Genomic DNA, 141,310 nt, shown 5'->3' with positions numbered 1-141,310 from the left:
CACTGGCCCCAACTCCTCTAATTTGAGGCTCCCCACACTGACCCACCCCGGCTCCTTGGGCCCTGCAGAGTCCTGCCTTGGGCCGGTGAGTCTCTTCCCCCTCTGTTTTGGCTAGGGCAGCGTCTGACGCCGAAGGAGCCCTTTAAAGCAGAAACCCAGGTCGTAAGGGCACGGCCGCACTACAGCTAGGGTGACCAGATGTCCCGATTTTATAGGGATAGTCCTGATTTTTGGGTCTTTTTCTTATATAGGCTCCTATTACGCCCCACCCCCGTCCTGACGTTTCACATTTGCTGTCTGGTCACCCTAGCTACAGCAGCACAGCTGCGGGTAGCACCGTAGTGTGGCCGTGTCCTATGTTGATGGGAATGGGCTCTCCTCATCTGTGTGGGTAATCTACCTACCTGAGGGGCGGTAGCTAGGTCAGTGGAAGAATTCTGCCAACCTGCGCGGGGCTGGGCGGGGTGGTTATGTTGATCTAACTAGAGTGCTTAGGGCAGGGGTGGGCAAACTACAGCCTGAGGGTCACATCCGGTCCTCCAGACATTTTAATCTGGCCCTCAAGCTCCCGCCTAGGACTTGCCCCACTCCTTGTGGCTCCTGGAATCAGCAACATGTCCCCCTCTCCAGCTCCTAGGCGTAGGGGCGGCCAGGGGGCTCTGCATGTTGCTTCCACTCCAAGTGCAGCCCTGCAGCTCCCATTGGCCAGGAACTGTGGCCAATGGGAGCTGCGGGGGTGGCGCCTGCGGACGGGGCAGTGTGCAGAGCTGCCTGGCTGCGCCTCCGTGTAGGAGCTGGAGGGGGGACATGCTGCTGCTGCTTCTGGGCGTTGCTTGAGGTAAGCACCGCCCAGAGTCTGCACCCCTGGCCCCCTCCCGCACCCCAACCCTCTGCCCTAGCCCTGATCCCCCTTACATCCTCCAAACCCCTTGGTCCTAACCTAGAGCACCCTCCTGCACCCCAACCCCCCAGCCCCACCCCAGAGCCTGCACCCCCAGCCGGATACCCCCCCTGACCCCAACCCCCAATTTTGAGAGCATTCATGGCCCGCCATACAATTTCCATACCCAGATGTGGCCCTCGGACGAAAAATTTTGTCCGCCCCGGCTTAGGATGTGGAATGTTTCACAGGCCTCAGCTATGTAGCTAGGATGATCTAATTTTTAAGTGTAGACCAGGCCTAAGGCCACAACTACACTAGGAGCCCTTTACTTGCATACTATGCTGGCAAAGCACTTCTAGGGCTTGGCCACACGTGAAACATTACAGCATAGACCAATGGTTCTCCACCTATTTATCGTTGTGGGCCATATATGCAGTTGTCTGTGTGTTATGTGGGCTGCAACCACACAATATATATACCACCTGTGTGGCCCTGAGGATGTCACATGGGCCACAGCTGTGTGCTGATTGGGCTGCAAGCGAGCCAGGGGTTGAGAACCACGGGCATAGACACTACTTATGTTGACAGAGGGGGTTCTTCTGTTGGCATAGGTAATGCGCCCCTCTGAGAAGCAGTAGCTAGGTCCACTGAAGAATTCTTCCATCAACCTAGCAGTATCTACACAGGGACCTAGATTGGCTTAACTATGTCACTCAGGTTTGGATCTTTCAAACTCCAGAGTGATGTAGCTGAGTTGATCTAATTTTCTAGTGTAGACAGTACCTAGTGTGGATGCAGCTATACTGGCACAGCTGTGTTTTGTACCATTAGTAAAATCATCTCCCCTGAGCAAAACAAGCTTATTGGTAAAAGTGCATTTTGCCAGTATAGCTGTGTCTATGCTAGGGAATTCTGCCTGCATTCATGGCACCCCTGACATAGTTATGTCAGCTGAAGTGTGTACTTAAACCAAGCTAAAGACTGTAGACCTTTACTCCCATGACTGATCCTTATTCACGTAGGTAGTCACACTTAAATCAATGGGATTACGTACATGAATAAAAATTGTTCACATAAGTAAAGGTTTGCATTTAGGCTCCTGACTTGTATTGATTTCAATGGAACCTAGGAGCCAAAATACCTTGGTGGATCTGGGCCTGTGTTCTGAAAACTGAATGGACAGGATCTACATGTGTATGTGTCACCAGAGTGCAAACTAACATCCCAATTTTATTAACAGATAGGAAAAGACTGACAATATGGCAACTGCCCAGATGCAGAGAAATTCTATGGTATGGTTCAATTTATTTCAGTGTATTTTTGGCACACTTGATTTCAGCAGTCAGGAATACAAAGTAATTATTTTTAGGACTGTTTTATTGCCCAAAATTACCCCTGCAGCTAATTAAACTTGAAAAAAGTATTTCAGATTCATATAATTTGTTCCTGTATAAACAGAAGTTATTCAGGAGCAGTTCTTATTGCCATAAGTAGTCTCATTGAACTATGCACAGCTGTAAAACATCACAGGGTTCAGTTAAACACTAAGGTCCTCAATTTGCAAAGAGTTAAGCATGTGCTTTATGAACAGTGAATGTTCACATTCAAGTCAATAGAACTATTTACAGTGCAAAAAGTTAAATACAGTGCAAAAAGTTAAAGTGTTACTCTTTACACAATTGGAGGCTATCATTATATGATAGTAATGATCATAGAATCATAGAATATCAGGGTTGGAAGGGACCTCAGGAGGTCATCTAGTCCAACCCCCTGCTCAAAGCAGGACCAATCCCCAACTAAATCATCCCAGCCAGGGCTTTGTCAAGCCTGACCTTAAAAACCTCTAAGGAAGGAGATTCCACCACCTCCCTATGTAACCCATTCCAGTGTTTCACCACCCTCCTAGTGAAAAAGTTTTTCCTAATATCCAACCTAAATCTCCGCCACTGCAACTTGAGACCATTACTCCTTGTTCTGTCATCTGCTACCACTGAGAACAGCCTAGATCCCTCCTCTTTGGAACCCCCTTTCAGGTAGCTGAAAGCAGCTGTCAAATCCTCCCTCATTCTTCTCTTCTGCAGACTAAATAATCCCAGTTCCCTCAGCCTCTCCTCATAAATCATGTGCTCCAGCCCCCTAATAATTTTTGTTGCCCTCCGCTGAACGTTTTCCAATTTTTCCACATCCTTCTTGTAGTGTGAGGCCCAAAACTGGACACCGTACTGCAGATGAGGCCTCACCAATGCCGAATACAGGAGAATGATCACATCCCTCGATCTGCTGACAATGTTCCTACTTATACAACCCAAAATGCTGTTAGCCTTCTTGGCAACAAGGGCACACTGTTGACTCATAGCATAACATAGATGATGTTCAGCAAGGGAGGTGAACAAGAGAAAGATGGAGATTATTTGTTGAAAAATGCTTCATGTTAGTTCCTTTAACATTAAAATAAAATAAAATTAGTAGACCTGTGTACATTTGGCTAGTGAGAAAACATTTTATTTGTTTTCAATATTTGAAAGGCAAGTGAATGAAAATAACCCCCCCTGCATACTGGAGATTTATTCCCCTCTCTTTCTCTTTAAATTTTAGAGTGCAGTAACATTTCCTAATAAAATATGTACTGAACAGCAGTCTTTGATATTGGTGAAGAGACTCCTAGCAGTATCAGTATCCTGCATTACTTACCTAAGAGGAATTTTTCCAGAATGTGCCTATGGAACAAGATATCTAGATGGTAACATACTGTTTCTCAGATTCCTTTGACCTAAGATATTTCTCTGTTTTTGTGACAAATAATTTTAGAGAGCTTATTTAAGCTAATGTAATTTTTTTAGTGTTGTATCTGTACTTTTCTAACTAAAATTTGTTTGTTTGTTTCAGACCTCTGTGTCAAAATTTTGAGGGAAGACAAGAACTGTCCTGGGTCCACTCAGTTGGTGAAATGGTACGTAGATTCTATAGCATACATAACAGTATTATAATGTGTCAAATCTCAAAATTAGCTCTCCAGTCAAAGAAAAATTGTTCGCTCACTGTTAGTGAGTAATGGTCATTTGATATATTTAATGCTTAGTATTTACTGTTTTGGTATACAGACTTTGCACATTGAAAAATCAGAATTTATACATTTCAGTACCATGTAATGGGCTTAACTTGCACATTTGGTTTTATGGAAAGATTTACGATCTTGGGACTCATATTAGCAAGGTATTTAAGCGTGTTTGTGACCTGAAACATGTGAGTAGTCTTTTTGATACCAATGGGATGATTAACATTTTAAGTTATGCACATCCATAAGCATCCTGCTGAACTGGGGTAAAACAAGTTAATGCGAAAATTATTTTCATGCCAAGAATGTGTGTCCCTATATCCACTGTTGCCTGTTCTCACGGTTCTCTCAGGACCTGTTTCTTTGTTGCTCTGCATCTTGTGTTGTAGTCATTTTCTCCAGTACAAAGTGGATGTAAAATGCTACCAAATCAGAATATTTTCACTGGTATAAATGACTGCCCAAAGTTCCCTCATTCTTTAGTGGTCGAAGTTGGGATACAATATTTTCATTAACATTACATCTATTGTATTTTTGTGACTTTTAAATTTGAGGATTATGTTCTCAAGCTTGACAGAAAAGAAAATTTCAGCTTTTAAAAATCTGTAGCTGAATATGTATTAGTAAGTATCTTGTATATAAGACTGGTTTCAGAGTGGTAGCCGTGTTAGTCTGTATCAGCAAAAACAATGAGGAGTACTTGTGGCACCTTATAGACTAACAAATTTATTTGGGCATAAGCTTTCATGGGCTAAAACCCACTTCTTCAGATGCATGGAGTGGAAAATACAGTAGGAAGATCTATATAGTATTATATGAAAAGATGAGAGTTGTCTTACCAAGTAGGGGGTAGAGACAATTCAATTAAAGTGGCCTATTATCAACAGGATGAAAAATTACTTTTGTAGTGGTAAAATTAAGAAGTACAAACACAAGAATTTCATTTTCATAGAAACATAGAACTGGAAGGGACCTTGAGAGGTCATCTAGTCCAGTCCCCTGCACTTGTGGCAGGACTAATTATCTAGACAATTCCTGACAGGTGCTTGTCTAACCTGCTCTGAAAAATTTCCAATGATGGAGATTCCACAGCCTCCCTAGGCAATTTATTCCAGTGTTTAACCACCCTGACAGTTAGGAAGTTTTTCCTAATGTCCAACCTAAACCTCCCTTGCTGTAATTTAAGCCCATTACTTCTTGTCCTATCCTCAGAGGTTAAGAAAAACAATTTTTCTTCCTCCTCCTTGTAACAACCTTTTACATACTTGAAAACTGTTGTCATGTCCCCTCTCACTCTTTTTCAGACTAAACAAACCCAATATTTTCAATCTTCCTTCATAGGTCATGTTTTCTAGACTTTTAATCATTTTTGTTGCTCTTCTCTGGACTCTCCAATTTGTCCACATTCTTCCTGAAATGCGGTGCCCAGAACTGGACACAATACTCCAGTTGAGGCCTAATCAGAGTGGAGTAGAGCAGAAGAATTAGTTCTTGTCTTTTTGCTTACAACACTCCTGCAAATCATTCCAGAATGATGTTTGCTTTTTTTGCAACAGCGTTACACCGTTGACTCATATTTAGCTTGTGGTCCACTATGACCCCCAGATCCCTTTCTGCAGTACTCCTTCTGAGGCAGTCATTTCCCATTTTGTATGTGTGCAACTGATTATTCCTTCTAAATGGAGTACTTTGCGTTTTATCCTTATTGAATTTCATCCTATTTACTTCAGACCATTTCTCCAGTTTGTCCAGATCATTTTGAATTTTAATTCTATCCTCCAAAGCACTTGCAACCCCTTCCAGCTTGGTATTGTCCACAAACTTTATAAGTGTACTCTGTATGCCATTATCTAAATCATTGATGAAGATATTGAACAGAACCGGACCCAGAACTGATCCTTGCAGGACCCCACTCATTATGCCCTTCCAGCCTGACTGAACCACTGATAACTACTGTCTGGGAACAGTTTTCCAACCAGTTTTGCACCCATCTTACAATAGCTCCATCTAGGTTGCATTTCCCTAGTTTGTTCATGAGAAGGTCATGCGAGACAGTATCAAAAACTTTACTAAAGTCAAGATATACCACGTCTGCTGCTTCCCCCCATCCACAAGGTTTGTTACCCTGTCAAAGAAAGCTATCAGGTTGGTTTGACACGATTTCTTTTTGTTTTGTGGGAATTTTTATGTAATCAGAAGCAAATAAAAATGGTAATTAGTAGTAGATAGACAATATTATTTGATTTTTGCAGGATGTTAGGATGCTATGATGCTTTGCAGAAAAAATATGTAAGTCTTCCAGTATAATTTTGTTATATTTTAATATACTGTAACATTGTGCATTTGTATACTTCTAATAGCTGCCTCTTATGGTTTTGGGGCTACTGTTTACAAAATAACTTCAGTTTAGCCAGATGTGACAATTAATGGCAGTTCCAGGTGCTCAGCATCTCACAGGATGTGATCCATAAGTCTTGGTGGTAAAGACTTCTGCCCAGTTTATACCATCTGAGGATCTGGCACTAGATGACTGATATATGGCTTTGGAAAAATTTCTGATGCCGTGATTCAGGAAAGCATTCCTGTTCAGCAAAGCACTGAAGTCAATGATACTTAAGCATCTGCTTAAAGTTAAGCACATGCATATATCCTTTGTTACACAGAGATGGATGTAAACATGTTTTCCTAAACCAGAGTCCTAATTTCCACTTGTTATTTTGTTTTTTTGAATCTGCACTATAAATTAGTATGCAGGATTATTTTAATTTATTTGTTGTTTTTCTTTCCTTAATTATATTTTAAACAGCTAAGAATGGTTGTCCTAGCAGTAAGTATCTTTAAAATGTTTACACAATTTTCAAAATAAGTGTATTTATATACACTGTATTTATTTTATTTATTTTCATATTTATATTATTTATTTTTAAAATATAGGTCTACACCCATGCAGAAGACCCTCAGGTAAGCTTAATATAATATTTAAGGTTGACTGATGATAGTAACATTCACATTAAAATTTGCATATACAGGCAGATAGAATATGTCACATTTCGTCCAAATGCACTCTATTATTTATCTAAAGAAGTTATATCCTAACACAAGAATTGCCATACCTGATATCTAGTCCAGTATCTTGTCTCTGACAGTAACCAGCATCAGACACTTCAAAGGAAAGTGCAAAAAATCCCATAGTGAACAATTATGGAATTAACTGCCCATAAGAAGAAAAGGAGTACTTGTGGCACCTTAGAGACTAACAAATTTATTTGAGCATAAGCTTTCATGAGCTACAGCTCAGGAGTTTCTTTCTAATTCTTTACAGTAAATTCCATGAATTCTTTCAAGCAAAACATAATCTTATTAGCCACTGGGTGTCACCCTAGTGCTGTATGGTGTATATGAAATTTGTTGGACAGTGACTAAGAATATTACAGAATTTGAACTGAAAATTTTCTTTAAAAAACTTCAACTCAAACTTGTGTTCTTTCTTTTAATATATGGCTGCAGGACGAGACTACTGACATCGATTTTATTTGATGGCGACAACAATTGTATAAATAAGCCATGCATAAAAAAAGTCAGAATGAATCATTATAACATTAGAAAGCTATAATCCAGTGGTATTCAACCCGTGGGCTGCATGTAGCCCAATTAGCACACAGCTGTGGTCCAGCTGTGTGCTAAAGGCCGCTGGGCCCATGGTGTCTGGGTTGCAGGCTGCTCCACCACCTGGCACGACGGGGTCCAGATCCCTGGCTGCCCAGCGGGGTCTGGGGTCCCAGCCCCCATGCCCGGGATCCTGGCTGCTCTGCCCTGCACAGTGGAGTCCAGGGTCGGGGCTGCCAGGCCACTCTGCCCCATGTGGTGGGATCTGGGTTCGGGGCTGCCCTGTCCTGCCGCCAAGCGGGGTCTGGGCTCAGGGCTGCTGTGTGGTGGCGTCAGGGGGGTAGGGGCTGCCCTGCGGCCCCACGCCTGGGGCCTGCTCCTGGTCCCACTCTGTGGAGGGGTCTGTAGGCAGGCTGGGGCATTGGGCATAGGGGTCTGCTGGACGGGTTTGGGGGGGGGCGCTGTGGTTCTCAACCTGTGGCCAAGGTAACAATGTGGCCCACAATGATAAATAGGTTGAGAACCACTGCTATAATCCATGGAAATGTCATTGTAACGATGGATTCTAACTTTTGTTTGACATGTAGACATCAGTTTAAAAAGCATGCAAGGCTAGTATATTTCTGGAAACAGGAAACAATATCGTATTTCACTTCTTAACAATTGATACTGTATGTGTTAGATCCATAATTACTGTGTTTTGTGTTTAGACAGTTACAGAATGTTATCAGTTCAAATTCAAATACACCAACAATGGGCCGGTAATGGATTTCTCCAGGTATTGTCCTCCTGGTTTCTCTCTGCTATGCAATTAACAATATCTTTCTAGAATAGTTTGAGCTAACATATTGGTGTAATTTCTTACTGGTTGTTTGATTTTGGAAGCTGAATCTTAAGATTAAGTTCAGTAAGGAAACATACTTTCCAGATGTACTTATCTTGAAGGTACATTACCATTTTAGCAGGATATATTACTTAGTACGCTAGTTAATGTACAGATTTCACAGTGCCCTCTGTCTGCCCTTTTCTGGTTTCCCCTACGCAAGTGTGCACACACAGAGATAGTTTGGGGTTAGTACTTTTTAAAAGTGCTGTCTAGATTTAGGAATTTGCATATATTAAGACAAATAATTAAAAATGTAAAAAGTAGGGCTGTCAATCGCAGTTAACTCACGCGATTAAGTAAAAAAATTAATCACGATTAATTGCAGTTTTAATCACACTTTTAAACAATAGAATACCAATTGAAATTTATTAAATATTTTGGATGTTTTTCTAAACGTTCATATATATTGTATTCTGTGTTGTAACTGAAATCAAAAAGTGTACAAAAACAAAACAATGTAAAACTTCAGAGCCTACAGGTCCACTCATCCTCCTCCTTGTTCAGCCAATCACTAAGGCAAACAAGTTTGTTTACATTTACAGGAGATAATGCTGCCCTCTTCTTAGAATCACAGAAGATTAGGGTTGGAAGAGACCTCAGGAGGTCATCTAGTCCAATCCCCTTTTCAAAATAGGACCAACCCCAACTAAATTATCCCAGCCAGGGCTTTGTGAAGCCGGACCTTAAAAACCTCTAAGGATAGAGATTCCACCACCTCTCTAGGTAACCCATTCCAGTGCTTCACCACCCTCCTAGTGAAAAAGTTTTTCCGAATATCCAACCTAGATCTTCCCCCCTGCAACTTGAGATCATCGCTCCTTGTTCTGCCATCTGCCACCACTGAGAACAGCCGAGCTCCATCCGCTTTGGAACTCCCCTTCAGGTAGCTGAAGGCTGCTATCAAATCCCCTGTTACTCTTCTCTTCTGCAGACTAAATAATCCCAGTTCCCTCAGCCTCTCCTCATAAGTCATATGCCCCAGCCCCCTAATCATTTCCGTTGCCTCCGCTGAACTCTCCAATTTGTCCATATCCTCTCTGTAGTGGGGAGCCCAAAACTAGACGCAGTACTCCAGATGTGGGCTCACCAGTGCCGAATAGAGGGGAATAATCACTTCCCTCGGTCTGCTGGCAACACTCCTACTTTTGTAGCCAGCATTGCAAGGTATTTACGTGCCAGATATGCTAAACATTCATTTGCCCCTTTGTACTTTGGCCACCATTCCAGAGGACATGCTTCCATGCTGATGACTCTTGTTAAAAAAATAATGCGTTAATTAAATCTGTTACTGAACTCCTTGAGGAGGAATTGTATGTCCCCTGCTCTGTTTCCCCTGCATTCTGCCATATATTTCATGTTATAGTAGTCTCAGACGATGATCCAGCACATGTGGTTCATTTTAAGAACACTTTCACTGCAGATTTGACAAAACGCAAAGAAGGTACCAATGTGATATTTCTAAAGATAGCTAAAGCACTTGACCTAAGATTTAAGAATCTCATGTGCCTTCCAAAATCTGATCGGGACGGAGTGTGGAGCATGCTTTCAGAAGCCTTAAAAGAGCAACACTCTGATGCGGAAACTACAGAACCCGAACCACCAAAAAAGGAAATCAGCCTTCTGCTGGTGGCGTCTGACTCAGATAATGAAAATGCATCGGTCCGCACTGCTTTGGATTGTTATTGAGTAGAACTCATCGTCAGCATGGACGCATGTCCCCTGGAATGGTGGTTGAAGCATGAAGGGACATAGATTCATAGATATTAAGGTCAGAAGGGACCATTATGATCATCTAGTCCGACCTCCTGCACAACGCAGGCCACAGAATCTCACCCACCTACTCCTGCGAAAAACCTCTCACCTATGTCTGAGCTATTGAAGTCCTCAAATCATGGTTTAAAGACTTCAAAGAGCAGAGAATCCTCCAGCAAGTGAGCCGTGTCCCATGCTACAGAGGCAGGCGAAAAACCTCCAGGGCCTCTTCCAATCTGCCCTGGAGGAAAATTCCTTCCCGACCCCAAATATGGCGATCAGCTAAACCCTGAGCATATGGGCAAGATTCACCAGCCAGATACCCAGGAAAGAATTTTCTGTAGTAACTCAGATCCTACCCCATCTAACATCCCATCACAGGCCATTGGGCCTATTTACCATGAATATTTAAAGATCAATTAATTACCAAAATCATGTTATCCCATCGTACCATGTGAACCTTTAGCACATCTGGCATGTAAATATCTTGTTACACTGGCTAGGACAGTGCCATGAGAATGCCTGTTCTCACTTTCAGGTGACATTGTAAACAAGAAGCGAGCAACATTATCTCCTGCAAATGTAAACAAACTTGTTTGTCTGAGCAATTGGCTGAACAAGAAGTAGGACTGAGTGGACTTGCAGGCTCTAAAATTTTACATTGTTTTATTTTTGAATGCAGTTTATTTTGTACATAATTCTACATTTGTAAGTTCAACTTTCATGGTAAAGAGATTGCACTACATTACTTGTATTATGTGAATTGCAAAATACAATTTCTTTTGTTTTTTTACAGTGCAAATACTTGTAATCAAAAATAAATATTAAGTGAGCACTGTACACTTTGTATTCTGTGTTGTAATTGAAATCAATATATTTTAAAATGTAGAAAACATCCAAGAATATTTAAATAAATGGTATTATATTATTGTTTAACAATGCAATTAATCACAATTAATTTTTAATCACACGATTAATTGCGATTAATTTTTTTAATCACTTGACAGCCCTAGTCAGATATAGAGCGATCACTTTATGACAACTGTTCACCCACAGGTGATACGGTGTTTTTGTCTTTTATCATTCCATGTGAGTTCATTTGACAGCATAGTGATAGTCTGATTTCATGCACATAGTTGTTATTGGGACATTTAGTGCACTGGATGAAGTATACCACATCTAGTATTCGCAAAAAGAAAAGGAGTACTTGTGGCACCTTCGAGACTAACCAACACATCTAGTATTGTGATAGGCATGTGTAGGGGTCTATGTTGTGGGGGGCTGTTGATCCTTGTAGCAGTGGAGATACATTTGCAAGTTTTGCATCTGTTCTTCTGGCAGAGTCTGGTGCCACTTTGAGTTGGTGTGTATTGGTCTGTGGGGAGCTTGCTTCTGATGAGCTTGGAGAGGTTGGGGGGTAGTTTGAAGGCCAGAATTGGGGCTTCAAGAAAGATTTCTTTCAGGATGGGATCCCCACTGAGAACGGGTTGTAGTTGAGGATACCCCAAATGAGTTTCAGTGGGGTGGGGGGAGATGACAACTAGTGGTGTGCAGTCAGAGTGCTAACCACTCATGCTAAGCAATCTGTTCCACCCTGCATTTTGCAGTGACACTGACTCAGAGTACCTTTCCCTGACCTGAAGAAAAGCTCTGTGTGACTCGAAGATTCTCTCTCTCTCCAACAGAAGTTGGTCCAATAAAAGATTTTCTTTCACCTGCCTTTTCTCTCTAATAAAGTATAGTAGTGGGTTTCATAACTAGCTGAAGCTCCTGATTTAGGACTTGATCCTAAGATGTGCTGAGAATGCACAAGTCTAATTTACTTTACGAAGATTTACCTAGCTAATAGTGTGATATTCACTTGCCTGAAATATTTATAGTAACTTATAAGTAATTAACAGTATATTTATAACATTAGAAACAATTTTGTTCCCATAAAAGATCTGAATACTTTGTTCATTCCTAGTAAGAATAAAGGAAATGATTCCAACATCACATGTACAGACACCAAGAAAGCAAGTATCCTCCTCATTCGTAAGATTTATGTTCTGATGCAGAATCTGGGCCCTTTACCTAATGATATCTGCTTGACTATGAAGCTTTTTTATTATGATGAAGGTACTGTTTCCACATTATCTTGATTTATCTAGTGTATAAATAAATATTTAAAAATGATTGAAACAGCATTTCATATAATTTTTATGAATGTTAAAGGTAAACAGATGTTAGCTTTCTCATATGTGTTTACCGCTGCATAGTCCTGAATTTTCAGAGTTCTTGGGGTAAAATCCTCGCCATATTGAAATCATTGGGAGATTTGCCATTGACTTCAGTGGAGTCAAGATTTCACCTTCAATATTTAAAAACTGCAGCTCAGTATGTTCATTTGGAAATTAAAACAGTGAGAAATTTGACTGTGTGACTGTGTGAAATTTTCAGAAGCATTCTGAACATGATGCATTTTTATTAAGGAAAACACAGGAGTGTATTTCAAAGGTTAAATAAGGACCAAACTCTTGATGGGAAAGTTAGACCTAGTTTTGTATACCGCTTAAATGGCTTTTGTAACTTAAATTTTTTAAATATATCACAGTTTTATACCAGTAATTGTTTTTTTGAGGTTATCCTTTTGTGCATATTAAATGTTCTAATCAGATTCTTTTCTATTGTGTAGAAAAATAGATTTTATTTAGTACAAACTGAATATGGAATATAAAAAATGGAACAAAATAAATAAAAAGACTGTGGTTTGGGGTAACGATCTTTGTTCAAAGGAAAAAAAATCTGTTTCATTCAAATACATATAATTTTTTTTCCCCAAGAGTAAGAACACACTTCATCCTAAAGTAGCATATTTCCTGAATTATTTTCTGCAGTTACACCACCTGATTACCAGCCTCCTGGTTTTAAAGAGGGTGATTGTGACACAATGATATTTGAGGGAGAGCCTATTTACCTAAATGTGGGTGAGGTGCCAACCCCTTTTCATATGCTGAAAGTTAAAGTGACAACCGAGAAAGAACGAATGGAAAATATTGATAAAAACATGCTAAAGCAAGGAGACTCTAAGGTGCCTACGCAATTAATCAGACTAGACAAAGATGATCCAGAAGAACAGGACCAGCAAATAAATGTAAGGGCTCAGACGTTGCTACATGCTATTTATATCTAAAATGTTTTACAATTTGAACTCTCTTGAAAAGGGTCAATAACCATTTATATTGTCCACTATTGCAAAGTTTTAATAAAACATTCAGTTGCCAAAGATATTCAGATAAAATTACATACAGTCGTTTAGATTTTTTCTCTTCTTAATTTTACTGCTCAAACTGGAGCAATCAGTTTATTTTTATTTTCGTAATAGAATCTACATTGAACTAGTGCAACAGTATGGTGCTGATGGGCTGCAGTATCTTTAGTTGCCAATGAGAAGTGCCATCAGGAAAGTAACTGAAATACTTTCCTCATGGATTGTATTTTCTAAATGGACAACCTACCTAATTCTCAATTACTGAGGGACAATCTCCACTCATTGTTATATTTTGCTTTCCACAACCAAATCTCTGTACAACTTTTCATGAGTGATGTACCCAAGTATTCGGATTCTAATATCTAAACTGTATTGTTAAATCTATTCACCTAAATTTTGGGTTATTGCTGATTATTTACTCTATGTATCATATGACTTTTAAAAACTAACTTTATAGGTGTGGATAATGTAAGCACTGTACCTAGATGTACAGACACTTTTTTTGCAACCTATGTATTATATAATTTTTTTAACATTAGCTTTAATAAAATTTTTAAATCTGAAATCCCATACAATGTTTCATAAAATGGAAGGGAGTATATGATAGTCATGGTGTCCTGGATAAATTCCAACTCAGTTACATTATGTCTATAAATCATCTCCCCGGTTATTTTAATTGAACAAGTTATACTTCATTTTATATCCTAAACTGACATATAGTGTTACTAGCATTGGTAAATTTTGTGCAGCATCGTAGTAGTAGGTGGGAGATTGTGTCTAACTTTGGATTTTCTTGCTATGTAAGGTGTTGATCCTGCAAACACTTATGCACATGATTAACATAAATTAACTTAATGGACTAGGACAGGACCCCCCCCCCCTCCTTCCTAACTGCCCCCCTCCGGGACCCCTGCACCATCCAACCACCCCTTCTCCCTGACTGCCCCTGGACCCTCCACCCCTAACTGCCCCCCACCTCCCCATCCACCCCCCTCTCCTTCCTGACTGCCCCCCCCAGACCCCTGCCCCATCTGACTGCCCCCCACTGCCGCATCCAACCCCCCCTCTCCTTCCTAACTGCCCCCCGGGGACCCCCGCACCATCCAACCACCCCTTCTCCCTGACTGTCCCTGGACCCCCCACCCCTAACTGCCCCTCACTTCCCCATCCACCCCCCTCTCCTTCCTGACTGCCCCTCCGGACCCCTGCCCCATCCAACCACCCCTTCTCCCTGTCCCCTAACTGCCTCCGGAACCCCCATCCCTTACTGCCCCCTGCCGCCCCATCCAACCCCTCCTCTCCTTCCTGACCGCCCCCGGACCGCCTGCCCCCATTCAACCCCCTGTTCCCTGCCCTCTGACCGCCCCGACCCGTATCCACACCCCTGGCCCCTGACCACCCCCTGAACCCCCCTGCCCTCTATCCAGCCCCCCTCCCTGCCCACTTACCGCGCTGCCTGGAGCACCGGTGGCTGGCTGCGTGGGTGCGCCAGGACAGGCAGCCACGCCGCCCTGCTGGAGCCAGCCACACACTGGGCAGCACAGAGCACTGGGTCAGGCCGGGCTCTGCAGCTGCGCTGCCCCAGGAACTCGCAGGACCACTGCCCAGAGCATTGCCCCTGCGGCGCAGTGAGCTGAGGCTGCGGGGGAGAGGGGACAGCAGGGGAGGGGCCGGGGGCGAGCCTCCCGGGCCAGGAGCTCGGGGGCTGGGCAGAACTGTCCTGCGGGCCGTAGTTTGCCCACCTCTGGACTAGTCACATGAATAACGTTACATGCATGACCATTTGCAAGATTGGGGTCTAAACATGAGGAATTATTATTTGTAATCCTGAGCACAGACGAAACTATTTTTTGTGGAAAAATAGCTGTGCCATATTTAAAGTTGAAACGAAGTTTTTATTTGACAGCAACCTTAGCAAAAACCAAGGCAGGTTAACTTCCCACAGGCATGGAATGTATGACAGTCACATGTGCCCAACTGTTGACACTGGAGTGTAAGAGGTTGCCATTAAAGTTTTAAGATGAGTGCAGATTGGTATTTGGTATTGGTTGGAGATGGAAGTGAATATCTCATGGAGTGTTGGCGTTATTGTTATTGGCAGTTTTGTAGGCAATATAAAAGTGGCAAGGAATATAAGAAAATTTCCTTTAACTTCCTATTTACGTGCTTTTAAGATTTTGGGTGGATGGTGCGTGTCCTGATCACTAAGTTAAGGTTTTGTGTTAATAATTACACGATGCCATGATTGAAGACATGGGCCCTTCTCCTAGCAGTTTAGGGCCAACTCTAATTAGTTCAGTTTAATGTTTTTATATGATTATTTTTATTACATTAAGAATCCAATATAAAATTTTAAAATATTTTCTTTCTTTTTCTTTTTTTACGTAGGAAGATTTTGTCGCAGATAATAAAATGGAAGTTAAGAAAAATGCAAATGCATCTGTAAAAGCTGGAGGTAATAAATATACAGTTCAGGACAGCTCAGCTCTTGCTACCTGGTTCCTATGTTGCTGAAATGAGAAGTAGACTATGTAACATATAGTTCTACACTAAGTTTAATACCGTTATCCCTTTTGATCCATAGGATAGCCAAAGTTCAGGCCTCTATATGTTGTTTCCATTAGGAGAAGAAATTGATAGAGCCATAGATTTTCTTGTTTCTTTACAAACATTATACATAAAGTCCTGTTTCCCTGAACTCTGTAGGAATTAAACAGCAGGAGACAATTCCTTTGCTTTTTATTCAAAACTTGCCTTTCCAGCCAGCACTCTATGCCCCCAAAAGATTTTTCTCATAGCTTTCTCTTCAGGCCACATTACCAGCACTTCTGCACTGTCTGCTTGGCTTTCTTGCTACTTCTGGGTCTCTAGTCTCACTGCCTCCTTCTCTCTCTCTCTCTCTCTCTCTCTCTCTAGACAAAAACAGTTCCACCAATCAAAACCTGAGTCCTTACATTTGAAACCCCTTGGGCCACATGATTCAGCTTCTACTCAATTTTTTCCCATTTGCCTGTGTTTTGGGTGCTACTGCTGTTGTTTCAGCCACCTGGATGAAGTTGGTGATTATGCCCTGATTATAACAAGCTTTAGCTCAACCCACAACAATACTAGTAATATATTTGCTATGCTTTTGTTTTATGTCACTTTTATGTCACTTTTTTCTTTTAAGTCACTTTTCATTTTTCTATTCTGAATTTTTGCTGTGTTCTATTTATATCTTATCAGTTAAAATAGGTTAAATATTTAGAATAGAAGAGTACTACATCACTTGAGATTTTACCTAAAAAAAATACTTTTCCCCCTGAAACATTACAGACGTAAAACAGACAACTACCTGTTATTGCAAATTTGTGATGCAGAATTCTTGGCACAAAGCATAAGGGCCAAATCCTGATTCCATTTCAGTTGATAGGAGCAAGGTTTAGCTCTAACATTTTAATCATAAAATCAGTTCAGCAGAAACCTGTTGGCTCTGGTCATGAGTTTTCAACAGTCTGACTGCAAGACCCAAGGCCTGATCTGTAATGCTTAATCTCTTGAGTTAGTCCTAACTAATGTGAGTGAATTCATTGGGACTATTAGTAAGGACTACTTACATAAGTACAAGTTTGCAGACTCAAGCCCACAGATTCTAAGGGCATTCTGTATAAATCTGTGTTGCATAGACATAAGTATGTCTCTTTACGTGCCTGTTTCCAATAACAGGAGATAGTAGGCCTGATTCTCATTTATACTAATGCCCCTTTACAGCACTCTGTCAGTGTAAAGGGGCTTTCGTGTAAATGAGATTGAGGCCCAGTGGGCTAAAGACATGAGGCACAGTTATTCCCACTAATGTTAATAGTTACTTGCATGCAGAATAGAGCCTTTTCCAAGTGTCTCGCTATCCTGTCTGTCTGGCTGTCACATTTATTATATGCATATCACCCTGATGTCTAAAAACAAAAATGTAAAAATGCTGTTAATATTAGAACATGTTTTAACAAACTTTCACAGAATTAAGTTTAACTTGTGAAGAAAATGAACTTACGAGGTCTGAAGAAAGCCAGAATAAACCTGTTTCTAATTCTCAGGTATAAAAGCTATATTCTCTTCCAGTCTTACTCCTAAAATACTCTTCCTAGGGTTTTGTGAAGTTTCTTTATTATTCAAACTAACATTTTGAATTTTGAGACCTCTTGAGCAATTAATTAATGTATGGGGACTCTCTACATAAAGTTATTGTATGCTATAGCTATAATTATTAACAATAAAATGCATGTATATTTTGTCCTGAACAAGATGTTTTACAATAAAATATGACTAAAATATTCAAAATTGTAAAAATCAATTAAAAGCAGTAGCAAAAAGCTGTTTCTTCAGTTTTAAAAGTTCTGACAGACTGGGTGATATGAGCAGAAAAGGAAGGGAGTTCCATCATCATAAAGCATCGTTAATAAAGACTCTTCCTTCTAGAAACTTATTTTTTTAACACTGACAAACCTATTTACTGGTTGCATTTGAAAGTAAAGAATTGCAGTAGTCAAACCTTTAAATATGAAAGTATTTGTGACTGATTTCAAGTCTCTCTTGCTAAACAAAAGGTCCAGCCTGGCAACATTCCAAAGATGGTATAATAGATTTTAATTAGAAAACATATACAAATCCATTCATATTCTGCTGTCAATTTAACACCTTCCAACTCTTTATACTAGGAGATGGACTCAAGGAAACACTATCAAAAGGAATCTCTAGGCTGGGAACTCCCATCAACAACCACTTAGAACCATCTGGAAAAATTTCTCTTTGGCTTTAATTTCATAAAAGTATGTGACATCCATAATAGTCATTTAGCTTCAGTAGAAATCTCTGCTTTGAATTGTTGATGGAAGCCTAAGGTAAATCGGGGTATTGTAATCGTGACAATTCATATTGTACTCTCTGAAAACAACACTGAGAGTAGTAACATGCAAATACAGAACAGGAGTACTTCTCTTACAGATCCTTGAGGCTCAAAATCAAATTGACCCCTTGGTGATAGCCAGTGACTGACTATAACTGAAAAAAATGGAGGCACTGATTCAGGCACTGGTACTTATGCACATGCCTTCAATAGGACGACTTGTGCTTAAAGTCAAGCACATGCTTAAGTACTGTGATGGATTCGGGCAGGCGAGCACTTGGCATCTTGCATGATTGAGCCCTATGTATCCTAATTTGCCTCTTAATTCTAAGAGGATTCTTATGTTGAAATAATGCTAATTTTCCATTTTAGGTTGATCAGTTAGCAGTTAAGACATCTGAACTTGATGTGTCAGAGGGCAGGACAAGAAGTGGAAAAATATTTCATAGCAACACAGTCAGTATCCTTTTTTTTTTTTTTTAAACCAACAAACTCTTTCTATTCCAAATACAGAATGAAATCATGTGCTTAAATACAATTTACAGTCCAGGATTGAAATTCTGGTCCCATTTAAGTCAATGACAACTCCTATTGACTTCTTTGGGACCAGAATTCACTTCAGATTATTTTTTTTAGCTCTTTTTATTTTAGGAATATGAACAACACCTTTGTATTCCTAATGTCAAAAAGTGAATGCCTATTTCTAAAAGTTACTTCAGTGTTTGGTTTTTAATTGTATAGTTTCAGAGGGATTCATGAGGATTTATTTGTATTCTTTGCTTGGCCATGTTCTCTGCCAGCCTAATTCCATGTGGACCTATGCTAGGCGAGAACTTAGTCCAATGTATTGTTCCATATCTCTTATAAAATACTGGACCAGAATTCTAATCACAGATATGTCATTTGTACATATCTTGAAAAAAACATTATTACTTGCGTATTCATGCTTATGCGTGGTAGCTAAAGTTTTGAAATCCATTTCACCTACATGGTGCCTGAGTATTTGGGCTTTATAGAAGTGGAACAGGAGTTTGGGGGGTGAAAACCTCAAGCCACCCTCAGCCCAGGGGCATAGTACAGGGCTGCTCTGGGGTCCATGTGCCCTTCCTCTCTCAGTGGCTATAAGCCTATGGGCTGAAATAGTATCCTTAGCCCCCTGCACCAGTTTGTAAGGTTTAGGGGGACACTTGATCCATGTAAACATGGATTCTTTGGCCCCTTTACTGGCCGGAGTCCCTTGCAGCCTTCTGCTCTGGCCTGTATGGGGCTGGTGTAGAAACGCTTTCCACAGTGGACCGGGGGTACATAAGTATGCCTGCATGGCCACTTCACCCTTGGTCCCCTGAATAGCTCTTGAATATGGATTACTTTTCCTCATAAGAGTTCTGGGAGAAGTGCTGCCAGTCTCAGTAGATAAAGAAACAGCCTTCATCATTTACAGTCAAGAAAGGAAATTACATGTCAAGATAAAGAAAAATCATGCCTTTCCTGTCCCAAGTCTGAAAAGCTCTTAATTAATTTTTAACACAGGTTAGGGAACAGCAATAGCATCCACAATGTGTTGCTTTATAGCTGTCTGCAGTCTTCTTCTAAAACTAATAGTTAATTTCTTTCTGTAAAGGTTGGTGAAAATCAGGCTCAGGAACATTGCAAAAATCGTTTAGTAGCTAACTGTTCTAAAGAAACCCAGAAGAGAACTTGGTCTGAGTCTGAAAAGCTTGTAAGTTTTAAAGTTGCATGCAGAAAGCAAAATGATTTGTTGTTATATTTTGTGCATTTAGTGGCAAGCATTAAATATCTCTAAATGGAAAATAAAATGCATAATATGAAACAAAAAGCTCTGGTGATTTTTCAAGATGCTGTTTATCACTATAACAGTTTTAAATGAGCAGTCTCTAATCCCAACCCCAAAACCTCATTCAGTATTTTTGTGATTGGGAAAACAGAATAAAGGGAGGTAAGTACATAGTTACTACTTCTGTATCTGTCTGTGAAAATAAACCTTTCATTATTATTACTGTTTAGGGTTAGAGATATACAAACATTATTACTTTAGATAAGAAAGAACACAACAAATTAAGTAAAGACTGAGGGCCAAATTCTGGTCTTATTTTATACTTAAATAAACCAGAAGTAACTCCATTGCAGTCAGTGGAGTTAAATCAGTGAAAATTAATGTAAATGTAATCAGAATCAAACCTTGTGTCTTGACAGATTGATGATGTGCACTACCTACTTAACATTAGCTTTAGATGTTAAAGTGGAACTTCTAAGGAAAGTTTACTTGCATTTGAAGCAGCATCACAAAAGAGCCTTTGTCCTTAGATCATAAATAACTTTTAAACTCCTTTCAGTAGTACATGTATTTTAACTGATTACTATCAAAATATTATCCCAAGCTTTGCAATCGTGAGCACATATGTCATTGGAAGGATTAGATATTCTTTGAACAGCTTTATGTTTCATATAGTTGATTCTTGTTATGAAGTTCTTTTTCCATGTTAAGATACCTAACACAACTGAAAGAGCCATGGTTTGTGAAATACAGGGAACTGAAATGCAATCTATTTTCTCTTGGTAGGTTCATCAGTATGAACTCTCCTCTAGTCAAGATGCAGTGCCAAAAAGGAGAAAAATTAGTGAACCAAAGGAGAGGTTTTAGATATCACTTCCCTGCTGTTTACGTGTAGAATTCTGCTCAATATAGCTTTCATTTGGTGTTTAATATGAGTATTGCTAATATTAGAGATAATTTAAGGTTCTTTTTTTGTTTTTATATGCAGTCAAACACAGAATTTATATACAGGAAAAATTCTGTCAAGAGAGGCCCCAATTTTTGCAAATTGAAAGTTATTTTTTAAAGGGGGTTGTATTCCAGTCTAGAAGGATAGACAGGGCATAACCATTCATCTGGTCTGAGAAAAACTTTTTAAGCAAGAAGATTTTTAGCGCAGGCCTTCAATAATACCTTTTCTTTAGAGATTTTGCTGAAATCCTATTGGTGGTATAATGTATACTCTTAAAAGTGAAACTATGCAAAGTTTCCACTGGTGTCTTTTCCTGGACCATACTCAGAGGCTTAAGAATTTTTTGTTCAGAACATGCCTTATGGACTGAACATGAAAACTAAAATCTCAACCGGAATTTTGAGTTTTGGTAGAATACGTCAGGAAACTTGGTTAAGAAAATTGTGTAGTCATTTTATAATAATACTATAGCTTCTCTTTATTATCTCTAAGAAGCAAACTTCAGGTGGCCTGATTGTGTTCATTTCTCCCATTGGTATCTTATCCAAGCTTGAAAAAGAACACCATTCACCTCTTTAGTTCCTAATTTTGAACTGAAATGTAGGAATCTATATGCAGCTCTGATGCCAGATATATATAACAGCTAAGTGTTATCATATTGTGTGTGCTAAGCAGCTGTGCCAAGTACAGTATTACTAATTATAACAGGCTATAACTAAATATCTGAAATATAGACAGCTCAGCTTTTATGTATGTGAAATGATTAATTGCAGCTGTCAGAAACAGTGCCATTGTATGTTTTTTTCAAAAAATAATTTTGGTTTGCTCTTTATAACTTTAAATTCACTGGAGTAATGCTCTTTATAAATACAGGTAACAACTACTGCTGTATTTAGATTAGATGTGAATAGCTAAACATTCCTGTCCTTGAATTTTAACTTTTAAACTAAGAATATCTTAGTATCCTACTTCCTAATTAAAACAATGTTACTTAATAATTTGTGACTGTATATTTTTAAAATATAATGATCCATACATTTGATTTGAGTAGATGATTGACTTTTTAATGAAAAGTTCATAAAGGCTGAGGACTTTCACTTGGTGTGTCTTGCTTGTTTTAGAGTCTGCCGGTTTTAGAGCCCAAATAAAATATTTACTGTTGAAGAAAAATTGCCTCTCTACGTAGTTCTGTTTATGTTTTATTTTAAGATGAAAAATCACAGGATCTGAATGTATTTGAGAACAATTTAATGGAGAACAATAGTAAAAATATTGTTTTACAGAGTTTGCATAATAATGTGGAATGATGCAATATGATTCCTACAATTATTTGCATTCTGAAAGAAATAAGAAAAAAATAAAAATGAACAAGCACACCCCTGTCTCCTTTCCTATTCTCCCATTTCCCCTGTGTTCTGACTTTACCTGTCACACCTCAGGAATTCTGCTGTGCTCCACTCTGGAGGTCAGACCTATGCTGCAGTTTTAAAGGAGAACCCCTGCTTACCCATCTTCAGCTTAGACTTGTGCTTTAATGTTAGAGCATAAATATTACCTGCTAAACCTTGTTTGTTTCAACCAGAGCAATTTGTATGCACAGATGAACACATTCCAAGTATTCATACTATATCAGGAGTTGCAACAGAGTTGCTTGTGTAGGGCTGAATTAAGGTACCATTTGTGTGCTGGATAGAGAGGGGCAGGTTCATCTGAGGAGGTGATGGCTGGAGGCATTGTCTGCGAAAAGCCTGCTCATGATCCTGGTTGCCATTGCGTGTATTCTATACTATCTTCTCCCTGCAGCCTCTCAGTGCTGTCCACTGTGCAGAAGTTATGGATCCATGGCAGCGCTCCCATCCCTGCCAGACACACCTCTGGGTGCAACAGTAATGGGACTCTGCAGGGGGGTCCAGGTGAAGGTCATTGGGGCTCAGCAAGGCGGTCTATGGGGGGGTCCAGAAGCTGGGGGAGTGGGATGGGGATCCAGGTGCAGCTGGGTGGAGCTCGGATCTGGGTGCGGGTGGCTCGTCAAGGTGATCCAGGTGCAGGGGGAGTGGTGCTCATCGTGGGGAGGGTCAGGGCATGAGGGGGTCTGGATGCATGGGGGTTGGACGGATAGGGAAGCAGCTCCCTCTATAGGAATCCCTCCCACTGCAGCTGAGGAGTGATGGGTGCAGGAAGTGCGGGAGGGGGGAGTGTGCAGCGCTTCCTGCAGCTGGAGGAGAAATCTCGGGGTGGGTCTGACCTGGCCCCGGGTGCCATGCAGGGGAAGAGAAAGTCCCATCCTCCCCAGCCCAGCCGGCCGACTAGCAGCTGAGCCTAACGCAAGGGTAGGAGCCACCAGCCAGGTCTTCCCCAGTCCCACCTCCTGCCCCACAGTGATTTACCTCTCGGCTGGCTTCCCTGGGCACCCAAAACATGCTGCTGGGGAGAGTCGCATGACCGCTTTTGTGGCTTCCCTTTGCTTCTCTGTCAGAAAGTCATTTTTCTGACGGGAAGCAAAGAAATCTGCGGGGGACATAAATTCTGTGCATGCTCAATGGCGCAGAATTTCCCCAGGAGTAACTACTGCAGGTAGACATCCAGCCAGCACTGCATTTTTTATGTGTATTATGGTAGCATCTAGGGACCCCACCCAAGATCAGGATGCCACTCTGCTAGGCACTGTACAAACAGAGTAAGAGACCATGCCCTAAAGAGCTTATCATCTAAACTGACAAGAGAGACAGAGAGTTGGGGGAACAGGACAATCCCATACAAGCAGAGTGAATGATGCAATGGTCACAAATGTGCCATACTTTTTTTGTTGGTTTCTCTTTTCTGAAAGGTGGAAGAGGGTTGTTGAGAGGGAATTAGTTAGAGAGGAAGAGAGGGGCAAGAGGGCAAGGGTCAAATGAAAAGGGGAGCAAGGGCAGTGAGACTAAAGTGGGGAGATCAAAGGGATGGATGGAAGGGAGGGGATCATTCCTAGGTACTGCTGGTCTCTGGTCCCTCCAGCTGAGCTTCTGGGTGGCCCCGCAGTTTCTTTTGTACCCCAGCTCACATGGGGAGAGGGTGGGAGCTGATGCCCCTGAAACAGGGCTCTTCCCTTCACACTTCTGTGTCTGGGGGTAACCCTAGCTGGGTCTCAGCTCCCCTCTACCCCGTGATGTGCCATCATGGGGTTTCTTCACATGGTCCTATTCCCAAAGCATTACAAGAGCGAGAGAGTGACAAGACAGTGCAACATTCAGTCTTTAATCCTTCCTCCCCATATACTGTTCTCAGTCATCAAACAGGCCCTGAAAGTGGAGTTCTCCAAATTCCTGCAAATAATCACACTTTAGTGCCCATATTTATGTAACAAAAACTACCCCCAGACCTCCAGGGTTTTCCGCTGCCTCCCACCAGCTTTCTATCTGAGTGCCTTCTACATGTAATTGATAGGAAGAGCAAAGTTCCTAGTGGACTCATACAGAGTCTTGTGCTTCACTCAAATAATTTTTCCCAAGAGTTCCTACAGAAGGGGGTTTTCCCTCTTGCCATCTTATTATGCTTATGAATAAGCTCCGGGACCAAAAAAGGAAAATACTTTAAAACACATTCGTGTTTTGATGCTGAAAACTACTGAAAAGCCAACTAGTTGTAATTTACCATACAGCAGAATTTTCCTTCAGTTTTCTATATTCCTGTGGACAGGGATTTGTCAATAATTTGCAGAGGGATTTGTACATTCCTGACAGCACATTCATTCATATTTCAGTGGAGTGAGCTAGATGACTGGGATTTAACTGACGAACAGCTATTGTTGCATAGCCTCAGACTTTGCAAATTTTGTAGACGGCTTAAACAAGATTTATCTCCCGAACATTTTTTACAGCCAAGACTCCCCTTTCTGCCTCTCGTTCTGCTGTCCACATGATTTCAGAACAGAAGCTTTCCATTGAATACTGCGCGGCTGAAATGTAGTGAAATGCAGATAAACGCTATGATCAAAATGCTGCATGACAAATGCAATACATCACTGTGTAGCTGCCCAGCATTCTACATGTTCAATATACAATATGCTAAAATATTGCACAGCGGCACAATGTACAATACGATAACAGTATTGCACAGCTGCCTAGCAGATGCTGTGCAATATTGCATGGCTGTGACACAGATGGTGCAATACCATGGCACACCTACACAACAGAACTGTTACAAAATAACGCAGGACTGCCTGGCTTTTATCTGTATTGTCCAGCACAATGCTACACTGCAGGGCTGGGGAAACTATGTGATAACAATTTGGTGCTGCACAACCTGCACCTTGTAACGTTGCATGGCTGAACAACATATGGTACAATACCAGGCAAAGCTGCTCCACATCAGATACCATGCAATATTCTTCTGTTGCACAGTACAGAATACAAAAAAGAACAGGAGGATTTGTGGCACCTTAAAGACTAACCAATTTATTTGAGCATAAGCTTTCGTGAGCTACAGCTCACTTCATCGGATGCATCGGATGTAGCTCACGAAAGCTTATGCTCTAATAAATTTGTGAGTCTCTAAGGTGCCACAAGTCCTCCTTTTCTTTTTGCGGATACAGACTCACACGGCTGCTCCTCTGAAACCTGTCAGTGCAGAATACGAGGCAATACTGCACCACTTCACCACACACAATGCAAGGTAACCCAGCACACGTGCTGCACACACAATACAACACAATCCCACCAAGCTTCACAACAATACACCTTTATGACTCCAGTCTTCAGGGTAGTGATTTCTGCATCTGCCATTGGTCGGTGGCGTTGGGGGGGCTGAACAAGCTACCACCATCCCCCCCCCCCCCCATCGTCCTATTGGTGTCCTCAGCTGCCAACAAAGAAAAAGAAAGAAAGAAGTCCCAGCCTACAAGTTTGTCTGTACCAGCAGGGACCCACCCCTCTGCAATCCCTATTGGAGGAACAGCCTCTGATTGCGCATTAACAAACACCAGGATAGGTTACCCAGGGATAGGGAAGCTGATGTGTTTCCTCCCCCCTGCTCCAGCTCAACCAGGAAGTAAAGTTTCTATTTTCTCTGGGCTCAGAAGTTTAATACCAGGCAAAGCAGAGGGGAAGGGGGGAGTGGACGAGGCCTCCCAGAAGAGGAGATCAGAGTCACAGGTAAGGCTGGGGGAAATCGCCAACAAGGGTTAAATACTTAGGCAGCAACATTAAATAAATGGGAATTTCACTTGTAAATTTCACAGTGGTCTCCTTTAATTTGTAAATTTCATGGGGAGGATTTTCCCCCTCTTAAATTATTTTTTCCCCTGCTGGAATTTAAGTTTTTTCCTGGCAGAGGTGGTGGGAAGTGTGTGTGTGTGCAGGGGGTGCCTGTGCCTCTTTCCTAGGACACCCCCCCCCCCCCCCCAGCATGGAAAGGGGCTGCTGGGAACATCTCCTTCTTTGCCTCTTTAAGTTCAGTGCCTGAGCCTAGTTCGTTTTCTATAGCTCCTTCCTACCCTAAAAAGAACGGGAGTACTTGTGGCACCGTAGAGACTAACAAATAGTCTCTAAGGTGCCACAAGTACTCCTGTTCTTTTTTGCAGATACAGGCTAACATGGCTGCTACTCTGAAACCTTCCTACCCTAACTCGCCTAAGAAACTGGGCCATGGGCTCCCCTCAGCTGTGGGAAGCAAAAGCCCCTTATATGTGAAATGGAGGTGGGCGGGGGAGAGGGTGAGCACGTTCCCTTCTGGCCCTAGAAACTGTAGAGGTGTGAGCTGGGGGTTTGGGGTACTGGCAGGGTTAGGCCAAGGTGGGAAGCTCCTCTGGTGTACCTCCATTTCCCCCTCTCCTGCAGGGATTACTGATTACATTTATCCCTTCCCAAGAGAGGTGGGGGACTCCAGCAAAAGCCATAAGCAGCCAAGCCACAACAGCCTGGCTCCATGAGGCTAGAAAGGATGAAAATCTGTGTGAAGACCTAAGTTTCCAGAGGGGTCCAAGGTCTGTGCAGATACCAGGCCATCAGTGGATGTAGAAAGGCGAGCCCCTAGCCTCTTCCCATTGTAGGTGAGACAGACCTTGTCTGCTTGCCAAATGTTCTGTTGCTTGCTCGGAGATTTTGTTCCTGCATAATCTGGCCTTTTAAACACACAGCACCAGTGCAATGCAGCCACTCCTGCATTGTAAATGCTGCTCAGCAGTGTTGGACTAAGAATATTCCCCTTGTAAAGGGGGAGGGCTGTCCTGGCTGGGATTCCAGCCTTTGGTTCTGTGTAATTTAGTGCCTTTAAGCCATTCTTTCTGGAACCTGTGCACCCATTAACACTTCCTTTGGTTACCCTTGCTAGCTCCTAGTTGTGGGAAAGGATGACGACGCTCATTCACAGAGGGCGGCGTGCTGACGTGGGCAAGAACGCCGACAAGAGGCTGGAGGGCGAGGATGACGACTCGAAAGACAGAAACCTGGATGAAGAGGAGTCTGGTGACTCCAAAGATATCCGCCTGACCCTCATGGAGGAGGTGCTGCTCCTGGGACTGAAGGATAAGGAGGTAACGGGTCTCTGGCTGCCAGCGTTGTAGTTACATGGGCAGTGCCATGGATGGAAGCAACTGCTCCTGGCTTTGCTTGTGGGAAAGTGCTGTATGGGGCGATACCTGCGCCCTTTGTGGATCCAGAGGCCCTTTTGCAGCAGAACCAGTGCAGCTCCTCTGAGCAAAGGGGTGCATAAGCACCCTCTGAGTGGCATCAAGCCCAGTGCCACAGCAAGGCACGGCTGTGCCAGGGGATATGATGATGAGGCTGGTGGATCCCCAGCTCTTTCTCTCCTGCCCCAGAGGCTGGCTAGATGATCTTCCACGGGGCAGGTCTGCTGCTGCTGTACTGCCTGGCAGTGGGAGGGTCTTGTGGCATTTTGGCATCGTGATTGGTTCTTTGCCTGCTTCCTGCCTGACCCTTTTGGGCCTGCTCGTTGTATCGGTGCTCTGTTTAGGAAGTAAAGGTGGCCTGGCATAAAGAAGCAAAATGCCTCTCAGCCGTTTTTGCACAAGGCACTTGTGACAGGGTCCATAGGCAAGAAAGCTGTGAGCCTTTTGGAGAGAGTGGGGCTGGGTTGTGCTCCCAATACAGTGGGCGGATTCATCCCTGCGCACGAACAGGTGAGAGGCAATTTACACCTATTAAGGGGCCGGTGCAGCCTCAGCAAAGGCTAGGGCTGCCCTAAATGGCACATAGATTTGCCAACCTACCAGTCCACCCTGGTCAGGCCACCTCCTTTCTCTGGTTCACCCACACTCTTCAGCAGAACAACCCACCTTGTACACTGGGCTGCTTCAGAGGCACATCTGGTTCTATGCCAGGTTCAGCGGCTACCTGCACCAGGGTTGTTTGTTAATACCGGCTCTGCAGACCCTCTGTGCCAATCTCATTTGTACAAAGGGGCCCTTGGGCAACAGGAAATTGGACCCATTAATTCTTGGCTTTCCCCTAATGGTCTCTGAAAAGTGAATTCCTTGTCCCAGTGCACAGGCGTTCTTCTTTCCTCCTGCATTATAACGCCTCATATCTATGCCAGGCAGGATCCCAACAGCTGTTGAACACTCCATAGTACTTACAAAGAACAGACACGCGTCTCCGTCGCAACCGAAGCAAAATCGAATCTATGTTGCAGGTGGAAATGTGCAAACATGCACGGTACAGGATTTTCTTGGGCTGGGGGGAGTTGTTTTCATTTGACAAGCAAGGCCCCTTAAATATATGACACTAACAAAGCCTGACCCTGATGGGAGGAAAAGGTTGCAAGTTCTGGCCCTAAAGCAGGATTAAAATGTCCATATAGCTGCAGGAAATAAATGTTTCCATTATCGAAAAACCCCTCTGGGATGTAACTCAGCAGCTGTTTAGCAGCACACAGAAACGGTGGTCAGAGGTTGGTGGTGGTGTATTTTTAGCACATAAGTGAAGAAAAAAATCCAACAACTTTGAAACTACAGGTGGGAGGTTTGTTTGTGTGGAAATGGGTAGCTCTGTCTTCCTGAAAGTTTCCTTCCATCATTTTGTCTGTAATCTTTGCGATACCAGAGCAATGTCAGAAAGGAAATTTGGTCTTGGGGTTAAGCCACTGGGCTGGGACTCGGAAGCGCCTCGAGCTCTGGCTCTGCCACAGATTCCCTGTGTGACCTTGGGCAAATCACTTAATCTCTCTGTGCCGCAGTTTCCCATCTGTAAAATAGGGATAATGGCATTTTCACCCACCCTTTGCCTGTCTTGTACACTGGGGATCTGGCCTCTTAAGTGCTATCACAATACAAATAATTAAATATTGTTTGATGATAAGCTTTTCTGGGGCAGGGACTGTCTCTCACTGTGTGGGCTCTGTACAGCCACACAGGTGAGGCCTCTAGATGCTATTGTAATATAACCAAGGCCCTACTTAATTTGTGATATTGCGGATCCCGCAATATTAGACTTCCACAGCAGGTTTGATTTTAATTAGCTTACTTTGCACAGTCCCACGGTTTTTGCACACATTCTGAGGTTTGCAACACACACTTTTTTCCCCCATTAGTACAGTAGCACTCCATGTATCTGAGCTGATAGTGGCTGGGGCTCAGGCTGTCAGCCCTGTGCATTAATGACTGTAATATATATAGCTGCAGCAAAATGTCTGGTTATCCAAAAAAAAAAATTAGCAGGCATAACATAATACTTGAGGGTTTATATTGTTCCAGCAATATTTCTTAAACAAACAGGGCTTCTCTGGCTTATCCAAATGTCCTCAATTAATAAAGTTCCATTATTATTTTTCCCTGATTTTTTTTTTTTTTTCCATGTCTTGTCGGCAACTCAGCAACAATTATTTGATAATCATCCCGCGATTCAAGTAGGGCCTTAAATATAACTAAATCATGATGACGAAAGCCAGCTGCTAGACAGCTTCCCCTCTGCTGTGAGATCTACTGGTCAGGGTGACCCTTGTGCACCCCTTCACCTGGATCTGTAGCGATTCTAGCACAAGGTATTCAGTACTTTAGTAGTTATTAGTTCATCTCACTGAAGCAACAGATCTCTTCTGCCTGCCTGCAGTCAGGTGCCATTTAAAATCATTAGACCGTACCCTTTGTGTTCAGCGCCGCCGGGAGCGGCTTCTTGCTATGGAATGGGGCGGTGCAGCATCTTTAAAAGGAACGCTTTGGGACTTCTGGCTGCAATGCTCCTGAGAAGGGCTGTCTGTGTTTGTGGCTGCTAACGTGGTAACCAGATGTCTGAGACTGTTCCAACCAGTAGCGCGGGTTGACTTTCGGTTTGCACAGGGGGTCGGGCAAGAGACTGGGGGTCGGGACTCCTGGGTTCCGTTTCCAGCTCTGCCAAACAAAATCGGGTCCCCGTTGTGTTTTGGTGATGCACAGGCACCTAGTTAAATACAGTTCCCCGCCCTGTGGGGCTTAGACTCTGAGGCCAAGATCCTGTCCTTGTGCCTAAATTTGCATTTGAAATCCGTGGGGTTACTCGTGCGGGTAAGGTTGAGTATGTGCCATGTTGCCAGCCCCAACTGTGCAAAAATCATGAGTCAGGCCCACCCGAAATCAAGATTGTCTTAAAAATCTTCTGATGTTTTCAGGCATCTCTCTGCAGCCCCAAGGGCTGGAAATATTTTTTTTCCCCTCTATTACTTGAAAGGAAGCTGCTTTTTTATTTTATATATTTATTTTTAAAAAGTACCAGCTACATGAGACTCGAAAATCACCGCTGAGTGATTTTGCTGAATTTGGGTATTCACCTGGGACACGGGACTGGAAGGGGTCTCCTAGTTATTGTCATCCCTTCTATCACAGGCAACCACATCTTGTGTTCCCACTTATAAACCTATCAGGCTCCGTCTTCACACTAGCTAGGTTTCAGAGTAGCAGCCGTGTTAGTCTGTATCCGCAAAAAGAAAAGGAGGACTTGTGGCACCTTAGAGACTAACAAATTTATTTGAGCATAAGCTTTCGTGAGCGACAGCTCACTTTCCACTGTATGCATCCAATGAAGTGAGCTGTAGCTCATGAAAGCTTATGCTCAAATAAATTTGTTAGTCTCTAAGGTGCCACAAGTCCTCCTTTTCTTTTTACTAGCTAGGTTGTTTGTGTCTTCCCTCTGCCCTCTCCGCTCCTCCTGGGAAGCTGTTCCAGCACCTCCTTCTTCTCATGGTTACAAACCTTTTACATTTACTCTTGCCCATTTGATTCCCATTTGTCCTTGTGCCGGCAGTGTCCTTCCATAGCTGTTCTCATTCCCTGAGTAAAACAGTCATGGATTCCTCTGCTGGACACGTGTCTCTCTGCTCACAAGTCTCGAGGGGTGGCTCTTTGTGGCTGCATTTCAGGTGGGTTGTTCTGCCGGACTGGTACGTCCGTCTTCAGGCTGCCGTTGCTGCGGCCTTTCGGCTACTGCTTTATTGGTTCCCAAGAGGTGAAAGGTGCTGATTTAACAGCCCTTCGGTTAGAAGGGCAAATGCACCATGGACAACCAGCTTCCCTGCCCGTGTGTCTTGACCCTGATCTGGAGGGGAGTCGGTTCTTGGCCCCTCTACAGAGATGGCCAGTTGTGGGGATGGCTTTCTGTGACGTGGACAACTGGGCTACCAGGGACTGGGCTGAGACACAGCCAGCTCCGTTCCGGCTTAGCATCTGGGAACTAGCTTTGCCATTTGACGCTCCCCAGAGTAAGCTGCTGACCTAGAAGTGAACAGTTGCAAACCCTGTTACTGAGTTGTCTGCTCCCTTGGATCGATTCTTCTTGATGTCTCAGGTACTTATCTGGCCCCATCACCGTAATATCTGATCCCCTCATCATGCACCCCCCACGAGGCAGGGCAGCGCTGTTATTCCCATTGTACAGCTGGGAAAACTGAAGCACAGAGTGGCTAAGAGACTCGACCAGAGTCACACAGGGAGTGTGTGGCAGAGCAGGAAATTGAAACCAGGTCTCCTGAATTCCAGGCTAGCACACTCACCACTAGGCCATCCTTCCTCCTAGCCTGAAGAGAGTATATTTTCAGAGTTTGTTGGGTGTAATGCATTGCTCTCAGCACTGAAATAATAACCCCTAGCTCTTCCATAATGCTTCTCAACCCTAGGTATTAAAGGAGGTCAGGATCATTCTCCCCATTTTATGGATGGGGAAACTGAGGCACAGAGCGGGGGAGGTGACTTGCCAGGGTCAGGCCAGTGGCAGAGCCAGGAACAAAACCCAGGTCTCCTGAGTCCTACTCCGGTGCCCTATCCACTAGGTCATACTGTCTCCTGGGTCCTCCAAACTGAGCCCCTGTAAAACAAGGGGGCTGATTTTCAGAGGTGCTGAGCACCCGCTGTTCCCGGTAACTTCAGCAGCAGCCAGCGCTTCTGGAAATCAAGCTGCGGGGATATCCTGGTTTTGCAATATCCCAGTTACACGTGGCTCGCCGACATGGGCCTGCTGCCAGTGCTGTATACGTGAGCAGGCGGTGCTGTTACGAGGTGCTGCTCGATCAAACGGTGACAGTGCCTCTGGTTCAATAGCACCAATTAAAATCTCGGGGTTGCTAATCTAAGTAGGACGTTGTAGGCAAGCAGGGAGGACGTTGTAGGCAAGCAGGGTGATAAGCCGGATGTTGGGGATAACCTCGCAAATATTTGAGAGCCACTCAGGTACAAATGTAATTTGAGCAGTGCAGTGACCTTTCATTCTTTTTAACTCTTTTGGTACCAAACCCTTTAGCTTCACCTTGATGTAGGTTTCTTTAAACCAGGTTCTGAACCGTTTTTGAATCATGAACCCACAATCCTCCCCCCCCCTTTTTTTAACTTGGATTGCTCTTTCCCCTCGCCCCCTTACAAAATGGGACTGTCTAGTGTAATCTAGATGGACCTGGGGTCATTAATACATAAAGGGGATTCTGTGTTAAATAAATCAGTCTTTTGACCCTGCTGTCCAACTGTGCCTAGGCTGGGAAATAGTGTCGAAGCACATACCTTAATATCCACAACATTTGCAGGACAGGATCTCTTTCAGCGTTGATGAGTGTTCCTGGGCATTGTGATCCTGGGCACCAGGTCACATTAGGAGCTCTTGCAACAGCCATAGAGAGCAGTGTATTGTGGTAGCTATCCCAGAATGCAAGTGGCTGCAACATGCTTTTCAAATGCAGGGGAGGGGGGGTGGAGTGTGACAGGGAGTGTGTTGTGTGTATGTGGGGGGAGAGAAAGTGGGTTTTTGGGGGGCTGAGAGCATGTCAGCATGCTGTCTTGTAAGTTCAGACAGCAGCAGACCCCCCTCGCTCTCTCACACGCAGCATTCCACACTAATGGTTGCTTTGTCTCGGAGCAGATAAGCAGCCGGCTGTCAGAAACAGAGCTTTCAAAGGGCATATGCGCATTCCTGCAGCGATTCCAAAACAATGAGAAGAGTGGCCACTTGACTTAAGTGGATTATGGGACGTTTCTGGAGGCTGATCAGAGCGCGGTAATGCAACACCTTATCCACACTGACCCCCGGGTGTTTCAGCCAAGGTGCAGCAAGCGTTAATCTTCTCACCGAGGTGGAGTACCAGCAGCGCTGTAGCCCTACGTGCCTTGCCAGTGTGGACGGGTAGCAAACTAGGGCGCCCGGGGCTGCTTTAATGCGCTCTAGCTAGCAAGTGTACCAAGCCCTTTAGCTGTCTTCACCCCATTGCTCAAAGGTGTGGGTTTTTCACAGCCCCGAGCCCAGTTGCTGGGTTGAGCTAATTTTCTAGTGTAGACCAGTCTTAAGAAACTCTGTTATCCTCTCCTCTGATGTCAGGGATGAAAACCGGAGCTGGTCTTTCCTAATTAATGGCTCATTCAAACTGGTTCTTGCAACACTACTGTTCTGTAGGGATGTGGCATTGTCTCTTGAGTTAATGTTTTATAGAATGGCTGGAAGATGAATCAGAAAGGGGCCAAGTCCTAGGGAGCTAACAATGCCATTGGGCTGGGTGGGGGGACTTCTTGCTGTGAAATTCTTCCTCCTTCCTGTTTTTAACTTGGCTGGTGCAGGTGGTTCTCTCACCCATCCCAGCCTATAAATATTCCTGGAACCCAAGTGCCAGTGGGGTGGGCTAGACTGTAGCTCTGATGCTGATAAGCTCTTGCAAGCAGCTTTCTATAATGTGATGAAAAGGGGACCTCCGGCGATGGATCAGACCGTTCTGTGTTTTGTATGTTGCACCTCGATAGTCTTCTCCTCATTCTCAAAGAAAAGGCAGAAACCGTGTGCTCCAGCAGCCCTGGCACCCGACTAAGAGTCCTGAGTTTAGGTTGGACCCAGCAGCGCTCCGGTGGCAGGCCCTCGCTCGCTCCGGGTGTCTTCGGCACTGAAGGTCCCGCGGCCGAGGTGCCGCCAAAGACCCGGAGCGAGTGAAGGTCCCGCCGCCGAAGACCCGGAGCGCTGCTGGCTGAGTAAAAGCGCCGCAGCAGGGGAACATTTAAAAGGCGCCAACGCCTTGACAAGGCGCCACTTGTGCTCAGTGGGGGAGCGGCCGCTCCCCCACCTCCACCCCAGCTACGCCACTGACTGGAATAAATTGCCCAGGGAGGTTTTTAAGAGCAGGTTGGACAAACACCTGTCAGGGATGGTCTAGATCAGAAGTGGCAAACTACGGCCAGCGGGCCACATCCAGCCGCGGGACCGTCCTGCCCGGCCCCTGAGCTCCCGGCTGGGGAGACTACCCCCGTCCCGTCCCCCACTGTCGCCCCTCCCCTGCAGCCCCAGCGTGCCACGCCGCCAGCGCTCTGGCCCGCTGCTCCTCTCGGCAGCGCGGGCGGTGGGGCTGTAAGCTCCTGCTGCTTTGAGCAGCATCGTAAGGAGGTTGGCGAGCAGGGGGGTTGGATACGGGGCAGGGAGTTCCGGGACGCAGTCAGGGGACAGGGAGCAGTTGGATAGGGGGTGGGGAGTCCCGGGGAGGCTGTCAGGGGGCAGGAGTGTGGATAGGGGTCGGGGCAGTCAGGAGACAGGGAGCCGGGGGTTTGGATAGGGGGTGGGGTCCCAGGAGGGGGTGGTCAGGGGACAAGGAGCAGGGGGGGTTGGATAGGTCGGGGGTTCTGAGGGGGACGGGAAGTGGGAGGGGATGGATAGGAGGCAGGGCCAGGCTGTTTGGGGAGGCACAGCCTTCCCTACCCGGCCCTCTGTACAGTTTCGCAACGCCGATGTGGCCCTCAGGCCAAAAAGTTTGCCCACCCCTGGTCTAGATAATACTTAGTCCTGCCTTGAGTGCAGGGGACGGGACTAGATGACCTCTCGAGGTCCCTTCCAGTTCTGTGATTCTCTGAGACCTGTTTTCTATGCCCTGCTCTGCGACTAACTCATTGCGTGGCATTGAGCAAGTCACTTCCCCGCCGTGCACCTCAGTTTCCCTATTTGTACAACATGGAGAATAAAAGTTGCTCACTTTTGGTTAAAATGCTCTGAGTTGAGCCCGTCGGGAACTTTTCAGCAAAATGGTTTTCGTCCCAAAATGCCCATTTGTGAAAACCAAAACTTTTTGAGGAAACATATTGGTTTGGATGAAACGTTTGTCAGGAATGTTTCTGGGATCCATGATGGAATTTCTGGTCAACATTTGTGTGCGTGTGCGCGTGAGAGAGAGTGAAGTAGAGAGATTCTAGAATGGCCGGTAATCTGGAGGTTGGGGGATGCACTGGGGGTGTGGAACACCCAGGTTTAAATTCCTGCTCTGCTTGATTTGGACCAGGGACTTGAACCTGGGTCTCTCATATCCTAAGTGAGTGCCGTAATCACTAGGCAGTTGGCTATTCTGCTGTCATTTCTCTCTCTCTCTCTCTCTCTCTTCCCCCCCCCCCCCCCCCAAAAAAAAAATCAAATTTGCAAGATCTTGGTTTTATTCCTCGTCGGAATGGAAACAAATGTCAAAACCTCAATATTTCCTGAAATGGAATTCTTGTTTTCTGGCCAGCCCTTGTTTTGAGGTGTATTCAGCACACAGGATACTTCTGAACCATATCTTGGGTGTGTCTCATGCTAGGCTAAGAATATAGAGGGTCCACTTTGACCAGAGTTGAAAGAACCCAGCTTGACTCTCAGATCCTGGTTGAATCTGATGTGCCAGCAGGAAGAGCAACCATCTCTTTGCCTGTAAACTGCTCCAGCTTCATATGGAGTCCTTGAGGGACGATAAAGATGCAGCCTAAAGTTTAGGGGAAAGTTTTGACCAAAACCAGGCGTGTGTATGGGGGAGGAGGGAGAGGTTGGTGGTAGGAGAAATAAAATGTTGCCCATTTTCTGTCTGGAAGCCCCATGACACCATTTCATTTTCTTCCAGCTTCACTATATCTCTTTGTCACAGATCCAATCCATCTGGGGGTAGGCAATCAGTCTGGCATTTATAATCTGAAACCAAATCTGGACAGAATTCCAAAGGTTGCAAATATCCTGCTTTAAAAAGAAAGGGTGAACTTGAAACCCTTTTCTGGAGAGCAAAAACTTGTGTGGTTAAAAGGAGAGTTTCTTTTGTAGGAAGCACCCAGCAGATCCTCTGAACTCTTGATTCCTGCTTTGTTTGATCCCTTGCCACAAGGAAATGAAGAAAGCAAATAAAGGTTCACTTTTTATTTTGTTTGATTGTTCTGCCCTGCCAAACACACCCAGTGCATGTGTCAAGGTTTGCTGTATAAATAGGTGTTTGGAGTTATGGATTAACCCTTTGTAGGCTGCAGAACGGTGCATTTTTTTAAAAAAAAAAAAATCTGTATACTTTTAAAAATTATTATTCCATTTCTAATCCTCAAAACTTGGCATCTGCGGGGCTTATTCATCTTTCCCTAATGATCCATTTGGAGCTGAGAGGCCTGAAAGCTGGTTAGATGCTGTTTCAGGCCTTACCCCTCCTGCCCCTGGTTGTGCAAATACTTTTGTGTTGCTTGTTCAGCTTTAGGGATTGGTGCAATATCTGTTGAAGTCTATGGCAAGCTCCTGTTGACATCTGTGGTTAGGATCAGGCTCATTGCCGCAGGTGAAGCACGCGCACAAATATCTGCCCATTTTTAAATCGAGGTTGGATGTTTTTTTCCAAAAGCTCTGCTCTAGGAATTATTTTGGGGCAGTTCTCTGGCCTGTGCCATGCAGGAGCTCAGACTAGGGATCACCGTGGTGCCTTCTGGCTGTTGAACCTATGAATCTATCTGCAGGATCGGGGCCTTCGTGGGTCAGGGACTGCAACCAAGACACTTTGCAGGATTTGAATGGGTCTCCCAGAAAACAGTGACCTGGCTGGTTTTAAAATATTTGATTTCCCTCATTGTGCTCAGCTGATCTGTCTCCTCAGCTAGAAGTAGTGAAAGAAAATTCCTCTTGATTTTTTTTGACACTTCTCCCTTGGTGACTTCTGTGAGCAGCATCTTAGCTTTTGGAGGACAAGCGACTAAGGATTTAGAGTTCAGGATGTCTTGTTCATGGGCCTTTTCCCTGTGTCTGTGTTATAGTGTGACTATGGTATATTGCATTTCCCATACTCCTCTGCTCAGTTGACAGTAAACTTTTAAGTCTGGGTCTGATCCGAAGCGATTTGGTGTAATGGTATCATCTAGTGGGTAGAACACTGGACTGGGAGCAGGGAGGCAAGGTCCCTCTGTTTCTCTTCCTGCCCCCTTTGACCTGTTCCAGGCAAGGTCTCTCTCTCCCTAAGTGTCCATACATCACCTTCCGCAAAAGGGCCATGATCTGGCTGGCGACTCTGGGTCCTACTCTAATTATGATGCTGAAGACGGGATGAGTGGCAGGTGTTTGATGCATCTCAGGATCGGGCCCTTTGCTATTAAACTGGGGGGGACGGGACATTATTCAACACCCCTTGAGCTAGGCTGAAATGCGCCCCGGTGTAGAGGCCTTTGCATCACTTACCCACTCCGAGTAGGGCTCTGGCGGGTGCATGGAACTTGGTGCTGAAAAGGGTGAATTTTGCACAATCTGAATGACTGTGTCTCATAGCTATAATGTATGGAGGGTTGGTGATGGAGTGCATTAGAGAACTGAGAGAGTGACTATAAACCGATACACAGAACCAGATCCTCAGCTGGTGTAAATCAGTGTGGCTCCACTGATTTCAATAGAGCTGTGTCAGTTTACTTGAGCTGAGCATCTGGCCCCGCCCCGTGATCGAAATGCAGCCACTTCTAGGGTGGATGGCGGCAGCTGTTGGGCAGCGTGGCTGCATGCTGTTAAACAATTTCAGAAGTTCCCATCCCAAGCGAGCAAGTAATGCCATCGCTAGCTGGAAATGGACTTGGTGGATTTAAGTAGGCAGAATGTAATTAACCAGAGTGCAATCCGACAGGACACTGGGGAGAGTGCTGTTATCTAAACCTTCCTGGAAGTCTCTTCAAAGATGTACACCTTGGGCTTAAAGATAAAGCTGCAGACAGCCAGGAGCGCTCTTACGACAGGGCTTACAAGCAATTTCTGATTACAGCTAATTGTTCGGCATGCATGTCTGAAGTTGTCAGGGCTTTAATGTTTTCCTGAGCGGCCTCGTTATTCAGAAATCTCGTTAAGCTCTGGGAAAGCTAGTTTGATGGAAAACGGTTACTGCTCCTTGGTTAGTTCTCGTGCCAGCCGCTGACCCAGTTCTAGTTCATCGTGAAAAGGGTGGATGGTGTGTTTCTGGCATGCTTCCCCATGGGTTTAATGCGGATGGGGAAGAATTGGCGGTGGGCAGGCAAACGGGGCCAAGCAATGATACCATTACAGTCAGATACTCTGTCTCTCTCTCATTGTCTTCTCCCCCCTCCCCTCGCCATGCTGAAAGCAATGTCCCGTATGGGAAAAGGTCCTGTAGAATTTCCTATGGGTCCTAACTCTTTCAAACCTATAGAACTGCACTGAGACTTGTGCTCTGTAGTGGGTTTATTTGATATTTTTTTTTTCCCTATTGTGGCGAATAAAATTCTCTATAGGGTCACATCCAAAGGCGACGGAAACCTTAACATCTGTCTCTCAACTCTTTTTTCCATGGTGGGGTGTTTGCTCACAAACCCCTCTCTCAAATGTTGACTAGTCCCAGAATTGCAGAAGCATGAAACTTATTTATGTTACAGTAGCTCCCCGAGATCAAGGCCCTGTTCGCATAGTATGAGACCATCCTTGATATGTACCGACTAGGTGGGAAGGGGAACAGAGGCAAAGTGATTTGCCCAAGGTCATCTGACAGCTCAGTGGCAGAGTGGGAATAGAACCCAGGAATCCTGAGTCGTAGTCCAGTACTGCTGCAGGGCTCTGCTCTGAGCCGGTTTGGCAGGCCAGCGTGGGCTGCAGTCAGATTCGTTTTCAAAACTCTTACTCAACTCCTAGGCTAGGTGTCCGAGGCCGGGGCTGACGCAAACTTCCCGTCCGCTCTGCAAACAACAAACACCTGGATGTGCTAGAAGAAAGCCGCATTGCAGCGGTCATTTTCTCTGCGAAGCAGGAAGTAGGTGCTGCTGGAACCCGAGCCAGCTGGCAAAGGGCGTGTGATGTGCTGCTCAGGGTTGATATTGGAAGGATTGGCTCTGTGAGGCAAACGACAGATTGCTGGCCCAACCCTTGAATGCTGTGCTGGCCAAGTCTCATTAACTGAGCAGATCTGGCCTTTGCTAGGCTATGTACAAGCTATAGCTTACGTCGGTATAAGTGACGTCGCTCAGGGGTGTGAATAAGCTGGATTTGCAGGTGCTCGGCATCTCTGAAAATCGGGCCCTGTTGTCCGTTTGGGGGGGGTGCCTAGCATTGCTCTGGCGCCATCATACGAAAAAAGCCGCTTTCAGACAATTGCAGGCTGGACAGACTGGGCTTTCGCTGGGAGAGGGGCCCTGGCATTTCAGAACCGCTGGCTGTTCTGTCTTTCCTCTCGACTCCGCGCGCTCCTGAGGGCTCTCGAAGCAAAGAGCATCCCAGCTGCACCACCTGGCCCCCTGGGGAACGAACATTGCAGTGGTTCCCATGCTGTAGGGGCAGCGGGGTTAGAACTCGGACCCTTCTGCTCCAAAGGGCAGGCCTTTGCCACTGGAGACTCTGTAGCTGGTGCTGGACTGGCTCTGCCGCTGGCCTGCTGGGTGACCTGCGGGCAAGTTGTTTCCCGGCTCTGTGCCTCAGTTTCCCCCCTCTGTAAAATGGGGCTGCTGATCCTCACCCCCAGGGCTCTGAGATCTGCTGATGGAAAGGGCTCGGTGGTGCTATTATGACTAGCAGTTAGAAGCAAAGGGCCTTGAGCTGCCTTCAGTTCCTCGGAGGGGTGGGTGGGACACAAAGAAGCTGTAGCAACCTCTTGACGACTCCGTCCCACGAGGGTTCCTCTGTCTCTAATGCCGGTGGCGTTCCTCCCCTCCTCAGGGCTATACGTCCTTCTGGAACGACTGCATCTCCTCGGGCCTGCGTGGCGGCATTCTCATCGAGTTGGCGCTGCGCGGACGCATCCAGCTGGAGCCGCTTACCATGAGGAAGAAGAGGCTGCTGGACAGAAAGGTACCCTGCCTGAGGGGTTGGTCTCCGTGCCTGTTGGGCCAACAAGGAGGACAAGGCCCTGAGCCTTGGGGAGATCCCCTCCTGCTACCTTTTCAGGCCCATGGGGCCTGATTCCCCACTGCCCTGCAGCCCAGCGTGACGTGGCTACAGAACGCCGCCATCCCACCTTGGGAGTGTTCTGCGCCCATGTCAACGACGGCACGGGGCAATGGAGAATCCAGCCCATTTACACTGGCTCTGATCAGCGCCGCAGGGGTAAATCCGAAGTCGCTCCATGGAAAGCGATGGAGTAACTCTAGATTTACAGCGGGGTGGGGGCGCTGTGTGGATTGGGCCCCGCGTCCGGCCTGTGGGTTTGGAGGAAGAACGCAACAGAGAGGCCGGGACGGGGAGGCCGCGAGGTAGGCAGTCGGGTCAGATGTGGGGAGTGAGCCAGGCCTGTGGTTGTCTGGAGGGAAGTGGGGAGGCATCTCTCTCCTTCCCATGCCTCTGGAATAACGACTGTTTGCATGGACAATGGCAGCTTATGTCCAGATGGATGTCCCAGGTGTGCCTGTGGCCTCTGTCTCCGTAAGGCCTGAGCACTCAGTTATTAATGCATTTATCCTCATGCACCCCTGGGAGGCAGGGCAGGGCTGTCATCCCCAGTACAGAGGTGGGGAAACTGAGGCACAGAGCGGTGAAGTGACTGGGCCAAGGAGTCTGTGGCAGAGCAGGCGTGATGGGATCCCCGGGGTGCAGCCTGGGACTGTGGGACCGCTGTGCCCCCTGAACTCTCCAGCCTGGGCTGTCTCTCACAATGCTTTGCAGCAAAACCCTCCAGGTGCTGTTATCACTCAGCACAACAGCATGTGGAGCCCCACACCCAGCTCGATTGCATGAATGCTCCCAGAACCACTCATGAATCACACAGAGAAAGGCACCAGCCAAATCCCCCCAGCTTCCAGCACCTCAGGAATATACTGTCTTGCACTGCTCAAGATGAGCAGTGCAAATTTATTAAATGGTTCACCACTTCATCAGTGGAAAGTGGATATACCCCAGCCTTTGTAGACCTGAGCAAACACCCTTACCAAACACTTCAGGCAAATACACTGGCAAAGATAAACAGTTAAACACATTTATTGACTACAAAGGATAGATTTTTAAGTGATTATAAGTTATAGGCAAAAAGTCAGAATGGTTACCAAAATAAAATAAAATATATAAGCATGCAGTCTAAACTCTCAACCCTATTAGACTGGGTAAAATCTAAATTAAGCAGGTTTTCTCCCCCCACTGGATATTGCAGTCCGTAATATACAAGTTTGTCCCTTAAATCTGGCCCAGTCTCCTCTGTTGGAGTCTTCTGAGTGTCCTTGTTGCTTGCAGCATAGGTAGGGGAAGGAAAAAGGCCAAGCACGGGGCCCCTGCGTTCTGTTTTATATCCTCAGTCCATATGCTTGGAGAACACAAGTCCAGGCATGTCTGGTGGGCATTGCTGAGTCCCCAGGCCAGGCTGAACAATTCCCATGGTGTGGCCTCATGCAGGTGAGTCATTGCACTGTAACTCCCTTGCTGGACAAGGCTATTGATAGTTGTTTGACACGCACCCGGGCGCTTTGGTTGGTTACTTTCCTTGCTGTTGTCTCCAGGGAGCTAATATCAGGCTGATTCCCCAACTTACACCACGTCTTACTGACAACCATACAACAAAATCTCATAACTTCCTATGCACTAATGACATAGAACAGTGACTTTCACCAGATCATTACCTTTCCCCTGATACCTTACATAGCTTGATTTATATGCACAATCACAATTACGAATATCTGAGGGTTATGGGGGCTACAGGGTGCTCCCCCAAGATATAGAATGTCACAGCAGGGAACTGTTCTAGCTTTGGAGAGCCGGGTTCTCTAACCATTGGACCATTCTTCCTCTTAGCGCATGGGCCTGATGTTCCTTTTACTCACACAGTTGTAACTCCATTAGTCTGGCGTAACTCTGATGTCTGCTGGCTTTGAGCCCATGCCTGTGTTCAGAGTTGCCCGCGGCTTAACTGAATCTGTATGAGGACATTTCAGAGCCAGGAATAGAACCCAGGTGTCCTGATGCCCCGCCCTGTGTTCTATCCACTGGACAATCCCTCATTGTTTCAGTGGGGCTAAGAGTCCCTTGTAACGTCACATGGGCTGTAGCAGTGTCCTATCCTCTGTGGATTGGGCCCAGCGTGGGGCACGTAGCCCATACAGCACAGTGGGTTACACGTGCCCTGGCGTCTCTCTTGGTCAAAGATACTTCCTGGGCTTCTCCCGTTAGAACCAGTTTCAAAGCTCCCAGCCAAAGCAGGATCAGGCCACGTCAGGCTGGCGAGCTCTTACAGATCGTCCTGGGACAGAGGGACGGCGACCAGTCCAGGATCCAGCCTCGAGCAATGTGTCTTTGTCCTCCTAGGTGCTCTTAAAGTCAGACACCCCGACCGGCGACGTCCTGCTTGACGAGACCCTCAAGCACATCAAAGCCACAGAGCCTGCAGAGACAGTCCAGTCATGGATAGAGCTGCTCACAGGTACAACGGCCTGGTCTCGAACGGAGCCTCCTCCGCTTCCTGGTGGCCTGCTCTGCCATGAGCCACTTTCTGTGTCCCCCTGGCTTGTTCCTGCTTGATCGCCTAAGGCAGGGGTGGGCACACTACGGCCCGCAGGTTGGATCTGGCCCACCAGCCATTTTAATCCGGCCCTCAAGCTCCTGCTGGAGAACGGAGTCTGGGGCTTGCCCCGCTCCAGTGCTCCAGCTGGTGAGCAGGGATGGGGGGCCACTCTGCACGGCTTCCAGAATCAGCGGCATGTCCCCCACTTCAGCTCCTACGCATAGGGGCAGCCAGGGGGTTCTACTTTGCACACTGTCCCTGCCCCAAGCACCGCCCCTGCAGCTCCCATTGACCAGGAACTGCAGCCAATGGGAGCTGCAGGGGCGGTGCCTGCAGACGGGGCAGCGCACAGAGCCACCTGGCCACGTTTCCGAGTGGGAGAAGGGACATGCCGCTGCTTCCGGGAGCCGCTTGAGGTAAGCGCTGCCCGGAGCCTGCATTCCTGAGCCTCTCCCTGCACCCCAACCTCCTGCCCCAGCCCTGATCCCCCTCCTGCCCTCCCAACCCCTCGATCCCAGCCTAGAGCACCCTCTTGCACCCCAAACTCCTCATCCGCAGAGCCTGCACCCCCAACCAGAGCCCACTCCCCAGCCCAGCCCAGAGTCCTCTCCCGCACCCTGAACTCCTCATTTCTGGCCCCACCCCAGCGCCCGTACCCCCAACCGGCACCCTCCCCCCCCCTCCCGCACACCAACCCCAATTTTGTGAGCATTCATGGCCCGCCATACAATTTCTATTCCCCGATGCGGCTCTCAGGCCAAAAAGTTTGCCCTCTCCGGCCTAAGGACTAAACCAGTCAGGGCGGTGCAGCATGCTGGAGAGGCCAAGCGCTCCGCCTCTCGCTTATCTGGCCCGGGGCTGATCTCGTCCCTGATTGGGCTGGAATCCAGCCAGGCAGGTTGCATGGGTGGGTTTGTGCTCCTCTTACTTGCTGGCGGTTCTGCCCTGGACGTAGCAACGTTGGTGCTTTTTTCCGTGCGGATCTGCCTCCTAAATACTCGGCCTCGCCTAGGCCTGGTCCACGTGTAAAAATTAGCTCAATCTAGCCCTGTGGCTCAGGGCTGTGGGAACTTTTGCGCCCAGAGCACCGTAGTTAAGTCACCCTGCGCGAGGGAGCCGTAGGAATTTGGAGTTCTGTGGCTTCCATGAGAGTCCCCCCCACACACACACCCACACGCTGCTTCTTGTCCTAGTGTGTAATTTAATCCTCCCGCTCCAATGCGTGATTCTCTCCCTGGGGCAACCGGGCAGCTTCTGAAGGCTGGAGTCGCGGGTGGGGCTGTGGGTCAGGATTGAGGGGCATTGGCTGATCTGAGCGGGGAGCCCAGGGCTGGAAGAGCAGCGGGGTGCGTGGGCTGTGGGTCGGTATTGAGGAGCATCGGGTCAACTGTGTGGAACCTGGTACTGGAATAGCACAGGGGCTTAGGCAGAGGCGATGCGTGGGCGGGGGGTGCAAGGTCACGCCCCCCCCCCCCCCCCAGTCCTCCACAAGATTGCTCAGTCACCTGGTGCAGCCAGGCCCTCCCCTCCCTGTGGGGCAGCTGAGCCAGCGAGCTGTGCCAGGCAGGGAGAGAGGCAGCAGGAGGAACAGGTAGGAGCTGCAGGGAGGGGCTGCAGGGATGGGGGAGGTTGCCTGGGGGCGGGCAGGGCTGGTGCTCTTCCAGGGTGCTGCCCCCCCCCCCCGCCCCCCCCCCCCACTATCAGCAGGCACGTGTTGTGTCTGGGCTTATGGATCAAATTGAAGGCGTCCTGGGGGAACTGGGCAGGGGCGCGAGACAGGAAGAGGATTGCGGTACTTGGGTAGAGCGGTGTGGAGGGTCCCAGTACTGGAACAGCATCGCAGGGGTGGCTGAGGTGCAGTATCCGAGCTCTCCCTGGGATGTCGTGGCGTGGGGGGTGCCCACCTATTGCCTTGATTTTTTGCCACTAAAAAGCAAACCTCGTCTCCCCGACCCGCAGGCGAGACCTGGAACCCCTTCAAGCTGCAGTACCAGCTGCGTAATGTGCGGGAGCGCATCGCCAAGAACCTGGTGGAGAAGGGGATCCTGACCACGGAGAAGCAGAACTTCCTGCTCTTCGATATGACCACCCACCCAGTCACCAACGCCACCGAGAAGCAGCGCCTACTCAAGAAGCTGCAGGAGAGCGTCCTGGACCGGTGGGTGAATGACCCGCACCGCATGGACAGGAGGACCTTGGCTTTGCTGGTGCTGGCCCACTCCTCGGACGTACTGGAGAATGTTTTCACCCCGCTTGCGGACGACAAGTATGACACGGCCATGAACAGGTCGAAGGACCTCTTGGACTTGGACCCCGACGTGGAGGCCACCAAAGCCAGTGCCACGGAGATGATCTGGGCTGTCCTGGCGGCCTTTAACAAAGCCTAAATCCAGACCGCCTTGCCTGTTCGACGTAGCACGGGACCTTTGGGCAGAGAGCTGCCCTGGGCCGGGCCAGCGCAAACTCTGTTCTACATGGCACCTGGGTTTCACTGATGTCCATGCCCGCCCCAACCTACCTCTCTTGGCTGGGATTGTTGTGCTGGTAGAACGAGCGACTGTATGTTGTATGTCCTCTTCTCGTAAACACTTGCCTACGTGAAGGTCTTTGTCTCTGGGGTGGGGAGGGTTGGCTCACGGCTCAGTCGGCTCTCTCGTTTCACATCACCTTTTGGAGAATGGAGATGTAGAATTGCCGTTGGGATGTATTCTGCTCTTCTTTACTCTCCATTCATTTTTGTGGGCAGGGGTTAACTTGAGTTGACGGGGCCTGTTCCATTCCTGCACTTGGGGCACTGACGAACGGGGTGGCTTTAAGCCACTTTTGCACTCCTTGTGTTCTGAGGCTTGCCTGGCCCCCCCACGGTGTAAGTTAGAGCAGTCCGGAGGCTGCTCTACATTATGCTCTGCTCCCCATGGCGACCAGCGGGCCCTGGGAAGCAGGGAATAGCTATTACGCAGGGTACTCTGGACATGCTCCTGATCTCCAGGGTCGGGGGCAAAGCCACTGAAGAGCCATGACGCCAGCTCCACTGTAGCCAAGGAAGAGGGGGGTGTTTCCCCATTGTTGGGGCCCACCTGTGCTGCAGAGCACTGCGAAAGGGCCTGGGTGTTCCCAAGAACCAGGCTGGCAGAGTCTGACCTGGTCTGACACTCGCGCTGGTGTAATCCTGCAGGGATGCAGCTCCTAGCACGCACTGGAGTCAGAGAGATCGGTATCACGGCCTCTGAAACCACGGGGCTGTAGCTGCCCCTTTCCGCAGCATGGCTAACTTCTTCACAACCTTTCCCGTTCAATTTCTGCTGGGACAGGGAGGGCCCGATACACGGCCACGTGACTCCTGGCAGAACTCCAGTGCGATCTGTGCAGTCACCCTGCAGCAAAGCTGGTGGTGAATGGGGCAACTGGCTACTGACCTGCTGTGACCTTTCAGTGCAACGCGGGAAGGAGAATGCTTGGCTGGCTGAGCCATGTTGGGAAAGACCCAGAAATGATCCGTGCACAGAGCCCAGTTCTCCCTGCCCTGCGTCATGCATGGTCTTTCTGCACCGGTGCAAAGTGAGCGTGTGGGTTACTTAGGCTGCTTGAGCCCTTTAAAGGTGAACACGACTGGTCAACTCCTGCAGCCCTCACTCGTGTGAATAGCCGCCCATCGGGGGTCTGCACTTGTGAGTGAAGACGACCATGGCTGAGCTCTCAGATCAGGCTTTCAGAGACCGCCCTGTGGAAGGGAGCCTGCACTGCTGGTAAAGCTGCTTAGGAAAAATCGAAACAAAACTCATTTTCCATGGAATTTTGTTGTTTTTTTTTTAATAGCAAAAAAATTAAAATATCAGGTGCCTCGTGGGAGTTGTAGTTCGGTCACCTCGTGTGCCCTTTTACAGGCTCCCTAGTTGGACTACATCTCCCATGGTGCACCACGTCTCATCTCTTGGTGAGGGGAAGCTGTGCATGATGGGAAGCGCTATGGCCAATTGGCCATGGTGCACTCGTGGAAAATTTTCAGCCAGCCTTAACAATGAGTGGAATTGACTCAGTCTTTGCAGTGGATCCGGAAAAGGCACAAAACGCAGCTGGTCTAAAAGTGGGAGTTTTTTAAGAATAAGTAGCTTTTAATGGTGTTGCATGATTTCTAGGTGGTCGTGTGAAGCCTCTGTGCCCAAGAGAAGGATATAAACTTCCCCTGTAGAGAGGTGGATTTTAGAAATCTAGACTGGAGCTTTCAAAGTCATCTAAGGGACTGTGAATTTCAATGGGAATTGGGTGCCGGACTCCTTTAAACATCCCCAGAGCTAATAAATAATTGCAGTAGGATTTCTAGGCAATGCTGCTGTACAGATGGCACCGGTATTCTGCTTAGCTTGTCTCTTACTTCCCCATCATCCTGTGCTGCCATCCCCTGCCATTGCATCTGTGTTTCCTCTTGCAACTGAGTTTCCAGTGAGGTCTGTGAGTTTTCAGAGCTTGTTGGTGTCCGGAGTGAAATGCCACTGAGGTGTTGAAAGGACGCTTGTGCAGGAATCAGCCTCTTACGCTGACGGGCCCAAGTAAAAGGTTGAGGAGGCGTTACCCGGTGACAACGTAGACCTGTAAGGAGTAATCTGAGCTACCTCCAGTTTGACTGTTATGTCTGAATGAGCGCCTAAGTCCACAGGCCAGGTCTTCAGCTGGGATAAGCCAGCCTGGCACCATCCACTTCAGTGGATCTACAACCGTTCGCACCAGCTGAGGATCTGGTCTCCATTTGGGTAACACCTGCGCCAGTTCCAAGTAACTCCGGATTTACACTGGGGTGAGAGGGGAACCCAGCTCTTGCGCTTAGATCCACGAGGCCGTGAACTTCCCAAATCGGACAACCGTGCCTAGAAGCAACCGGCCTGATTCTGCTTGCAGTCGCACGGGTGTATATGACAGAAGGGAGTTATGCTGTGGAAAGCCAATGTAAATGAGATCAGGATCAGGCCCACCAATCTCCATCTTGAGAGGAGAAAGGGAGCGAATGCTATTCGGCCAACTCAATTCGGTTATAACTGACCCTCCCTGTCTTTTTTTTTTTGTTTGTTTGTTTTTTAAATCCTGCAAAATTCTTTCCTGCCTTTTGATGATCAATCCCTTTCCCAGCACATGCTCCCTGCTCAATGCAAAGGAGGAACAGACACGTTAGCAACAGGGAATGGAAAGGAAGATTCTGGGCTGACTCCTCATTGACTTTAGTCAGGTATTAGCAGCACAGGTGATAAACAGGGTCCTGGACTCATAGCGCCTTGCAAGCAGAGATCATCAAAGCAAAGATAGTCTAGATTTTGCGTTTACTACCTGTTGTCTTTCATTCATGTCCTCAGTTTGCTGTGAGCTCTGCAGATATTTGCTTACAGAGTCAGGTTCTTCTCTGCTAATAGAGGGACACTATCCTAGCCGCCCCATGGCATGCTGCCCCAAGCCAGAATGTCCCCAGCTAAGCCAGGCTTTTGAGGTGAACAGCATGGGGGTTGGAGGGGAGGGGAGGGGGAAGGAGAACTGCACCTGACCTACATGCATGACCGTAACACTAATTGGAACCTGTGGTCCACTGGGGGGGATACATGGTGGGGGCACAATGTGAAGCTGACGTGTATTAGACTCCAGGACATGGTTTGCTCTGTTAGATGTGGAGTGTCTCCATTGGCATCAGTGGGTCAGATTCTCAGCTGGGGCAAATCAGCATCGCCTAACTCCACTGACATCAGCGAAGCTACATTGGTTAAGAATCTGGCCCCTTGGATTTACACGGGCATAACCGAGAGCAGAGCCTGTGCCACTGGGGGATGAAGTTTGCATCAAAGTGATGACTCGAACTTCAGCCTCGGAAGGGAAAGAGCATTTCTCCATTAGTGGCGTTCCATCCCCCAAGGAGATTCTGCAGGGCGAATTCACTAGAGTGAAGTTGGAATGGGGAAAACACAGACAGGATCAGGTATCCTGAGCTTTCTGTTCAGTAGAAACTTTGGATATGTGGACTGGGGAGTGGAGGGCACTGGTCATGATTTTGGGTTACAGTAGCAGTGCGGTCTAGTGGTTAGATTAGAGAACGGCCCCGGGGATTTCAGAAGCTGAGGTTCTAACGCTGTCGCTGCAATTTTGGTAAGTTGCTACTTAACCTCCATGGACCCAGTTTTCTTGAGTGCGAAGGGAGAGGTTATTTTACTTCTGCATTTGGCACTGGTGCAACAGCTGCTGGAGTATGGACTCTGGTTCTGATGTGCACTGTTCAAGAAGGAAGTGGATGTACTCGAAAGCGTTCAGAGAAGAGCCACAAGAATGATTAAAGGATTAGAAAACCTGCCTCATCGTGACAGACTCCAGAGCTCAGTCTAGTCAGCTTAGCAAAGAGGAGGGTAAGGGGTGACTTGATTACATTCCCTCAGCATCTCCATGGGGAACAAATATTGAACAATGGGCTCTTCCCTCTAGCGGAGAGAGGTCGAACACGATCCAATGGCTGGAAGTTGAAGCCACACAAATTTCAACTGACAATGAGGCGGGAGGAATGAACCATCGGACCAATTTCCCGAGAGTCAAGGCGGGTTCTCCATCGCTGGCCATTTTTTTAAATTGCAGTTGGATGTTTTTCCAAGGGATCTGCTCTAAGAATGACTTTGGGGCAGTTCTCTGGCCTGTGCTGTACAGGAGATCAGATTAGATGATCACAGTGGTTCCTTGTGTCCTTAGAATCTATGAAGCTCCCCTCTAATATAAGGATGATGATAATCACTGTACCGACCCTGTCCGGGAGCTGTGAGGCGCTTTGCTATCGTAATACCACACCCCTGGGTGCAGTGGCAACAGCGGGAATGGAACCTCTGTGTCTAAAACCAGGCGTCTCCTAGCCTGAGCTAGAAGACCCTGCCCTATTAGCCAGCGGTGTAGCAGGCTCGTCAACTGTGTATGTGGCCCATCCACCATTAGCAGGGGAGAGAGAACACTACACTGGGTGGGTTTGGCTCATGCTATCTTGGATGGAAGGTTCTGTAGAATGGCTGTGTGATGTTGTCCTAATAAGGTGCTAATTATATCCCTGATTGACCACAGCTCACTTTTTATAGAGGATAGATCCAGGTCTGTGCTCCCATCCCATGGACTCGGTCATAGACCTGCAGAGCACATGCATAATCCACATGGATATATTTTTGTTTCTCCTCTGAACTAGCCTCCTGAACTCTGCTTAGAATTTTACCTCCAGTGCAGCCACACGTCTGAGAACCTGAGCATCTTCCTTCGGGTTTTTAAGCGACCCCAGGGGATCCGGGTGTAATTCCTTAGGATAACTGCAAACCAGCAAGGGGATGTGCCGCTGCAGTTAAAGGTGATCTGCAAAGTCGGGGGGAAGTTGGGATTTGTGTCCTTGTGGGCTGCTTAGTGATGGATGAAGAAAGCCTGAATGCATTGTATTAAAATGATTCTTACTTTACAAGTTTTTGCTCTGGTGATGAAGGTCGGAGAGAGAATGACTGATTATGATATTGCAAGAGACTGAACAACTGCAAGCAAAAGGATTTTATTTTAGGCCATCTCTTTCAAGCAGTCTGGCTTTTGCTGACACCGGTTTAACATCAAAATCTAACAAAAACTGAGCAGGGATGTCAACAACACGCACACTCTCCAGTGAAGGTGTGAGTGCTACCCCTGGGTCAGGAACTTTTTCCACAATGCTTTTTTTTGTTGGAAAATGCCAATTTTGTCAACCAAAATTTTCCCCAGGAACCTTGCCGCCTCGAAAAGATTTGGTGGGGGGCGTAGCAGCGATTGCTAAACGTTTTGGCATTTTAAAACAAAAAATTCTGGGTTTTTTTTCGATTTCCAATTTGAAATACACGCAAATTCTAATTTTTGGCAAAAAAAGTTAAAATTGGTTAAAATGGAAACGAAACACTTTGACCTAAACCAAAATGTTTTTTCAGAGTTTGCAAACACTTTTCTGACTTTTTGTCCCAATTTGGCCTTGAGATTCTGCAGTGAGATCCACCCAGGGAGCTCGTGGGGCTCGACCTGGATCCATCCCCATGGGTCCAATTGCAGGATCGGGGCTGTTGTTTTCCTCACATGGGTCTCTTGCGCAGCAGAGAGAGAACTTTTGCAGAATAGCAGAGGGATTGTAAAACATCCCCAGTTTACACTAGTGCTCCAGGAGGGAGAAAGCTCTGAAATGACTTAGTGTTTTAGGCTGTGGGGTGTCTCTTCAGCTGGTGAGGGGATGGTAAATGCAGGGAAACAACTGTCTAGTCCAGGCTGCCTTCATCAAAATGTGTAGTTGCAAAGGCCCCCAACCCACAATCAGATCCATACGGATGGAGCTGTGTGGCTCTTGAAGTCTGTGGCCTAGTGGGTGAAGCACCAAATTGGGAGTTGGGCAACCAGGGTTCTATTCCTGGCTCTGTTACTGGCCTGCTGGGTGACCTTGAGAGTCATGTCACCGCATGCCTCAGTTTCCCCACCTGTAAAGTGCTGTGAGATCGAGGGTGAAAAGCGCTAGATAAGAGGTGGGGATCGTTAATTGTACTGTGATCGTGCCTAGGTAGGGGCTGTAGGCATGGACCTGGACCCCATGGTGCTAGGGGCTGTACAAACACAGAATGAAGAGCTGGTCCCTGCCCCAAAGAGCCGATTGCAGGCTCTGGGCCTGAAGGTGAAATTTTCAGGGGTGACCGAACTCTTACACTAACTCTGGGTGCTTTAAAAATCCCAACCCCTATACCTGTGACTATAGATTAGACACAAAGGGGTCTGATTGGCTTGTGTTTTAAAGTCAACTGTACCTAAATAACTTTTCCTCTTGGCTGAGTGTTCATCTACGAAACATGGTAATTGTAGGTTCATTGCAACGGTAGGTTCCCGATTCTGCACTAGTGTAAAGGAGACTTGATTTCAGTTTAACATCTACATCCACACCTTCTTGCTTTCTGGGGTGCTTCTGGGCCCCTCCCCCGTCTGGCCGGGGACTATTCTGGGTGACTTCTATCCCTACACGGCCACAATCCTTCCGTATGTAGTAGATTCACGCTGCAGGCGTAATAGTGACCCAAATTCTACGGGGAAAAAAACAAAATTTAATGCTTCTCCCTGACCCCTTCTTTGTTGTTCCAGTTTTATCGCGTGACTGTGAATGAGTTTCTTTGCAGCACCAAGGACTCGTGGGGTAATTCAGATGTAGCGTTTAGCTGCTGTGGATTAAACTGCTCTTGAATAATAAACATTTAAATTTTGGTGTCGGGCTGGTTGTTGGCCTCCACACTTTTCACAGCAGCAGGGCAGGCACTCGCTCTGGTGATGAAGGAATGGTGATGTTTAGTAGCACGTTGTGCAATGAGTTTTCTGGGTCTCAGCCTGTTTCCTGACCTGTTGCTGCTGGTACACCCAGGTAGGTTTCAAACTAGTCTTAGCAGAGCAGTCAAGGATGGGCCATGGAGACAGCTAGTCTCCTTTTCAGGTTAAGCTTGCTACAAAGGCAAGGTGGAGAAGATGGTGCTGCTAGGCTGGGATATAGGCCAGGAAAGCTACCTGGCCTTCGTGTCACCGGAAGAAGGAATAGCAGAAATGAACCATAGAATCACAGAATATCAGGGTTGGAAGGGCCCTCTGGAGGTCATCTAGTCCAAACCCCTGCTCCAAGCAGGACCAATCCCCAGCTAAATCATCCCAGCCAGGGCTTTGTCAAGTCTGACCTTAAAAACTTCTAAGGAAGGAGATTTCACCACCTCCCTAGGTAACGCATTCCAGTGCTTCACCACCCTCCTAGTGAAAAAGTTTTTCCTAATATCCAACCTAAACCTCCCCCACTGCAACTTGAGACCATTACTCCTCATTCTGTCATCTGCTACCACTGAGAACAGTCTAGATCCATCCTCTTTGGAACCCTCTTTCAGGTAGTTGAAAGCAGCTATCAAATCCCCCCTCATTCTTCTCTTCCGCAGACTAAACATCCCAGTTCCCTCAGCCTCTCCTCACAAGTCATGTGTTCCAGTCCCCTAATCATTTTTGTTGCCCTCTGCTGAACATTTTCCAATTTTTCCACATCCTTCTTGTAGTGTGGGGCCCAAAACTGGACACAGTACTCCAGATGAGGCCTCACCAATGTCGAATAGAGGGGAACGATCACGTCCCTTGATCTGCTGGCAATGCCCCTACTTATACATCCCAAAATGCCATTGGCCTTCTTGGCAACAAGGGCACAGTGTTGACTCATATCCAGCTTCTCGTCCACTGTAACCCCTAGGTCCTTTTCTGCAGAACTGCTGCCGAGCCATTCGGTCCCTAGTCTGTAGCGGTGCATGGGATTCTTCCGTCCTAAGTGCAGGACTCTGCACTTGTCCTTGTTGAACCTCATCAGATTTCTTTTGGCCCAGTCCTCTAATTTGTATAGGGCCGTCTGTATCCTATCCCTACCCTCCAGCGTATCTACCTCTCCTCCCAGTTTAGTGTCATCTGCAAACTTGCTGAGGGTGCAATCCACACCATCCTCCAGATCATTTATGAAGATATTGAACAAAACCGGCCTGAGGACCAACCCCTGGGGCACTCCACTTGATACAGGCTGCCAACTAGACATGGAGCCATTGATCACTACCCGTTGAGCCCGACAATCTAGCCAGCTTTCTACCCGCCTTATAGTCCATTCATCCAGCCCATACTTCTTTAACTTGCTGGCAAGAATTCTGTGGGAGACCGTGTCAAAAGCTTTGCTAAAGTCCATGTCCACTGCTTTCCCCTCATCCACAGAGCCTGTTATCTTGTCATAGAAGGCAATTAGAGTAGTCAGGCATGACTTGCCCTTGGTGAATCCTTGCTGACTGTTCCTGATCACTTTCCTCTCCTGTTTAAGTGCTTCAGACTTGATTCCTTGAGGACCTGCTCCATGATTTTTCCCGGTTTGTGAGCAGCAGGTCAAGAAGAACTCTGCCCCTTGTTGGTTCCTCCAGCATTTGCACCAGGAAATTGTCCCCTACACTTTCCAAAAACTTCCTGGATTGTCTGTACACCGCTGTATTGCTCTCCCAGCAGATATCCAGGTGATTGAAGTCTCCCATGAGAACCAGGGCCTGCGATCTAGTAACTGCCATGAGTTGCTGGAAAAAAGCCTCGTCCACCTCATCCCCCTGGTCCGGTGGTCTATGGCAAACTCCCACCCCGACATCACCCTTGTTGTTCACACTTCTAAACTTAATCCAGAGACTCTCGGGTTTTTCTGCAGTTTCATACCAGAGCTCTGAGCAGTCATACTGCTCTCTTACATACAATGCAACTCCCCCACCTTTTCTGCCCTTCCTGTCCTTTCTGAACAGTTTATATCCTTCCATGACAGTACTCCAGTCATGTGAGTTACCCCACCAAGTCTCTGTTCTTCCAATCACATCATAATTCCTTGACTGTGCCAGGACTTCCAGTTCTCCCTGCTTGTTTCCCAGGCTTCTTGCATTTGTGTATAGGCACTTGAGAAAACTCGCTGTTTGTCCTGCCTTCTTAGTGTGAGGCAGGAGCCCTCTCCTGCTCATGCTTCCTCCCGGTATCCCACGTCCCCACTTACCTCAGGGCTTTGGTCTCCTTCCCCCGGTGAACCTAGTTTAAAGCCCTCCTCACTAGGTTAGCCAAATAGTTTTTATTATTTTTGTATTATCGTAGCACCTAGGAACCCCAGCCATACACCAGGGTGCTGTACAGACAGAACAAAACTATGGACTCTGCCCCAAAAAGGCACCCGATGCCGGATGGTTCTCTCCAGTGATTCCAACCTGCTCTACAGGAGGTCTAACTGGATGATCAGATTCCCCTCTGACCTCAGAATCTGAGTCCTCATGCTGCCGATCTGGGCTAGTCACTTATGGGCTGACCTCAGCCACCCACAAATCCCATTGACCATAGTGGGAATGGTGGATGCTCAGTCCCGTGTCTCATTTCCCGCCCCCACCCCCTACAATGGGGTTTGTAGTATTGAAGAATTGGGTAATATCCCTTTAAATAGTTTGGGAGCCCTCTAAAGGGTCTTGCTGTCTTCCATTGCTGGAGCTGCCAGAACCCTGCCAGAGCAGCCGCGTACCTAGGTAGTTCGGGGCTTATCTACACACGACCACCTCGGAAAATTAATCCAAATTAACTAAAGGTGTGAATTTGGCTTGGTTTAAATCACATGAAATTCCTGTGTGAACGCTGTTATTCAAAATTACAGAGGCCAGAATTTGGTTTTGTTTAATTCATTTTGGAAGTGAATGAAGCTAAACCCAACTGAGGCCACTTTAATTTGGAATGAGGGTGGTCACACACAGCAGCTTAACTAGTCCACTTCAATTTCACCCCTTTCATTAATTCGGGTTAGCTTGCCCAAATGGCCCCCTGGCGCCAGGCCCTGAGTCTGGTATATTTGCACATAGTTAATAAACATGGTTATTTGGAGTCTCGTCCTGCCAGTGAGGCTTCCCCATATTCTTACTGTGGGGTAAAGAGCCAGGACACACAGGATTAATAGCTGCCTCACATGTACATTGGGTTTTATTCTCCTCTCAGGCTGACTGTATTGACTGCAGTGGAGTCCCTTCTGATTTACACCAGTGTGAATGAAATCAGAATCAGGCCTGAAAAGTGCTAGGTATTTAATAATAATCCCTTGCTCTTATCCAGTGCTTCTCATCCATAGATCTCAAAGGAGGTCAGTATCATCATCTCCATTTACAGGTGGGGAAACTGAGGCACCAAGGGCAGGGATGTGACTTGCCCAAGATCATCCAGCAGGTTGGTTTCAGCGGTGGGACTAGCTCTCCTGTCTCTCGAGACCCAGCTCAGTAAATTGTGCTGCCTCTTTCAGGAGTTTAGGCCCGAGTTTTCCATCTTGGGTGTCTACAAATGCGTCGCCTGAATTTAGGAGCTTAAATATGGCTTTGGGAGCCTAATTTTCGGCACTTGATATTGACTCAATACTGAGTAACAGCTCCTCATTACCACAAAAACCCCAGAGCAGCTCCTCAGTGGATGTAAACGGGTTCAGCTCCATGGCCAACAGCGCTGCTTCGTGGACGTACGGCAGCTGAGACTTTGCGCCTGGGTTTTTTTAAATTACGATTTATTCCCACACGTTCGATGCCTGAGCAGAACTAACGGCCTGCAGATACTGGGCTGGCATGCTGCTACCTCTCAGCCTGCCACTGGGGGGTGCTGATGGCCTTTCAAAACCACGCCAGAAGTTAGGTGGGGGGAGAACTGGCCAGAGACAAAGTTTAATGAGTGTTTCGGTCTAATTACTGGAGGTCTGGGAAAACATTTGCATAAAATGAGGCACCTAATGAGGGTGATCAGAGGTGCCCGTTTTGTCAGTGGGAGCGGTGGACGGTTTATGTAGAGGTCTGGCTGCAGCCATCCACATTTTAATATTGGCCGAGGGCTCGTTCACCCATGGATCTCAAAGCACTTGTGAGCCAACACTGCACTCCTGGGGCTATGGATGGAGAAAGTGACCTGCATGGCAAAGAGGGCCCAGGGGTTCGGGTCTAATGCCATGAACGCATGCGAGTGCAGGGAAGGCCAGACCCTCTGCTCATTTGCTGTCTCCATGGCGAGACCTGTACGAAGGAGTCGCTTGCCGCAGCGACGGAAAGAGCCGTTGCTTGTGCGCGGTTCTGGAAAAACATCTCGTTTGTGACAAGGACCCAAGAAGAAGCAGCGGTTAGGGTGCTCAGCTGGGGCTGGGGAGACCACGCTTCACTTCCTTGCTCTGTCATGGACTCCCTGTGTGATCGTGCGCAAATCACGCTGTTGCCCCATGCCTCAGTTTCCCCATCTGTACAATGGGGATAATAGCCTTGCCCTGCCTGACGGGGCTGTTGTGAGAAGAAATACATCAAAGACACTGAGGTGCTCAGAGGCTATGGTGAGGAGGGTCAGATAAGTACCTTAGATAGAGGTGAAATGCATCGACCAGGATCCCACACCGACCCCATGGCACGATAGAACCCAGGCGTCCTGATCCTAGTCTCAGGCTCAGATGACAGCACAGCAAACCCATACTCAGATAGTTGCGTCTGCAGCTATGTTCAGTCATAGAATCATAGACTATCAGGGTTGGAAGGGACCTCAGGAAGTCATCTAGTCCAACCCCCTGCTCAAAGCAGGACCAATCCCCAATTTTTGCCCCAGATTCCCTAAATGGCCTCCTCAAGGATTGAACTCACAACTCTGGGTTTAGCAGGCCAATGCTCAAACCACTGAGCTATCCCTCCCCCTCAGTGGCTTATTGTGCAATTAATTGGTCAGGTCTCAGCCCAGATCCTTCTATCATCATCCTCCCCCCTATGTAATAAGTGCTGGTGACAAGTTAGTGGGGACGGAGGTGAGTTGAAAACTGCAACTACGCTGGCAACCTCTCGCTTTCGAGGACTGCAAGTGCCTGAGCCATGTGAATTCGTGTAATGTCCCTGTTAACACTTAGGTCTGCTCAAGACAGCCGTTAAAAATCTGTAACATTATGCACAGAACCCTGCTAGTAAGCTGGCATTCCAGATTTCTAATAAGAAAAGGAGTACTTGTGGCACCTTAGAGACTAACCAATTTATTTGAGCATAAGCTTTCGTGAGCTACAGCTCACAAAAGCTTATGCTCAAATAAATTGGTTAGTCTCTAAGGTGCCACAAGTACTTCTTTTCTTTTTGCGAATACAGACTAACACGGCTGTTACTCTGAAACCTCAGATTTCTAATGCACGACTTGAATAAAATACCTGTTTGTTATTGAGAGGAGCAGTGGATACAGTCATGGGATTTTATTATTATTATTCTGATTTTAAAAATCATTTTCATTTTCCCCAGACCCCGTCAGGGCAGAGTCTGATCTCAGCTACAGTGGTGTAAAGAAGTGACTGGACTCCAGTGGTGCTGTGCTGATTTACACCAGTTTGGGGATCTGGCCCATTGACTCAATAGCGCTATGGCCGGTTCACGCTGGTGGGGGAGATGACCCATTGAACTGAAATCCACTGAGTTTCCCTGGTGTTAGCGAGAAGAATCAGAAACTGGAGCATGATCCCCTGTCACAGATGCCTGGGGCAGAAACTGGCTTTCTCCACCTCCCTCTTGAACCATAAACTAACCTTCTGAGTCTGAATTTTCCCACCCTAGGCCCTGCTGCTTCTTGCACTTACATGGCTGGCAGCTGGGAGCGGCTCCAGAGGACCCAGTGGGGTTAACCCCGCAGTGTGGATAGAAGCCAGGCTGAGAGGAGCTGGGTTTAGGCCTTGACAAATGACAGCAGCCAGTCAATTACCAGTGCTTCAGTGTACTCCCTGCCCTGCTCTGGCTACTCCAGTCAGGTGGCATCCCGATGATGAGGAAGAGGGTGCTGGGGTTTGGTATGAAGAGGCAGATCCTCAGCTGGTGGCTATTGTAAATCCGCAGCATTTCCTTGACTTTGTTGTAACTGCACTGATTTACACCAGCTGCGGATCTGCCCCCCACAGCCTCCAATGGCTCTTAATGTCCTTTTACACCCTGGGACACTCGGGTGAGGAGGGCAAATTCAGGGGCCACGAGACTCAGATTTCACCTCTACTCACCTTAGTGCAGGGGGCAAATCTGTCTGTGCAAATCTGCAGTTGACCCCACTGCAGTTATTCCACATTTATACCAGTGTAAATGAACAGGATCTAGCCCAGAGGCTGAATCACACAGGGGAAGATGGATGGGGAGTGTGCTCTTTGTTGCTTGATCTCTTCTTGTGGGGAGGACTTTAACTAAAGGTGCATTTTTTGGTCTTGATTTGAGCTGTCTGCCACGGCTGAGAATCAGAGGAAAGCCACAGGCCCTGTCGCTATGCATGACCAGGAGCTCTGCTGGCAGGAAAGGAAAGGCTTTGCCTGAAGATGATACCTGTAGCCTAAAACCTTCAGAACAAAACACAGAGAGGGTGGAGAATACGCCCGGTTTCCTGCATTGAGCTGGTTAATGTCTGGTTATCAGCATTAGTAGGGTTATTTCCAGGGCTGGAAATGCTGTTGGGTTCCCACCCCCTGTAGCGGGCGCGTGGGTGCTCCTGGCTCTTAGGGTGAGGGGCTCCCTCAGGCTATCAGCTGGTTTCTGTCTCTCTCTTTCCGTTTGGATTCCTTAGCTGGGGGAAGCAAGCAGTGACTCATCAGTGGAATCTCAGGTAGGGAGCATCCCCCCATAATGCATTGCAGAAGCCCCTGGTTTCTCCTGCTCCCCGTGTGGTGAGGCAGTGTGGCCTGTTGGATAGGGCCCTGGATTAGGCATTAGGAGACCTGGGTTCTATTCCTGGCTTTGCCCCTGACCTGCTGGGTGGCCTTGGTCAAGTCACTTCCCTTGGCTGGGGCTCCATTCCCACTCCCACACCTTGTCTGTTTAGCCTGTGAGCTCTTCAGGCCAGGCACTGCCTGGTGCTATGGGTCTGCCTACCCAGCCCATGGTGCCAGCGAGCCTCCCAGCTTAGGCTGATGGCCTGGGGCTCATGCTATAATTAACTGTGCAGATTGGGCTTTGCAGCGTGAGGGGATGGAGGGCTTCACAGCTTGAGCTCCAGCCGGAGCTGTGACTTCAAAGTGCTGCGTACACAGCTAGCTGGAAAGCCACAAGCCCGAGTCTGTCGGCCGAGGCGGGAGGCTCGCGGGCTGTGTACACATGCCCGATCTGTCTGTGCAGCAACTAACTCCAATCTTGGTTGGGGCTAGTGCAGCAGCGAAGAATGTGTTCAGCTTATTTCACCTTGATTTTCCCTGGCCACCCTCAGCTATCAAGAGCCTCAGACTTCTCCAGTAGTCTGAATTATCCATCAGTTGACTGTGATGCATCCTAGGGTAGCACCTAGGGGACCCAAACTGAGATCAGGGCCCTTCATGCCTGGTGCTGCACTGACACAAGTGAGAGACAGTCCCTGCCCCAAAGAGCTCACAGTCTGAATAGACAAAAGACTGGAGAGGAAACTGAGGCACAGAGAGGGGAAGTGACTTGCCCAAGGTTTCCTAGCAGGACAGTAGCAGAGAAGGGAATAGAAGCCAGGTCTCCTGGATCCTAATCCAGTACCCGACCCAGTAGACCACACTGCCTGTCTTCCATAAGCACCTTCTCGCATGTAGCTCAGTGGGGCCGTGAGATGCTACTGTCGTACTACTACTCACATACCATAATGGGGCTCTGATCTCATCTGGGGGGCTCTAGGTGCATGTGCATTGTTAATAGTATTATGGTGGCACCTAAAGTCCCCAGCTGAGATCAGGGCCCCATTTTGGCCTGAGCATTATTAGTCATATTAAGGTAGCCACAGTGGGGTCCTGATCTCAGGTGGGGCCTCTAGGCACACATAATAAGCCCCCCCACAAGGTGGATAAGTATCATCCCCATTTCACAGAGAGGCATGGCTAGGTGAAGTGACTTGCCCAAGGCCAGACAATCAGTGGCAGAGCTGGAATCACAGCCCACGGCAAAGCGGATGAATATAAGCCATGAACAAATTCCCTCCCCGTCCCATTTCCAGACGCACACACCACTCGCCCCTGATTGCAGGAGGAAGCTCTAATTGCAACTTAGTCCCAAGTTAAAAGGCTAGTGGGTGATGATTTCAGCTCATGCTGCTCCAGCCTGGGCCCTTCCGCTTTGATTAGCAGCATGAGTGCTGACAGCTCCCGTCAGCCCGGCAAGCCAGTGCAGTCACCAGTATCAGGAGCCGGGGGGGAAAGTTTCCAAGATCAGACCAGACAAATGACAACATCCCTTGTTATGGTAGCTGAGCCCCATGTGGGCGTGAGCCGCCCTCCGCTGGGCCTGGGCTCCCTCCCTCTTCGGAGGCCTGGGCTCTGGGAGGTCAGAGGGGTGAGGCTTGATGAGGACTCAGTGCCTGCTCACACCTTACCTGCCCAGCAGGGCAAGAACCAGCTGTTTCCTCCTCCAGAGACAGGCAGTACCCTGCTGAAATACAGATGAGTGTCTCTTTCCAGGACTGGGCCCTTCCCCAGGTGCGTTAGTCTCTGGCAGGAGTTCAGCCAAATGGTTATTGACCGGGCCTGGGAGTCAGCATGCCCGAGTTTAATTTTAAGTATTGAAGGGTAATTAGAACAGAGGGGCTGGCGAGTCAGGGGACTCGGGTTTCGCGTCCCTGCTATAGGAGGGGAATGTGGTCTAATGGTTAGATTGTGGGGTGGGGGAGGGCTGAGAATCAGAACTCCTGGGTTCTTTTCCCAGCTCTGGGAGGGTTCGTGGTTGGAGCAGGGGAGCTGGCTGTCAAGACTCAGGTGCTATCCCCAGCTCTGGGAAGGGAATGTGATCCAGTGATTAGAGCAGTAGACTGGGAGTCAGGACTTCTGGGTCCCATTCTCTGTGTGACCCAGAGGAAGTCACTCCACCTCTTGGTGCTTCAGTTTCTGCACCTGTAAAGGGGGGGAGGGGGGGATGATTATACAGACATATCACGGGGCTGCTGGGCGGGGGGGAGGGCTGAAAGTTTGTAAAGCGCTCTGAGTGGCTCACCTGGAAGGGGCTATAGCAGTGATCTGTAGCATTACACACACTGGGTGCGGGGAGGCGGTGCTGCAACAGGGGCCAGGCGAAGCAACTATTGAAACCAGGCTCGAGGGAGGTATAACCCTTCCCCGCTCTCCAGAGCTCAAACTGGGGGAGAACAGTGATACTCCGCCCCCAAACCATGCGCTCCCTTGTCCTGGGGCCCCAGTAGGTTGTGGAGAGCTTCTTAATAAGATCTTTCCTCCTCTTTAGTGCATGCTTTGATTGGCAGTGAAATAGTTATTATAAACATAGCAATTGTCACCATTGCACTGCAGAGCTTACACACCCCAATGGGGCCGTTCACCGGCCTCGAAGCTTTTGCTTCAGGCTCTCTGCAGACTCCGGCAGACACGGCTGCACCAGGCACATTGAGAAGGTTTCCTTTGGAATCAGGAGGGCTGGAAATATATATATATATATATGAATGGAAGCTGAAATTCAGGTGCAAAAGGCAAATCTCCTCCAGGGACCAGCCCTGGCTTGCTGAGCTGCTAAGAAACAGCCCTGTTTGACCCCCCATACCATGAAAGGGGGAAGGACTCATCCTCCAGTGGTGTTTGTTCAGCTTCTACCCTGGAGCACAATGGCAAAATCCCCTGTGTAATCTCAGCTGCCCTTCGTATCCGGGATGCCTTGATGGAGGCAGCTGGCAGTGCCCAGCCCGGGGCTGAGTGCTGCCTGCCAGAACCCCGGCTTGTCCTATGTATCAGGCGCACCCAGATCTAAGTGCAGACACACCCGTAGACAAAGGGAGCAAATGAGGAGCCAGTGGTGGGCAGTTAGCATAAGCCCCCTGCCGCAGTTCCCAATAGGCTGGAGTCTGGGAGGGCACTTTGATTTCCTCAAAGCGTCCCATGCTCACCCCGGCTAGCCAGGGAAATGAGAACTGCACACCCAGCGAGGGGTCTGGCAGCAGGGCTCCGCGCTCGAGAGGGGAAGGTCTGTCCATCCGGGCCCCTCTCCTGAGGCTAATAGTCAGCCTTCCTCACTGGCTTGTTTGTCGCATGATTAGGTGTATTACGGTAGCTGCCAGAGGGCCCCCCCCCCCCAGCTGAGATCAGGGTCCCATTGTGTTGGGCCCTGTACTGCCACAGTCCCTGCCCCAAACAGCTTTCAGTCTAAACCGATCGGACAGACACAGGACGGATTGTTCTCTCCAATTACAGGTGGGAAACTGAGGCCCAGAGAGGGGAAGTGACCGGCCCTAGGTTGCCATGGGCGGGGGGGCTGCAGCAGAGCGGGGAGCTTTAACTGGGTAAATTCTGCCTTTGGTCATGGATCAGGCTCTACAACTCTCTGAAGTCAATGGGAGTTCGACCCTGAGGAAGGATTGCTGCCAGGTCAGCTGGTCGATCAGGGTGCGATCCCTCACCAGTGCACCTGTGCCAGCAGCAGCCTCTAGTGTAGACCCAGATACGCCGCATGCCGTTACTGGTGTTGCTTGTTTTGCTTGGGGTAGGGGCTGGACTAAGCTATACTTAACATATAAGTTATAAGTTATATATATATATACATATGTTATAAGTTAACATACAGCTTTGCTGGGCTAAGCTGCGTCCACACTAGGAGCACTACAGTGGCGTAGCCCCACCAGCGAAATGTCCCTAGTGTAGACGTGGCCTTAGCTGCTCTGTGGCTCAGTTTCCCATCTGTACAATGGGGATAATAGCCCTGCCCTGCCTCCCGTGGGGCTGTGAAGATAAATCCATTCTCAGCTACTCCAGTGATGGGGGCCAGGTAAGGAACTTACACAGAATCCATGCAGCCGGCTAAAACCCTGTGTGTGTCTCTCCCTTGCCCGGCCAGCAAGGATAGTCTGAAATGTTCCTTAAAACCCCCCAAACAGAGCTTAAAGAGTGTACAACTGTTGATTTTTTTTAAGAGGGGCGGGAAAAATACCCGTCCTCCAGCCTGCCTCTCTTTAGCACACCCAGGCACCCAACCTAAACTGCAGGGGAAGGGCCCATCCATGTGTAAAGTGTTGCCCTGGTTAGGAAATAATGGTCCAGTCCATCAGCTGTGAATCAGGGCTGCGGCACTGGGCCCGAAATGATGCAGTGTGTAAGTCAAAAAGGTTTAGGGCCTAGCAGGGCTCAGTGTAAATCCACAGAGACTCTGTGCAAATCGTTGGGCCTGATTCTCATTTACACTAAGGCTGCTTGACACCAGTGACAGCGTAAAGGGGCCTTGGCGTAAATGAGAATCAGGCCTCAATGGTTGTGAAACTGGTTTGAGTGGGAGGCAAACTAGGCCCGATGGACTTCCACCGGTGTAAATCTGGAGTAACAAGGCAGCGCAGTCCGGCCCCAAATGCTCAGCCATTCCCCTTCAGAAATGACCCTGTAAATCATGTGCTTGGCTTAGGGCAGTGAGAGCGTAAGGGTGCGGGGGGGAGGGTTGATGGGGGTTGAGGCTGCAAAAATCCATAAACTAAAGAAAAAACACCCCTGTTTTCCCTGCCGTGATGGTTTGGATCAGGGCTACTTTGACTTGGTTTTAAAACAAAACCCGTAATTGCAAAAGTCCAAACAAATGCTCGCAAGGGGGCGTTACGCACTGAGCGCTAGATTCTCAGCTGGAGTAAATCACTTACGCTGCCTTCCAGCTGCTGAGGATCTGTCTCCATCCAGGACTTCATTCTTTTGCAGTACAGCAGCCCCGTTGGCTTCAGCCAAGTTCAGGGCTCCATCATGCCGGGCGCTGCACAGACACAGAGTAACTGAGATTGGGACCAGACAAGACCAGGCGCTGCACAGAGACGGTCTCTGCCCCAGAGAGCTCACAAGCTGATTAGATAACACAGAGTTTATCATTTTACAGATGGGAAACTGAAAACCAGAGAGATGAAGTGACTCAGCCCAGCTCACCCAAGAGCTCTGCGTCGGAACAAGGAACTCACCCTGGTCTCCTGTCTCTTAGCCCAGGGCCTCCCGCCGTGGCCATTTCCCCTAGCCAGACTCTTGTAGCACGAAACCTGCTACATAAACATCTGGTCCTTTTTGTTTTATGGTTTTTTTTTTTTCTTTTAACTTGTAAAATAAAATCAGCTTCTTTGGACAATGCTTCATTGATCCGTGTCCCTCAACTAGGTCATGGTTGGCATAACTTTCTAACCATTTCAATTAGGGTGACCAGACAGCAAGTGTGACAAACCGGGATGGGGGTGGGGGGTAATAGGAGCCTATATAAGAAAAAGGCCCAAAATTCGGGACTGTCCCTATAAAATTGGGACATCTGGTCACCCTAATTTCAATACTGAGGGAATTGGGGCAAAATCTGCCTTCCAGTGCTGCTCCATGCACGTGGACCAGACACTGGGGCAGCCAAAAGGCTGCCACCGGATTGTGCATCAGGAACCAGCAGCCATGGGGTTAAACATCCCCCTTCTTCGCTTTAGGGAACCTTTATTTTCAGATCTCCTGAGCAGGGAGGGTAGAATTCGTAGATTTCCACCCACCCATGCCAGCTATCCTCCGGCTCACCCGTCCCCAATGTAGGCAGATGGAGAGGAAAAGAAAGAAAACAGGAAGAGGTGGAGAAAACTAGAGAGGAGAAATTATGTAAGGAACAGAAAATGTAAGAAGCCCCAAAGCAAAGCATCTCGCATTACCCATGCAGGGGAAGGTAGAAAATCCAGCCTGGTATTGATTGGTGTCTGTCAAGTACTGAAGAACAATGGCCGTGCTTCATGTCCAGGCAGGCACTGCACCAAAGCACGGATCAATGAGGACGTCAATACAACAGGAATTGCTTTGCAGCCATGGCAACTGGGAAGACAGGAATTAAGAGCGGTTGCTAGATGGCTCCTAACTTCTCAGCTGCTACAACTTGCTGGATGGATTTCGGGGGTAGCGAGACGGGGAGAGAGAGAGAGATCTGGAACAAATTAAAATAACCCTTTGACGATCAGTCCGATTTACGGCTTTCGGGATGTCAGAGGAGGGGGGGAGAAGGGGAGGTCATTTACATGAAGATTTTGGGCCCAAATGTTTCCCAAGTGATTTGGGGTGAACTTGCTTTTTGTAGGGGGGAGCCCAACTTGGGCTCTGATTTCCAGCTGCCCTCTGCAAATCAAGCCCCACATCCTCAGAACTGATGGCAAAAGAAGGCTGTATGTGGGCAGGGACTGTCTCTTTGGGAATAGCTCACCTTACCTGATCACTCTCGTTACAGTGTGTATGGTAACACCCATTGTTTCATGTTCTCTGTGTATATAAATCTCTCAACTGTATTTTCCACTGAATGCCTCCGATGAAGTGAGCTGTAGCTCACGAAAGCTTATGCTCAAATAAATTGGTTAGTCTCTAAGGTGCCACAAGTCCTCCTTTCATTTTTGTGAATACAGACTAACCCGGCTGCTACTCTGAAACCTCTCTTTGTTCTGTGTTTGTACACTGCCGAGCACCCTGAGGTGCCTCAGGGCAGTGACTGGCCGGCGCTCCCAGGCGATACCGTAATACACGTAGTCGCTCGTATCCATACGGATAATTTCAATTAAATGCTTGGAAAGGGAGCCCGCGGCTGGGGACGGATGAATAAAACTGGAAAAGCGTCTCCGTGGCCATCGGGAGCTGAATGGGAGAGAGTTTGGGTTGTGGAACCGGCTCGAACTGGCTTTTTAAATAAAATCAACCTGATCTCATTTCAAACGAGCCATGGCTTTTTCTGACTCCCTTCTCTCTGGGACGAGGGTCAGTTCTAAAGAGGCGCCTTTGAGGAGCGGGGCAAGAGACCTTCCAGGCTGCAAGCTGCTCAGGCCCTCAAAGGGGTTTAGGAGCCTAGCTCCCCTTGATTTTAGTGGGAATTAGGAGCCGAAGTCTCTAGCACTGAGATATCGTAGTCATGGGAGTGTCATTGGGCAGCCCGACCCTGTTCAATTAGCCTGGCCTGTGCCATAATTAGCAGCCTCCCAGCCTGCGGGGGTGGGAGTAATGGGGTCAGATGGCAGCCTGAGGAACACCTGGGCCTTATAAGAGGGCTCAGCCAGCTGCAGGGAACTCCCTGGGTGTCTGCGAGGGCCTGAGCTAGGGGCTGAAGGACATGGTGAGAGGGGCTCTAGGGAAAGCAGCCGGGGGGTCAGCACTGTAACAGAGCAGGGAAAGACTTAAAGGTAGCCCAGAGGAGGTGAAGAGTATCCCCGGAGGGGAGAAGAACCGGCTGTTTGTCCGGACGCTCATTACCCTGGAAATGGTTACGTTTATTGGGTGGCTGGGCTGCAGGGCTAAGCAGCCACATCAACCCTGAACTGTGTGGGGAACGCTGAGGGGGAGTGACTGCAGTGCCAAGTGACCCCAGAAGCGGGTGTAACGGAGGGGCCATGTATGGGACAGGGGGCCCCAGAAGTACCTTGATAGACCAGCCCTGACCCTGAAGAGTGTGGAGCAGCTGTAATTCGTTACAAAGGGAAGGGGGTGTTCTGGGACTTCTGATGGGGCAGGATCAGGCCCCCGGGGAGGGGAGGGAGACCAGGATAGGGCCCCGCTCAGCTCCCTGGGAGGAGGAGGAGGGGAGAGAAGAAGTGCCTGGCTGCAGCAAGCTGAGCAATGTAGCTCATGCCACTCGTGTGAGATCCCGCTTTTGTGTAGCGACCATGCAAGGAAGTCATTGGCACCCAGTTTTAAAGTCTTCGAGGAGCAAGGGCTTTTCGGCTGTCCAGCTGCCAGAGCTGGCTGTCTGAGAGGCAGTGTGGCCTAGGGGATAAAGCATTGGCTTGGACTGGGCAAGCCTGACTTCTATTCCTGGCTCTGCCACTGGTCTGCTGGGTGATCTTGGGGAAGTCACTTCCCTGTCTTGTGCCTCAGTTTCCCCATCTGTGAAATGCGGATAATGCTACTGACCCGGTTCGTAAAGCTACTGATGAAAAGCAGGTGATGTAGAAGAGCAAGGTATTAGCCCCAGCCGTTAAGTTAGCGGCTGCACTGCATCCAGGGGCACTGCCTGGGCGTCGCATTCCCCCAGCACGTGCGACGTAACCGAAGTCAGCTCACTCGCTCCTACCCCGGCACTCCAGAGCTGCATGGGCTAGTTTGTGTGTGTGTGTGTGTGCGCGCACACGCCAGATGGGTGAATCTCCCACTACGAGTATTGATTGGGGCTGCATTGATCCATAGGAAGAAGAGGGATGGGGGTGGGGGGGAAATCAATGACACTTGTTTCTCTGGGTCACACATGCACCATGCAGGAGCTACTTTAATTTGGCGGGGGGGTGGGGGGAGCTGTGCTAGGTGTGGGCTTCCGTGAGCCGAGATGAAAAGGCTGCTTCTGCTTGGGGATATCCTGTTTATATCCCGCCAAGCTGTACTGTTCTCTGGCTCGGTCATCTGCCTGTCATTGTCCCATCATCAGCCAGGCCAGCAGGCAGCAAGGAACTGGACTCCTAGCAATAGGGTGAGTGAGTTATTTTGGAGGGCAAGCGGGGTGCATGGGGGACGAAGGGGGGGCAGTCTGATGACGGGGGGAGCAAGGGCCACTATACACAAAGGAGAGCACCCTGAGATTTGACCTTCAGATTTCCCACGTCCAAAACAGCTTCATCAGGGCCAGGCCAGCGGCTGGGCCCATGTGCTGCAGGGAGCTATGCTGGTTATTTCGGTAGCGGGTGATCTTTGGTCTGAGCGGGCACCTGGACCTATCACCCTGCATGGTGCAAGGGGGCGCTGTGCTGCCGGAAGCATCCTTGGTCAGAGGAGACTGAATGGCTTGTGCTGATTATAACCCTTGTCCTGGCTCTTGTAGGAAAGGGGATCTGAGCCCAGTTGGGGGGTGTGGGATTCATTACATTCTGCATCCCCCTAACTCCCCCTGCTGTGTCAATTGCCTGTGGTATTCTGCTTACGTGGTTCTTGCTGTGTGGCTGCGAAGCAGCTGTTGCGTTCCATCCCAGGGGTGGCTGCATTTCAGTGCTGGGTGAACTTTCCCGTGTGGCATTGTTGTGCCCTGTAAAGCAGCGGCTGCATTTCATCCCAGGGGTGGCTGCATTTCAGGGCTGGGCAAATGCTCCCTGTTTCACGTTGCTGGGCACTGTGAAGTTCCACGCCAGAGGTGGCCGCATCTCTGCAGTGGGCAAAGTGATCTCTGCATACGCAGTGTTTGTGTAGTTCTAACAGGTGGAAGCTTTATTCCTCCCCACTGCTATGGAACCACTCCATCCTATTGGTACTGAGGTTCAACACAATTATGTCATAACACATCCTGGTCTTTATCACCTTCCCCCATTGCACAATGGCTTCTAGACAATGCAGATTTCCCATCCGAGCAATAAGACGGGCAGCTGGGATCCAAATAGTCACTTGAACTTTACCTTTGGTGTAGCCAATGCAGGAGAAAAGTAGCAGAGGGGAGGGGGCCAGTGGGGGAAGAACAGTCATCCCGAATAAACAGAGTCTGATATTGATTTAGGCCTATGGTTAGAGAGAAGAATGGTGCCAGCACAGCAGAACCCTGAGTGGACAGAATATGTTGGCTTGTCTGATCAATAGCTCAATACATCAGGAGTAACCATGGAAACGCGTGGGCAGGTTATCAGGGCTGTGAATTTCTAATGAAGCGCAGCCAGGTGACGGAGAGAGACGGTGTAGGCAGAAGATACACGATGGGATGGGAGAGCATACAGGTTTCATCTCCTGGGGCCTGTGATATGTGCTTTACCTGTGTTGTGATATGTAGAATCCCAGATCTCCTTAACAGGAGGCGCTTATGAAAGAAAAGACCTACAAAGTACAGGCTCACGCACACACTAAATACATAAAAATTCAGGTTTCTACCCAGCTTGTGTTCCAGCTCTGTTACATTTGTTTACCAGGGACTACACTCTACACAGCACATGGAGCCATCTAGTGACTGAATAATATACTGCATGTAAACAGATCATTACAATCCTGAGTACACTCTGATAAAATTTTCAATCTGCCGCCATGGATTTTGCAGAAAGGTGGTTAGAGACTTATTTTTTTTAAAGTGGCTCTTGGCATGATTTTTTCCTCATCTTTCCACCTAAGTTTCTTGAGCACCATGAGCCAAATATCGCTGGGCCTGTTGGAGCTTCCATTGGGAAACTGGACCTTTCCCTATGCTATAACGCACCTGTGTCAGTGCAATGCCTCACATATGCTAGAATCTGACCCCTCTGCAGCCAGGGTCATTTTGAGGAGAATTTCCACATTTGGAAAAGAGAAATATTTTTTTCTGGCAGGTGACTTTTTAAACAGCTGCTCTGGAAGCTGCTGAGAGATTCGCAATGTTAAAAGCGGGGATGCAAGAGAGGGCACATGCAGGGGCAAGGAGTCAAAGACACACAATATATGAGTGCAGAGCCGTGTGGTGGAAGTTATTGCACAGCTCTCACCTGCAATGATGCATCTAAACCACAGGAGCCAGAGCTGGGAAACACCTGTTGGATCATCCTGTCCCATATCCCTGCCGGGATGTACTGAGCAGGTGCTCTGTCTGGCTTGACGTCTGTGTAGCATGCACATAGGTGTGGGAGACAGGAAATGCCCTTGATACTTTGGTTGCTCGTGACTTTTGCACAGTATGGACCAGATTTTTCCAAAGCACTTCAGGTCAGATTTTTCAAAGGCTGGGGCAGGGGGGTGGGGTGCAGGAGGGGGCCGGGTGGGCAGCGCTTACCTCGGGCGGTGCGGCTCCCAAAGCGACCGGCACACACACCCCTCCAGCAGTGGTTCCTAGGCGGGGGGGGGGCTCCACACACCACTACCCGCAGGTGCAGCCCCCATTGGCCACAGGTCCCGGCCAATGGGAGCTGTGGAGTTGGTGCTCGGGGCGGGGGCAGCACATGGAGACACACACCCCCTGGGGCTGCAGGGACATGCTGGCAGGAGGGAGGCAGAGCGGGCATGGAGCCGCCTTGGCCCTGCTGCGGGCACGTCTCTGCGCGCCCCTTGGGGGGAGTGGGGCAGCAGGTCTCCGTGTGCTGCCCGGGGCAGGGGCAGGACGCGGAGCTGTCTCCCTGCCCTCGCCAGGGGCGCGCAGAGACGTGCCAGCAGCCGGCCGCTTCTGGGAGCGGTATGGGGCCAGCGGCCACGGCATGCAGGCAGCCTGCCTGCCTGAGCCCTGCTGTGTCACTGGCCGGGACTCAGGTTGTCAGATATTTGTCCTGTCGTTATGGGCCCTGTGCCACCGCACGGTTTGTTTCACGGAAAATCCGCTCTGGGGACAGGAGAAGCCAGAAGGGACTGGCTAGTAGCCGTCCCTCTGCCAGGCCCTTTTAAAAACAGCCCTGGGTGAACCTCAAATAGAAAGGAAGTGCAGTCTAGTGACTAAAGCACTGGAATAGGAGCCAGGAGACTTGGGTTCTGTTCCTCTCTTTGCCACCAGCCTGCTAGATGACTTTGGGCAAGTCACTTCCCTCTCTGTGCCTCTGTTTCCTTTCCCACGCTCTAGATTGTGAGCCCCTACAGGGTAAGGACTGTCTCTCGCTTTGTGTCCATGCAGAACTAGCGCGATAGGGCCCCGATCTGATTTTGGGGATAAATACAGTAGTCTGATGTGCAGAGCACAGGCCCAGGGCCGGATTTTCACCTTACGGGCCCCTATCCACAGCGTCTTCAGCACACACACACCCCCGCCTAAAGCTGACCTTTGTGTTGCACCCACTTTTAGAGAGGTAAGGTGCCCCTAGAATATTGTGCTTAATTGGAAATCCGGCCCTGCCCAAGCCAGAGAATTCCTCCTGAAGTTGACCCCTGAGGCTAGACCCCCTAAAGCTCCTCAGAAATGCAGAGGGGATAGGTAATAGGTGAGCAGGATTCCTGGAATCTATTCCCAGCTCCCTGGGTGACCTGGGCAGGTCCTTTCCACTCTCTGGGCCCCTGCGTTCCCCATCTATAGCACGACAACAGTGATATTGTACCACCTGGTCAGGGGGGTGGGAAAGCTTAGCCCATCGGGATGCTTGGCTAGAAGAGGCAAAGTGGTCTGAGGAAGCGGGTTACTCAGAGTATTATGGGTTGGAGCCATGCTCCGCCCCTCCCTTACTTCCTGCTTAGTGAATGGGAGTCTTCGCCCCCCCGACTCGACCCTCCCCTCCCCTCTGTTGTGATGCAGTTAAATACCACGGCAGGTTCCCAGCCTGCAGTCCTGAGAACAGACCTGTTTTTGTTGCAATGAGCTGTCCCCGGACACAAGTTGCTGTCTTGTCTTGGACCACGACCTCTTCAGGGCAGGGACTGCCTCTGTGTCTGTGCAGCGCCTGGCCCAGTGGGGCCCTGATCTTGGGCGCAGTGACAAGGTGCTACCGTAATACACCCCAGAATAATAATCTGTGCCGAGACAGCCTATGGGAAATGGCGACATCAGGTGACACAGGCAAGACTGGCAGTGACTGAATTCACCTGGGGTGATATCCTGGCTGCGTTGTAGTCCATGGGAGTTTTGCCATGGGGCCGAGAATGATAGCAAACGTGATCCTAACACTGCATGCTTCTCTTGCCTGAGCGTGTCTGACATCCCCCTGGGCCAGATTTCCAACACCCACAGCCGGGGCCAGATGCCCAGGGACGCTCTGGGAGCGGAGAACTTCAGGAAGTCCCACATTGTGGGTGCCGAGTGCTTGAAAAACTTTGGCGTCCCTCACTAGCACGTGTTGGGGGCGTCTCAGTTGGTTCCCTCTGCTGGTAGGATCGGGGGGTAACCTCCCCGTCCGCGCTGACCTCCCCCCCGCCACCAAGGACGTGCAACTGAAACGGGGTGTGTGTGTGTGTTTTCACTGTATTCCCTACTGTCCCATCCCGCCCCCAGCTCTCCGTCCCCGTTCTCCTCTATGTTGTTTCCCTGGCCTCATCCACACAAGCCCAGGCAGCCTCCTCCTTTGGCCTGGAGGGGAGCAGAAGGGATTGCTGACCTTTAACCCCTGTGGTTTGACAGAGGTCACCGGCCCCGGCTGCAAATCGATACAAGGGCTACCACTTCGGGGGGCTCCTTAAAGGGGCCCGGTCCCCATTCAGCAGCAGCAACGGCACCCCCCCCACCCCGTGTTGTTGTGGTGTGTTGTGTTATCACCCTTAGGTTAGCCGGGGGTTGTGCCCACTGGTCAGCCCTCCATCAGAGGGATTGTCGGGAATACAAGGTGCATGCGTCTGACCGTTCACAGTCTTGGGGCTCCGAGACAGCCGCGTCGGCTCTCAGGTAGGAAGGGCACGCTGGGTGACGGGAGAGCTGACCTGTCTCATTCGGGGCTGTTTTCGTCCAGCCGTTCGGCTTGTAAACACAGCCCTGATCTGCAGAGATGGTCGCTGTGGGCATCTGTCTGCTGTTCGGGTTGCATGGACGAATCACCTGGGGCCTGTTTTTTTTTTTTTTTCAAAAGAGCTCAACAGCACTCAATAGCTGCTTTGGAGAAGGATAATGTCAAGCGCTCAGAGGAGACTGGGAGGCAGGATGCCTGGGTTCTACTCCCGGCTCTGGGAGAGCGTGTTCTCTAGTGGTTAAGGCCAGGACGCCTGGCTTCTACTCACAGCTCTGGGAGGAGGCATGTTCTCTAGTGGTTAAGGCCAGGACTCCTGGATTCTTCCATTCCTGACTTTGCCGTGTGACCTTTGTCAAGTCACTTCTCCGCTCCATAGCTTCTTCCCTGCCACAAAAGGGGATTAATAACGTATATCTTTGTGTCTTAATTAATGAGCATCTATAAAGTGCATTGAGATCCGTGGCTGAAAAGTTCCTAGAGAAGGGTGAGATTTTTAATGAATTTTTACTAGCTAGACGTGTGGTTGCACCACTGCCCTCTGCTGGAGGAAATCAGAGATCTTCCACTATGTGTCATTGGCCCTGTCCTGTAGCTCAGGGGGGGTTGGGCTTTGGGAGCAGGAAGATCTGAGTTCTAATCCCTCTGCCCTGATGCCCCCATGTTCCCAGGTATGGAGTAGCAACAGCCAGGGAATGTCTAGGGAGGGCTCCCATTGTTGTTTCACTAGGATCTCAGGAGGATGTTAAACAGCAGCTACTAAAGTTAGACATTTTGAAATCAGCAAGTCTGGATAATTTGCATCCAAGAGTTTAAAAAGAGCTGGCTGAGGACCTTGCTGGACTGTTAATGTTGATTTTCAATAAGTCTTGGGACATGGGGAAATTTCCAGAGCCTGGAAGAAAGCTAATGATGTGCCAATATTTAAAAAGGGTAAACAGGATGACCTGGATAATTATAGGCCTGTCAGGGTGACATTGTTCCAGGGCAAGATAATGGAGCTGCTGAGATGGAACTTGATTAATAATAAGGAGGGTAATATAATTAATGCCATTTTTTTTTGTGAGATTACAAGTTTGAGTGATGAAGGTAATAATGTTTATGTCATAGACTTAGACATGTGTAAGGCATTTGACTTGTACTACATGACATTTTGATTAAAAAGTTGGAATGATATCAAATGAACAGGGCACACATTAAATGAATTAAAAGCTGGCTAACTGATAGGTCTCCAAATGAAATTGTAAACGGGGACTCATTATTGACTGGGTACAATTCTACGGGGATCCCACAGGGTTCGGTTCTTGGCCATACGCTGTTTAACGCTTTGATTCATGGCCTGGAAGAAAACATGAAATCATCACTGCTAAAGTTTGCAGATGAAAAACTGGGCGAGTGAAGAGAAATAACTAAGAGAACATCTCGCTGATACGGAGCGATTTGGATCACTTGGTGAGCTACGTACAAGCAAACGTACATTTGAATATAGCTACATGTAAATGTACACATCTAGGAACAAAGAATTCAGCCATGCTTACATGATGGGGGACTCTGTCCTGACAAGCAAGGACTCTGAAAAAGATTAGGGGGTTGTGGTGGATAATCAGCTGAACATGAGCCCCCAGTGCGACTCTGTGGTGAAAAGAGCGAATGCGATCCTGGGCTGTGTAAACAGGGGAATCTTGAGTAGGAGTAGAGAGGTTATTCTACCTCTGTATTAGGCACTGGTGTGACCGCTGCTGGGATCCTGCATCCAGTCCTGGTGTCCACAGTTCAAGAAGGATGTTGATAAATTGGGGAGGGGTCACAGAAGAGTCACGAGAATGATTTAAAGGACTAGAAAATCTGCCTTATAGTGAGAGACTCAAGGAGCTAAATCTATTTAGCTTAACAAAGAGAAGATAAAGGGGTGATCTGATCACAGTCTGTAAGTACCTACATGGGGAACAAATATTTAATAATGGGCTCTTTGATCCAGCAGAGAAAGATCTAATATGAACCAATGGCATGGAAGTTGAAGCTGGACAAATTCAAACCGGACATAAAGAGTAACTTTTTAACAACAAGAAAAGGAGGACTTGTGGCACCTTAGAGACTAACAAATTTATTTGAGCATAAGCTTTTGTAAGGTACCACAAGTCCTCCTTTTCTTTTTGTGAATACAGACTAACACGGCTGCTACTCTGAAACCTTTTTAACAAGGGGTTCTAACCATTGGAACAACTTACTAAGGGTCATGGGGGATTCTCCATCAGTGACCATTTTAAAATCAAGATTGGATGCTTTTCTAAAAGATCTGCTCCAGGAATTATCTGGGGGCAGGTCTCTGGCCTGTGCCATGCAGGGGGTCAGATGAGGTGATCCCAGTGGTCTGGCCGTGGACCTGATGCATCCTGCAAGGTGTGGGGGGGGTCTCAATGGGAGTTGGTGGAGGCTGGAAGCGCCTGGAAGGATCAGGCCCTGGATTGGGAGCAAAGAGAGCCGGCTTTGAGACGGAGAGAGAGGGAGGCAGGCAGGCCTGGCCACTGTTGTCTGCGAAAGGCACTTCAGCAACAGGGGGGCGGGGGTGGGTGTTGATTCCTGAGTGAAAGGCTCCTTGTGCTGCTCCTGTTTCTTCCTCGCCTGCCCATCTCCCCCAGGCGAAGGCTGGAGTGTTTCTGAAGCGCCCTCAGAGGCGGGTCTGTGTCATCTCTGGGCCTTTTATCAGAAGCCCTCCAAACCCCACTCTGCACAGCGCTGGAGCCGGAGTGGCCATTAGCCCAGCTAACTGGGGCCCTCTCTTTAATCTTGATAGCAGCGTTGGTGACCGTAACTCTGCCGATTCGCTTCTAATGATGTGCTCTTCCCTGCCGCCCGCGAGCGCAGCTGGGCTCCAGTGGCTGGCCCGGGGAGCTGCATCAGTGACCCAGGCCAGCGCTGAAGTGCTTAACAGCAGGTCTGTAATGGATCTCGCCAGCAGCCCAGCCGCCCCTTTCATCAGGTGCGAGGCGTGCCGTAGAGACCTGGGCAACAGCTCTGGCTTGTAGCCTTGGCCTGTGTGTGTGTTTCAGTGACGTCGCCAGGAAACGGTTGTTTGTACATGTGTTTATATATGCAGAATGTGTGTGTGAGATCGTACGTACGTGTGTGAGAGAGAGAGAGATCATACGTGTGTGTGTGTGTGAGAGATACGTGTGACAGTGAGATTGTGTGTGTGAGAGAGAGATCATACATGTGTGTGAGTGAGATCGTGTGTGTGTGAGAGAGAGATCACGTGTGTGAGGTCATACGTGTGTGTATATGTAGTGAGTGTGTGTGAGAGATCATACGTGTGTGTGTGAGAGAGAGAGAGAGATCATACGTGTGTGTGTGTGTGAGAGAGATACGTGTGAGAGTGAGACCGTGTGCGTGTGTGAGAGAGAGATTATGTGTGTGAGGTCATATGTGTGTATATGTAGTGAGTGTGTGTGAGAGATCATACGTGTGTGTATGTGGGTCTGTGAGATCATGCGTGTGAATATGCAGTGAGTGAATGTGTAAGATTAAGACTGTGTGTGTGTTTGTATAGCTGCATATATGCAGTGAGTGTGAGGTCACAATTGTGTATGTGTGTGTATACAGAGTGAAAGTCTGAACTGAACTATGGAGTTATCACACTTTTACGGTTGTAGCAGTTTCTTTTTAAGGGTTGATTTTTTTTCAACATGCTGTAAAAGGCACATGAATGGGCAAATTGCCTTGAAAATTTGTTTGCCACATCAAGGGTTGGGGTAGAGTAAATGGTGAAAATGTGGGATCGTTTGACAAAGGGGTTCCCAAGATACAGCCCCTTCTTGCCTCCCTAAAATGTGTTTTTTAAAATGCCTGGCTCTTAACCCTTTCTACCGGCTGTTTTATACTCCGCAGTGTGCGTGTGTTAAGGCAGAGCTACCAACTCCGTAGCTAAGGCCGTGTTTAGCTTTCCACTTAGGCCCCGATTCAGCAAGGCACTTAAGCACGTGCCTAACTTGAAGCCCATGAACCATCCTGTGGACTTTAGGTGCTAAAATTTGCTTAAGTGCCTTTGGATTTATTGGTTTCAGAGTAGCAGCCGTGTTAGTCTGTATTCGCAAAAAGAAAAGGAGGACCTGTGGCACCTTAGAGACTAACCAATTTATTTGAGCATAAGCTTTCGTGAGCTACGGCTCACTTTATGCATCCGATGAAGTGAGCTGTAGCTCACGAAAGCTTATGCTCAAATAAATTGGTTAGTCTCTAAGGTGCCACAAGTCCTCCTTTTCTTTTTGGATTTGTTGCACACGTTACTGCGTCAGGCAAAGAAGCCTAAGGGAGCAAGATGCTCAAATTTCACCTGGTTCCCCAAACCTCCTTTGAAGACCCCAGCTTTAATCTTCCAAGGGGCAGCGGGGGATCTGCTGACACAGGGCGGTTTGCAGGATTGGGACCTAAGTCTGGAAATTTCACCCCGTCAGGTTTTCGTCTCGCCTGATTCCTGGCCCTTGCTGCAGGAAAATCCACTGCAAACAGCTTCTCTGGTGGAGTGTTCTCAGCTCCTGTCCCTGCCCTGGCTCTAGCCAGCAGGCACAGAAGTGGCAGAGCAAATGGGCAATACCCCAGCTCATTTGTCTCTAGGGTCATGTCCAGCCTCCTGGGATGTGTAGTGATCACAGGTGGGTGAGGACCTTGGCTTTGTGTTTTATTGACAGGCACCGTGGTCCAGTGGGTAAGGCACTGGCAGTCAGGACATCTGCGTTCTCTTCCTGGCTCTGCCACTGAGCTGCTGTGTGACCATGGGCAAGTCACGTCCCCGCTGTGTGCCTCAATTTCCCCTCCAATCTTTTGTCTATTCAGACTGTGAGCTCTTTGGGGCAGCGACTGTCTCTCACTCTCTGTGCAGCGCCTGATGCAATAAGCCCCTGATCTCAGCTGGGGCCTGTAGGCATTACTACAATACACAGAATAATACCCATTGGAAAGGCAGCGGTTCGTCTGCCCTCTGCCCGTGGCCCGTTCTGACCAACTCACTGCAGGAACCCAACAACCGGCCCTTTGCACTGCTGCTGTTTTTTGAAATTGCTCCTCAAGCTTGGTGGTGCTAGGTGGAATCAAACATCATGGAGGCAGAGAGTGTGGGGTATCACATAGACAGCAGGGGGAGGGGCCGGCAGTCCTAGCGGATGGATACCCCCAGGCCTTGATTAATATTTCTATTCTCTCCCAGCCAATGGGGGTGGAAGAACTGGCGCAGGTGAAGAGGCCCACACCCCTAACTCCCCAAGGGGATGGAACGTTCTCTTGACTGCCCTGAACCCAGCAGTGATGTTAGGTGGATCTCTGAGCCATCAAAGTCTGTCAAACATCAGTAAGGGTTAGGCCTAGCTTTGTGGCTAGACAAGAAGGGAGTAGCCATGCGCCAGGGACCTGGCCGTGGTGGGGGTTCGTGTGCTGGGGAACGTATCACAGCGAGCTAGGCATCTAACTCGCTTAGGCACTTTTTAAAATCCTATTAAGATGCAGATAGGTGCCTAAGTCCCCTAATACCTGCCACATTCTGGTCCTAAGTGGCTTTTGAAAATGAGAGTGAGGCTTCTAAACCACTTAGGTGTTTTTGAACATTTGGACCTTGAGCTCCTAAGTAACGAAGGGTTGTTGTTGTTGTTTTTTAAATGTTACCTGCAAGTCTCATCTTTGATCAAATCAATGAATTTTGACAAGATCCTGGAGTGAAAAGTGGACAGTTTTTGTGCTGCTCTCAGTTTACCTGTTCAGGACAATCTGGAAACATGAGCCAGACTGGTCCCAGAGGGTCTGGGTGCTGTAAACACCCTGGATGTTATTTTTTTGCCTGGTTCAAGAGACCAGTCTTTTAAAGTTACACAGATGGGGAAGGGCTTTCTGACCCTAGATGGCTCTTTAATCTAGCAGGCCAAGGCCCAATGAGCTTCCAGGGTTCGAAATTGAAGTTAGATGTACTCAGATTAGAACTAAAGCACCGAATTTTAACATGGATGGTAACAGGCCATTGGAAGAATTTACCTAGGGTCATGGTGGGTCCACCATCCCCTGCAGACTTTAACTCAAGACTAGCTGCTTCTCTTAAAGATCGATTATAGTTCAGCCCGAAGCGATAGGCTTGATGTGGAAATTGTTGGGTGACGCTCTCCAGCCTGTGCTGAGATTACACGGGTGTAACGGTCCCTTCTGGCTTTAAAGTCTGTGAACTGCTCTTTTACGACCAGTTTTTCCAGCTCTGCACCCTTTAGGCACCTAAACAATGGCCAGATTTCCCTGTGTACTCAGCCCCCAACAGGCTCCACTTGGGCCAGATTTTCAAAAGAGTTTAGCCACCCAACGTGACAGCATTTCTGAACGTCTGGTGGCTAACTGGGAGCACAGCTCTTCTGACAAGCTGCCCCCAATTTTGAGTGCTGAGCCCTTTTGAAAATCTGGGCCTTGCCCACCGATTCATTTGACCTCCTTCTGCTTCTGTCTCCTCTCAGACGGCAGGGTCCTGCTCTGAGCAACACCTGTATAAATCCAGAGTCATCCCGTTTCCCTCCAGTGTCATGGGGATTCCGATCTGCATTCCTCAGTGTGCATCAGTTCGGTCCTCTCACCTGTGGTCTCGCGAGACAAATGCGGACTGGAAATACAGCGGGAATTCTTAATGGCCAGGGAAATTAACCTTTGACGCCACTTCCCCAGGCTCGTGGTGGGAATCTTTAAAGCAAGGTTGGCTGCTTTTCTGAAAGATGTGTCCTAGTCGAAACACAAATTATTTCCGAGAAGGTCTCCGGCCCGCGGTATGTGACTAAAGGATTGCTGGGCCTTAGAATGTAAGAATTTATGAAAGCGAGAACGCAAAAGAGAGGGAGTTGATAACCCAAAGATCTCCCCATCTCCCTGAATAAACATACACAAGTTGCCTGCAAATCACAGAAACAACATAGCCTAGGACCAGAGCCTCAGCGGGTGTAAACTGGAGCCGATTGAGCTATGCTGATTTGCAAGCAGGAGCATCTGGGCCTGGCAGCGTGGCGAACAAGGTGAAAAGACACCGTCAGAGGGAGTGGGTGACCTGACAGAAGCCAGGGAGCCCTCCGGAAGGCCTGGTTCCTAAAGAGTTAACCCACTTATCCCTCCAGCCGAGGTTCAGAGCAAGAATCTATCAGGGAACCACAAGGAAGAGTAAAAATGGATTGGGGATGGCACATCGCTGCTGTCCATTTATTATCTACACAATCAATAGGCCACTTCTTGGAGACGCCGGGTCAGATACGGTTGCTAGGAGACCGCAGCATCGAAGATGGGGGCTAGTGAGTTGGGCAGGCAGCTGGGAGGGCAGAGGTCACTAGACTGGGGCTCGGGGAGGGGGTGATGGAGGAGGGCTCTGTGGGCTCCATGAGGTGGTATTAATGGGCACGGGGGGGTGGGGGGGCGTGTCAGAGTGGCCTATCATCAGAGCCAAAGGCGGATACTGCCCCTAAGAGGGCAGGAGGGAGGTGGGGGCAGTGGGGAGCATATCCCCGACCGCGGCCAGGTTCCCAGCCCACCTTGGGCTCCCAGTGCTGCTAATGAAGCAATTCAGCTAGACCTGGGACTTTCAATGGATCCTCCATAGCACCCAAAGGCCCCAGTCTACGTTAGGAATTAATAAGACACCGCAAAAGTTAGCTCTCGGAGCAATGGCTCTAGCTCGAGGGAGAGACGGGAGTTGTGGTTAGGTGCCTCCGAAACCCCTGATGCTTTGCACCCCTTCCTTTTCCACAGCTCCAGGCTTCAAAATTGGGTTACGGCCAGCGATGTGTGTCCAAAAGTCCCTCAATCACCTGGATGCATGCTATATCCACCCCCAACAGAGAGAGAGAGTGTGTGTGTGTGTGTGTGTGTGTTTCCCCAGTAAGGCAGAGGACTGACCTGGGACTCAGGACACCTGGGTTCTATTTCCCAAACTTGCCACCAACTTATTTCCGTGAAGCAGGTCCCTGTCCATCAGTTGCCCATGCATAAAAAGGAGCGTAATGATACTTAACAGTGCCTTGAGCCCTATGGAGGAGGAGGGCTCTTTAAGAGCTAAGTGTTGTGCCCCACTCACGCACAAATCCATCCTGAGCTAGATCTCTTCAATGCAAAGTGTTGACGCAGAGCGATTCATTTCCAGCCAAAGTGTAAACCCCAGGAACCGGGGATTTCCAGTGGGGATGCTGAGTGACCCTGAAACTCAGGTTGAAAGAGGATGCTGCTATAGATAAGTTTATCCAGCATAGGCAACTCCAAATGTTAAAAAATTAGGGGGTTTTATTGCAGTTTTTTTAAGTTGGGTTCTTTCTATTTGCGTTCTGGCTTTTGAGCCTCTAGGTTTCAATCAAGTCCACGTTTTGAAGCTTTTCTCCATAGCCACAGGATTAGAAACTGTGTGTGGGTGTGACTTTAAGTGACGCACCTTATTGCATGACACTCAAAACTGCAAGAGCTGGCACCAGCGTGTGTGTATGTGCCCATCACTTAGCTAGTTCTTTCTCAAACTTAATGCCAGCTGTGCCCAAGCAGAGCTAAATTTTCCAGGCCGGTGTCTCTGCTAACGCTCTGAAGGGTCCGCCTGGGACACTGGTGGGATGGGGGACCTCGAAGGAACATAGAATCATAAAATATCAGGGTTGGAAGGGACCTCAGGAGGTCATCTAGTCCAACCCCCTGCTCAAAGCAGGACCGATCCCCAACTAAATCATCCCAGCCAGGGCTTTGTCAAGCCTGAATGACAGACATGGATGGTGTCTGCTTCCTGAGTCACTACTGATCTAATGTCTTGGGGTATCTCTAGGCTAAAAGCACCACAGGTATACCACTGTAGCATAGACCCAGACTACAGCCATGTAAGGGGGTTTTTCCGTCACTTTAGCACTTCCAGCCCCTCAACAACTGTTTTAATATATTGTATTAATTTTTTTAATTAACTGTTTCAGACTCTTTGTGTATAAGTATACACACATACACAATAGAGGAGTGAAGTTTTGGAATAGGCTTCCAAAGGAAGCAGTGAGGGCAAAAGACCTATCTGGCTTTAAGATTAGACTTGATAGGTTTATGGAGGAGATGGTATGATGGGATAACATGATTTTGGCAATTAATTGATCTTTAACTATTCATGGTAAATAGGCCCAATGGCCTGTGATGGGATGTTAGATAGGGTGGGATCTGAGTTACTACAGAAAATTCTTTCCTGGGTATCTGGCTGATGAATCTTGCCCATATGCTCAGGGTTTAGCTGATTGCCATATTTGGGGTCAGGAAGGAATTTTCCTCCAGCGCAGATTGGCAGAGGCCCTGGGGGTTTTTCGCCTTCCTCTGCAGCATGGGGCACAGGTCACTTGCTGGAGGATTCTCTGCTCCTTGAAGTCTTTAAACCACAAGTTGAGGACTTCAATAGCTCAGACATAGGTGAGAGGTTTTTCACAGGAGTGGGTGGGTGAGATTCTGTGGCCTGCGTTGTGCCGGAGGTCGGACTAGATGATCATAATGGTCCCTTCTGACCTTGATATCTATGAATCTAAGAGGCGGCAGGAAGGTAAATGGAAGAGTTCTTCTGTCAACCTAGCTGTGTCTACAGTGGTACAGCTCTGCACCACACAGGGAGTGGCATTTTTCACAGCCCTGAGCCATGTAGCTAGATCAAGCTACATTTTAGGTGTAGACCAGGCCTTGGTGTGGCTTGCTGGGCTCTTGGGGAGACCACCTTCCAGCCACCGATGGTCATTAAAGAACCCCATGGTGTTTTCCAGACACACGCCCCATGTTCTAGCTAAATGCCGCTTGGGGACTTAGGTCCTTCCCTGCTAAATTCCCAGGGCAGTTTCAACTGGAGAAGGGGTTGGGTTTTTCATTTCCCATCCCAAACTGGATTGCCTCCTGGTATTGGTCAGGCTCTGTGACTGCATGGTGAGGTATAGCTGAACTGCACTGGGGGGGGGCAAAATTCTGCCCTGTGCAGAGGATCGGGATCAAGTTTATTCAGGTGACTTTCCCCTGGAAGAGTATTCACTCCCTCCTGGCAAAGAGAAAGTTTCACATTGACTTCAATGGGGATAGGATCAGGCCCTAAACTCCCCCGGGGGCTGGTTTGCAGTGGGCTAAGTGTAAAGCCTGGGATAGATTCTCTAGGGCTCAGTCTCCAAGTTTTACAAAGTCCCAGCACAGGAATCTGGACAGGAATAACTCCAGCACAATGTATTTTATTTTCTCAGTTGTCAGGCATCCAGGCAGGGGGCAGCTTGCGGGGGGGAAGGTGATGGGGCTTGTCCAAGCTCCAACCACATGATCTGCTGCTCCGAATAGATTGTACTGAGATTTAAAATATGCTGCATGAGCACCATTGGGTGGTTAGAGCATAGCTCCCCATAGGAGACCTCTGGTAGGGTCCTTGAACTGGGATCCCCCTTGGCTGAAAGCAAAAGTGGTGGGGTAGGTTCTATGCTACCTACCAGTGTGGCCTAGTTGGTAAGGTCCCGGGTTAGGCACTGGGATATTGAAGTGCGAGTTCTGGCTCTGTTTGCTGGCTGACTTTAGACAAGTTATCGCCCTGCTTTGTGCCTCAGTTTCCCAAATTGTTAAAGGGGGATGGTGCTTCTGGGCTCCTTTTATCAGAGGGGTAGCCGTGTTAATCTGTACCCACAAAAACAACAAGGAGGCTGGTGGCAATTTAAAGATTAACAGATTTATTTGGGCATAAGCTTTCGTGGGTAAAAAACCCACTTCTTCAGATGCATGAAGTGAAAATTACAGATACGGGCATAAATATATATTGGCACATGAAGAGAAGGGAGTAACCTTACAAGTGGAGAACCAGTGTTGAAGGCCAATTCAGTCAGGAGGGATGTGTTCCACTCCCAATAATTGATGAGGAGCTGTCAATATCAAGAGAGGGAAAATTGCTTTTGTCAAGAGCCAGCCCCTCCCAATCCCTATTCAAGCCCAAACTGATGGTGTTACGTTTGCAAACGAATTGTAGCTCAGCAGTTTCTCTTTGAAGTCTGCTTTTGAAGGGTTTGTTTTGTTGTTGAAGGACGGCTACTTTTAAATCTGTCATTGAGTGTCCAGGGAGATTGAAGTGTTCTCCTGCTGGCTTTTGTATGTTACCGTTCCTGATGCCTGAAGCCCATTCTCTGGCTGAAAAGCACTGGGGGGGGCGGTTGTTATTATGATACTGAAAGGAGACATCTCTCACAGTAAACTGTGCAGCTCTGTCACATGCACGCTCCCCCCCCCCCCCCCGCCGTTCTTACACCAGGAGTGAAATAGTTAACAATTCTGATATTTAAATTCTTATAACTGGGCATCTGAGTTAACCCCTCAGTGTGATGGATGGGGCAGTTCACACCTCTTGGTGCTATTGTCCCAGGCTCTCTGCAGACTGGTCGACCCTGCTGAGTCAGGTCGACCTAGGTCATCTGGCATTGACCTATTTGTGCGGGTGTCTACACTCAGATTGGTCTACGGTGACACAGTAAAACCGCCTCCCCGAACGGCCCTGAGCCTTGGTTGACCTACTGAGATGGACGCAGTGTGAGCGTAGACACTGCGTGACCTATGTCGACCTTAAAAGTCCTCCAGCAGCTGTCCCGCAATGCCCTATTCCCCGCAGCAGTGGCTGCACTGGTCACAATTGTGAACTCCACTGCCCCGGGGTCAAGGAGACCAACAACACCCCTCCCCACTTTAAAACATCCTGCGTATTTTTGAAATGCCCTTTCCTGGTTGCCCAGCTTGGGGAGCACACCTAGCAGCTCACCTTGTGTGCAACTTCCCAGCCAACCAGGCCCACTCCCTGCACTAGACCCTCACCTGCCTGGAGTAGACCTAGGGAACGGATCTCCTGGGACTGTAGACATCACATCTTTGCAACTGTAGCACCTAGGAACTTACTCTGCCTGTTAAAATGAAAAGGCAAGTTGCTGGAGGACAAGATAGTAGCTTCAGAGAGGTGCCAGATATGGCGTATAGATGCATACTAGCCGTTTCCAGGCTGTCTTTAGGTTGTTTGGAAACCAATGTATTAAGAGCAGAGCGTGTCTGTCTATTTGTGGTATCTTCAAGTGACTGTATTAAGGGAGGGGAACAGCCATAGCAAAGCTCTTGGAGGGGGAATGCAGCCTAGATCAGCCTTCCAATAACACAAACACGCAGTGGAAATGGCAGAGATCCTTGCTGATTGTCCAGTAACTGCACGAGTGCGTGGGGCCAGATGTCACCAGCTCCTGCTACTACAGGTTAGACCCTGAGTGTTATTTCTGACTGAGAGTGCAAAGGGGTTTTAAAAGCTATTGAAGAGGCAATATATAAATGATCCTTTAATCAAGGAAGCAGCCCAGCATGGAGATAATTTAGGATCCAGTGCTCCTCGCCCAAGGAATCCGACAGATTTCAATGGGGCTCTCAGAGTACGTGTTTGCAGGCCTGGAGCTGAGGGTGTGTCTACACTGCACACTAATCCCCGGTTTGTGGGACCCGGGCTTGTGGACTTGGTGTTTCCCAGTCCATGCGTGAGCATCCACACTGCATTGTAAACCTGGATTACAATTGCTGGACCTGGGTCTCATGGCCGTACCACCGTGTCCATACTTCACTAACCAGACCTTCTGACTCAGGTCTGAGGCTTGCCCTGCATACACACTGCACAGTGACAGGGCTTGAACCCAAATCTCAGCAGGACTTGGGCTCTGAACCCCCCTCCCCCCCGCCCGACCTCTCTCAGCAGGGTCCTACGAAATGGGTTTTGAGTCCTTGCCGACCTAAGTCAGACTGATTTGTGTGTGGACAGAAGCAGGGAGTTGGGCTCAGCCCTGAGTCAGCGCTCAGGCTGTGTAGACATACAAGCCTCCCAGCCCAGGGAGACCAACTTGTGCTAGCTCAGCTCTAGCTAGTGTGCTAAAAATAGCAGAGAGAACATGGCAGCTCCTGAAGAGAGACAAGCGCTAACCACCTAAGCAGTCATCCAGCAGCTGTCCCATGCGCCGTAGTCCCAGCAGCAGTGGGGTTGGGTGGGCTTGACACTCTGCTAGTGTGAGTCCCAGCCTTCAATGTGGGCATACCACTAGGGACTGCCAGATTAGATCAGGGCCAGCATCCATCTAGCCCAGCATCCTGTCTCTGACAGCAATGTGTCAGAGGACAGTGCCAGAACCCAACAGCAGGCAGATGTGAGAGACTCTATACCTCCCCTCCCACCCCAGTGAAGGTCTCATCCTGGTCTCTAATTGTTAGAGATCAGCTTAAATCCTGAAGCATGAAGTTTAATAGCCCTTCAAGAGTTGAGTCTTACTGTGAGTACTTACTACATTGGCCTAGCGCTCTGGAGACCTGGGCTGCTGGGTGACCACAGTCACATCATTTCCGCCTTTCTGTGCCTCAGTTTCCCCAGCTGTAAAATGTGGATCATGAGACTCACCTCCTTTGTAAAGCCCTTGGAGGCCTACAGATGATAAGACCTAGGGATTATTATTATTCAGGCAAAACTTCCATGAACATCACTGGGAGTAAGGCCTGAAGTCCTGATTCAGCAAAGCTCTTAAACAGGTGCTTAACTTTAAACATTTGCTTAGACTCCATTGAAGTTAATAATATACCCTTACGTTTAAGTGCTTTGCTGTATCAGGGCCTGCTTGAGTAAAGAGCAATGAATAGGACCCTCATATATTTGCAGTGTTGTCGTTTGAACATGCTCTTAATTAGCCTTGGTTTTCCCAATAGCACCCTGTTGTTTGTTTCCTGGCAAACTTCCCCTCTCCTCGGTTGTGATTTGAGACTCTACGAAAAGGACAGTCAGGTCTAATTGTCTAACCAGACTGCAGCCCCTTTCCTGACAGTCTCTCACTCCTTCAGCAGTAGCTTCCACCTGATTATCAGTTCTCACACTGGGGATTCTCTGTGACTGTCTCAATTAACAGAAATCAGGCCTCAGACCTGTATAATGGGGGGCGGGGAATCCTTGCTTAAGTTACTTTCTGTGCCTTGGAGTATTAAAACAAATTTAAAATTCCCATTGACGTTTCACCATCTACGCTGTTTGCATTTCACTCAGCTAGGATGGTGACTCTTGCTCAGTCAATGTCAAGGCCCTGATTCTAGTCTGTTTCATTTTCCCGGTCTCATGGGACTGCATCCAAAGCCCATTGAAATCAATGGGCCGGTTCCCATTGACTTCAATGGACCATTTAGCACAATGCTGTTTAAATGCTTTCCTTCTGTGATAGGTCAGCGCTGGGGAAAAAACAGAGGGGCTAGATAAATAGACAGCTGTGGGTTCCAGCAAGGCAGAGGCCTCTTTAAATAATGATTTAAAGAAAACACTTTTTGCTGGGTTTTTAAATGATTTCTGTTGTTAATCTGGGCAGTTAAAAAAAAAAACCCCGACCTAAATGTTGGGCCTAGACTAGCGTATCTGGCAAACAACCCTTTGAACTAACTTCTTTGCTGTTAGCATTCAGATCCCAAAAGAATGAGGTAGATGAGAGACATAACACTCACTAGCTATGTGTGCGTTATATTACTATTTACTTGTATTACAGTAGCCCTTATTAGCACCATTTGAGATCCAGACCTCATTGTGCCAGGTGCTGTACAAATTTCTAGTAAGAGACAGTTCTTGCCCCAACCTAGGTAGAGAAGACAAGGCGAATGGTGGGAGGGGAAACCGAGGCAAAATGGCTTAAGTCACAGCAGGAATAAAACCCAGCTACTATGAATCACAGGTCAGTGCTCAATCCACTGGTCACTGCCTTCTCTAACAGGCTAGCCCCACTCATTGTTCCCATTCAAAATCCCTAATGCCTGGGTTTTATAACTGGACAGGGAAGTAATTTGCCCTTGGTTGCAATGTCTCTTAGAAAAGATGTAGCCCAGAAAATAATGTGCCAGCATGTTATACACAATAAAAGGGCCTTTGATACACACAGATTTCCGAGGGACAAGGTAATGCTACCTAAGTGGGAATTTATACTTTAGTTTAGGTGTTAACACCCATTCTCTTATTTTCTTCCCTATTAAGGCATAAAAGCTCTCTCCCCCTGTGGTTTGTGGTCATTTCACTGGGGTTTATTTTTCAACCAGAGCTTTATCCAATTATTATACCCCATGAAAGAGTGCAAGTCATCCTCCCAATGTATTTTTTTCCATCCATTTTTTTTCTTGGGGAAACAAACATAAAGAAAGTCACACAAGGATTTATTCTTATTGATTGTTTGTATTGTGGTAGCACTGAGTGGCCTGGATCAGGGCCCCACTGTACTAGGGACTATTGAAATGTAACACAGATAGTCCCTCCCTCAGAGATCTCGCAATCCAGAATTTATTTAACTTTCCTTCTGTATCTGACTAACCATCCATACCTCCCTTAAAGCATCAGATCCTAATAGGGTGGGATGGATGGCTCTTTCTTATCAGGAATTAGTAATAACCCAGAGTCGATGCTCTCCCATTGTAGTTCATCTAACCATCACTCCATGAGTTTGCTTGTCTCCTTGTTTGTTTGTGGGTTTTTTTTTATCTCAGCCAGTATTTCATAATTATTTTATTAGAAAAATCAACATTTTCCATGTGACCTTTTTCCTCTAGGGACGAGGCGAGTAAACTCTGCCTAGCAAACTCATAAAAAAATCAAATCCGGTTAATCAGAAACGTAATACTATGTGGGTTTCACACGCCATGTGTAAGGATCCACACACATACATCTGAAAATGTGTTAGGCTGAACTAGCAAAGACTAAATCCGGATTTTTCCACATGCTTCTGCGGCTTGCAAGAAGGTGCTGTGAAACTGACTAGATCCTTCAAACTCAGCTCTGAAAAAATCCCCACCCCCTGCAAAATACCATCAAAGAAAAATCTTTCTAGCTCCAGCTAGCCCACTGGAAAAGCTCATATCTGGTTTAGGAATAATTAAATTGGATTGTCAAATTATCCTCTAATGATTATTTGTTTTCATTAGCTGATAAGAGCTGTGTGTGCTGGGGGAGGGGGAGCTTTGGGAAGTGAAAGTATGATCATTTCTGCTTTTCTGATTGAATCTATTGATTGGAATCTCTGTTCGTTAACATCTTGATTAGCCAGGAACTGGGCGGGTGTGGGGGCAGAGATCCCCAGAAGAGAAGGACAGCTTTGGAAGCAAAAGGGGGATTCATTTTATTTTACTGGCAAGGGAAAGCTGCAGGAGGAGGGCCGAGACAGAATATCCCAGGGGCAGGAGTCCCTGGGTCCCTTCACCAGAAAGCAGGAGACCCAGCCATGGGTCTACAGGAGAAGAATCACAGGGAGGCGAAGAAGCGGAGGTGAGATCGTGGGAATTTCTGACGGGCACGTAGCAAAGCGGCAGCTGCAGACTGCTGGATCCCTGTGAAGCACTGGGGAGAAAGGGGGCGGGACCCAGACTGAAGTAGCCACAGACTGAGCGTTTGATGGAGATTCTCGCCCCTTCCCCGGTTGATTCAAGGACAGGCAAGTGGGAGGCGGTGGAAACTTTGGGAGCCAGCTTGGACTTGTGGTTTCTTCTTTGGGGAAGATGTGGGGCTGCCAGGCAGGCAGGGGTCTGGATTCCACGGGGCGGAGGGGATTAATCAGAGAGCTGGTGGGCAGGTGAAAGGGTTGGATGGAGAGCGGGCGGCAAGTCACACGCAGCGAGAGTCTGGTTCTCTGGCCCCCCCAGTCTCTCTTGTTTCCCTGGGCTGCAAAGTACATACTCCAGCAGTTAGCCTGTGTTTTTATTCCTGCTGCTCTCTCGAACCCTGGTTTTGCTACTTTCACAGGACAAAGGCAAGGAATAGAGGAAGGTTAATCCCACTCCCCCTCGCTTCGTCCTCACCTTAAGGGGGAATTTTACAAAATTCCCTTCAGAGGTGGGGGTAAAAGAAAACCCACAATTGCTGCAACTCCTGAGCTCTTTATTTCGCAAGGAGCTGGCATCTGATTGTTATATAAAACACCCCCTTTTTAAAAAACTGTCCCCCCCCCCCACACACACACACAGCTGGGAGCCGGAGCAGACCGGTCAATATGCATCCGTGGCTGCATTTAATGGTGACGTGTATTTTCCTTGCGGGAAGCTGTACTGTAAAATCTCCCCCCCCCCCCCGCCCCCTTTGTGTTTCTTTTAGCATGACCTTCTCCGCAATTAACCCCCCTCTCCGCCCCTCCCACGAAGCAGAATGGTCATGTTCATATCCCCGTGCATCTTGGGGTTAATAGTCCAGCCGGCTCTGTCTCCACCAGCTTTGCATTCAGCACTGAGGACGGAAGCTCTGCGCTTTTATTGTTATGATCACGACAGAATCTTTCCTAAACTGAGCGCAGACTCTCTCACGCCTTCACCTGTGGAAAAAAAAGATCGAGCAGCGTCTGGATGGAGCAAACTGTAGTTTTCTGCGGGTGGTGGAATACATCTAAAGAGATCTGAATTTAGCAAATTGTCTGGTTTTCTGCTACAGCATCCCTGCAACCGAATCTAGGGAGCTGTCTCGCATACACAGCATTAGAGAAATTAACCACAGAATGATCCACAAGAGAAACAAGACAAATGTGTAGCTCATTTAGGGACGATATAAAATCTCTGCGATTCTTACAGAATCTGCCTTTTATTTTATTTTTTTCTGATTCAACTGGTAGATCCGTTGGTAGAACACAACACCCATGCTTTGAGCAAAGGTTTTAGGGATTGGTGGGGGGGGGGAGAAACAACCTTGCTTTAAAATACATTTCCTACCTACTGCATCAAAGATGAAAGGGGGGTGGGCGGGGAAACCGGGATCTAAACGGATCCATTAAAGTTTCCTAGTTTTGTTTGTTTTTTAAGGGGCTTAGAGAGAACAATAAATTGGCTCCCACTATTAAAGATGGAAATGACCGAGCGTTTTTTAAAAAGTGCACGCCGTGCAATATTGTGCTGCAGATCAATAGACAGGATGGAAATCAATGTGGAGAGGAGGAATACAAAAAGCCAAAGGGCTCTCACTAGCCGGTTAGAAATGAAAAAGAATAAAAGCAACCCATTCCCTGGCTCAGATCTACTCTCTGCAGTTCCCTAGAATGATCACTACACACGCCCCTGATGTAGGGGTTCGCTATAATGAACCCTACTGCTAGGTTTGGCTAAGGTCTCCTATAACCTTTAGCTTCCCCTGCCTTCAACTCACAGCTGAAGCATAAGCCCCTTTTAGCCCCCCTGCCACAAGCAAAGGGCATCATCTCTGTTTAGCAGCCAATAAGTGGTCTTGCGGAAGGATCTAGTGAAGACAACACCACACAATCCCTATTGATCCCCTTAATGCAGCCCTGAGATTTCAAAGAGGAGAAAGTTTGCACCAAGTTGATTTAAAAACCATTATCTCTCTTCCCTGCAGTTTTAAAGAAAAAGGGGGAGGGGGAGGGGGCTCCCAACAAATTATAGAATAAAAAGTAAAAAGTTTGGACAATACTAAAGATCTTTGGTTAAAACAAGAAGCAAACTCCCCAATGAAAGCAGACGGTTTGTCATCTCTCGGCCCTTGTTAATTTCACTCTCATTAAGGGATACTTTATTACAATATTCTATTGATCAGATTTAAACAGCCTCGAAGAGCCATGGGTTCCACTGTAATAGCGTCCAAATTAAAGCTTAACCCAATAGAAGTAGTATTTATTAAGAAACATAAAATACTGTAAATGCAAAATGATTCATAGCTGGGGCAGATACTTCACCTCCTTGCTGTCAGGAACTTGATCCATAGCATGGCAAATATAGGAATGTAATTCAATTTCCTTCCCTGCTATTTCCTTTATCTGTAAGGTAAACTACATTGGGGAATAGTCCAGGGAATAGTTTAAATAATGTTGATTACATTAAATCAAGTTAAATTCTCCTTTTTTTACTTACAGCCACTTTTATAGCCCTCTAAAGGTTAACAGCTTACCAGATTTGTAAAAAAATTTCCCTGACTTCAAGATAATTCACTCTGCTTTTTATTAGGGACTTTAAATGGAGAGGAAAGGAGCTGTACTAATTTTCTCTTTCTCTTTTTTTTTCTTCTTTTTTTATATTTGTGGACGTGTCGTGTTATAGTTACATTAGGTCTGAATGACCAGGAGTCACTTTCCCCTCTTTGTACTGAGTGGTCTTTTCTTGGCTTATTTAAAAGCCTGTTTATGCAAAGTTAATATTTTTCTCCTCTCAAATAGTATCACTTATCATTTTTATGTTTTATTATTTAAAATACTCAGTGTTTATCTATGTCTTCATTATATATAGGATATTCTGTATAGCTTGATTCTATACAAAGCTGAATAATCAATATGTGTGTAATTATATATATTATTAAACATATATATATATATATAATTTTCAGATCTCTACTGAATCAGAATATTTGTGTAATTACAACCACTTTACATTTTTCAACTGATAACACCAGTAGCCACTGATAATCAGATGGTGTTTCAGATTGTTCTTGTCTGCTACTTTACTTCTATATTTCATCTCCTGTAACTGCTCTGATGTCTCACTGCAAAATGGGTTGGACGGATTCTGATCTCGTTTACACAGATGTAACTTCACTGACTTTCCTGAAACGGGTTCACAGTATGGTGTGAATGAGATCAGAAACCCCCCAGCGCCAGAGGGCTGCTTTAAATATTGAGTCATGTTAATATTTGTTTATCAGGTGAGAGAGAATTCCGGAGTCTTTCACTAGGTAGCTATTTAATGTTTATTTTTATTTTGCGGGCTGCCTCGCAATATCCTGCAGAACTCTGATTTTTTTATTGATGAAGTTTTTATTTTCAAATTTCTCCTTTTAAACCCGTAGCTCTCCTATCAATTAACTACCAACTTGCCAAGTGGTTTCATTGTGTCAGGTTGGATTTGTTTATTGACTGGGGCAGAGTTGTTAAGGGGGAAGGTATTTTTAAAGGCTTCAGCATAATTCCCAAAGAGTTGGCATTTGTTGGAAGATTACTTAAAATGAGTAAATACAAACAACTCAACGAGCTTTCAAAAGTGAATATTATTTGAGAGGCAGCGAAATGATTTTTTCCCCTCTTGAAATTGACATTGGACATAATTTAAATGTCCCTGTGTGGGTGTGAAATTTGATGTGCAGGTGCATGGGCATCCATATGGGTGCATTTGTGTGTGTGTGTGTGTGTGTGTGTGTATGTATAGATGGGGTGTGTGTGTAGATAGATATAGATATCACATAGGCACAATCCAATTATCACAGGATGTTTTATCTCTTTAGATCACTGCCAGTTTGAAAATTTGAAGTGTTCGTGGTTAAACATCCATTCAGCTGATCTGGATAGACCTCTGAATAATGTAGACCTCTGAATAAACGCATCTCTCATATGCACTGAGCATTTTAAATAATAAACACACTTACACGAAACAAATCTCGAACTCTCATTGTTATAACAGGGACATGCCGAGTTCTGACAACTTTCTTCCTTTGCAACTAAAATGTTACATTCCTGGTTATTTTGAGCTTTTAAAAATGTGGTTGGCGATTATTTGCTCCCGAAACGGTGCCTTTTAATTCCTTTAAAAATCTATTCTTGTTTCTAGGATGGTTTTTTTTCATATTATTTTAGCTTTGAGCATACTTATTTTTTAAACAATTTGAAATAAATCCCCTAAATACATTAGGGCTCTTGACACCATCCGTCCTCCGTGGAGGCTAGATCTGACGAACAACAGGAGAAAGTTGGCTGGCATTTCATTAACAATGTTAGTTATTATTTCTGAAAAGCCCTAAAGAGGAGAAATATTAAATTTATGTAATGCAATTTTCATTTTTAAGGGGGCTAAATTGCATTAAACACAACTTCATTTCCTCGAAGTGAATGATAACTGAGAGAGCCTGTCTTTTCTGCTTAGCCATGGGGGTGGAGTGGGGGAGCCAACCAAATTGTAAAACAAAGTATTTTGTGTCTTTTAATGGGCTAGGGAAAGTATTTCAATATATTCAGTGGAAGGGCCAATGTTCCTGCCAAACAGCAAAGTGATCAATAAAAAGCAATTAATCAACTAAATGGTGTTTTAAACTCTGTTCAGGAGAGCTAAAAACCAAACTGATGAGGCTAGTGCCTTGAAGTGTTTGTGTGGGGGCCATATACACAGGTGCCGGGAAACTCGGGAGTATGATATTATTTCATAATTAGGTTCCACTGGAATATAGATATGGCAACATTTGTCTCCACCGTAAAGGCAATTGATTGGTATCTTTGAAGTCATTTGGGAGGCGAGCTAAATTTCCAATCGCAGTATTTCCGTGTATTTTAAGTGTCCCAGTTATTTGATTTACCCCTTTTTACACTTTTTAAAAAAAGTAAAGAATATAGTAATCGACTTTTAAATAGCGATGTGTTTTGGACTATGGGGTGTGTGTGTGTGTTTCATTCTTGTTACACGCCACGGAATGCCATTTCAAATGATTGAAGACACTGTGATCTGGAAATCGAACACGTCTCTCTTGGCACAGTTCTGACCAGGAATAAAGTTAGTAACCTCATGTTGGCATCCGCAACAAAACCTCTTTTTTTGGCCATTTTCTCACTGGATGAAACGAGCTGAAAGTGTGGAGAGAGGGGGACATTCCAGTGGCTAAGAGGTGCCCCTGCAAAACGTGGGTTGCTGAGCGATGGCTGGCAGCTTTTCCTGGCATTTCTCTGCTTTTGGATTCGGAGCTCAAACCTGACCCTGACACCCTCCTTGCAAGCTGAAATCTAAACTGCTTCTCCCGCTGAATAAGTAAGAGCGCGCCTTCTTCTAAAACCAGTGAGCTCATATATTTCTAAGTATAAACTGAACCCATTTGACATCTCTCTCTCTCTTGCCTGCGTCCCCCAAATAATTTAAAAACTCCCCAAGCCTGCAGTTGTTTCAGTGGGAGAGGTCCCCGGTTTGTGCGTGAGTGTTTGGCTGGGGTACACGCGCTTCTTAACTCGGCTTTATTTCCATGTAGACACAACAAAAATATATTTTTTTGCGTTCCTGCCTGGAAGCTTTGGTTTAGCAAAATGATTTTTTTTTTTAAAGAGAAAGTCCCTGTATTTGCTGTTTCCATCCGAGCCCCTTTGGAGCTATGGGGTGACTTTGATTTTTGGATATGTTGTAAATATTCCCCTCCCGCCCCGACACCAGTTCGTCCGCCCCAAGCCCCTTCAGCACCGACGGGCTGGACAGCGCCTCCGAGAGCCCTGTCGTAGTTAGGGGCAGATTTGTCAAGGCAGTATCCGAGGGGACAGTCGCTTCAACCACAGGGCAGCCTACAAAAAACTTTCTCGGTTCAGCACTTGGGGAGGGAGGAAAATTACCGCCACCCGGGCTCAGACCCCAGCCAGGGAGCCGCCTCTGTCTAAACGCGACCTGATCTCTCTGGAAAATCCGCCAGTAGCTGCTCATCGATTGGCCTCCATGGGGCCTGTTTGGCTTTGCAGCTAGACACACAAAGTGCAACTGGAGGGGGGAAAAATAATCCCCCAGACTCTCAACCCCTCACAACAAAACCATTAACCGCAGAGGAGAGAGGATCATGGGGGAGGGGGGCGGAAGCGGGGCATTGCCTCTCTGGGTCAGTGGGTGGGGGTTTTTTTTTTGGAGGGCGGGGGTGGTTGGAGCATTTTTGAGACCCTTTGTGCACTAGGTTGAAATGTGTAATGTTGTGTGGGTAGCGTGTGCGTTGCCCTGGGAGGGGGGGAAGTCAGGCGGGACCGAGTTCAGGTTACCAGCTGGAACCCAGGCGATCTAGGGGGTCTGACTCCAGGGCTGTGAGCCTCTACCCTTGACCTCGCCCAGCGGGGGCTATGACAGTAGTAGCCCTTAAGCCTCTCCCCTCCCTGCGTGGCCATGAACCTCCCTCCCAGTACAACACCCGGATCTCTCATGTAGCCTCTTCCCTTTCTAACAATCCCCCCCACACCCACACACACACACACACCAGCTCCCCCATTTTAGCCCTGCAGCAGGCAAGCTCAATGGAAGAGGTTGGTGCACAAATCTAGCTCGTCTGTTTCACACACACTCCCCTTCTTTCTCCGTTCACACTGACCCCACAGGAGCACGTGCAGTTCCCGGTCCACTCTCTGCAGCTGTTTTGTTTGTTTTTAAAGAGGGAGATGAGCCCATCTTTTAATCCAGCGGCTGGAAATCGGTTGGTTGGTTGGGGTTTTTTTGTTTGTTTGTTTGGTTTTTTTGGACAGGGACAATCCTGCCTCCTTGGACCGGTTAAAATGCAGGGCAGATTATCCAATTTCCCAGAGCGCACCTGGTGAGATTTGGGGCGGGGGGGGGGGGGGGAAGGGGACACACATTTGTGGTGTGTCCACCCCACTCCGCCCACTGAATCCTAACTTCCTCCCCACTCTTCACTAAAGAACCAGTCTCCCCAGTCTTTCTCTCTCTCTCTTTTTTTACGCTGGCTTCGTAGATTGCTGCATACTGCATTGATTACTTCAGTGATGTCTCTTTGAGGAAAAGAGGGTAAATATTCAGAAATGTTCCATGGAACTTAATCCTTGGCGTTTTCCAGGTTGTGAACCATAAAGGCTCCAGCTGGAGAGAAGGATACAGCAGCTACGGATCCTAATGGAAACCCCCCAGCCCTCCCTTGCAACTGGAGCTTTTAAGATCCTTTGAAGAAACTGCCAACCATGAACTGATTTCTCTGGGTCCCTGTGTCTGTAGCCCCCCGGACTCCCCTTTGCTCGCCTATTATCATTATCGTCATTTTATTAAGATGCCTGTTTGAATACACTTACTTAGATCAGACAATAGGATGAATCTCTTTCCATTTCACTAGGTCTGAGATCCATTCACAAAAGGGGATTAGGATGTTCCCCCAATTAATCTATACACCGGGGGACTCTTGGAGAGTTTTTACTTTGTCCCAGGGCCGCCGGTATCTACTTTTGTAATTGTTTCAGTTGAAATCATTGTGAGTTAAGGGGAGGGGATTCGGATACTACATCTGCATTTTGCAGAACATAGATACAGAGGCTTACCAAGATTTAGAAGCTGTTAATATTGTGCACAAAGCTAAAAAAATCTCACGTTATTGGCTCCGTGGGACCATTATTGGTCGGACAGGAATGATTTTAAAACGGACGAGTCCCGTTTAAACCGCCTTTCAGCTCTGTGGCTAATTAAATGTCCCCTTATATAGTGTGAAAGGTTATGAAACTCTCATAGCTTGGATAGTCACACTTTTTCCGTCTACATATAAGCAAGGCAGAGAGGTGAATATGTGTGTGTGATTTATATATTTAGATTTGTATATATTATATATAGATTTTTTGGTGAGTTCTGTATAAGAGAGAAATCACAAAAATATAGGAACATGCATTTGCAATTTCTATACTATTTAGATTTACATGGGGTTTTTTATGATCTTCTACATAAGGTAGGTAAATCACAAAAATATCAGAATGGACACAGTTGTGTGGCTTTATATAGATTTATAACCCAAGCTTCCACATAGACTCTCTAAGTGGGTTTGTATAGATTCATCTATATTTAAATACAGACTCTATATAGATTATTTGTGATCTCATACATAAGAGAGAGGCATTACAAAAATACAGGTATTATACAGAGGAGAGACAGAGATTTCCTGAAATCCACGAGGGACTTCGCTGTTGGTTCGACGTGGAAGGGGCTCAGATACCACGGTGATGGGCAGCAGTGTAAAGCTAGACAGATATGGTGTATTTATTCAGTTGGATAGATAAAGATATAAATATTTTGGGGGAAGTATTAAATATACATTTTAACCCTGAGCCACGAAGTATTGCAACAAACTGCAAAGTCAATATAATCTAGATTTCCGCCCCCCCCCCCACGCCCCTTTTCGCTCTGTCGAAGCCGGGCCCGATCGGGTTAAATCAGGTTGGTCGCTGATTGCACATCTGTCAGATTTTAGGCTTGGTGACGTGTGAGAAGCAGGAAAGCGGAGTGTTTGCTAGTGAAATCGATGAGAGTAGCTATGGGCTGGAGTAGGGCAGTATTCTCTGGAGGGAGGGAGGGAGGGAGAGGGGAGATCAGTGTGTGTGTGAGTGTGTAGCAGACACAAAGAGGATGGAACTGTTCTGAGCTACACCTATTAAAACCAGAGGGAGCGAGAGATCTGATCCTTCCCCCCACACCACCAAAACACAGCCGGTAGCTAATTGCTGGAGCCCGCTGCTGCTTTGCAAGCACTTTGCTGGAGATCTCCTGGACTACCCTAAAAGGGCTGAATGATCAGGGAAGAGGAGACCTTTCCTTCCCCTCCACATTCCCGGACACAGGAGCCCCGCTGCTGAAAGCTCCAGGAAGGGGGGATCTGAACCCCTGCTGCTGATCTGCATTTCTTTAGTATTACTCTTCTTGTCGTTGTTGTTTTTATTTTATTTGTTTATATTTTTACATTCCTCCCCCCATGCCTAGAAAAAGCACCCGCCGGCACTAGGTAAGCCAGGTTCTTCATGAACTTTCTCACTTTGATTGGGGTTTAAAGGGAGGGGGTGGGGGGAATCCTCCAGCCTCCCTCCCCCCCCCGGCTTCCTTCCCCCAAATCCATCCAGCATTGGGTTAGAATGTGTCCAGTTTCTGATCAGTTTGAAGGGGGCTTGTGTGTGGGCTGGGGAGAAATGATGAGCCCTTGTCTTCCTGGGGCTGCAGCTGAGACCAGTGGATGTTAGATTTCCCACACTGGAGACAAGATCTGGTCACTGAATACAGAGGGGACTTCCCGCTTTGGCTGTCCATCGCCACTGATAAAGGCAGAGAGGTTTCCTCAGACCCCCTTGAAATCTGGCAAGCCCTTCCCCGCACTCAAGAACCGAAAGATTAATGAGTCGCAAAGTAGATAAAGAGAGGATGCACTAGCCGGCAGCCATGAATGTCCAGCTGGGTTTGGAGAACACCGGGGACATGTCCAGCCAGGAGCAGGAGCTGATGCATGGCCAAGGCAGAGCTTTACACTCCGCTCTCTCCAGACCATCTCTGGTGGCCTCGGTGCTGGACGGCAGTGAGTATCACCGAGCCGAGCACCACCTGGCCACCTCTTTGCACCCGGGGCTTGGCTTTGGTGGGGATTCGCCCACCGGGGCCGCCAACAGCTACACCACCTTGACCCCCCTGCAGCCGCTGCACGAGAAATTCCACCACCAGCACCATCACCACCAGTGCCTGCCGGTGGGCAACGTGATTGGGAGCTTCACCCTGATGAGGGAAGAAAGGGGCCTGGGTTCCGGCGCTAACTTTTACAGCCCTTACCACAAGGATCTTGGCATGGGGCAGAGTCTGTCGTCCCTGCCCAGCCCGAACCTGACCCCCATGCATAGCTACAGCCACTCTGCCGGACACTTGGGCAACGAGAAGATGGTGGTGGCCAATAACTTCGAAGCCCACCCTGCCATGTTTGGCAGGATCGACCAGCACTTTTCCAGGGAGCTTTCCCCCTCCCAGAACTCCACCATGGGATCCCCCAACAGCATGGGCCAGCACCACTATGTCCATGCCCGGCCAGACGTGAATTCCAGACCCAACCAGCCCATCTCCACCCAAACCACCGTCCTCTCCAGCCAGCTGGAGGAGATCAACACCAAAGAAGTGGCCCAGCGGATCATCGCTGAGCTCAAGAGATACAGCATCCCCCAGGCCATCTTTGCCGAGAGGGTGCTGTGCCGGTCTCAAGGCACCTTGTCAGACCTTCTCAGGAACCCTAAGCCCTGGAGCAAGCTCAAGTCCGGGAGGGAGACTTTCAAAAGGATGTGGCGCTGGCTGCAGGAGCCCGAGTTTCAGAGAATGGCAGCTTTAAGGTTAGAAGGTAAGATATTTTTTATGAGCATGATCAGGAACTGAGCCTGGAACAATACAGGGATATATGGAGCTGCCTCTTGATTTTGGGGAGAGAGAGAGAAAGAGAGCAAAGGTCACCAGCTCTGTGACTCTGCTAATCTCTTTGCAAACTGGAAGGCCTGAATGAAGCCGCAATGCACGAATAATTACACCCCGAGCCTTTATTGCTTGGTAATACAGATCAGAGCTATTGATTAGAACTTGCAACGTACACGCCCACATTATGAGGGGTGGGGGTGATTGGGTTGCAAAGGAATCTCCGGATGCCTTCCTTTTCCTGCATTCCCCTGTATTGTTTCGGGGTGGTTTCAACATACACACAAGGGGCTTCATCATTTTTTCTCCACCTGCCTTCTGCCCTTTATGCTGGTAAAGCCATTTTGTCACCTCACCCTGCTCCTCGTGTTGCCATGGTGTGATTGAATGTCTCAGCCTCACGGTCAAGATGGAGACCTTGTTCTCAATGGTTGTATACCATATCCCGTGGCGTGGAAGCCTGAGCCAAAGCTGATGGGAGTCTCCACTGATTTCAGCGAGCTTTGGATGGGGTCCAAATAGCACTGAAGACAGCGATGTTTCTGGGCTGCTGTTATTATTGTAGGGTCAGTGGGAGGAAGTTGTAGGGGAGAAACTCCACAGATGGAGGATTTACAGTGCTGCCCCCTTGCAACAGATGGGAGGGGACGGCCTTTTTCATTGACCAAAACCCCCAAGATTTTCTAAAGTGCGGGCCGGAATTTCAGCTGGTATAAACCAGCGTGACTCCCATTGGCTTCAGTGGCACAATCCTGATTTACGCCAGAGTCCTGGTTGGGCAAGCCAGGCTGGATCAATCCCAAGGCCCATCTCTCCTAGTATCCGACTGGGGCCGGCACCAGATGCCTCAGAGGGAGGTGTAAGAAACCCTGCAGTGATGTGACAACCTGGCGTAGGGGCTTCTCCCCCTAATAGTCTAGAGCTTGACTTAAGTCCTGAAGCAGGAGACTCTTAAGCACATGATTATCATTAAATGTGTGCTTAAGTCCCATTAAAATCTAACATCTAATATTAACTAATATCCTTTTGTAGGGAGGGACTTTGCTGAATCGAGGCCAGTTGAGAATTTGACCCTTATCCAAAGCAAGGCTCCTAAATCCCTATTTAGGCTTCTAAATAATTGGCCTAATTTTTTTTTCCCCCAGCCGTTACCGCTGGGAGCTGGTGAGCGTTTAGCGCTTCCAAAAATGAGACTATTTAGTGGCCTCAATATGGATCTAGGAGCCTAGCTGTCGTCCTTCGTTTTGAAAAATCTTGGCCCAAATCTTGGTGGCTGGTGATTCTTCAGATCATCGCTGCAGTTCAATGAGTTTGCATGGCTGGTCGGAATGATTCTGCTTCTTTTATGTTCCTTTCTCCTTCATGCTTGCGAGGCTCTCCCGTCATCTTCAGAAGGGATGGTGCGGTTGAAAAGCGAAGGCTGAAAGATAAAGCCAATGCGAGGCACTGGCTGTGTTTCAGGCTCTCGGCCTGGTCCTGATCTCTCTGACTTGCCTCCCGGTGAGCCAGTTAGCGGTGGTTGTGTGCGTATGTCTATTAAAAGCCATGTGACAACGGCCCTGGCCCCATCATATGACACAGCAGGGCCCTGCGATAACAGCTTCTCTTTGCTCGTTAGCCGCTAATGATGCTATTGGGAGGCTTATGGCTCCATTGGGAAAGGGGAAACAAAATGGGGGTGTTTGTGGCTGGTGGGAATGATATTTAGACACCCTAGGACTCTCCCAACCCCCAAGTTTTATTGCCGTCTCTTAGCAGGAGAAGGAGCAGGCCTGGGCAATAGGAAGCAGGGCAAGCTCAGGGACTGAGCCATAGCGTCAAGTCCCCCGGTGGCTGCCGTGAGCTTTAGATCCGGCGTTTAGTTATTTTCAGAGGCATCTCGCTCCAGTTGTGTGCCGTGCTTTCCGTCCTCCGGCTCCTCTCGTTTTACCTTGATCGCGGCGCGAGACGTTGGCAGTGTTTAGTCCTGCCGGGGCTCGTGGGAAAGCAGAGGGCTTCTCTTGGGTGCGGTTCCACACGCACGTCTATTCCTAGGGCTGGGGACGGCTGTGGGGGCTGCACTAGCTGCATGAGGCCCTTCCTCACCTCTGATTTCTAGCATTGACTAAGAAAGCCATTGGCGTGGGGTTCTTGTCACAGTGCCCAGGCCCTGAGGTTAGCACCGTGAAGGCCGAGGGCCAGATCCTGTGATGCCGAAAGCATGGCAGAGGGGTGGTTGGTTGTGTTGTCCTGATCCGACTACTGAGCCATGCAAGCTGCTGTCCCCGGAACTGTCGGAGCAGCCTCGTGGCTGCTTAACATCGGGCAGCAGCGGCTGTCTTCGATTGTGTCCCCTCTGCTGTAGCAGGGTGGGCAGCCGGGAATGAAGCTGTCCAAGAGGTGTGGGGGGCAGAGAAGGGTATAGAAGGCCCCGCTGCACACCAGCCCCCAGGTTAACCCAGCAGTGGTGAATGTCTCTCAGTATCGTCGGTGGTGACTGCGTTCCTGTGGGCTTGTGTTGCGTGATCTGGCCTGCGGACGGTGACCCTGGTCTGCATGCAGGCAGCCACTGTCGCTAGGGCGGAGCTGGTGAGCACCGGGGAGTTAGCTGCAGCCCTGTGTTAGCAATGCCGGTTTGGCTGGGCTAAGAGAAGTGTTCGGCTTCCCGCTGCACTGGCTGGAGGGGTAGGCTTGGGGCAGTAAACCTCTAGTTTGCAATTCCTATGCTCCCTGGACTTGGAAGTTTGAACCCCAATAGAGTTGACTCATCTCCACCCTTCTGGGAGAGATACACTGAGCTCCACGGGGCCTGTCGCCCTTTGGATGATCCCCAGAGAAACCCAGGTCTGTTCTGCATGGATGAGAAAACCCACCCAGAGAAGGAGAGTTGCCCTCACAGATTTTAAGGCCAGAATGGCTCCGTTAGATCATCCAGTCTGACCTCCCGGAGCACAGCTGAGTTCTAGCATCTCTTCCAAGCAAGCAGCCAGTTTTGATCTGAAGATATCAAGAGATGGAGAATGCACCACTTGCCTTGGCTGGCTGGTCCAATGGTTAGTCACCTGCACTGTTAATAATGGGAGCCTTTTTTTGAGCTTGGATTTGTCTGGCTTCAGCTTCAGGCCATTTGGTTCTCATGCTGCCTTTTTCCACGAGACCAGTGGTTCTCAACTGGGGGTATGCAAACCCCTGCGGGTGTGCAGAGGTCTTCCAAGGGGTACATCAACTCATCTAGATATTTGCCTAATTTTACAACAGGCTACATAAAAATCACTAGTGAAGTCAGTACAAACTAAAATTGACAGGGGTTTCAGACCCCGACCAGGAATGTCTACACTACAATTTTTAGCCCCCCAGCGCAAGCCTGAATCAGTTGACCTGGGCCCTGAGAATCACTGTTGCAGGGTTTGGTCTGCAGTGTAGACTTACCCTTGGTCTCTCCCCATAAGGCATTTTCTCCAGTCCTCAAATAATTTTTGTGTCTCTTCTCTGCCCCTTCTCTAAGTGTTCAGTATCCTTTATAAACTCTGGTCGCCAGAACTGGCTGCAGTATCCCCATAGCGGGGAAATCCCATCCCTACTCGCTACTTCCCTGTGTTTACGTCCAAGTATGACTTTAGCCCTTTTTTTCCACAGCATCACAGTAGGAGCTCATGTCCAAGTGTTTGTCTCCTATGGTCCTTAAATCCTTTTCAGTCACTGCCTTCAGAGCCCCGTTCCATAGCTATGGCCTCATGTCTGCGGATTCAGTTGATCCCTCTGCCACTGTTCAGCATACTGCAGGCTAGACGGTTGTTTCCACCCCAGAGGTGGCTGCCTACCGGTGATTTATGTTATTATTTTTGGTTATGCCGTAGCGCCTCGAAGCCCCAGTCATGGACCAGGCCCTCACGGTGTCCAGTCCTGGACAAACATGGAACAAAGAGGGGGATCCGGCCCCCAATCCAGTCTTGTTGCCTCCACTGAGTAAGAGCCACCCATGAGATCAGCCCCTGTGCTTTGGGCTCTGAGCTGGCCCAGCGAACGTGGGAGACCAGAAAGGACCTGGGGGCCTTCCTGTGCTGCTGACTTTGAAGTTGTGCCCGGCACGGGGCTTGGTGGGATTGTGCCCTTATGCAACAGCACACACGTCCCTCTGCCTGCGGCCCACCAGCAGCTGTGCCACCAGAAGACTCGCGCCCATCAATCCCGCTTGGCGCACTGGCACCATTACCGGTGGGAAGTGAGCTGCAGGGAGGCATTCCGGGGGATCAGGATTGGGGTATGGAGGCAATCCCTATTTCAGGAGGAGGCGAGACTCCAGATCTCTGGTTGGGGGAGGCTGCAGGTCGCTGGGCCCGGGGAGGGAACTCAACATCAGGTATTTTTGCCAGCCACTTTTTGCCAAGAGAAGCCGGGCTCGCCGGGGTTCATGGCGAAATCTTGACTTGTGAAAAGGGGCCCTCCGTGCCGAGGTATCAGGTTTTGCACAGGGATTGTCCTGCAATGTAAATCGAAAACTTTGCACAGATCCGGTTACACTGCACGCAGTGACGCATTCCCCAGAAAAACAGCCCTTGTCAGCGGGCGCTACTCCCTGTAATAAAGTGGGGCCGTACTCCTAGGCTCTGTTCCTCCCCCTGGCATGTGGGGCCCCCTGGGGAGGGCGCTTTCACCTCTCTGGGCTTCTGCTTCCCCCTCCTCTCCAGATGAAGATGATCACTCATCCGGAAGGGTGGTGAAGGCTGATCAACGTTTGTAAAGCACTTTAATGCCCTGGGATGAAAATGGAGCATAGGTTTTGTGCCACGCCCCTGAGGCAGGGCGAACTTCACCTGGGAGGAATAGAAACGTGTTTATGAAATTTTAAAACCAAACAAAAACTTAATGGGATCTCCCCCCTGCGCGCGCGCACACGCTTTTTAATATACATTTTCCCGTGCTGTGTCAGGACAGGAGCATGGAGCCTGGGCCTGAGAGCCAGCAAATGAAACTGGCTAGACGTAGGTAAAGCTACTTTTGCTATCCAAAGCTGAGTGAAGTGGAAATCAGAGCATCCGTGACAAAAGTCAATTGGGGGGGGGAGGTGTGTGTGTGTGTCTTAAGGTTTTATATTGCTGCCCATCACTGTGACATCAGAGCACCTTCCCCATAAAATCTATAGCGTGATATATTTAAACAGAAAAAGAGAGGGAGATTATTTAAATCAGTGGTTCTCAAACTTTTTTTTCCGCGGACCACTTGAAAATTGCCGACGGTCTTGGCCGGCCACTTAATGATCTTTCCAAATGTTGATTGTCCCGTTAGCTCACTATTGTAAAGGGCTTTGGATAAAAGCGCTACATAAAAAAAATGAATATTAATTAACTTTTTTTTGTTCTACAAATAAAAGCACACAACTCATATTTTAATTGCAGCAGTCTTACCTTTCTAATACGAGGGATGTGCCCTCTTTCCCCCGCCGCGGCAGCCCCTGAGCTGGGGCTGGGAGGGAGGGGGTTCTCTCCCTGGCCACAGCAGCCCCCGAGCTGGGGCAGGGAAGTGTGTGGGGGGCTCTCTCCCTGGCAGCCATAGCCCTGGAGCTGGGGAAAGTCGCCTCTTTCTCTGGCCGCCACAGCCCTGCACATCCAAAATTCCCTCCGCCCCCTCTTCTCACCCCACTGCCCCCTCCCACCTACTCCCTATTCCCCCCCAGGCCACCACCTCACCTTACATGTGCGTCTTCTCCAGGATCCAGGCACCTAATTAGGGTGGGTGGCCCTTCATTCTTGTGTGCGGCCGCCCAGACAGGCACCTTAGAGGGAACTGTCCGGGGACCACAGTTTGGGAACCTCTGGTTTAAATACATTTAGGTGCCGAAAGATGCAGATTGGCGCCTAGTGGGAGTTTCAAAAGTGCCCACCTGCATGTTCAGGTGCCTAAAAACCTTTACAAATCTGTCCCCGGGCCTTTTTAAAAGATGACGAATGCTTTTAGGCACAAGCACCTGGCCCCATGGGTTCCTGAGGTCTGACTGGGGCTCCTAAGTGCTATCCCAATACAAACAGTCAGTAACAGGTGTCCCGGTTTTCAGACGCCAGTCTTGAGATCTTGTTTTCGGAAGGTGGGAACTCAGGCCCCTGTAAGATGTCTCAGGTTGAGCTTCCAAACTTGCTAGTCCCTTTCGAAAAATTCTCGGCCTTACGCGTGTCACTTTTAGTACAATCAGCTGTTACCATACTATGGGATTGCAGGGAAGGTTGTTTGGGTTTTTTTTTTTTAAATATTGATTTAACTTGAGATGAGTCTCTCTTTAATGTAGCTAGATTATTCCTATTGATTTGAAACTGAGTCCCTTTACAGGTACGTGGCAGATACACAGGGTCCAATCCTGCTCACGCTGAAGTCAGTGAGCGTTGTGCTGTTGACTACAATGGTGGCTAGCTGTCACAAGATCCAGCATCCCGGACTCCTGAGAGTAGCGTTGCTGAGTCCACTGCGATTACTTGCAGGAGCAAAGGTTGCGGGATTTGACCTGTTGTACTGCCAGCTCTTTGCAATTTTATTGTGATGCTGTTGGGTTTTCTTAAAGCCCCAGCTCCTGGAGTCAGGTGATGATGTAAGAATCTTGCATTGCCGATGACTTTTTTTATTATTATTATTTCTAACCTTTGGAGTTGTAGAGAGAAGCTTGCAAATGTGGCTGTTAAAGGCTCCAAGAGGAGATGACAAATAAAAACAACCCAGGATTTATTCTAGTTAAAATTCCACGCCTTTAGATCCAATCACGTGATTTTTTGGGGAGAAGGCATTAACTCATGTTGTTTGATTGCTTGTGGTGGGCAATACTAACTCCCTATAAACTAATAGCTTTCCTGAAACAGTGGGAAAATTACAACTAGACATCAGCTGAGATCTTATTAATTTTGCACCATTAAAGTCTATGTAGGTTTTGCCATTGACTCAAAGGAGTGCAGGATCAACCCTTTAGAGACTAAATTTAAAAACGAACTTGCGGGACTTTCTCTGTTTCAACCTAAGGCAGCCCCTTTCCAAAACTGAGGGTGATCGGAAATAGGGCTCCTAGAAGGACAGTGCTTGTTAGGAAAAATACAGTAATACTTAGAGGCCGCTTCTCTGCCTGAAGAATACATAATAAAAAGTCGGCCCACTCTAGACCTTAATGTGCAGTTTGACCTTTTTTCCCAGCTTCCTTAGATAAATGTGCTTTGGATTTACAAACAACATGCAATTGCGACGAGGCTGTCAAAGGGGCAGGTACCCTGCCTAGCCTGAGCCTCCAGAAACTCAGACTGGTCTGGTGCCTGGGGTTTGGGACTGGACTGTCTTTTTGTTCCCGTGTGCAGCACCTAGCACGTGGGGGCTGGGGTCCAGCCAGCCAGGGCGCTGAACGGGGGTTCAGGAGGTCAGGGATCCTGCCTCTCCTCCTGGGCGAGTCACTGACCCTTTCTGTGACTCAGTTTCCCCTCCCACCCTCTTTAGCTTGTAAGCTCTTTGAGGTAGGGACTCTCTCTCTCACTGTAGCAATAGGGTCCCAGTCTTGACTGGGGACCGTAGACACTACTGTAATACGTCTCTGGCTACCCCTGTCCTTTGAGAAGGGAGTGTGGTTGAGCTAGCATACTCACAATAGAGTGTAGCCTGGCTGGGCACGGGCCAGGAGGGGCCAACTGCCCCGATAGGATCCTGCCTGAGATAGGAGGCAATACTCAGGGCTCCAAGCCCCTCTGCTCTGTTTTTATCACGCAAGCTCGATGGCAGCTAGCATCAGTATCAAGCTGGGAATCACGCCACCAGCTTGAAATGCGTCCATACTCTATGTTCTAGTTTAGCTCGCTGAGTCAACTCTCCGCCCTGGGTGCTACCTCCGTTTAGTCTCCTGAGGGCTGTGACACTTTGGTGTAACTCTGGTTATGGGGCTGAATGTGGGGGCAGGTGGGAAGTGTTCATGGCTATCCAGGAGGTCTGGGAGGATGATCGGTGGGTCCCATCTGGCCTTTGACTCTATAAGCAATACAGACCAAGGCTATTGCCGTATAAGTAAGAGTTGGATTTCGATTTACTTATGGCCTTAGCTGTGTGAAAACAAATACCGCCCCAGACTTCAAACCCAGGCCAAATGGAGCCATATGCTGGCAACTCATAATCAGTAGAAACTTTAACGCACCAATAGTGGATAGTACGTCTCATCCGTGGTTCTCCAAGGAAGGTGAGTATCGTTAGCCCTGTTTTACAGATGGGGAAACTGAGGCACAGAGCAAGGCTGTGGGCAGGTTAGGGATGGAACCCAGGAGTCCTGATTCCCAGGACCCTAGCTACCTCCCACAGCAGTTCTGTAGCCATTTTTCACCTTAACTGTGCTTTACAAACATTAATATATCCCCTTGGCCCCTCCTGGGGCAGGTCAAACTATGGGATTGGCCCAGCAGCCTTTCAATCAACCGGTGTTTCCTCCCCTTGGTGTTCAGGTCTGAGTCTCTGTGACCCATCCATCTTCAGGAGCCCAAAACGGGGGGTGCAAAGCGCGATTGTCCTGATTTGGTGGCGTTCGCAAGGCGCAGGGCTCGGACGGCTGGGCCCTAATTCTGGAGAGCGTGTTGGGGAGCAGGAGAGCAACAATCCCCCTGATATGATGTATCGAGGGGGAAACATCGGTCTAGCTCTGTAACAAATGTGCTGGCGAGGCGTCAGTCCCACAAGCCGTTCCATGCTGTAGAACCCCGCCCCAGAACCCCATTCATGTGACCCGGGCTCAGTGCGGGTGCAGGGATCCACACGCAAAGCCCAGCTTCCCGGGTCTGAGACCCCGCTACTTAACAAACTGTACTTTGTGCTGCAGGGAGTAGTCAAATACTGATAATCATGGAATATCAGGGTTGGAAGGGACCTCAGGAGGTCAGCTAGTCCAACCCCATTTTAAAGCAGGACCAACCCCAACTAAATCATCCCAGCTGGGCCTTAAAAACCTCTCAGGATGGAGATTCCACCATCTCCCTAGAGAACCCATTCCAGTGCTTCACCGCCCTCCTAGTGAAATAGTGTTTCCTAATGTCCAGCCTAGACCTCCCTCACTGCAACTTGAGACCATCGCTCCGTCGCAAGCCATTATTACTTGTATTGGACTAGAGCCTGGAGACATTGTGAGCGGACACAGAGTGAGAGGCAGTAGTCTCTGCCCCAGAGAACTTAGACGAGACAGACGAAAGGTGTGTGGGGAGGGAAACTGAGGCACCAAGCGTGGCTGTCCCACTCCCCAAGTCACTCAAACAGGCCCATGGCAGGGCAAGGAATAGACCCAGTCTAGTGTCTTAGCCCTTAGATCTGAATGGTGAGTAAAAATGTTGTGGTATCATGGGTAAGTGTGATGAAGTTGTAGCAGTAGGAACACTCTGCTGCTCCAGCTTTGCTGGGAAAAGGGGAGAGGGGGCTGCTTTGCGGGGCTGTTGCATTAGGGGGTGCACAGGTCAAGAAGGGCATAGACCCCCCCCCCACACACACACACTCCTCCAGCTTCCACACCAGAGCCTCCTGGCCTGTGTGTTTCAGCGCAGAAATCCAGGCCCCCTGGGGGAGTCAGGCTGGCCATTCCAACCCCACCTCCGCCGCAGTGAGGCACGGCGCGTCCCCTTGGCAGAATCCGCTCCAGTACGTGACCCACAGACAAAACACTGGGCCTTGCTGCTGCAGAGGAATCGAAGAGCGAGGCTGGGAATCGACAACGGGGGGGGGGGGGGGGGGGGGCGAGCAGCAGCAGCTGCAACGGGGGCTAAACAGAACCGGCTGGAAAGCAACCGAGTTGCCCCTGCTCCCACTGGAGCTAGGCCCCTGGTTTGAAGGGGAGCAGCCTGGTGGATGGAGACAGGGATCCCAATTTTTGTGCTAATGCCGGTGTGGCTCCGAGCCAGAGCCCGCTGAAATGCCGGTGTGGCTCCGAGCCAGAGCCCGCTGAAAACCCTGGAAATTTGCTAGTGTAAAACCAGGGAGAGACCAGAACTGGGCCCAGTCCGTCAGCCCTGCTCTTTGGAGCGATCTCTGGATCGGCTTCCCCCTGGAAACCAAAACCAGGTGCCGCTCAGGCCAAGCTTCCCCTGCCCCACACATCTCTCCTCCCCACGCGTCTCACCCCCTTCAGGGGTCCAGGTCTGGGCTCCACAGCCTGGTCGTCAGTGACCCAAAGCTGTTTCCCTCTGATGGCTGCTTTGTGTGAAACGACTTGTTGGGTCTCAGCCCCTGTTATCAGAGACAAAAACATCCAGCACCATGATGATGCCCTTGGGGGGGGGAACTACCTGAAATGGCTGAATTGAAATAAAAAACCGCGGGGTGGGAATCTTTGTTTCAAGGCAACTCAAAATGTCCAATGAACGTTGAGTTTTCTGATTCAATGGAAAAAATAGTTTTTGGCTAGGAACGATTAGGATTTTTTTGGGGGGGGAGGTTTTGGTTTGGCCCCCGCACCAAAAAATCCAGTGGTCGCTCAGCATTATTTTGAAGCACGGGAATATTCCCTGCTGGAGCTCTTTGGGGCTGGAGGAGTATCTGAATTCTGCCCAACGGTCGGTCAGAAGAAATCATGTGGCTCTAGGATCTTTTCTGGGCCACCTTCAAACACACTCAGAGAGCAAACAGTCTAACAGCTGTCATCCTTCGCCCTAGGAGCGCCTGTGATCGCAGGGTCTCGTAGCACTTTCCTAGCATCGGTTAATATAGTCATTTGCAGGAGGGGAGGGTCAGCACCCCCATTTTACAGATGGGAAAACTAAGGCACAGAGAGGGGAGGGGATTTGCTTGAAGGGACACAGGAGGTCGGCTGCAGAGATAGGAAACCCACACAGGGTATGAGACTGGGAATCCTGAGTTCTGTTCCCACGTGTGCCAGTGGCTTCTTTTCTGTGAACTCCACTTTCCCCGTTCGCAAAATGGGGCAAAAGATACTGACCCTGCGGGGGGGGGCACTTTGAGAGTCTTACTGGAAAGGAGCTGCTATTTGTGGTATTATAAACACACCCCTTTCCTGGAGCTGGGAATAGAACCCAGGTGTCCTGTCTCCCAGTCCCCTCCTGCTCGAACCACTAACTGCGCTCCCTAGTCTAGTGTCAAAAATGTAAATGAAACATGCATGTCCCTGAGAGACAGAGCAATTGACTCCTCTCCTGTTTGAATGAGGCGATGCTCTGTAACCTAGACCAAACGGCTGGGGTAAAATCTCAGGGGTTGGGGGCGACACGTGGGAGAATGAAGTCAGACAGCTGGGGACTGGCTGGGCTGCACGTTACCAGTGAGAAAATGTCCCCTGCTGTGGCAGTGGCTGCTGCTCTGTCATCTTAGGATCTGTGCCAATTCCAGCTGGGGGAGCCATGAGCCGGACTTCAGGGAGCCGGGTAATTAGCGAGAGGGGAGCTGCTCTAGATTTGACGGGCAGGTCGAGCCAGGATGTTGGCTGGGTGCAAACAGAGACAAGAGAGGGAGAGGGGCTGGGGCTGGGGCTGGGGCTTAGGCCACAAGCCTGTCATTTAGGAGATGTCCCAGCTAGGCTCAATTCCTTCTGCCACAAACTTCCTGACCCTGGGCCAGTCACTGAGAGTACCTCTACGCTGCAGTGAAAAACCCGCGGCCGGCCCGTGCCAGCTGATTTAGGCTCGGGTTCAGGGGCTGTTTAACTGTTACGCAGATGTTCAGGCTCAGACCCTGAGTGGTGGGAGGGTCCCAGAGCCTGGGCTGCAGCCCTCACCCGAACGTCTACCCTAAGCGTACGTCTACTCTGCAAAAAACCCCTAAAAACCATGGCAACCAGCCTCAGCACCCGGGTCTACAGACTTGCAATGGCACTAAACATAGCTGTGTGGCCGTTCCTGCTCAGGTTCTGAAACCAGGCTGGGGGGGGCGGGTACCCTCTGGGATGTCTACCCTGCCTTGTGAACCTGTATCTGTGGGACCTGGACCTGTGGACTTGGTGTTTTCAAGCATCCACGCTGCGTTGTAAACCTGGGTTTGCAGCTGCTGGACCCACGACTTGCAGCGTACACACTGCCCTGTGCAAACCTTCTCGCTCAGGTCTGCGGCTTGAGCTGCGTCCACACTGCAAAATGACAGGGCTTTGATCAGAGTTTCAGCGGGACTCAGGCTCAGACACCCCCCAAGACGGGCCATAGGATACAGGTCCTCAGGGGTTGCTGACCCACATCAGACTGATTTGTGTGGCGATGGATAGGGGGTTGGGGCTTAAACCTGAGTCTGACCCAGCTTCACAATGCAGTGTAGACGCACCTAGATCTAACTCCTGGTGGGGGGGTGGCTGCAGGGGTTTACGGACCCCATGTCAGCTGAGGATGCAGACAGGACCAATGAGTCAAATCTGCCCAGCCCTCCATCAAAGTGGCAGCTGCTCCCAGCCAGAGCAACTCTGAACATTGGGCAAGGAGAAGCCCACAATCGGGAGAATTTCACTGAGGGACACGGTGCAGATTTCTGCCCTGGTGGCTTCACGCTGAATGGAGAGCGGCTCCTGCAGCCAGGCGATCCCCAGTGCCCCATTAAAGCAAGAGAGCGGGGTTTAGTGATTTGAGCAGGGGAAGCCAGCATTCCTGGGTTCTAGTCTCTGCTCTGGGAGGGGAGTGGTTCCTAGTGGTTCATAGATTCATAGATATTTAGGTCAGAAGGGACCATTATGATCATCTAGTCTGACCTCCTGCACAACGCAGGCCACAGAATTTCACCCACCCACTCCTGCAAAAAACCTCTCACCTATGTCTGTGCTATTGAAGTCCTCAACTCATGGTTTAAAGACTTCAAGGAGCAGAGAATCCTCCAGCAAGTGACCCGTGCCCCATGCTACAGAAGAAGGCGAAAAACCTCCAGGGCCTCTTCCAATCTGCCCTGGAGGAAAATTCCTTCCCGACCCCAAATATGCTAAACCCTGAGCATATGGGCAAGATTCACCAGCCAGATACAACAGAAAATTCTTTCCTGGGTAACTCAGATCCCACCCCATCTAATATCCCATCACAGGCCATTGGGCGTATTTACTGTGAATATTTAATGGTTAGAGCAGGAGACGTGGGCTGGAGGACTCCTGTCTTCTGTTTCCAGCTCCTGAGGGGAGCATGAACTAGCGTCTGGGCCTGGGATCCAGGACTCCCAGGTTTTATTCCTGGCCCTGAGTCTCTGCATGCCCTCAGGCAGTAGCATCCCCCTCTGTTTACCCATCTCTCCTAACACCCCACAGTGCGGGGCTGGGAAGCTCCATGACATTCCCATGGAAAGCACCAAGTAATGTTGCAATCCCTGGGTCCATTGTTTCGGCGGGGTTGGGGGCTGGGTACCAGATGGACGTGGCAGGGACGCAGACTGGTGAGCAAGGCAGGTGCCAGAGTCCATCCATGCCACAGAGACCCAGGCTGCCATGGGGGAAGGGAGGAGGAGAGAATTCCTGGCTGATTTCCAACCTCCCCTGGGGTGCTTTATTTAAGGGAAGCCATTGATTTTTTTTTCTCTCTCTCTCCTCCTTGCAGTCAGTCAGTCAGTGACAGTCACAAGCTAGTAGTCAATAGCCCACAATTCCCTGCGCCCGATTCCCCAGGGGGGCTTTTCTGCAAGGGAAGCATTGATTTTGGATTTGCCAAAATTCGCCCCCTCTTTTTGCATCCCTCCCCCAGCCTGTGTTTATCCTCTATGCAAAGCGAGGGCAACATTCTCTACGGAGGCAAGTCCCTGGAAGCTGATTCTCGTTCACACGGTGGCTCTGGGAGCGGCCTGAGAGTGGGTGTATTTACAGGAGCGACGAATAAGAACTGGGCCCAGCTGAGAGACAGCGTCAGCAGAGATTCTTCCTCTCAGCCACCTTAAAACCCAACCTGGCCATGGCGGCCGGGTAGCCACGGTGCCATGATGGAGGCCATATTGCTGGAGTCCTGGGCCAGCCAGCCTTCCTCTGGGGGCTGGAATCTCCATCCTTAGAGGTTTTTAAGACCCAGCTTGACAAAGCCCTGGCTGGGATGATTTAGTTGGGGTTGGTCCTGCTCTGAGCAGGGGGTTGGACTAGATGACCTCCTGAGGTCTCTTCAACCCTAATCTTCTATGATCCTATGAGAGAGATCAGGCCCTTTGGACTCAGCCATATCTTCTCCGTGGGCCAGCGGCTGTTTTTTAGCTCGGTAAGGTTTCGTATCCTAGCGAAGATGCTTAAAGGAAGCGTTGGCTGTTCCCAGTGTTTGTTCTCCTTCAGGGCTGGGGAAGTTCCCCCAGCTATGGGTCTTTTAAGGCTTGGGGGCTGGATCCAGTTGGGAAAGGACTGGCCATGGGGTTTTCAGGGGGCGGGGCCAGAGAGAGCAGGAGAAGTGACCTTAAACGACAGCAGGTCGTGTGGGAACAGCGGAAGCAGGTGCAAATTAAATCGGGGAAAGGCCACGTGGACGGAGCATGGTTCACCACTGAGTGCAGGGGACTGACCCAGAGAGCAGAACTGGCCCTCCTGGGCGTGAAGGTTTGGGACCTGGTGATCATTGCCCTGACCCAAAGTGTGTGTGTGGGGGGGATGCTGACTGGGGAGCAGCGTACCCCCCCAGCACCAGTATAAATGCCCGCGAGAGGAGCAGGGCAGCCAAACGTTCCCAGGCGTGAAGGGGCAAGGTTGCATCCTTTCCTTGGGCATTGACTCTCCCAGCCCCTCGCCCTTCCCGGAGGGTGGGGGCCGGTTACCCCGGTGCCCCTGTGTCCAGAGAGGATCCTGCCGATCTGCCTGGCCTTTCCCATTGCCATGGCAACCCCCGGTGGGCGATTTATCTCTGCAGCGTGATTCATGGCCACGCTCCCTCGTTGCCTGCGTTAACCGTGATGTCACCTGCTCCGCTCCCAGCATCTCTGTCCTGGTGTCTAGGTACAAGGACTAGAGCAGGGACGATGTGCCGGACCCCACCCCCCGCCCCGGGCACGAGGGCACCGAGAGAACAGGCTGCTCTGGTCCTTTGGGTGAATCGTAGCTGTAGGGCCACGGCTGGAGCCGACCCAATGGGATTTGGGCACCTAAATCACGTAGGCATCTTGGGATCCCAGCCTGGAATCTTAGGGCCAAAATCCCCCTCTCAGTCACACCCGTGAAATGGGGAAGTCAGTGACCTTACACCCAGGAATCTGAAGGGAGCTCAAAGCCCTGACTGAGGTCAGGGCCCCGTCGTGCCAGGCCCTGCCCAGACACACAGTGACCGAGGTCAGGGCCCCATCGTGCCAGGCCCTGCCCAGACACACAGTGACCGAGATCAGGGCCCCATCGTGCCAGGCCCTGCCCAGACACACAGTGACCGAGATCAGGGCCCCATCGTGCCAGGCCCTGCCCAGACACACAGTGACCGAGATCAGGGCCCCATCGTGCCAGGCCCTGCCCAGACACACAGTGACCGAGATCAGGGCCCCATCGTGCCAGGCCCTGCCCAGACACACAGTGACCGAGGTCAGGGCCCCGTCGTGCCAGGCACTGCCCAGACACACAGTGACCGAGGTCAGGGCCCCGTCGTGCCAGGCCCTGCCCAGACACACAGTGACCGAGATCAGGGCCCCGTCGTGCCAGGCCCTGCCCAGACACACAGTGACCGAGATCAGGGCCCCGTCGTGCCAGGCCCTGCCCAGACACACAGTGACCGAGATCAGGGCCCCATCGTGCCAGGCCCTGCCCAGACACACAGTGACCGAGGTCAGGGCCCCATCGTGCCAGGCCCTGACCAGACACACAGTGACCGAGATCAGGGCCCCGTCGTGCCAGGCCCTGCCCAGACCCACAGTGACCGAGATCAGGGCCCCGTCGTGCCAGGCACTGCCCAGACACACAGTGACCGAGATCAGAGCCCCGTCATGCCAGGCACTGCCCAGACCCACAGTGACCGAGGTCAGGGCCCCATCGTGCCGGGCCCTGCCCAGACACACAGTGACCAAGATCAGGGCCCCGTCGTGCCAAGCACTGCCCAGACACACAGTGACCGAGATCAGGCCCTGTTGTGCCAGGCCCTGCCCAGACCCACAGTGACCGAGGTCAGGGCCCCATCATGCTGGGCCCTGCCCAGACACACAGTGACCGAGATCAGGACCCCATCGTGCCAGGCCTTGCCCAGCCACGTCCCTGCCCTGAAGGGTTATTATACTCATTTTAGCGGCTGGGGAACTGAGGCCCAGACAGAGGACGTGACTCGTCCAGGGGAGCCTGTGGCAAAGCTGGAATCAAGCCCTGCTCTCCCAGTTCTACTCCAGCCCCATCACCATGAGGCCAAGCGCCTGCTGGGGACTTGCTGTGTATTATAGACTAAGGGCTTTTAGTCAAACAACTCGCCCTGACTTCGCTAGGCGCTGGGCTGAGTCCGGCTTTCAGGCCTGACCCTCAGCCCCTAAGTACATTCAGTGTCCCTACGCCTCGCAACCTGCCAGGGCTTTAGCCCTAGCGCTCAGCGGCTCATCCTTTCCCGTGTTCAAGCCAGTGCCGCAGTCAGAGGGACCCCTGCCCCGCTGAGCTCCACAGGAACTTTGCGTTGATTTCAGTGGGGCGCAGGACCTTTGGGCCTGATTTCCGAGGGACGCTGAGCCTCCCCCCAGCTCCTGCCAAACCCAGGGGGAGTCGCAGGTGCCCAACGCCAGGGAAAAATGAGGCCTTTGAATTTCTGCCGATCCAGCCATCTTGTGAATTTCCGGCTGTGGGCCCGTTGTGACATTACCAGCAGAGCTGTTATGGGGAATATGCTGGTGGGAGAGGGGGAGCAAGCGGGGGCCGGGGGGGAGTGAGACTGGGGTTGCAATCGGCTCTTAACAAGAGCAATACACAAAATGGAGTGGGGAGAGAGACAGAAAAGCAGGAGAGTTTCTTTGCCAAGGGCTTTGAGATCTTCTGTTGGAAGATGTCCTGGAAACAAAATCTTGTCCCCTGGGCTCTCTCTTTCTTTGGAGCCAGTGGGGCTGGTCGCTGCGGGGAGGCTGGGTTACTTGGCTAGGAGGAGATCGGTCCAGATGGACAATTCCTGTCATCCCATTGTTACTAGTTAGAACTAGGGATTGTCACCAGTATCACCTCCACCCATCCCGGACCCAAACTCCTCCCCATCGAAGTTTGAGGGTGTTCAAAGCCTGGATCTGAATTTTTGTGGCTGGCACCCATCTTGTGTCAGACCAGTCTTGGGTGGGGTCTTTATGTACTAAGACAGGAGACATCCCCCTCCCCCGCCACACACACACACAAAATAGCTGTTCATCTATTCGGGGCCTCTTTGGCTTTGAAAGGGGCATCTGGCAAGAGGACCCCTTGTGTGATGGTGACAGGGTAACGGCTGCCCCTGTGCGCTAGAGCAGCTGGTTTGGCTCGAATCAGGCACCCTCAGGGCCGGATTAAGGCAGAGGAGCGATGGGCCCCAGCTCCTGCCGTCGCTCGAAGGGAGCAGGAATGAAGAAAAGCTTGAAAACGTGACTGATGCCTGCCTGAGTTCGCAGCCAGCCTGAAACGATAGCTCCAGGAGGCGTGAGCCCCGTGAACTGCCCCATTCTGCTTGACTCTGGAACCTGCTGCAACCTCAGTGGGAGGTTTGGGTTACAACTGACAGAGCAGGGGCTTCATCGGAACCAGCAGAGCTCGGCCCCCGGTCCCCTGCTGAAGGAGACCATGCTCCTTTCAAGCCTCCCCCAGGGCTGCTGAACAAACCCCAACACCCCCCCACCCCGCCGCCAATTCCATCCGTGGCTGCTTCAAGCCCGGCTTGGCAAGGGTTAACGTGAAAGAGGCTGTTGCTTGCAGACGCGCTGCTTGGATCTGATCAATATTTTCTATCAGCGTGCGGCCCCAGACGAGGAGCCAGGCGGGGAGCGGGGGTGGGGTGGGGGCTGGTTGGGGGCGGGGGGCACAGCAGGAACTGGGTGGGGGAGGAGGGAAAGGCAGGGCCCTCATGTTTCACAGCCGTAAGACAGACACATAGATCATCGCTGGATACAGTGGTGCCACTTGGGGAGAGAAGCCTCTGTACAGCTGGCGGGGGGGCGCGTGGGGCAGGAGGCTGGGGGTGGGGGGGGGAGCGAGGGGGTGTTGCATCACGTGGTACGCTGCCACCGGTGCCCTGGTGCCACTGGGTCACAGGTGCGCCAGGGCTGACAGAGACGTGTGCAGGCCCCGCTTACACCGGCTAGACCCGCAGGTGCATTCTGGGTGGGTGTGCTTGGCATGCAGGGCAGTGTCGCCAGCTCCCGTGCCGTTTGGTGCTTAAAGTCTCAGCTCCTGGAGTCAGGTGATTCTGTCAGCTGCAGAGAAATGCTTGAAAAGGGGACCCCGAACGGCTTGGACAACAGGAGACAAATCAGAAGAGCCTCGGGCTTGTTGCTGGCTTAAAAAATATCATGGTTTTTAAGGCAATCTCAGTGCCGTGGCAGGTTCTACCCGCATGGGCTGGGTTTGCTGGGGGGCACTAGCTCCCTTCTACGCCTGGCTTTACAAAGAGGAAGTTTAACTTAAGCTAAAACATCCAGCCCTCCAGCTAGTCCTTCGTGTCTCTACCAGGCCTTCGTCATCCTCACCGCTGATTTCAGCCCAGCTGCAGCCTCTGTCTGCAGTTCTCCCGCTAGGAACTACAGAGTCACCTGTTTATTCTCTAGCCACTGACTGAGGCCCTGACTTCGGGCATGTCTGTACACTAAACCAGGTCCAAGGACAGCTGTGCTCAGGTCCCAGAGCCAGCCTTAGAACAGGGTTGGTTGAGTGGCTAAGGAGCAGTTCTGCAGACAAGGACCTGGGGATTACAGTGGATGAGAAGCTGGATAGGAATCAGCAGTGGGCCCTCGTTGCCAAGAAGGCCAATGGCATATTGGGCTGTATTAGTTGGAGCTTTGCCAGCAGATCGAGGGAAGTGATTATTCCCCTCTATTCGGTACTGGTGAGGCCACATCTGGAGTACTGCGTCCAGTTTTGGACTCCCCACTACAGAAGGGATGTGGACAAATTGGAGAAAGTTCAGTGGGGGCAACGAAAATGATTAGAGGGCTGGGGCACATGACTTATGAGGAGAGGCTGAGGGAACTGGGCTTATTTAGTCTGCAGAAGAGAAGAGTGAGGGGGGATTTGATAGCAGCCTTCAGCTACCTGAAGGGGGGTTCCAAAGAGGATGGAGCTCGGCTGTTCTCAGTGGTGGCAGATCACAGAACAGGGAGCAATGGTCTCAAGTTGCAGTGGGGAAGATCTAGGTTGGATATTAGGAAAAACTATTTCACTAGGAGGGTGGTGGGTTCCAGAAGCACTGGAATGGGTTCCCTAGGGAGGTGGTGGGATCTCCATCCTTAGAGTTTTTAAGGCCCGGCTTGACAAAGCCCTGGCTGGGATGATTTAGTTGGGGATTGGTCCTGCTTTGAGCAGGGGGTTGGACTAGATGACCTCCTGAGGTCCCTTCCAACCCTGATATTCTATGATTCTATGAAAAAAAGGAGGACTAGTGGCACCTTAGAGACTAACCAATTTATTTGAGCATAAGCTTTCGTGAGCTACAGCTCACTTCATCGGATGAAGCTGTAGTTCAAGAAAGCTTATGCTCAAATAAATTGGTTAGTCTCTAAGGTGCCACAAGTCCTCCTTTTCTTTTTGCGAATACAGACTAACACGGCTGCTACTCTGAAACCTATGATTCTATGAGTGACCTTCAAGTTGGCCCAGTGGTTAGGGCACACGCCTGCTTTCCAAGTGGTGCCATTCCCTGCTCTGCTGCAGAGTTGGGCAAGTCACTTGGTCGCTCTGTGCCTCGGTTTCCCCCATCTGCACAAAGTGGGTGATCGCCCTGCCCTGCCTCACAGAGGGGTTGGGAGGATCCGGCCATTAACGATCACAAGGTACTCAGATACTAGGGTACAGAAGAGGTGCAGCAGATAGAAGAGACAACGGCCCGGTGACCCTCTGCGTCGCTCAGACGTTTGCCTGAGGTCCCCTAGCCTCAGTTGTGCTGTAGGATACGGAGTCGTAAGTGCTTAGCTGGCCTTGCTGGGTCGCAGCAGGTCTTAGCTGGGCCCTGTCGATCCAGGAGCCTGGCCCATGAAGCACTGGACTGAGGACTCCCAAAATAGCTCTGCCTGTCTTTCAGCCAGGATCTGTGGCTGAATACGGCAGCATTTAACAGCTCACCCCCGCCCACACGCACACCCCCCGCCCCGTCGGCCTCTTGCTCATCACTGGGCTCCCTGGGCCCATCCCATCCATCACCCCCAACGCGCCTCCTAAGGTGCCTGATGCAATATTCATGGCGGGCGGCTGCTCAGACCAGGCTCGAGTGAAGTGAAGTGACGGTTCTCATGCATTATTGGTTTCCTGAGCTGTGAACGGCTATCGACGCCCGACCTGAAGCCAGGCTGTGGTTACTCCCTCGGAGCGGGTGGGGAGGCCGCTATAACATGTGTCAGGTTGCAGTTGCGTGGGGTGTGGAGGGAGAGGGTGGCAGCCCTTTAAATAGTCTGCAGGCTCTCTGCCGGCGCTCACCAGGTTCTGTGTTTTCAAAGCTAGCCGGAGTAGCAGCCTCGGTAGCAAGGTCGGGCACAAGTCAATGTCCAGCACGGGCAGTGGGCGGGCAAGCTTCAGCGCTCTGCCCCCCGGTGTGTTCATTTTACCTGCTCTTCAGCCGCTGAGCTCATAACTGGGGTAGGCCTGTTGTGCCCCATGTTAGGCCCCATGTTCTGACAACTCCCCTCCGCCCTGCCCTAGACACCAGCCTCTCTGGTCCAGTCAGCCACTGGCAGCTCTACCGAGGTGGACAAGGGAAGGGCAGGGGGTGAAATAGATGAATCATCCACACAGCTGGCACTAACATAGACCCCCGCCCACTGGGACTTAGCCTGACCCACCCCTGCACCCCATCCAACCAGCTCCTCACTTGGTCACTCCAGCATGGGGCTGTATTTGAACCACTGGCTTCGAGGTGAAAGGTTCCGCCTCCCACTTGTGATTAATAATAATAACTCGTATTATTAATTGTATTGTATTAGCACCTGGTAGCCACAATCACAGACCAGCATCCCACTGTGTTAGGTGCTGTACATTGTTATTGCTACTAGGTGTATTACGGTAGCAACCCCGCACTGCAGTCACGGACCAGCACCCTGTTGCGCTAAGGGCTGTCCAAACACAGACCAATAAGAGATTGTAAATTCTGTGGGGTCTTTTCATTCTGTGTTCCTACAGCACCAAGCGCAGTGGGGTCTGTTTCTCCCCACTGCCCCTGCTGGCTGCCAGGAAGATGGCGGGGCTCTTAAAGCTTCAGCCATCCAGGGATTGTTAATGAAAACAGAAGATTTGTTTAAAATGAAAGTGCGCGAGGCTTTTACTACATGCAATCAAATCCCTTCATGTTAATGTTTGTTGGACTCCTTGGCCAGGCGCCCAGCTCTGTCTGGGTCTCTGGCATGGATTCTGGCTTTACAAAAATACCCCGGGGGTTTAACATTGTGATGGAGTTGAGCGAACCATCTGCAGAGAGGACCGTCGTTTTTTTCGTCTTCTTTGCAACAGCTGTAATTTTGTGGCCATCCCCAGAAAGAGGCAATGGGCCTGAGTCTCAGTCACTCAGTCCCTATGCTCATGGAAGCGTTGCAATGGTTTTAAGCCATCTTTGCGTCCCCCGTACTCTGGAGCCTTTTCCAGCTAGGTGTATTTTAGAGCGGCCTCAGAGTTGCTCTAACTTGCACGCTGCTACCTGTGGCCCCTGGGAAGCAGAGAATAGCCACGCTGAAATGCCTCCCCTTATGCCAGCTCCACATTGGCCAGAGAGACCCCTGCACTGGGGTCCTGTCCATCCCCTTTAAGGCCCCTTTACGCTGCCAGAGCAGAGAACTTGGAGGGTTGGGCCCACCAACTCAATGCCAGCTGGGGAAGCTGCTATGCAGGGGAATTCCCTGTGGGGGTCATTGAAAATGGGGTAGGAGGAAGGGGGTGTTGGTCACAGTTTTGTCGGCCGTCTACCTGCGGTTTGGGTTGTAGGTTCAGGCCAGGTTGTCTCTGAACTGGTTGTCCCATCCCCAGTTACTTCTGCAGCCTGGAGCCCACTGTGCCCACAAACTGAACCACAGCTGAGAGCTGCCCTGTCCTGGCGGGGTTAGATGGGTTTTCCATTCATTCTAAACAAGGGATTTAGACACATTTTCCATGTGTCGACCCAGTGTCGCCGCAGCCAGCGTTCCTCCCAAAGTCCCTTTCTGAGGACCCCGAAGGGGGAGCGATGGGCGGAAGAGTTGTTATGAAGAGTTGGATGGGTGTTCTTTTATCCCCCAGTTAGGCCTAATGTCTCACACCAGTTCTGGTCCGGTCTCACACAGCTCTGGCTCAACGGGCGTGATCTGAACTCAGTCCTTGAGTTATATCAGGAGACCTGTTTGTTTGGACAAATTCAGTCTCTGTCTGTCTCACTTCTGCCCCTTTGCCCACCCGCGGTTCTTGTTCTAGGTCGTCCTGACATCTTCTGAGCTCCCATTCACTCTCTGCCGCTGAGCTGACAATTAGGGGAAACTCATAGGCCCGGCTATGGCAGCAGAGCGTGAGTTGGTGGGGGAGGGCCCGGTTCTCGCTGGGTGTCCGTGCGGCGCCCAGCACCCCGGGGTCCTGAGCCCAGTTGCAAGCTTGTGTGATATAAGTTTGCACTGGTGTAAATGACTGCACACGGTGCAGGGCAAAGGAGACTCATCCCCGGAGGAGGGAGGAAGGAGACTGGGGACATGATCTCATGCCGGGGGCGAGTCTCCTTTGCCCTGCACCTTATGCAGTCATTTACCCCAGTTCAAACTTATATCCCATATATTCCCCCATCGGCAACTGCGAGGTTCTGACCCCTTCTTCTGAAGCAGCTGGTACTGGCCCCTGTGGGAGGTAGGATAGCCAGCTAGCTGGACCTTGGTTCTGATCCAACCAGGCGGTCCCTATGAGCCCATGAGGTTGGTCTTGTGGTTAAGGAAACCTGGATCAGGGCCGGATGAAATTCCCATTCCCTGCCAGGGGATCAGGCGTCCCCTGCCGGGACAGACACACCTCCTCCTTCACGGCAAGCGGCAAATGGGGGTCAGGAGGAAACTTCCCGTGGGGCGGGTTATCCCTTTGCTGCAGGGTTTCTTAGCAGCTGGGAAGCTGGACAAGCCCCTGCGCTAATCCAGTCGGGCAGGTCCCCCCCGAGTTGAGCTTGTGGCTGAGGATCTGGAGTGGGGCCAGGGGCTCCAAGCAGCGTGTGGGAAGCTCGCCAGGGCTGGGGGTAGCCGGAGGATTCCAGTCTCCGGGGTTATTGGCTGGGCTGGTTCCCTGGCCCTAAACCCACCCCACCCGCTCAGCTTCAGTGCCTCTGGGCAGCCGCTCCCCACCTCTCTGATCGCGTCTCCTCTTCTCTCCTTCTGCCGCAGCCTGCAAAAGGAAAGAGCAAGAGCAAGGCAAAGCCGACAGAAACCACGTCCCTAAGCGGCACCGGCTGGTCTTCACGGACATCCAGCGCCGCACGCTTCACGCCATCTTCCACGAGAACCAGCGGCCTTCCAAGGACCTGCAGGTCACCATCGCCCAGCAGCTGGGCCTGGAGCTCTCCACCGTCAGTAACTTCTTCATGAATGCACGGCGCCGCAGCCTGGACAAGTGGATGGAAGAGGGGCGCCCCCCATCCTCGGGCACCCACGCCTCTTCTGCCATCACTTGCACCAAAGCATGAGGGGAAGCCAGGGTGCTGGACAGGGGGCACCGCGCCAGGCTGGTGTCAATTGGGTGGGGTTTGATGGGGTGGGTTGTTTTTAATTTCTCCTCTTCGGTGATTTCTTTCCCCTTCCCCTGCCCGAGTTTTTTTTTCGGCTGTTTCAACAGAACCCACATGGCCCAGATCCTCAGCTAACATAAGTCAGCTCCTTTGCATTGAGTGGGGGCTTGCTGATTTACCCCAGCTGGGGATCGGAGCTTAAATAATCACATGCAAGATCCTCAGCTGGGGTAAATGGGGCCACGCTGATTGGCACCAGCTGGGGAGCTGGGCCCCCCCCTTCCCCGGTTCCAATAACACTGCCTGGGAGGCAGGGGAAGCCCATGGCTGGAGATTTGGGTGCCTGGGGGAGGTCGTGGCTCTTTAAAGAGCATTTGTTTCCTCTTGACGATTGAGCCCATGGTTGTTTCCTTTTTTTGGAAGGCGGCGCTGCCCAGAGGTGAGAAGCAGAGCCAGGAGTCCTGGGTCCTATTTGTGTCCCTGAGAGGGGTGCGGTGTGGGGTAGCGGGGAGAGTTATCTGGGAGCCAGGACTCCTGGATTTGGTTCTTGGCTCTGAGAGGGGAGTGATGGCTAACGGTTAGAACGATAGCCTAGAAGCCAGGACTCCTGGGTTCTGTCCTTGGCTCTGGGAGGGGAAATGCAATCTAATGGATAGAGCAGTTGACTGGGCGCCAGGACTCCTGGGTTCTACATGTGGCTCTGACAAGGTTTCTAGTAATATCACCAGAAGCTGATGAGTCAGGAGCCCTGGGTTTTGTTCCTGACTCTGCCACTGACTTGGTGTGTGACCTTGGGGCACATCACCTCCCTGTCCTGTGCCTCAGTTTCCCCACCTGTTGGAGTACTTACAATTGCCCTACCTCTCTGGGGTGCCAGAACGCTGAATGAGCCAGTGTCTGTCAAGTGTTGTGAGAGGAAAGGTGCTCTGGAGATCCCCCTCCGGGATATGATGATTGGTTTGGGTGGAGGTTTGAGGGGCAGAAGTCCCAAGGCGAATGGGACGTTCCTCCAGCCTGGCTCCCCGTCTCTTGCTGACTGGCAGTAAAGTCAATCCATCAAAATTATCTCTGGCAACTTAATTAATGGTTTATCTACAGGTGAGGTACTCCAGGATATCTATTCTGCTTTAAATTCATGCTCTACCTTAATCTGGATTAACTTTCCTGTGTAGACAAACCTGCCTCCTCTTCTGGCCTCAGTGTCCAGACTGTGGGCCTGTTTCTGTGTGAGCCTGATTTCCCCCATGCCCAGCACCTTGTGCTGCTGTTTGCACAGGTGCAAAGTGCATTCAACGCACTACTATGCTCAAAGAGGGCGGCCTTGTCCACCCGCTCGGCACTGCCGTCTACGGCTGCGCAAGGTGCTGTACAAATGAAGCCTTGAACCCAGTGCGTGGTGGCAAAGAGCCGCAGCTTCTCTTAACACCACTGGGAGGTGGGGATCCTTGGTGCCGCTCAGGCTCAGGTGCCGGGGGCAGGGGGGCGTTGGATTGCAAATCACGCCTCGTGGTGCGGCTCCCCGAGTGGCTTCTCCCCAGTGCGCATGTGGAGGTTTTCCCAGGGAGCTTTTGGCATATCCGTTTAAACAGCAAATCCCTGGGAATATGAGTGGTCCCTTCTGCAGGGGGGATGGCTGGCAGCCAAGTGCTCTGCACCCAGCTCCCCTGTGGTCCTGCCCCATGTGAACAGCCCAACAGCATCAGCTGACCGCTTGCTAAGATCTGTGAGCTAAAGCCCAGATCCTCAAAGGCATTTAGGCACCCAACTCCCATTGGTTTCCTGTGGGGAGTTAGGCACCTAAATGCCTTTGAGGATCTGAGTCTTGGCGCTTTGAAATCACGAGTCCTGATTCTGTCGCCTCGGTGCCATCACTTCCACTCACGCAAAGTGAGTGTGAAACACTCCCGTGCTGATGTGCTCGTGGTGCATGACTGGACAGAACAGTGCGGGGGTCTCATGCTCGCTTTGCACTGATGCAGCGACCGCACGGGGTGCGGAGCGATGGGGAAATCAACTCGGGGGGAGTGGGGCAAGGAGCCCGTTCTGCCTGCAGGGGGGAGCTTGACCCCATCTGGATAAGACAGACTGGCTTTGAGCTTTGCCCAAACGTGACCCAATCCCCCTCCTCCTCACAACCAGGATGCCTGGAAAAATCAAGGGGTCTTCTGTCTTGTGTCCCTTCCATGGATGCCTCTGCGGGGGTGGGTCCAGGGGGGTTTTCTGGGCCCATAAGAGCCATGGGCAATCTCTGCCTGGCCTAGAGGGGACTGGTGCGCTGGAGAGGCCTGGGCATGTAGATGAACCAAACCCATCCTGAAAGCTTCCCAGGTGCAGAGCTGCCAAGGATCTGGGCCGTAGCACCCATGCAAGTCAAGGGGGATCTGGGTTTTTGGGGCGCTTATAGGACTACGGACACCCCCTCCTCCCTGCCCTGCTTGCGCCTGGGCTAAGGGCGTTAGTACGGCCTGGACAGACCAAAAAACCGGCTCCAACCCCCTCCGGGAGCCTTGGGAGGGTGCAGAGCTGGAGCTCGACTTCATAGCTAAGACCTGGTGCTTTAAAAACCCTCCTTGGGTTGCCTCCCAGCGTCTCCACCCTGCCCCCGCTGGAGTCGCCCACCACCCCCCCCCGGCGCCTCGCTGGGGCCCGGAGCGGCTCCCCTGCTTCGGGGAGGTGGCAACTCTTATATTTATTTGCCCCGCCCCTGTCTGTGCATGACAGACACCCTCCGGTTCCCTGTTTGGCGGAGCTCTAGGGGAAGCAGGATGCAGCAAGGAACAGAATCAGAGTCTGACTAAGGGGGGCTCTCACCCGAGATGGTTCTGCACCAGCGTCACTATGCTGGTGGTGGACACGTTGTGCTGTTGTAAGACGGGGCTGGCGCCAGCGTCACTGTGGCCGATCAGCTCCCAGGGTCCCTCCAGCGGGTGGGAGCCCCATTTTGCACAGGGCAGCATGGCTGCAGGAGGGGGTTGCAACCTGGGCCAATTTCCCTCGTCTACCCCAGCACCCGAGATCTTTGCTTGGCAGGCATGCTGCCTGCTTCTACAAGATGCGGGTGTGATTTAGGGCTTGTCTACACACACGCACGCTTGCACTCGATTAACTAGACCGCTGTATGGACATATTCTATCCAGTTCAACCTGGTTTAGCTGGCACATTGGGCCAGACTAAACCCGCTATAGCTCAGGCTTAAAGCCATGCAAGAGCGTCAACACACACGAAGGTGCACCAGTGTAAGTGAACTGGTTTCAAAATCGCACCTGCGGTTGACCCGTGATGCTCTGATCTGAGTGGTTTGTCAAATGGTTGATGCTTCTGGGGTGAAATGAGCGAGCCAGAGGCAGCCTGTCCTTAATGATCTCCACTAAACCCCTCCTGTGCGGCGCTGCCAGGCTTCCGTTTCTATGGAGCAGGGCTGATCCCAAGCTGGGACGACCACGGTCACGAATCAATAACCATGCGGCTGTGCTGAAAGGCCTCAGCCCTCCCGACGCAGTGTGCGCTCGTCCTGATAAATAGCACAGGCCAGAGCCTCTGCTTCTTTGGCGTGATGCTCATTCCCCCAGCTGAGACCCTGCCCCATCCATCTGCTACACCAGGGCCCTGGGAAATCCACCCCCAACTCTTGGAGTCAGTCGCACATAAGGAAGGATCTGACCTAGAAAACCCTGCCCCGGATTCTGCATGAACGCATCCCACCCGGCCGAGACTCTGCTGGCTCCATCTCCCCTTTGCTGTCTGAAAGCCTTCCCCAGCGCAAAGCGGAGCGACACCTCCCAGGAGTCGGGATCCCGCTGCCTGCCCAGCCACTCCTCACCCGAATTTGTCCTCATGTGTGTTGTGCGAATCTATTGTTTTGTCAAACTGTGGCAAATTTCTACCTCACTTTGTCTCTTGCACCAAAGATACCAAAGATTTTGCAAGGAGTCTCCGTGTGGGCGCCTATGTGGGCCTGCAGGCGTTTGTCGATAGCTATATTTATAGATATATATTTTTTGCATGGCTTGTCTCTTGAAGTGCTCTATGGTGTCGGACTGTCACCCTGCAGAGCTAGTGATGTGACCTAGATGCATCATCTGTCCTAACCCAGACAACCATTCTGTGACAGTCCCCACGGTCCCCTGCTCTCTGGATGTTACCAATACAATGCACTTTAGTGAGACACCTGTAACAGTGGCTAGGTTCCAGCCGTGGCCGAACAAGGGACAGACCGGTGCTGTTCTGCTAAGGAGTCACTCTCCGTAAAAGCAGGATGGTGGGGCGAGATCTGTGTTTAGTGGGGCTCCGGATTGGTTTACAAGGCCGTTGTGCAAAAAGATCCAAAGATTATTTTTCTGCTCGTTCCTGCCCCCTCCTTAACTGAGCAAGAAACGTCCTCGGGGCAAAGATGTTTCCCCACAAGCTGTCAGTGCTGCAAACTCCTTCTGGGCTCTGAGAATCAAACTGGGTTCACTTTGAATTGGGAATCATCCCCAGTCACAAAACCTCTGCCTGCTAAAAATCCTGCTCTGGGCAGCTCTGCTGTCTCCATTGCATAGCATGCCCCCACGTCATTCCAGCCAGCGCACGCTTCCCTGGCTGCACAAGTGTCTAGGACCTTTGCTGGCTCCTACATCTGTGGGGGAGATTTGCAATGGGAACCTAGGAACTAACTGTATTCATGAGGCCCAAGCCAGGCTAGAACCTGGCTCCGTTCCCCACAGCCTGCAGGGCAATTGGGAGCATTAAAAACATCCCTTTGCCCCTCAGTTCAGCCGCTATGAGCCTGAACGCACCCAGGGAGCAGAGCTACTGAGCAGGACCGCAACCCATTCTTGCAGTTGCATCTCTGACTCCCCTGGGGACAGCCTCTCAACATTCCCGTCAGAGCAAGGGGCAAACCCCAGACGGCTGGGTCCGGATCAGCGTCCCAGCGTCCTGGGACATACCCAACCCCCCTGCTCTGCCTGTGAATGAAATTCAGGCCCCTTTGGGAGGTTTCTCAGGGGACTCTGTCTCCATTTAGGTGAGAAATACGGCAGGAGCCTTCCTAGTGTACCGGCGTCCGTGGGTGGGTCACGAGCGAATGCAGAACCGCTGGATCTGAAAGCCTGAGCTGCCCCTGCCTGAATTAGAGAATGAAGGGTGAAAGCTTGAAATCAACGGGAGTTTTGCCAATGACTTTAGTGGGGCCAGGATTTTGCCCCAGATCCGTTGGCTCAGTGAGACTAGTGGGCTGCTGAAACGCTATACGTGGTCTTGCCACGGGGGCTGGGGCAGGGAGCTCCCGTTGGCTTGGGTTACACAAGCCCTTTGGGGGTGCTTCCATGTGGAACCAGGTGAGACAGCCGTCACCGCCAACACAGACAATCCCCCGGGAGCAGGAAACAATCCAGCACTTTGAAATGGTTCTGCTCAGGGGCTTTGATTGCGTTTGAGGCAGGGCTTTATTTTGCCCGAGCTACTTCACCACAAGCCAGGAAGGTCAAGACGGGGATCCCCAAGGATCAGAGATGTTTGGGTCCAGGTTCCCGCTCACTTTAGTACCCCGATTTCCCTCTGGCCCTTTGACTCTCTGGTGGGGACGCTCAAAGGAGCTTTGAGGCATCTCATTGAATGGCAGTGCGAGCTGGGTGCCTAACTCCCTTAGACTCCACTGGAAATCCCAGTCTCTCTCCAGTAATCCCAGTTGCTGGGAAATGCTGGTGATTCTAAGGACACGAACCTCGCCCACTCCTCCCCACTGGTGTCTCTCAAGCAGCAGCTTTGTCTGTCACTTGGGAGGCTAAAGGGCATCTCTTTTAACTTCCAGATTTACACTGGAATTGGCAACATCAAAGAGAGAAAGAAAAGACCTGGACAATTCACCCCCCAGGGCACAAAAGTGGGATTCTGAACCCATCCGTCCCTAAACTTGTGATGATAGATACCATCTTCCCAAGACCACCCACCTGCTGACTTTACCTCTAAGCCCTGCCTTTTGGTCTTGGTCAGGGGAATTGTTTCCCCTACACAGGCCTGCTGGTGGGAGCATGGGGATAAAGGGAAAAGGCTGTGGAAGCTCTTTGTGCCCTCTTGTGAGTCAGGCATGGTAAGATTCTCACCCACTACTGCAGTCCAGCTCTGAGAGGTGCCTCTGTCAGCCAGCCCCCGGCACATCTCTGCTGCAGAACTGGCAGAAGCCAGTCAGAGAGAACCACAGGGTCTGGCTGGGTCCAGCAGCCTCAGTCAAGAATCCCCTTTATATTCACTGCAGCCCAGCCTGGCCTCTTCTCCACAGTGGGGAATTGGGAATTATCTAGCAGCAGCTCTGAGCATCATTTGTTCCTAGCCATGCGAGCACCCTGCCCTCTGTTCCTATCTGTGCACAATGCAAACAACTGCTGTGAAACCCCTTCCTTCATTTCCCTGATGCCACGTTCTGGCTGGGGCAGGCTGCACGGATTCATACAGAACGGTGGGCCTGATTCTCAGTTACATGCAGGCCTCTTTGTGCCACACTGGTAACATACAGGGGGCCTTAAGGTGGGTGGGAATGGGACTAGCCCCCTGAGCATAGCTGCCCTGCCAAGGAGCCTCCTGGATCCGTGTGGCTGCTGCTGGGAGGGCGTCAGGTTCTTTTGATCGCTGTCCAGAACTGGGCCCTGTGTCATCCCACTGCAAACACATGGCCACCGTCCCCAAACCTACATCTGAATTCTGTCGCTGAATTCCTTTCTCTCTTTCTGGCCGACCAGCACCGATTCACAAAACACCCAACCAAGCAATGACCCCACCGGAAGCCACTCACAAATAATATGTGACGCTAAACTCGACCAGCCCTTTCCTTCCTTTCCCGTTGGTAGCGTGCTGTGACCATGTGTGAAAAGCAGTGCATTGCTATATATTCACTTGAATGTTTCTTCTTCGTTTCTTCTTTGTTGACTGTGCTAACTAACCAAAGTCTCTTTGCCTGTAAACATTTTAAAGACATGTACATTTTATACCAAAGTTTTTTCTTGGATACCTCAGTCTGTACTTGTTTGTGTTGATATGTTACCCACAAAGTAAATGTCCTTTACTGAAAAGCTCCAGGCTCGGTCGATTTGCTTTCATGTGGGGCCGTGAGTCTACCATTTGGGGTGTTTTACAAATACCTTGACCCCTGAGTGCATTGTAGAGGGCCCTATTCATAATTAGGCTGAATTCTCTTTTCCACTAAGGCAGTGGTTCCCAAACTTTAACAACCTGTGAACGCCTTTCACTAAAATGTCAAGTCTCGCAAATCCCCTCCTAAAAATGAATATTTCCAGGGATTTTCTCCTTTACCTGAGTATAAATGATAAAAGCAGTGATCCTGGAAATATAAAATTTGTTTTTAATGACATGCTTATTACACACTATTTATTAATAATTATTATTTATCATTACAGTATTTTTATTACATTATGAAAATGGCAACACTCTTCCAAGATCTCACTTTTGTAGCTTGTATCACTTTGAATAAGCCTGTTATAAGACAAGGCTCCTAGGTTTCATCAAGGAGTATCAGATGTGAAAGGGATTTAAGAAGCCAACTCAAAGAGTTCCTCCTACACAACCATTCAGGTCTTGAGCAGTCCAGGCAAACAACATACGTTACAACAAAGCTTAAACTTGTTCATCATGATAATTTTACAAACAATACTAGCTGCCTATTTAATTTTAAAAACAGCAAAAAATATCCACCTCTCTTTCCATTTCTTATATATATGAAGTTTAAATCTCCTCAGTGTGATAGATATGCTCACTTTGATCTGCTTAGCTCTAGGCAGTCCAGGGGCTCCGGGCTGCTGGCCCCATGCTCCCTAGGGACAGCTGTGTCCGCCATTAGGGAATTTTTCCCTGAGAACCCCCTGTAACATTTCGCAAACCCCCAGGGGCTCATGAACCCCATTTTGGGAACCACTGAACTAAGGCCTGGTCTAGACACACGTTTTGTACAATCTATCAGTTAAGGGGTCTGATTTGCAACAAATAGTTTTACCATAAGAGTGGACCCAGCGCCATGAGTATAACAGTGCCGTATAACAGTACAGCTTATACTGGAATCACTGTACTGGTAAAAAGCCCCTTTATATAGCTGCATTCACACTAGGGATGTCTGTACTTCTTCAACGATACTCTACTGTAGGGAAGCAGTGTGTCATAGTGGCTAGTATCCTGGATTAGGACTCAGGAGACCTGGGTACTATACCTGGCTTGCTCACCGGGCTGCTGGCTGACCTTGGGCAAGTCATTGCGCCTCTCTGTGCCTCAGTTTCCCCATCTGTAAAATCGAGATAATGATACTGACCTCCTTTGTAAAGTGCTTTGAGATCTACTGAAGCTAGCACCACACAAGAGCTAGGTCTTCTTATTAACGTACTGTTGCGTTCAACAGGCCTGCTCCCAGGAGTAAAGCATGTGTGTGTTTGCAGGCTCAGGGCCTTATTGTTATAATCTGCTTGGCTTTCTGTATAGTGCCACAGAAATGCAGCCATGTCTGGGGTGAAGTGAAGCAGCCGGGTAGAATGGGGGAAAATTAATTTGGGGGGCTTTTTTTGTGTGTCAAACTTCTGTCCAAATTTTGACCCAGCTCTAGAGTCAGTTGCAAAATGAAGGTGGAGGGAGAATTTGTGAAAACGGGTCAGCTTTTTTCCCTATTTTTTTTTTTTAAGTTGAAATACGTTATTTGGAAATACTGGTGAACTGCTGAAAACTTTCAACAGCTCTGCAGCCCTGTGCATAAAAATGGAGTTTGTGGGGGTGGAATTTTGGCCATGGATAAAGCGCTACTCGGAGAAGAAGGGCGAGGGGACCAGAAAGTCCACGCAGAGCCTGGATTTTTAAAGTTTTCTTTGAGAAACTCCCACCCAGCCTGCTGCATGGAATTCACGTTTAGCTACCACTACAGGTCAACTCAGCTAGAATTTGAACCTACTGGAAGGAGGGCCCATTAAGCTAAGCCCACTCCCTCTAAAAGGCATCAGAGTACGGTCTCAGGCCCACAGACGAGGGAAGGCTCACGCCCGTCACTCCTAATGCTCGTGGTTGATAGCTGCGCCAGAATTTTCTGCTGCCTGATACCTTGTGCATTCATTACAGCAGTGCAAAGTGACTGGGAGTTTTGTACCCACTTTACACTGGTATAAAAGCCAGCACAAATGATGAATTGGGCCCCGGGTGAAGGTTAAAAAAGATTCCCAAAATGCACCTGGCCTATTGGGTCATTCTGTGCATGAGGCAGAAATTCCTGCTGGATCCTCATGGCGATCAACCCTTGCCCTGGAACGTGAGAATCGATTCCCTCGGCGTAGCCTGCATCGGTCATAACATTGTTCACCCCCTTTTCAAACCCAGCCACCGTATCTGACTTTCTGCTCTCCTGCAGCAGGGAGTTCCGCGGATTCCCTTCATGCTGTGTGAGAGAGGATACCTGGAGGAGGAGTTGACAGCATGTGGGCCCTTTGAAGGTGGTGTGGGAGCTGAAGGCCGAAGGAAAAAAGTGTGATTGCCTCTCCCCCTCAAATCAGCAACTCTGCCCAGCTCTGTGGTTCCTAAAGAGGCCGCAAGTAACTACAGATTGGATGGAGGTGTCACTCACGGATCGGCACGAACGAATGAATGAATGAAACTCACTCAGGCAAGTCCATGGGGAAGCCCTTTGTGGAGTGAAGCAGCATCATACTTATAGCAAGGTGAGAAGGCGAATCCCCTTCCCATCAGCCTGGCCTGGCCCGATGAAGCTGCTGCTGAAAAAGAAACCCAGCCAAGAGCCAGTCTGACTTGCTTCCCTGTTCAAAGCCTTCTGCTTGGATCTTCCCACCGGCCCTGTTCTTGGCGGTGACTTTGAGAGCGCATGTGTCTTCTGGGAGAAAGAAAAGGAGGACTTGTGGCACCTTAGAGACTAACCAATTTATTTGAGCATAAGCTTTCGTGAGCTACAGCCCACTTCATCGGATGCATACTGTTATGCTCAAATAAATTTGTTAGTCTCTAAGGTGCCACAAGTCCTCCTTTTCTTTTTGCGAATACAGACTAACACGGCTGCTACTCTGAAACCTGTCTTCTGGGAGAGGTCTTATCGCTGCTTGGCTGGACAGAAGCCTGGATTTAAAGTTCACGGCAGAACTAGGATTGTCCTCCACAGTCAGCAGTCTCCTACACTGGGGCGTCTGCCACCTGGGTAGCTGCACTTGCCCAAAATGCCTGGCGAAGATGTGTACTGCTGCCCCGGTGCAGTGCAGCCCTCAGCCAAGCCTGTAAAAGTCTCTGCAAAATGTGTCAACAGTGGCATCTAGTGGCCCTAATGTGTCGTGCCAAGTGCCTTGCAGAGCGTGGCTTCCCTTCAGCGCAGGCAACGAGGAGCCTGGTGGCACCTTAAAGACTAACGGATTTATTGGGGCATCAGCTTTCGTGGGTAAAAAACCCACTTCCTCAGATGCCTGCAGTCCTTCAGCAAAGGGAAATGTTGGCTGAACCTCAGGGAGCAGCATTTCCGAGCAGCGGAAGAGGAATTAGGGAAGCCACATTACCAGGGGAAATTCAAACAGGACTGGAGAATAAAGGAGGGACTAGGGGTCCCCAGCTCAGATTTCTCTAGTTACATTATTGTGTGTGTTACGGTAACACCCGGGAATTCCACTCAGGGCCAGCTAGGCACTGTGCCGATGCCGAACAGAAAGACAGTCCCTTCCCCCAAAGAATTTACAAGCTCAATGATCTTCGTGCTTTGGACAACTGGGCCTGGGTTAAAGACAAGAACCTCTCTGCTATAACAGGTTTCAGAGTAGCAGCCGTGTTAGTCTGTATTCGCAAAAAGAACAGGAGTACTTGTGGCACCTTAGAGACAAACCAATTTATTTGAGCATAAGCTTTCGTGAGCTACAGCTCACTTCATTGGATGCATCACGAACCCTCATGCTCAAATAAATTGGTTAGCCTCTAAGGTGCCACAAGTCCTCCTTCTCTCTGCTATAAATAATCTGCAAGTGCCAGGTATAAGTTGGATGGTTAAACACATCTTCCCGGCTTGATTTGTTTCATGCCACTCCTGCATCGGCTGTTTAATGTCACACTCGGCACTCAAGGCCACTAGAGAGAGGGAGAACGCCTAGGGTGACCAGATGTCCCGATTTTATAGGGACAGTCCTGACTTTTGGGGCTTTTTCTTATATAGGCTCCTATTACCCCCAACCCTCTGTCCCGATTTTTCACACTTGCTGTCTGGTCACCCTAAGAATCCCTGAAATCCGCAACGGAGTGTCTAAGCGAGCTCTTGGTTGGTTTGCATTCAGCACGGCTCTGCTAATGCGGCCAGTGGAGGCATGGTGCCGTCCGGGTAGCAGACATCAAAAGGAGCAATGGGGAGTGCTTGAATGTTTAGTAAAAGAGGAATATCACTAGCAGGGTATTTGAAGAGGCAGCGAATGCTGCTGTTGGAGTGATCTGAATTCAAGTGACGCGAAAGGCGTTTTAAACCTTTATCCCGGAGTCCCAAGGTCAGCGCTGTGTCCCAGCCTATAACCAGTCCCTTGGGAGTGACCCCATTCGCGGGCCGGGCTCCCAGGACCTACAGCAGCAGGCCTGTGTCCTCCAAGCCTGAAACTGGGCTTCGGCTCTAGCGTTCCCAGTCTCTCTCCCTGCAGCAAATCGAGCCCCGCCAGACGCCTGTGGGAGGCTTGTACTGGGCCCCTTCCAGACCCAGGGCCATCAGGGAGTATTCACAGCGACACCTTTCCCCTCTGTTGTCCAGCTGGGGTCTTTGCCCTGCTTCCCTGCAAGGAGGTGGGGGGAAATACCTTCCTCTTGGGTGGTAGCTGGTCAGCGTGAAAGGCCTGGCAGGGAGGCGGGAGGTTTTCCCATTGTCTCTCCAGTAATATGGGTTGGTTTCCGCCCTGTCCTTAATGACACAGAAGGTCCGTACATGACACATCACCTCTTGTCCCCTGCTGTGCCCCCAAGAACAGCTTTTTAACCCTTTACACCCTGTGCCTGGCGATGCACAGTGGGAAACTGAGGCACACGCAGGACTCACAAATATATGGTATTACCAAAATTCCCACTTCATCATACCCTTCTCCAGGGAAAATAACAGTAACAGCCAGCCCTGTGATTGTTTCTGCTGCACCATTCAATACCCAGGCCTTGACTAGGCCTTGTGCTAGGCCTTGTTTATGCCACTTTAGCAGCATAAATGGGTCTTTAAATGGGTGGAAATGACTCCCTGGGTGTTGCCTTGGCTGGGGTGGAGCTACCATAAGCCCTCTGCATTGGTCCTGCTTCCAGCCCTCAGTACAGAGGGTGGACTGGGGCACGGCTGGGGCCCGCTGCACTGTGGCTGTTCTCCAGGGTCCATGGGGAGCAGAGCGTAAGTTAGAGCAGCCCTGAGGCTGCACAGCCTCACAGTACAGGGAGCACAAAAGCAGCATAAAGCCACCTGAATCCTCCCCTCCCATCCCTGTTCCTGGCCCAAATACAGGAAAGGGGCCCACGGAGGAGCTGCCCTGATCTCTAGGGGGGAAATAGCAACCAAAACACGCTGCTATTCTCCTATTCTCAGTAATGATCTAGTAGCATTTGGAGCCCCATGGCGCTCGGTGCTGCACAAAGGTGAATCTATCACTCGTAGGCTCTGAGTTTAACCCTTCTCTTGTTTGCACCAGGTGGCCACGTTTGAGATGGTAACCCTGCAGAGCAAGATTCTTAAACATTTGTTTTCACCGACTTTTCTTACAAGGATGACAAAGAGGATCAAAGTGGGCTGGCTTGGCCTAGTTTTTTCATCACCTTGTTCTCCAACAAACCCGGTTTTGTTCCAAACCAAAATTAAGCTTCTAGCTGCAAACAGAATCATCAAACTGCGAACCAAGTGTAAACCGCTGCACTGCTTTCTGCTCGAGCCTGCAGCCAGCCTGAAACAATCACTCTGAAAGATGTCACTTGCCTCAGTTAACCTCAGTAGACTGTTGACTCTGAAACCTAATGGTGATTGTTTGATTGGCAATGTTGCAAACTACTTCACTGCTGTGCAAAGAATGCAAGAAAGTTGATGGATGATGATCAACTCCTCTCACTGTGCTGCAGAGCGCAAAAAAAAAAGAAAACTATATTAGGAAGGGCTGCACAATTCATTGTGGCACTTCAAAGGGGCAGGGCTTAGTTTGAGGGTGGAGCGTGGGAGCATAGCACTACTTTTCTCCTTCAATTTCATCCCTGCTTTTAGCTGAAGAACCTGGATCCAAACATCCCTGAACATTTGTAAGAACGTAAGAGCGGCCATACTGGGTCAGACCAAAGGTCCATCTAGCCCAGTGTCCCGTCTTCCAACAGTGGCCAATGGCAGGTGCTCCAGAGGGAATGAACAGAACAGGGGATCATCAAATGATCTACCCCCTGTCACCCATTCCCAGCTTCTGGCAAACAGAGGCTAGGGACACCGTCCCTGCCCACCCTGGCTAATAGCCATTGATGGACCTCTCCTCCATGAATTTATCTAGTTCTTTTTTGAAACCCATTATAGTCTTGACCTTCACAACATCCTCTGGCAAGGAGTTCCACAGGTTGACTGTGCGTTGTGTGAAGAAATACTACCTTGTATTTGTTTTAAACCTGCTGCCTATTAATTTCATTTGGTGACCCCTAGTTCTTGTGTTATGAGAAAGAGAAAGAGCCTCTTGGCTGAGGTGTCTCCCTGTGCTAGGCCCGCTGCCCAGGCTCCCCCTCACTCTCCCCAGCTGCTCATCGCACCCAGCTCCAGACTGCTCCAGCCCCAGCTGCACCACTCTGTCTCTGCACTGCTGCTGCTCTGCCTCCAGCTCCCTGGGCTGCTTCTCTGGCCCCTCTGGCTCTGATTGCTGCAGCTCTGCTCTCAGGACAGGTCTGCTCTGCAGGCTGCTTCTGTGACTCTGCTCCCAGCACTGACCTGCTTCTTGGGCTGCTTTTCTGGCCCCTCTGGCTCTGGTTGCTGCAGCTCTGCTCCCAGGGCAAGTCTGCTCTCTCTAGGCTGTGCCTCTGGCTTTGGGGCTGCAGCTCTGCTCCCAGGACAGGGTCTGCTCTCTCTGGGCTGCTTTTCTGGTCCCTCTGGATCTGGCCCAGCTCTGCTCCCCAGCTCAGCTTGGGCCCCTGCTTTCTTCTTAGCTCGGCTCCGCTCTGTCTGCAGGCAAATCCAGCTCACATGGAGGACAGGACCTCCCTGGCCTCCTGACTCTCTGACTAGCCTGCTCGCCCTGTCATTCAGGCTGACCTGGAGCATTGGCCTCTCCCCATTGTTCCTGGGGGCTACCAGTCTCAGGGTCCTGGTTTCCCATAGACCCTTCCCCTTTTAGTACTAGGAACTAGCAACTAAAACACCCCCACTGAATGTTAGTAAGGGGGCAACAGTCCCCTTACACATAGTAGGCAATGAGGTTTGCTACAGGGTTTGGTTCCTGGGTTAGTGGTTCCGTGGTGTGGTGTGTCGTTGCTGGTGAGTATTTGCTTCAGGTTGGGGGGCTGTCTGTAAGCGAGGACTGGCCTGTCTCCCAAGGTCTGGGAGAGTGAGGGATCATTTTCCAGGATAGGTTGTAGATCGTTGATAATGTGCTGGAGAGGTTTTAGCTGGGGGCTGTACGTGATGGCCAGTGGTGTTCTGTTATTTTCTTTGTTCGGCCTGTCCTGTAGTAGGTGACTTCTGGGTACCCATCTCGCTCTGTCAGTCTGTTTCCTCACTTCCCCAGGTGGGTATTGTAGTTTTAAGAATGCTTGATAAAGATCTTGTAGGTGTTTGTCTCTGTCTGAGGGGTTGGAGCAAATGCGGTTGTATCTTAGGGCTTGGCTGTAGACAGTGGATCATGTGGTGTGGTCTGGATGAAAGCTGGAGGCATGTAGGTAGGCATAGCGGTGAGTAGGTTTCCGGTATAGAGTGGTGTTTATATGACCATCGCTTATTTGCACTGTAGTGTCCAGGAAGTGGATCTCTTGCGTGGACTGGTCCAGGCTGAGATTGATGGTGGGATGGAAATTGTTGAAATCTAGGTGGAATTCTTCAAGGGCCTTCTTCCCATGGATCCAGATGATGAAGATGTCATCAACGTAGCGCAAATAGAGTAGGGGCGCTAGGGGACGAGAGCTGAGGAAGCGTTGTTCTACGTCAGCCATAAAAATGTTGGCATACTGTGGGGCCATGCGGGTACCCATAGCTGTGCCGCTAACTTGAAGGTATAAGTCGTCCCCAAATCCAAAATGGTTGTGGGTGAGGACAAAGTCACAAAGCTCAGCCACCAGGTGTGCCATGGCCTCATCAGGGATACTGTTCTTGACAGTTTGTAGTCCATCCTCATGTGGAATATTGGTGTAAAGAGCTTCTACATCCATGGTGGCCAGGATGGTGTTTTCAGGAAGATCACCAATGCATTGTAGTTTCCTCAGGAAGTCGGTGGTGTCTCGAAGATAGCTAGGAGTGCTAGCGTAGGGTCTGAGGAGAGATTCCAAATAGCCAGATAATCCTGCTGTAAGAGTGCCGATGCCTGAGATGATGGGGCGTCCAGCGTTTTCAGGTTTATGGATCTTGGTATGGTAGCAGATAGACCACCCCTGGTCAGGGCTCTGGGGGTATGTCCGAGTAGATTTCTTCCCATGCTCTAGCAGGGAGTTTCTTGAGCAGATGGTGTAGTTTCTTTTAGTACTCCTCAGTGGGATCAGAGGATAGTGGCCTCTAGAATGTGGCGTTGGAGAGTTGCCTGGCAGCCTCCTGTTCATAATCCGACCTGTTCATTATGACAACAGCACCTCCTTTGTCAGCCCCTTTGATTATAATGTCAGAGTTGTTTCTGAGGCTGTGGATGGCGTTGCGTTCTGTACAGCTCAGGTTATGGGGCAAGTGATGCTGTTTGTTCACAATTTCAACCTGTGCACATCTGCGGAAGCACTCTCTGTCGAAATCCAGTCTGTCATTTCGACCATCAGGAGGAGTCCACACAGAATTCTTCTTTTTGCAGTGTTGGTAGGAGGGTTCCTGTGGGTCAGTGCACTGTTCAGTGGTGTGTTGAAAATATTCCTTGAGTCGGAGACAACAAAAGTAGGCTTCCAGATCACTGCAGAACTGTATCGTGTTCGTGGGGGTGGTAGGGCAGAAAGAGAGTCCCCGAGATAGGACAGACTCTTCCGCTGGGCTAAGTGTGTGGTTGGATAGATTAACAATATTGTCAGGTGAGTTGAGGGTACCACTGTTGTAGCCCCCTGTGGCATGTAGGAGTTTAGATAGTTTACTGTCCTTTTTCCTCTGTAGAGAAGTGAAGTGTGTGTTGTAAATGGCTTGTCTCGTTTTTGTAAAGTTCAGCCACGTAGAAGTTTGTGTGGAAGGTTGGTTTTGTATGAGAGTCTCCAGTTTTGAGAGCTCATTCTTGAACTTCTCCTGTCTGCTGTACAGGATGCTGATCAAGTGGTTCCTCAGTTTCTTTGAGAGTGTGTGGCACAGTCTCTCACCATAGTCAGTGTAGTATGTCGATTGCAATGGATTTTTTACCTTCAGTTCATTTGGTATGATGTCCATCTGTTTGCACTTGGAGAGGAAGATGATGTCTGTCTGTATCTGTGCAAGTTTTTTGTTGAGGTTAATGGATTTCCACTCCATACGGCTAAATTTAATGCCTTGCATGGTGTGAAGTATCAGGGGGTAGCTGGCTTAGTCTGTATCCACAAAAACAAGGAGTCTGGTGGCACCTTAAAGACTAACAGATTTATTTGAGCATAAGTTTTCGTGGGTAAAACACCACTTCTTCAGATGCATGGAGTGAAAATTACAGATGCAGGCTTTATGTAATGACACATGAAGGGAAGGGAGTTACCTTGTGTTAGGATATAGCTATTTAAGCCTGTTTGTAAAAACCTATACCTTAAGAATTTAGGTATATGTTTATTATTTAGCTAGTTACACAGGTATAAAAGAAAGAATCTGTGTAAGGGCGTTCTCTCACTGTGACAGTCTGAGGCCCTGGTCTTAGGCTAAGGCCTTTGGCTAAGCAGCAGAGGCAGCCATAAGCTGGGAAGCGATCAGTCACATTCTTACATTTCAAACTAGTTATATTGAAATAAGGCAATCTGGGGCTGTTGGAAAGGTGATTCGATCTATTACCTCCAGAGAAAGGGAAGAGCCTAGAAGATGTAAAAGGAAATTTAGTTTGATAGTTTTCTGTCTGATAAGAACTCACTTATTAATAGACACAGCTGGGAAGCCCTTATGTCTTTATAGATGTAGTTGTAAAATTCTTACTTTTGTATTGTTTTGTTATTATAGTTCCCCCTTTACTATTGTTTATTTGCATGGTCTCTCTCTGGTTCTGTGATTGTTTCTGTCTGCTGTATAATTAATTTTGCTGGATGTAAACTAATTAAGGTGGTGGGATATAATTGGTTAGCTAATCATCTTACAGTATGTTAGGATTGGTTAGGTAAATTTCAGTAAAATGATTGGTTAAGGTATAGCTGAGACTATTACTGTATAAATTAGGGGAAAACAGGAAGTAAGTTGGGATTCGAAAATAAGGAAAAAGGAAGTTGGATTTAAGCTTGCTGGAAGGTCACCCCAATAAACATCGAATTGTTTGCACCTTTGGACTTCGGATATTGTTGCTCTCTTTTCATGCGAGAAGGACCAGGGAAGTGAAAGGGTGAAGGAATAAGTGGAGAACCAGTGTTGGCAGGGCCAATTCGATCAGGGTGGATGCGGTCCACTCCCAATAATAGATGACGAGGTGTCAATTCCAGGAGAGGCAAAGATGCTTTTGTAATGAGCCAGCCACTCCCAGTCCCAGTCAGTTCCTTATTTTATTTCTCCACACCGGTCGTGACTTTATAGAACTCAATCATCTCCCCCCTCAGCCGTCTCTTTTCCAAGCTGAAAAGTCCCACTCTTATTAATCTCTCCTCACACGGAAGCCGTTCCATA

The 141,310-nt window shown here is 49.2% G+C and overlaps 3 protein-coding genes and 1 long non-coding RNA gene across 10 annotated transcripts in view; 3 read left to right on the top strand and 1 right to left on the bottom strand.

The window, feature by feature from the left end:
* Window positions 1-22,234, top strand: part of HORMAD1 (HORMA domain containing 1) — a 22,579-nt gene extending 345 nt beyond the window's left edge. For 2 of the 3 annotated variants that reach the window (XM_027830316.3, XM_043535509.1), the window contains exons 2-15: window positions 2,124-2,175; window positions 3,479-3,623; window positions 3,770-3,833; window positions 6,191-6,227; window positions 6,745-6,765; window positions 6,873-6,899; window positions 8,255-8,322; window positions 12,149-12,300; window positions 13,059-13,315; window positions 15,821-15,887; window positions 17,429-17,505; window positions 18,687-18,770; window positions 19,936-20,034; window positions 20,896-22,234. In XM_027830316.3, coding sequence (XP_027686117.1) covers window positions 2,143-2,175; window positions 3,479-3,623; window positions 3,770-3,833; window positions 6,191-6,227; window positions 6,745-6,765; window positions 6,873-6,899; window positions 8,255-8,322; window positions 12,149-12,300; window positions 13,059-13,315; window positions 15,821-15,887; window positions 17,429-17,505; window positions 18,687-18,770; window positions 19,936-20,034; window positions 20,896-20,976 — 1,212 coding nt within the window. In that variant the 5' untranslated portion in view covers window positions 2,124-2,142 and the 3' untranslated portion in view covers window positions 20,977-22,234. Of the gene's footprint in view, window positions 86-2,123; window positions 2,176-3,478; window positions 3,624-3,769; window positions 3,834-6,190; window positions 6,228-6,744; window positions 6,766-6,872; window positions 6,900-8,254; window positions 8,323-12,148; window positions 12,301-13,058; window positions 13,316-15,820; window positions 15,888-17,428; window positions 17,506-18,686; window positions 18,771-19,935; window positions 20,035-20,895 lie in introns of all 3 variants that reach the window. The other variant, XM_043535511.1, reaches the window with a different exon arrangement.
* Window positions 22,235-25,940: 3,706 nt separating this feature from the next.
* Window positions 25,941-52,383, top strand: GOLPH3L (golgi phosphoprotein 3 like). 4 transcript variants are annotated; one of them, XM_043535321.1, is made up of 6 exons: window positions 26,025-26,193; window positions 26,909-27,089; window positions 27,371-27,572; window positions 40,381-40,512; window positions 42,949-43,063; window positions 45,104-52,383. In XM_043535321.1, exons 3-6 carry the CDS (start codon window positions 27,390-27,392, stop codon window positions 45,529-45,531), a joined length of 858 nt encoding a protein of 285 aa, XP_043391256.1. In that variant the 5' UTR covers window positions 26,025-26,193; window positions 26,909-27,089; window positions 27,371-27,389; the 3' UTR covers window positions 45,532-52,383. The 4 variants fall into 4 exon arrangements, with proteins under 4 accessions (XP_007068162.1, XP_043391256.1, XP_043391258.1 ...); XM_043535323.1 differs by having other exon boundaries at window positions 26,878-27,089; XM_007068100.4 differs by lacking the exon at window positions 26,909-27,089 and having other exon boundaries at window positions 25,941-26,193.
* Window positions 52,384-98,310: 45,927 nt separating this feature from the next.
* Window positions 98,311-129,569, top strand: LOC102937140 (hepatocyte nuclear factor 6). 2 transcript variants are annotated; one of them, XM_007068140.3, is made up of 3 exons: window positions 98,311-99,668; window positions 123,062-123,841; window positions 128,411-129,569. In XM_007068140.3, exons 1-2 carry the CDS (start codon window positions 98,735-98,737, stop codon window positions 123,358-123,360), a joined length of 1,233 nt encoding a protein of 410 aa, XP_007068202.1. In that variant the 5' UTR covers window positions 98,311-98,734; the 3' UTR covers window positions 123,361-123,841; window positions 128,411-129,569. The 2 variants fall into 2 exon arrangements, 1 of the variants encoding a protein (XP_007068202.1); XR_006287311.1 differs by lacking the exon at window positions 98,311-99,668 and having other exon boundaries at window positions 123,379-123,841; window positions 127,005-129,569.
* Window positions 119,598-139,420, bottom strand: LOC122463719. The gene is made up of 3 exons (XR_006287312.1): window positions 139,271-139,420; window positions 130,828-130,838; window positions 119,598-119,609 (listed from the first exon to the last, which is right to left on the bottom strand). It is a non-coding gene; the product is annotated as an uncharacterized LOC122463719 (long non-coding RNA).
* Window positions 139,421-141,310: the final 1,890 nt, after the last annotated feature.

Source organism: Chelonia mydas, chromosome 24 (assembly GCF_015237465.2).
Source record: "Chelonia mydas isolate rCheMyd1 chromosome 24, rCheMyd1.pri.v2, whole genome shotgun sequence".
NCBI lineage: Eukaryota > Metazoa > Chordata > Testudines > Cheloniidae > Chelonia > Chelonia mydas.
Note: the sequence above shows the minus strand (reverse complement) of the source record. Positions and strands in the feature narration are given on the sequence as shown.

Excerpts from the sequence above, each read along its gene's own strand:
- GOLPH3L (XM_007068100.4), top strand. The coding sequence starts at position 27,390 with ATGACGACGCTCATTCACAGAGGGCGGCGTGCTGACGTGGGCAAGAAC. Across the intron at positions 27,573-40,380 it reads TGGGACTGAAGGATAAGGAG|GGCTATACGTCCTTCTGGAA; the intron begins GTAACGGGTCTC and ends TCCCCTCCTCAG. Across the intron at positions 40,513-42,948 it reads AGAGGCTGCTGGACAGAAAG|GTGCTCTTAAAGTCAGACAC; the intron begins GTACCCTGCCTG and ends TTGTCCTCCTAG.
- LOC102937140 (XM_007068140.3), top strand. The coding sequence starts at position 98,735 with ATGAATGTCCAGCTGGGTTTGGAGAACACCGGGGACATGTCCAGCCAG. Across the intron at positions 99,669-123,061 it reads GGCAGCTTTAAGGTTAGAAG|CCTGCAAAAGGAAAGAGCAA; the intron begins GTAAGATATTTT and ends CTTCTGCCGCAG.